This window comes from Dermochelys coriacea, chromosome 1 (assembly GCF_009764565.3).
Source record: "Dermochelys coriacea isolate rDerCor1 chromosome 1, rDerCor1.pri.v4, whole genome shotgun sequence".
In the NCBI taxonomy this organism is placed as follows: Eukaryota; Metazoa; Chordata; order Testudines; family Dermochelyidae; genus Dermochelys; species Dermochelys coriacea.
In genome coordinates, this window is record NC_050068.2 from 162494477 (window position 1) to 162622564 (window position 128088).

At 41.1% G+C, this 128088-nt stretch overlaps 1 protein-coding gene and 2 long non-coding RNA genes across 7 annotated transcripts; 2 read left to right on the plus strand and 1 right to left on the minus strand.

Annotated features, from left to right (window-relative positions):
* The first annotated feature begins 25684 nt into the window (after positions 1-25684).
* Positions 25685-33456, plus strand: LOC122458640. The gene is made up of 2 exons (XR_006278742.1): positions 25685-26094; positions 26125-33456. It is a non-coding gene; the product is annotated as an uncharacterized LOC122458640 (long non-coding RNA).
* Positions 30360-118716, minus strand: DOP1B (DOP1 leucine zipper like protein B). Of its 5 annotated transcripts, none has more exons than XM_038403955.2 (37): positions 118489-118716; positions 113154-113328; positions 94977-95158; positions 94717-94887; positions 91143-91332; positions 88031-88129; positions 87076-87199; positions 84521-84621; positions 83943-84051; positions 79915-80035; positions 79196-79315; positions 77938-78043; positions 76494-76685; positions 74551-75244; positions 72630-72901; positions 70655-70807; positions 69460-69560; positions 68513-68703; positions 66182-67799; positions 65799-65910; positions 64519-64707; positions 61602-61727; positions 59872-60006; positions 55368-55423; positions 54421-54525; positions 54262-54328; positions 51752-51896; positions 47534-47616; positions 45233-45342; positions 44119-44265; positions 43622-43683; positions 42014-42142; positions 41494-41630; positions 41064-41119; positions 40471-40629; positions 38366-38495; positions 30360-35371 (listed from the first exon to the last, which is right to left on the minus strand). In XM_038403955.2, the coding sequence occupies exons 2-37, from the start codon at positions 113289-113291 to the stop codon at positions 35114-35116; spliced, it is 6888 nt and encodes a 2295-aa protein (XP_038259883.1). In that variant the 5' UTR covers positions 113292-113328; positions 118489-118716; the 3' UTR covers positions 30360-35113. The 5 variants fall into 5 exon arrangements, 4 of the variants coding, with proteins under 4 accessions (XP_038259883.1, XP_043363583.1, XP_043363588.1 ...); XM_043507648.1 differs by having other exon boundaries at positions 66182-67796; positions 118489-118661; XM_043507653.1 differs by lacking the exons at positions 113154-113328; positions 118489-118716 and having other exon boundaries at positions 94717-94796; positions 94977-95146.
* On the plus strand, positions 47263-50376 carry LOC122458639. Its single transcript, XR_006278741.1, has 2 exons — positions 47263-48878; positions 49692-50376. It is a non-coding gene; the product is annotated as an uncharacterized LOC122458639 (long non-coding RNA).
* Positions 118717-128088: the final 9372 nt, after the last annotated feature.

Here is a 128088-nt window from a genome sequence, read left to right on the forward strand (position 1 = left end):
CCCAGCCTGTCTGACTCACAAAAGACCATCCCTCTTTCCCCACACCCCCACCCCAGCCTCTGCTTGAACCAAATCTGCATCAGAAGAAAGACTTACAAAAAGCAATAAAATGCAGTGGGGGAGACACCTAAACCCCTAGGATAAGGATGACAATATTAAGGAAACTTCCCTAGCCTCATTTGCATTGAAGATGGAACAAGGAGGCATCTCTATTAGCATACACATCGGAGAACAGAGATTCCAAGGCAAGAACTGCATGGAACTCTGGGACCAGAAAATCAGGGAAGCACTGCATGATGGGGAATCTCTGCTCCAGATGTTAATGAACCCACACCTGCACACACCCAGCTTAGTAGTTATCAGACCAATTCTAGTAATAAATCCTTTATTGGTATTCAAAATAGCGAAGCTCCCTAATTGCATTATGAGCTCCAGGAACAAGGCCCAAAGCCAGGAACGATCAACTCCCATTGTCTAGCCTGAACAAAACAACTTTGGTATACTCCCTTCTTTACACATAAACAATTCTAATCCCTTGAACTATTGTTGTTTCTCTACAAAAACCCCTACCATGCTGAAGTAAGTGTTCTGATGCCTGGATCCAAAAACTGAATCAGTTCCACTGGGACTTCATCTTCTCCTGACTGATCATGCTGGGGGCTCTGCCTGACTCTAGCACTCCGGAACCTCAGCTACCACCACCACCTTGGACCCCCAATTGATTCAAGCTTCACAGAGTGGTGAGAACCCAGCTCTCTCTCTCTCTCTCTCTCTCTAAGTATGGCCTTCTTACCCTGACTTGTGTGATCAGTTATCGTTTTCTAAACCTGACTTTTATTATCAAGTTTAAGTTAGATTTAATGTAATAACTGCTTTGTTTGTTTGGCTCCCCTATGGTTATTACCTGGGAATAAATAACTTTCATGATTAAGCTGGTTGCTTCTCTCTCTCTTTCTCCCCCTCCTGGGTGTTTTTTGCTTTCGCTCTGCAGCAACGCTCCTCGTACCTAAGCTAAAAGATCCCTGCAGCGCCCAAAAATCCTATAGGGTTTGCTCATCAAGTGGATTAGTACCAGAACAATTGTAACATGAAGGTGGGGATAGGGACATGCTGAACCTGGAACATATGAGGGTGGCAGCTTGGAAGTGCTGCTCGACCCACTCTGCTAAATTCAGGGGCATATAAGGGTGTCAGATTGAAAGTGCTGCTTGACCCAGCCTGCTCAGACATGCTCTATTCCGGTGCGATACCCATGGCATATGAGGGTGACAGCTTGGAGGTGCTGTTCGACCCAGCTGCTGAGTCCAAGGGCCTATGAGGGTGACAGCTTGGAAGTGCTGCTCGACCCAGCCTACTGAGTCCAGGGACATATAAGGGGTCAGCTTGGGAGTGCTGATTAACCTGGTCCTCTCAGATGCACTCTGTTAATATGTGTGTTCATCTGATTCTGGGGCTGGAAGAGCCCAGCCCTCAGGAACCTAGGTCCTGCAGGATAGCTACATTGGGAGGGAACTTGCAGCAGGGAGAAGTAGAGCTCCATATAAGAACATAAGTGACACAAGCAGTACATTGATAGAAATACAGATCCCCCTCCCCCTAGAAGAGTAACCCTAATAAATGAGCATACCCAAAGTAATGGGCAAAGCTGGCAACACCAAGACTATATCTTCACTACTAATAGAAAGGTGTGTTCTCACTGCGGGATAATGAATGTATGTTAGGTATACCAAATTCTAGTGGTGACAAGGCACTATAATTTGACCACAAAGTAAACTAGGCAAGGTTAACAATGGGTACGGAGGTATAGTGTTGACTTCACTCAGCTACCCTATAAAAACCTCCAGGGAGCTTATCTCCACCAGGATTTAACTAATGCATGACAGTTCTCATTTTAAAAAAATACACCTTTTTTAGCAGCAAAGAGAGAGCCTAAGCCTCACCACACACAGCATTAGAGACGATGAGTGGGGGAGGTCACGTGCCCCTCCCCCTCCTCCCCCCCCGATTTACTGCTTGGCTTGTACTGAACCTGCTCACACAGATTCAACATGTTACGTCACATCTCCTGAAGCCACTGCCCTCACTCTCCACCCCACCCCCAGTCCCACTATCACCAGGTATGGGTCGTCTCTGCGCAGCATGAACTGGAAAAGTGCGTTAAGGCAGCATTGTCATACAAAGGAACCTCAAAGCTTTAACTGCTAGCCAAAAGTGTGCTTTGGCTCACGTGATAACTGTAATGAATCTGGGTGCAGTTACTGCATGGTATCAAGCTTTTTCTGTGGAAATGTGAATCCTGGGTCCTTCCACATCATTGACACCTAATATGAAAGCCATGTAATTTTAACTATCAATGAAATTGAGTAGCTTGAAGGGAGGAGAGCCCATATTACGTGACCAGCAAGTTCTCCACAGACCTCCAGCTGTCCTGGCCAGGCTCTCCACAGAGATATAGTCCATACCATGACAAAGTTAGAGACCTGCATAAAGGAGTCTCCTAGAAACATCATTACCTGGCTTGCCATGTCATCTAACAACACTGTTAGCAGCTACTCTGCCTATTACAGTGAACCTCATATTAGAGCATTTTAAAAGTGTTCATTAATGGAAAAGGGATGGTGCAACATTACAGGCGAAAAAAGATAGGACACTTAGGAAGAAGTATATGGAACTGGGATTTAGGTGATGGAGAAAATGGCTTATAGAAAGGGAGTTGGGAGACCTTTTGTAAAAAGTAAAACACATTGCTTAAAATACCTAGAAGCTTCCACAGAAGCGAGCTACTTAGCCTACAGGCAGTTAGCATGGGAATAGTGCTCCTGGAACTTCTGCATGGTTGGGCGGCTCTGAATGGCAGCCATTGTAATACTGGTAAACCAAGTGCCAGCTCTGGCCAAGGCCATAGGTGTTAGCTAAGAACTGACAAATTCATAGCTGGAAGCCAAACCAGCTCACCTGTATGTTAGTTTTGTTCAAAATAGGTAGTATCTTAGAAGAACTTAGCTAGTGTTTATGTCTGGGTATGTCTACACAGCAAAGAAAAATCTGTGACTGGCTCGGGCTTGTGGGGCTTGGACTGTGGGGCTATTTCATTGCTGTGTAGACTTCTGGGCTCAGGGTCATAGAGTAGGATCCTAGAGTCCAGGCTCCAGCCTGAGCCCAGATGTCTACACCGCAGTGAAACATCCCTGCAGTCCGAGCCCCACAAGCCCGAGTCAGCTGGCACAGGCCAGCCGTGGGTGTCTAGTTTCTGTGTAGACATACCCTATGAAATGCTTGTAAATTGCTGCATGCATTAATCTCACTTGTAATGCCTGTATGCCATGCTGTAAAGAAATATGTAAGTTTTGCTTTATAACTTTGAAAACATTTGCTCTGAACTTGTGAACCTGGGTACAGGAATCATCCCCCCAACTCACTAAGGAGGCCTATCAAGATTAAACAGGACATTAAGAAACATCACAGTATGAAGGACTGGTGAATGGCCCTATCACACCTTGGAAATGCTACGGACAAAGGAGCTCCTCTCATGGATTGGAAGGCTAAATGTAAAAGATGAAACTGGGTCACAAGAAAATTTGTCATCTCTTTGCTGTTTAAATTCTCATCATAGGGCCAGAGACACTAAACTAACTATGTCACTCAGGGGAATGAAAAATTCACACCCCTGAATGACATAGTTACGCTGACCTATCCCCTGGTGTAGACAGCACTATGTTGGCGGGAGAGCTTCTTACGTTGACATAGCTACCACCTCTCTCATCAGCATAGAACAGTGGTGGGCAACCTGCGAGCTGCATGCGGCCTGTCAGAGTAATCTGCTGGCAGGCCGCAAGACAGTGTTTATATTGACCACCCGCGGGCACAGCTGCAGCTCCCAGTGGCCGTGGTTCGCTGTTTCTGGCCAATGGGAACTGCAGGAAGCAGTGCCCGGCCTGCACTACTTCCCGCAGCTCTCATTGTCTGGGAAAGGCTAACCGCGGCCACTGGGAGCTGCAGGCGGCCGTGCCTGCGGATGGTCAATGTAAATACTCTTGCGGCCCGCCAGCGGATTACCCTGATGGGCCACATGTGGCCCGCGGGTTGCCCACCACTGGAATAGAAGCTGTGATGCTGTGCTGGTAGCTGGCTAGCTTAGGTCATGACCCCATGAAAGTGTTAATTGTACCCATTCATTTGTGTGTGGATATCAAAGAGCAGTTAAGTGGGTTGGTAGTCATAAGCCCATTCATTGTTGTTGCTAAGAAATCAAGGAAAATGTTATTGGTTTTGCTTTCGTCTGTCTGTATCCTTTACTTAATTAACCTTAAGATCAAAGATGTGTATGCATTGCATTAAACTAATTAATACTAACTGTATTGTCTTCACTTATCTATCCCTGTTATAAGGAATAGCCAGCAATGACCTTATGTAAATCAGTGTCGTTGGATTCCTTGTGTATGCCTGGGAAGTAGGTTAACTTCAAAAAGTGGGTCATTATGTGTCCCAGGATGGAAAGTCTAGGGACACATACTGTGCTGGGAATACCTGCCAAACTGTTTCCAGCTTGTCCTGTAAGCAAGATCATACTGGATCCTGGGAGCGATTCTTCATCTCTGGACTGCTTGGGTTCTGACAGGGGAACCTTCTGCGATGGGACAGAGAACCCCAAAACTATTTTGGGAAACCCTGAGGAACTTATGGAAAGCAAACAGACATTACCTCTCTGCATCATTTGGACTACAACTCTAATTCACCTGTAATATAGTTTATCTGCTTGAACCTCTCAATAACTCTCTTTTTTCTTAACTACTCAATTTATAGTTTAGTTACTAAAGGATTGTCTACAGTGTTGTCTTTGGTGAAATCTGAAGTATACATTGATCGGGGGATAAGTGATTAAATCTCTGGGGCTGGAAGTAACCTAATGTATGGTGAATTTGCTTTTAATAACCTTCCATCATAAAGTAAGTTTGTCTGGGTGGTAAAAAGGAGTTGGAATGCCTAAGGGGACTGTCTGTGACTCTGTGGTAAAATGGGTTTCAGAGTAGCAGCCGTGTTAGTCTGTATTCGCAAAAAAGAAAAGGAGTACTTGTGGCACCTTAGAGACTAACAAATTTATTTGAGCATAAGCTTTCGTGAGCTACAGCTATACAGGAGTACCATTTTGGTGAATGCTAATGATAGAATATACCACCAGTTTGGGGTGTCTGTCCTATTTTCTGACAGTCTGTCCTGTATTTGGCATTCTTAGCTGAGAGTCACTTCAGGCAGCATGACAGAAGCATCTTCACTTAGACGGTAGAGCGGCGCAGCTTCATTGGTGCAGGGTTATAAGTGTAGGCATGCCCTAACATAGAGATCTCCAGGGGTTACCCCAGGGTCTGCCCTGAAAGACATTTTGAATGGGCAGATTACCACATCTCTTTCACCTTTGGGAACCATAGATGGTCATTCACATGTGTGCATGTAGCTAGGCGATGTGGTTCCCTGCTGCCCTGGAGAGGGACAAGCCCCTCCCAATACCAGAGTGGGCAGAGCCAGCAAGTCCTGTGCCTGCCCCCCAGAGGTCAAGGTGCAGGACAGGAAGTATAAAAGCCTGACCCCAGAGCTCACTCAAGGAGTAGCCACTGGAGAGGCTAGATGCCTCAGGCCTAGCTCCTGGTTGGAAGACCCCAGCGACCTACAGCGGACCCGAGGACTGGCCTGGCCTGACCTGACCTGACCTGACTTGACCTGACCTGCTGATGCCCAATGCCAACCAGAGCCTGGAGGAGCTGCCCAGCCTTCACCAGTTACCCAGAGGACCCCATGGTGCTTGGCCCCCCCGGAAGACACTGTCCGGACCCAGGTACTTCCAGAGCGGGAGTTCGGAAGTAGCCCAGGGGCAGCCAATCCTAGTCTGGCGGCAGCACTGCCAGAGCCCATGTCAGTGTGTTGCGGTCAGGATCCCCACTGGTTCAGCAGCAGGACTTGTGCTGCTGCTAGGGCCCCAAGCTGGGACGCAGTGTAGTGGGAGGGCCTGCGTCCCCCCCCTGCCACCCAGCTTGTGGGTGGCAGTCTCCCCCTCTCCCAGGCCTTCCTTAGCCAAGAGCCTGGGCTTGTTGTTTACCTGCCTTTGCTCAGTCCCTGCCTGAGGGCCTGACCCATTGACTCTCTGTTGCCCCACCCTGACCCAGGGCCTGGGCCTGCTAGTTAAATACTGTTTGCTCAGTTCCAGCCTGAGGACCTGAGCCTTCAGCTCACTATTGCCCCACCCTGACTCAGGGCCTGGGCTTGCTAATTGTATAAACTGTTGCTCAGTTCCTGCCTGAGGACCTGAGCCCTTGACTCACTATTGTCTGCTGACCATGGGTCGGGCACGAATAATTGTGTGTTTGCCTCTATTGCTGCTGTGGCGAGAGACTCCCGCAGCCAGGCTAATTCCCTGTCAGCAATTGAAAGGAAGTAGTGAGGTGGTGAGGTTCCCCGCTGAGGCGAGAGCCCTGGCCAGACCCCTCTGCAGTGCACATGGTGCTTGCTTTAACTTGTAAATAACTTTTTTCCTAGTTAATAAATCTTTAGTTAGTTTATTACAGGATTAGCTACAGTCACTGTCTTTGTTGCGAGATCTAAGATACAGATTGATCTAGGGTAAGCGACTGGTCTTTGGGGACTGGAAGCGACCTGAACATTTTGTGATGTTTGGTGTAAGAAACCATTTATCACTAAGTCCAGCTTGCCTGAGTGGCAGGATAGACTGTACAGTCTAAGGCAACTGTCTGTGATTCCCTGGTAAGAGTGTTACAGGGATGCGGGAGTTCACATTTGTTACTGACTTGGTGAAATCTAATTATAGAACATACCACCAGTTAGTGTGTCTGCCCTGAGGTAGGCACTCAACTGTAGTGAGCCACTCCAGATAGTGCAACACCCAGGCTGGCCAAACAGCATGTGCTGCTGTAGGGGCAAGGTTGCGGAAGATTGGCGAGGAGCTAAGTGGTGGACTGAGTATGTGACTGGAGGTAAACAGAGGATGCAGGCAGTTTCAATGAACTTTGTCCGACAGGCCCTGCCAAAAGATATTGTAGCATAGCTCAGCATATTTTTGCCTGTAAACGTTTATGTAATAATCATAAATTATACATGTAAGAATGTAACCAGCTGTTGATCCCATGTAACCCCCGAGATGAGCGTGGAGAATATAGCGCCGCAGAGGACTTTCCCCCCTCTCCCTCCCGGCGGAGTCCTGCCTGGTCAGCTGTCCTGAATAGCCAGAGTCTCCTGCAGCCCTTCCGTGCATCCTAGGGGCTCCCTGCGCAGAGTGGAGTGTAAGTTCTTCCTTCCTTCAGTAAAGCATAGTTTACTATTCTTAGGCCTGAGTGTCCTCCTTTCACTGGTATCTCCCCCCTAGCCCTTGCAGGCACAGCTGCTTTGCTAATTACATAATAGTTCCTCAGTTCTGATAGGGCCTTTTAAAGGAGGGAGGGTAATCAAGATTTGTAGGAACAATCTCCCACTGAGGGAGCTGCGTGAACAACGTTCCCAATAACGCCGAAAAACAGAGTACTTTTTTTTTTTTTTTTTGAGTGTTAGTGTAGCTGTGTTTGGGCCAAGTCTCTTAGCGAGACAAGATTGATGAGGCAATATCATTTATTGGAACACCTTCATTTATTGGTGCACGACAAGTTTTCAAACTTACACAGACCTGAAGAACTCGTGTCAGCTGAAAAGCCTGTCTCTTTCCCCAACTGAAGTTGGTCCATGTGGAGAGGTTAGCTGGGGCGCATCTCTCTCTCCTGAGCGGCAGGGAACCACACCACCTCACTAGGTTCGGGAGGAGGCCTAGCAGGGAACTAGTTCAGCTGCAGGAGTCTTCCTCCGCAACCTTTGTGAGGACTGAAATAAACACAGGGGACTTAGTCGTAAGCCCAGGCCCTAGGTCAGGGCGGGGCAATGGTGAGTCAGGGGCTCAGACCCTCAGGCAGTGGCTGAGCAATAACAGTATATAAACAGTGAGCCTAGACCCAAAGGCCTGGGAGAGGGGGAGACTGCCACCCACGACTTGGGTGGTAGCAGGGGACGCAGGCCCTCCCACTCCACTGCATCCCAGCCCTGACTAAGGACCTGGATGCACTGTTTATATACTGTTGTTGCTCAGTCCCTGGAACACCAGCAGCAATGCATGCAGCAGCTGGTAATGGTACTGCCGCGCCCTGCAGAGCTCCAGCCAGGAGACGCGGCCGGGTCACCCCACACCACCGTGCCGGTGCGGCTAAACAAGATGGGACATGACGATGACACAAAGCCTTTTTGATAACTTTTGAAAGGGTGGTGCTGGTTGCGGGATGGGCCCCTGACCAATGGGCCACCCTCCTGGCCCTGTACTTCACCGGGACAGCCCAAATGGCATACAAAGGGCTGGTCTTACAGAGGATGAAAAGAGCTATAGCCAGATAAAGACAGCGATCCTGGATGCCTTGGATGTCAGCCTGGAAAACTTTCAGCAGCAGTTCCAGAGCCAGACCTACCCCACAGGTACCCTGGTTAGTGGCCCAAGAGCTGAGGGAAGCATACAAGCAATGGCTACAGCCGGAGAGGTGGATCACAGACGAGGTCACGGAGTAAATTATTTTATAACTGTTCGTTCACATCCTCCTGCGCAGGGAAGGGCCTGGGTGCTTCGCCATCGGCCAGCAATGCTAACCGCTGCCATCGCACTAATGGAAGACTTCTTTGTGGCCGAAGTGCCAGTGGGACCAGCTACCTGAGCCCACCCTCACAGGGCCAGAGCACTTTAACCCCGAAAAGAAAAAAAGGGTGCCCAGACTGAAGTGTGGAGCCTCCCACGTGGGCAAGGGGATCACTCAGGGCTTCGGGCCAGATGCCCCGAACTCCCATGTCGACAAGGATCCGTGCCCCTCATGCAGAGCATCCTGAGGACCAATCAGAGTCCCCCCAGGGGCCAGATGGAAAGCCCCACCTAGGGTGGTCCCCTGGAACTTGAGCCCTGTTTTTTATGCTGGAAATATGGACACTTGCAGTGTGATTGCACAGAGATGCAACTTCAGCCACGTCTATGTGGGAGAGACCCAGGCCTGGCTGCCACAGGTCCCCAAGATCACAGTTCCAGTAGTTGTCGGGGACCATCAAACCCAGGCACTGATCAATTCGGGCTGCGCCATACGCTAATCCGTCAGACTCTGGGGCCCCAGGCCAACCCCCACTTGGGGACGATCCGGCTGCACTGCATCCACAGCGACGTGTGACCATACCCTAGTGCCCAGGTCCCGCTCACCGTGGCTGGGGTCACACAACGGATGGTCGTCTGCCTGGCTACTCGACTAGCCTACACAGGGATTCTGGGGCGTGAGTGGCCGGCGTTCGAGGAGGTTCTCTGCTTGACCCCTGCACTGGAAGGGGATTTCCCTGAGGACCAGCCAAAGGAGGAGGAGGCCCCAGACCCCGAGTGATGGACCGAGGAACCAGAGGACCCCCTTCCTGGACCAGCTGTCGAAACACCAACTTTCGACACAATCAAAGAGTGCAAGGCCCCACCCTTAATCGGGCCTAAGGACAACTAGCTGCCGTCAATGGGGCTGTGAGTGACTCGTGTCATGCGAATCAGTGGCCCCGTTTTGAGCTATACCATAACTGTCTTTACAGGGTGGAACAGGATCCCCGCACGAAGGAACCACAGACCCAGCTGCTGATGCCTTGGTGCCACGGATGAGCAGTGATGAAGCTCTCATAAGACATCTCTGCCACAGGGAACTTGGGCCATGAAAAGACCCTCACCCGGATCTTGACATGGTTCTTCTGGCATTCACCAAGAGGTGAGGAACTAATGTAGCTCCTGCCCAGAGTGCCAATTCACAGCTCTCCCACGGGTGCCCAAGGCCCCTTTGATTCCCATGCCCATAGTGGAGATGTCATTTGAGCAGGTGGCTATGGACCTGGTGGGCCCGCTCCTGAGAAGTGCTGTGGGATTCCAGTATGTGTTGATCATCATTGATTATGCCATACATTTTCCCGAGGCCGTGCCATTGTGGAGCTTCACCGCCCGAACCATCGCTGGTGAACTAGTGAAGGTTTTCGCTTGAGTGGGGCTGGCCCGGGAGATCCTAATGGACCAGAGCACCAGTTTTACCTCCTGGCTGTTGTGACAGGTATACGAGCTTCTGGGAGTTAAACAGTTGTGCACCTCCATCTACCACCCAAGGACTGATGGGTTGGTGGAATGTTCAACTGGACCCTGAAGGAGATGCTGCTCAAGTTCCATGCAGAGGAGCTTCACCGGTGAGACCAGTTACTCCCGCCTTTACTGCTGGCCATCTGTGAGGTACCCGAGTCATCAACAAAATTTTCCTTGTTTGAGCTACTATATGGCCGCCACCCACAGGGCCTATTAGACTTAATGCGAGAGACATGGGAGCAGTCTCCGTCTCCAACCCAGGGCCTCCTGAAGTACGTTCACCAGCTCCAGGAGCACCTTGCTCAGGCCGGAGCTCTAGCACGTGAAAATTTAAAAGCCGCACAGGAAGCCCAGGTGTGAACCTATAACCAGGAAGCGTGGTTTGAGCCAGGTGATCAGGGCCTGCTTCTCCTGCCGTCAAGGAAATCAAAGCTGCTAGCCTGGTGGAAGGGACCCCATGAGATGGCCCGGAAGGTCGGGCCTGTCACCTATGAGGTCCACCAGCCCAACCAGCGTAAGAAGATCCAGCGATATCACATGAATCTCTTGAAACCATGGCGGGAGCTGGAGGGCCTGTTAATTAACCCTTACCCACCAGAACCATAGCTGGGTCCCCGCATGCCCCAACAGAGGACCCTGCAGGATCCCAGCTCAGGGACACGCTCACAGAGGAGCAGTGAAAGCAGGCCCAGTGTCTCCTGCAGGCTTTCAGGGGAACCTTTACAGTCCTATCTGGTTACACAACCCTGGTCCATCATGCCATCCAGACCGAGCCAGGAAGGGTTAATTCAGGAGACAACCAGGCCCCTGCCTCACTAAATGCGGCAGGAGGTCGAGGAGGAAATGCAGGCCAGGCTAGCCCTAGGAGTGATTGAACCGTCAAAGAGTGAGTGGTACAGTCCGGTGGTATTGGTACCCAAGCTCAACGGAACATGGTGCTTCTGTATAGAATTCTGGTGGGTCAACGCCATCTCGAGGTTCAATGCATATCCTATGCCCCGCATGGATGAACTGCTCGGTTGCCTAGGGGAGGCCTGTTTCATTACAACCCATTACCTCAGTAAGGGGTACTGGCAGATCCCACACCCACCCCATCTCTAAGGAGAAGACAGTGTTCACCACCCCAACGGGACTTTACCAACTTACCCAGATGCCCTTCAGCCTCCATGGGGCCCTGGAGACATTCCAATGACTGATGGACCGCCTTCTATGGCCCCATCGAGACTATGCAGCAGCGTACTTGGATCACATTGTAATCTACAGCCGCCAGTGAGAGGACCACCTGGAGCGGGTAGCTGTGGTCCTGAGATCCCTGCAAAAGGCGGGACTAACGGCCAATCAAAAAAAAAAAGTTGCATTGGATGGCAAGAGACAACGTAGCTCGGATATACTATAGAGGGGAGGACGGGTGAAGCCCCTCATTGGGAAGGTTCAAGCTCTGGCGGCATGCCCGCCACCCACCATGAAACGTCAAGTGCAACAACTCTTGGGGCTCACCGGCTACTATTGGTGATTCATTCCCCAGTTCACTTCCATTTCCACCCCCTTGATGGGACTTTTGACTAAGGACAGCCTCCGGCATGTACCATGGACTCAAGAATGCAAAGATGCCTTCTGGACACTCAAAGAGCGCCTCTGCTGAGAACAAATCCTGTATAGCCCAGACTTCGATTGTGAATTCATCCTCCACATGGACACCTCGGAGGTGGGGGTCGGGGCCGTCCTGTCCCAGGAAATCGATGGAGAAGACCACCTGGTTTTATATTTCAGCCGGAAATTATTTCTCTGCAAGAAGAACTACACGGTAGTAGAGAAAGAAGCACTCATGGTGAAATGGGCTTGTGATGCCCTGCGGTACTACCTCTTTGGGGCCCCATTTATGCTAGTCGCAGACCATGCCCCACTCCAGTGGTTAACCAAAATGAAAAACAATAACGCTAGGCTAATGCACTGGCACCTGGCATTACAGCCCTATGCTTTCACCATCTGGCATAGGGCTGGCAAAGACCACGCCAATGTGGACTTCCTGTCCCACCTAGGAGGTATGGAAGAGCCTGGCCCTGACTAGCAGGAGGGGTGTGTGGGTGTAGTGGTGTGGTTCCCCACCGTTCCAGAGAGAGATGAGCCCCTCTGGACACCAGAGTGGGCAGAGCCAGGGAGCTCTGAGCACGCCCCCAAGAGCTCACTGGCAGAGCAGCCGCCAGGGAGACCAGATGCCTCCAGCCTATCTCCCAGTTGGGAGACCCCAGTGACCTGTGGCGGACCCAAGGGCTGGCTGGACCTGCCCCAGGACAGCTACCCAGAGGAGTTCCTGAGCCTGCCCCAGGCCAGCTACCTGGAGGAGTGGCTGAGAGCCTGCCCTGTGCCAGCTATCCCGAGGAACCCAAGATGCTGGATAGAGGGGGAATCCGGAAGTAGCCCAGGGGCAGCCAACCCTAGTCTGGCTGCGACACGGCCAGAATCCATGCCAGTGTGTTGCATCCAGGATCCCCACTAATCATCACAGCTGGATCACAGAATATAAACTTGATGTGCTGAGACTACCTCTGAGCTCATTTTTCCTGGCAGCTTGGGACTTCAGTACCCTGTCTTGTTGAGCCAGACATACTAGCCTGCTGCAAACAGACTCGGGTCTGAACCATGTCCCCCAAAAGCTGCAGGCTTAACTGAAAACAGCTTAAGAAGTGCTCCTGTTTCTAGCACCCAAAAACTTATTTCCCCATACCGATTTCCCCCTACTGTTCTTGTCAACTGTTTGAAATGGGCTACCCTGATTACATTAGCCACATTACTACTACAAAAGTGATTTTTTTTTCCTTTGATATTCTACTGTTGAGAACAGCCCACTTCCACTTTAATTGAATTGCCTCATTAGCACTGACCGCCCACTTGATAAGACAACTCCCATCTTTTCATGTACTGTGTATATACCTGCCTTGTGTATTTTCCACTCCATGCATCTGATGAAGTGGGTTTTAGCCCACAAAAGCTTATGACCAAATAAACTTCTTGGTGCCAGAAGGACTCCTTGTTGTTTTTGTTAGATCTATCTAGCAAGGACTTCAGCATGAAACTAAGTTGACAGGGATCAGTGGGACCACCACTTTTCCAGCTCTCCCTGATAAGACATGTAGATCTTCTGAAGGGCCCGAGTGCTGCTGCTCTGCACATATGGCAGCATTGCAAAAGGTGTGTGTGGGTGGATGGGGATAATGAATTTTTTGGGAGTTTCAGGGGTTCTAAGGATTCATATGTGCTTTCAGGTACTTCTCACTGCAGTACCCCAGAAAACAATCTCTATTTGGAAATGTTTGTATTAAAAGGCCAGAATTTAGTATTTAATCTGTCTAACCTGGTTAAAAACATGTGTCTCCATCCAGGGGCCCCTATGCAGATCTAGTTGCAGGACTTGGGCCTTACGACCTGAATTTCTGATTTGCTAAGCATCTGCAACTGCCAGTGACTTCAAATGGACTTTTGGATGCTCAGCACTTCAGGAGAAAAAAATGTCAGGCATTAATTGTTGGGATGGTGCCAAATTAGTGTGGCCATACTGAATGAATGGTGTGAGCATAACTTAACATAAACATGGCTGAATGACTTCAGAGGATCCTGGGAGCAGGTTCCCTTTAAGCAGAAGCAAATTTGATAAAGGACTGGCAAAGTCTGCATGTGTGATCTATATTGAACCTATTGGTCAGCAAATATGGGGCCATGCAAAAGTAAATATTGCATGTATAAATTCCAACATGGAGTACAGGTTGAGCTGGTTATAGTGACCTTACAGCAAGGACACCATACAGAGAGCCAGAGTGAATGATTGATGAGTGAGTAAACATGGGGTGATCTGCGTTCAGGACCACCACCATCCAGCCCCTTCTAAAATACTAATCTGGTAAAAATTAGTAACCACATGCCCACTGGGCATGCTTTTAAGACATGTGACTCCTTTGAGGAAAGAGTACAAGAATCAAGCAAAGTAAATTACTGTGGTTGGGATTCCTTAATGGACGCTTGAAGAAGCAACACTGCAAGACAAAGTAGCCAAAACTCTGCTCCATGGGCTTGAGTAGGACTGTGAACCAGAGGGGTCTCAAGGCAACCAAGGCCTTGCCTCAAGGGAATCCAAGACAGACCAGAGGGCTGAGAAGAACAGACCAGGAGGGAAGAAGCCATCTATAAAATTGGTAATTACTTTCTCTGTTTGCCAAGCAGGAACTGCGAGAGGCTAGTGCAGGGCCTGTTTGTATATGTTTGAGAATGAGAGACTCGCTAAGAGGAATGTATAGCTCTTAATGTCTAACATTGGAGTTATGTGCTTAATATAACCCTTTACTGCTTGTATCATTCCTTCTCAATAAAATGCTGTGTATTGAAGATAATTACTGTGGACCTTTTTCACTGGCATGACCGTAATCTGCTCTACTAGGAGCCAGTAAAGATCCATTTCAAGGGTAGTAGCGCTCCCTGTGGCCAACATTTGGTAGCAGAAGAGGGTTTACTGTCGTGTCTAAGTGAAAAGGTCTTTAAACTGAATCGAACTGTCTGAACTGGTTTGCCTGTTAAGAGCTTGGTATCTTGAATCATTGGTATTAACTGATTAATTTGAATATTGTTCTGAATCAGTTCTGACATATTAATTATAGCTTGGGGGCCAGATTTAGTTACAGTACGAAGAAAGGGAAATATACTGGTGAACGGGGTTATATTGGTCATTCCTGTAGTCCATGTTTTAGAAATGTAGACAGGGAAGGGTCATCGTACTGGGGAACAAGGGGAAAGCCCTGAAGACCCCAGATATGGTTGAGAGGTGATATGCTTATAAGAAGCACACAGGATCTTTTTCATGGGTAAGCCGCATTTATTGAAGATACAACAATTAGCATATGCATTCAATCATACCACACACACACACTGTCCCGCCAGTCGATGTTAGTTACCAGTCCAGATCAACCTAGTGGCCAGCTAGGTTGAGCACTGGTAGGGAGGAGCCAGGTTCCATCAGCCGCAACATGATGTTCCGGGGAAGTCTTGGCAGGACGAACCCAAAGTTTCATGGTAAGGCTCCCTGTTTATATAGTGATTTTCCTTCATTGGGACCAATGAGTTTTGCACCGTCATGCTGTAATCAATTGTTTGAGTGCTTGTTTTGTTAAATTGTCCTTCTCATTCTTTACATCAAGTTCCTCAGGGGGTTATCCCATGCTGGTCACTGCTATCTTGTCCCCATTGTTAGGTGTGTGACACACTCTGTATGATTTTATAAAAATATGCTAATGTGTGAATATAATGTAACTGGAATATGCTTCATGCAAAAGGACTCTTGTAAGGTATCATTACAAAGTAACAGCCATGTTAGTCTGTATTCACAAAAAGAAAAGGAGTACTTGTGGCCCCTTAGAGACTAACCTTTATTTGAGCATAAGCTTTCGTGAGCTACAGCTCACTTAATCAGATGCATTCAGTGGAAAATGCATCCACTGAAGTGAGCTGTAGCTCACGAAAGCTTATGCTTAAATTTGTTAGTCTCTAAGGGGCCACAAGTACTCCTTTTCTTATTACAAAGCTTATAATCTTTTGTATAAATGTATCACTCGTGTATCTGACACTAGAAATATGAAATATAACTCTGAGGGCCTATTGTAACTTATGAAAAGTGGGGGCCTTTAATGGTGGTTGGGAATCTTGATGGCTCCCATCAGCCAGGACAATTGACTGTGGATGGCTCTGTTTGCAGGCAGGCCTTCCTGTGAGTCAGGCTGGGAGGAATGAAGGCTTGGAGTCTCACAGGACATGTGATCATGTCACCTGAACTGGAATCCATCTTTAACCTGGTCTTTCTCCATTGAGAAGGAGGGGTGGGAACCCAGAGGGACAAAGGATTCCCGCCTTATGCAAAAGATATATAAGTGGGTGGAAGAGACCAAAGAGGCAGCCATCATGAGGAATCCCCTAGCTACCACCAGAGTTGGAACAACGGCTGTACCAGGGAAAGGATTGTGCCCAGACTAGGAAGGTGTCCAGTCTGTCAAAAACTTATTGAAACGTCTAAGGGTGAGATTAAATCTGTATTCAGTTTTTATTACTGTACTAGACTTGAGTGTTTTATTTTGCTTGGTAATTCACTTTTCTGTCTGTTACTACTTGGAACCACTTAAATCCTACTTTCTGTATTTAATAAAGTCACTTTTTACTTATTTATTAACCCAGAGTATGTATTAATAGTGGCGGAGGGGGGAAGAGCTGTGCATATCTCTATCAGTATTATAGAGGGCAAACAATTTGAGTTTACCCTGTATAAGCTTTATACAGGGTAAAACAGATTTATTTAGGGTTTGGACCTGTCAGGGTTCCCTCCCCACTCTGAAGTCTAGGGTACAGATGTGGGAACCTGCCCTGAGCTTATTCCTACCAGCTTAGGTTAAAACTTCCCCAAGGCACAAAATCTTTGCCCTTAGAGGGTACGCTGCCGCCACCACCAAGTGATTTAACAAAGAATCAGGGAAAGGACCACTTGGAGTTCCTATTCCCCCAACCCCTTACACCCCCTTTCCTGGGGAGGCTTGAGAATAATATCCTAACCAATTGATTACAAAGTGATCACAGACCCTAACACCTGGGTCTTAGGACAATAGAGAAATCAATCAGGTTCTTAAAAGGATTTTATTTAAAAAAAAAAAAAGGTAAAAATCACCTCTGTAAAATCAGGATGGAAAATAACTTTACAGGGTAACAAAAGATTCAAAAACACAGAACTTCCTCTAGGCTTAATTTCAAAGTTACAAAAAAACAGGAATAAACCTCCCTCTAGCAAAGGAAAAATTCACAAGCAGAACAAAAGATAATCTAACTTGCCTTGCATGGCTTTTACTTACAATTTTTGTAATATGAGAGACTTTTAGGATGGTTTATAGGAGAAGGAGTTTTCTGACCTGATGCTTCTCAAAAGAAAACACACACACCTTCCCCTCAAGATTTGAAAGTATCTTCTTTCCCCATTGGTCCTTTTGGTCAGGTGCCAACCAGGTTATTTGAGCTTCTTAACCTCTTACAGGTAAGGAGGAATTGATCTTTAAATATTCAGGGTAAATAGGCCAAATCCCCTGAGATGGGATATTAGATGGATGGGATCTGAGTTACTATAGAAAATTCTTTCCTGGGTATCTGGCTGGTGAATCTTGCCCATATGCTCAGGGTTTAGCTGATTGCCATATTTGGGGTCGGGAAGGAATTTTCCTCCAGGGCAGATTGGAGAGGCCCTAGAGGTTTTTCGCCTTCCTCTGTAGCATGGGGCATGGTTGACTTGAGGGAGGCTTCTCTGCTCCTTGAAGTCTTTGAACCATGATTTAAGGACTTCAATAGCTCAGACATGGGTGAGGTTTTTCATAGGAGTGGGTGGGTGAGATTCTGTGGCCTGCGCTGTGCAGGAGGTCGGACTAGATGATCAGAATGGTCCCTTCTGACCTTAGTATCTATGAATCTATGAATTCTAGGCTATCCTTAGCTGTATGGTTATGACAGGACCCCATTGGGAGTTGGGCATCTGAGTATCAAAGACAGGAACACTTCTGTAAGCTGCTTTCAATTAAAGTCTACAGCTGTTAGGGGACGTGATTCAGACCTGGGTCTGGACTTGCAGCAGGCTAGTGGGTCTGGCTCAAACCAGACAGGGCACTGAAGTTCGAAGCTGACAGGGCAGGAAAGCAGGAGCAGTAGTAGTCTTGGCACATCAGGTGGCAGCCTCCCAGGGGGTTTCTGTGATCCAACACATCACAAGGTGCCTGTCTCATCTTTAGAGTTGTCCTCTAATGCTTCAATAGGGGAGTGTTGCAGCCTCTTGGCGCCTTTGAATCTGTCTCTGGTTCCTCCCTCGTACATCTGGTTCAGCAATGGCCTTCACACTTATCTCTTAACACATACATTCCTCATTCACACACAAAACAGAATTAAATTTACACAGAACACTTTGAACAGGAACATCAAATTGCAATGCAAAAGAAAACAATCATGGCACTCTTTTACTTATTTTAAAATGCTAAACCTACAACAAATTGGTGACCCTCAAAGGTCTGTTACTGCTTTGAAATCAGTCTGGACACAGATTCTGGCTGATGTATCTCTACCCATTGGCTCATTACACCATTCCTTTCTGTTATTCAAAAAAGGTGGTTGGCAGGATATGATCAGATCATACACCAATACATTTAATACATGCTACATTATTATTCTTTATCCTTCATTTTAAAATTATATAAAATACAAACCTAAAATCTTAGTACTACGGAGGTGATTACTGATAAAGCCATATGAAGATCTTGGCTCTGATCTATGGTTGCCAAATGCTGTTCTTGTCCTGTACAAGGAAGGGTGTTTGAATGACATGCTGTTAAAATATCAGACGTGGCACTCCTATTCCTAGAAAAGTAACAAATGACAAACAATGCTCTTTGGATTATGTATCAGGCTGTGAATAAATTTTCAGAGGAGCATGAGATTTGGAAACAGGAGAAGGAAAGTTTGCAAGAGGAGCTGGAGAAACAGATTACAAAATGAGGGGATAAAAAGATTTGCAAACTACTCTGATGCAAAATGTAACTAATGTCCAGTAGATTGCTGCTTTAACTCAAACTTGTCAGGAATTGGAATGTGATATGAATGCACAAATGCAGGAAAAACAAAAGTATAAATTGGAGGCAAAATGATATAAAGGGGCTGTGTCAGTTTTAACTGAACAGGCTACAAAGCCACCTGGAAAAGAGAATTATATGAAATGCATTGAAGTGAGTGATAAGCTGGAGTCTGCTTTGGTGGCTAGGACATCTATTTGTAGCATGGCTTTTGATCATAAACTCTGGAATGACGAGGATTGGGAAAATGTTGTGAAGGAGTGGCAGAGGGGGAAAAGCACAAGAGAAGGAAGAAGAATATGTAATGCCAAGCGCCCCTCCATCTCCATATGAATGTATGAAAGAGGAAAAGAATGGCAAAAAGGGGTGTGTGTCATTATGGTCTGGCAAAAAGTATGGGAGTGAAGCAGCAAGTCAGCCAATGTACCATAACATTGATATACCCATAAGGCATCCACAAGTGATTAGAAAACAGAGATATAAAGCTAAATACAATAGTGAAGGATCAAGAAGGGAGCTTGGTATTTGAACTTCCGGATGAGGAAGATGAGCCTGTTGAATCAGGGGAAGAAATGGAAAAAGACAGCCAGCGGTGGTGGTTCAAATACCTAAATTCCCCGGCTATGTATTGGAACAAACAACTTGCCCGTTAACTCAAATTGAAAAGCAGGCATTAGCTAAGCAATTAGGTCCCTTGACTCAAAAAACATGTCTGACTTGATTAATGGGATACACTGTTAGAAAACATCTGGATTTGGGAGACTTAAGGGAGCTGGTAATAACTTGTGTTGGCCCTACAAAAGGGATGGTGGTGTTAGCAGAGCTTGAAATGGAGTCAAATTGAGAGGACAGAGGCTGCAGTACGGAGGATAGCTCAATATTTCTTAACCTCGTCTGAGTTAAGAAAAAAGAACAGGAATACTTGTGGCACCTTAGAGACTAACAAATTTATTAGAGCATAAGCTTTCATGGGCTACAGCCCCCTTCATCGGATGCATAAAATGAAACATATAGTAAGAAGATAGATACACACACACACACACACACACACACACACACAAAGTTGGAAGTTTGCCATAAAAACTGTAAGAGGCTAATTAGTTAAGATGAGCTATTATCAGCAGGAGGAAAAAAAAACTTTTGTAGTTGTAATCAAGATGGCCCATTTAGACAGTTGACAAGAGGTGTGAGGATACTTAACTTAGGGAAATAGATTCAATATGTGTAATGACCCAGCCACTCCCAGTCTCTTTTCAAACCCAGTTAATGGTATCTAGTTTGCATATTAATTCAATCTCAGCAGTTTCTCGTTGGAGTCTGTTTTTGAAGCTTTTCTGTTGCAAAATTGCCACTCTTAAATCTTTTACTGAGTGGCCAGAGAGGTTGAAGTGTTCTCCTACCGGTTTTTGAATGTTATGATTCCTGATGTCAGATTTGTGTCCGTTTATTCTTTTGTGTAGAGACTGTCCGTTTTGGCCAATGTACAAATGAACATGTTCCTTCTTACTATATGTTCCATTCTATGCATCTGATGAAGTGGGCTGTAGCCCACGAAAGCTTATGCTCTAATAAATTTGTTAGTCTCGAAGGTGCCACAAGTACTCCTGTTCTTTTTGCGGATACAGACCAACACTCGGCTGCTACTCTGAAACCCAAAGTTAAGAAAGGCAGTTTTGCTGGTGCATCAGGAGGAGAGAGGGTCAGTTATTGTTGTAGGCAAGTTCTCTAGCGGATATGGAGGAATAGCCGGTAACAGATGTTATATCATGGTTTAAGGGAACCTGTTAAGGTGTTTATAGGATCTCGAGAGAATTGGATCAGGCTAGATTGATTAAAGGTGGTAGGCAGAATAAGAGGCAGAAAAGGTGGTAAGCAGAATAAGTGGCTCCTCCTGGAAAGTGGTCAGCAAGGTTTCTTACAGTAACCGAGAAGGCTACAATGGTCCTAATCATGCTGGCATGGGACGACACAACAAAGTACATGGAGGGTTTGGTGGAGAATCGGTGCGAGCACAAATATGGGCTTTACTCCAGGAGAAAGGAGAGGATATGGTTTGTTTAGATGGACAACCTTTAGAGGTTTTGTTAAATGCTGTGAATGATTTGGCATGGAAGAAGTCACAGTCTGCGCCACAACCTGGGGCTAGGGCTGTTGAGATTGTGGGAACAGGTACCAGAGATCTGGTAGGCCCTTACAGCTTGTTGTCCCAGGAATTGGCTCAGATGCACGTGGCAGTTTCCTATCAGGGTAGCTCCATATCTCAGTAGGGTTGCCTGGCCCTTATCAACCTCTGCCCCCAAGATTGGACATTAGTGGCTAAATTACAGCCCCACATAACTGGTAGACCTTATGTGGAAGCGGGGCAGGTGGGGGCAGGAGGAAACATACAATGGTTGCTAGCATTAATTGATACAGGGCAGAGGCAACTCTGATTAAATCGGTGCAGGAGGGTGTGCAGAAAGGACAACTATTCTTTTATTTGGCTTTCAAGGCAAAGGAGTGAAAGGGATTTTATTGAAAAACCTGCCATGGGTAATAGGACACAGTAAGTTTTGGACAGTTACAGTGGTCTGTAACAGCATGACTGAAAATGTCATCTTAGGTGCAGATGTGGTACGGAAGGAGAAATGGATAATTGATCTGGCAGGAGGTTTGCTGGGGAAAAGGGAGACAGGGATCGTGAGTGAGCAGGTGATTTCAGGAGGATTAATGAAAGGAGCTTGCAAAGCCATAGCAGCTGTGGTGCTACCAGATAATGACTGGACATGGGAGTTCCCTATGGTGTGGGCCAAGAAAAAAATCCAAATATGGGGGCATACAAGCAGCAATGGAAATAGTAGGAAAATTTGTAAAACCAGTTCTTCAATATTTCTACCTTGCAGAAGCTGTTCCACATATAGATGAATTTAAAAGAACAAGAAGTGGTGGTGGAGTACCAAAGTCCGTACAGTTCTCTGATCTGGCCTGTGCAGAAATCGGATGGATGGTGGTGCCTCATGATTGATTATAGAAAAATCAGTGTGGCTACAGTCCTGCTGGCACCAGCTATACTGGCTGGAATAGCTGCAGCTGCTAAATGGTTCTCTGTCTTGGACATTGCTATCTGCTTAATTGCCATTCCATTAACCCCTGAGCGTCAGTCTCAATTTGCTTTTACATTCCAGAATAAAAAGTTAACATTTCAATGTGTCCCCATGGGTTACTATGATGCTCCAGATATAGCACATGCACATGTGACAAGGATGTGGGATCAACTCCCGGATTTGGATAAGCCATGGGTTACTTCTTATGTGGATGACATACTGATAACAGCCGTTTCCCAGGAGGAGCGTAAACATCGAATTAAACTGATCCTGGGAATAGTGGAGAAAACAGGCTTTAAATTATCATGGGACATGGCACAGCTGGTACAGCAAGAAGTTGAATACCTAGGTACTATCAGTGAACAAAGAGTGGAAATCTTAAGCACCCTCCCTAGGCCAGGGGATGTGCATTCAGTTAGGGTATTGTTAGGAGCTGTAGGATTTGTTCAGGATTTTATACCAAATTTTGTTGAAATCTGTAGACCCCTGTGGTCCCTAACAAAAAGAAACCAACAACAGGGACTGGGGCCCAGAACATGACGACGCATTCAGGAAGTTAAAAGAAGCAGTTATGACTGCACCAGCATTAGCATATCCAGATCTAACTGAAGCTTTTTACTTAATGGTATCACACAGCTTGGGAGCTATAGGTGCAATACTACTGAAGGAAACATGTTGAAAGCAACGCCCTGTTGCTTAGGGAAGGCGCAAATTAACACCCCATGAGTCCATATTTTATCCATGTGAACTGGAATGCTTGGCTATTATATGGGCCTTACAGAAATGGGAATACATAACAGGACAAGCTCCTATTATTGTAACCACTGCTCACACCTCTGAAGCTGATTCTGCAAGGAAAGACTTCTGATATGAGAGTAAGTGATCATTTGGCTAAGTGGGCCCTGATTCCACAGAACTGCAGGCTTGTGGTGAATAGAGTAAAAGGAACCCCCACTACTTCCATATGATCTAATAATAGAAGGGGAACAACATGAATGTCCTATGCCCATTGTGACAGGGCAAGGCCAGATGGCTATAGAATAGTCTTATTGGGATCCGGGAAGTGGGCGGGTGAAGCCCGTCCACTGCTAAAGGATCCCCCCCAGCCTAAAAGGGGGATCCACAGGACCTAGATACCCAAAAAATTCCAGGGGACAACTAATGAAATAAAAGGAACAGGAGTGCGGTCAAAGGGTCAAACGAAGGGAACCAGATGGGGACACCGAGCAGAGAACCCCGCTGCTCCTCAAAGGCGTCAAGGGAGTCAGAGGACGCCACCCAGAGGAACTCTGCCCGGATATGTGAACGGACCGAGGATCAGAAATAGGCCACACAGTCACAGGAGACTCCATCGGCCAACCTCCTCATTCTGGTTTTATAGATGGCCATTTTTGCTAGGGCCAGGAGGAGGTTGACCAGGAGATCCCGTGACTTTGTGGGGCCACAGATATAGAAAAGTAGTGGAAGATAGATATATTAGCCCCAGGCTAAACAAATTCCTGTTACTAGGATAAGTTAATGGCAGCTGCTCCAGGTCAATCAAGACATCTGGAGCCAATTAAGATATTTCCAGAAGGCAGGGAGAAGGCTAGGTTGATTGGGACACCTGAAGCCAATCAGGGGCTGTCTGAAACTAGTTAAAAGCCTCCCAGTTAGTCAGGTGGGTGTGCATGTCAGGAGCTGTGGGAGGAAGTTGCGCTGTTGGAGAGACTGAGCAGTACATGCCATATCAGGCAGAAGGAAGGATGCCCCGAGGTAAGGGTAAAGTGGAGGTTGAGGAAGTGGGGGCTGCTGTGGGGAAGTAGTCCAGGGAATTGTACATGTCATGTTTCTAAAAGGTCAGCTACCATAGCTGATACTATTAGGATCCCTGGGCTGGAGCCCGGAGTAGAGGGCAGGCCCAGGCTCCCCCCTTAGCCCCCCTGATTAATCACTGAGACTGGAAGACAACAGAGACTGTGCAAGGGAGGATAGCTTCTCCTCACCTCCCTCACTGACTTATGATGAAAATGGCTCAATAGGCTGTGACCCTTGTTTCTAGAGAGAGAAGGGCTATGTGGAGGATCACAGTGAGCCTCTGAGGCTAGCGAAATCTGCCAGGAAATGCGGGACGCACTGAGACAAGGACAGAGTTTTGTCATACCATACAGACACAGTACAAGTGGCCTGTGCAAGAAGCTGGGGATCTACTACAGGCAATATTGGATCACAAGTGGGTATGGTTCACCGATGGATCTAGTTCTTACAAAGAGTCAACTTGTTTGTGTAGTAGCAACTGTTTGTTTGTTTCCAGAACACGAACTGGAAATCCCATGTGAAAGGCTGTCAGTCCAGGGATGTGAAGTAGCAGCAGTCACGCTAGCATTTGAAGCAACTCCCTTGGACTGTGATGTGGTCATATGCTCTGATTCTCAATGGACTGTGCAAGAAGTAAGCATATGGGTACCCATATGGGAACAGCAGGAAGGCAAAGAAGTTGCATACTGGGATTACTGGAAAACTATTATTGATATTATTTGGAAAAGGATTGGTTCCACAGAAATCAAGCATGTTAAGGTTCATGCTAAACAACATACTCTGGAAGCATACTACAGTGCTAAAGTGGATAAAATGGCTAAAGCAGAAACTGCAACATCTGTGGTACACAGTAACATCAAAGTGGTAATTCAATCTCAAATGAAAAACAAAGCAAATCCAGGAAAACTGCAAACAAACACTGATACAGCTGATCAAAAACTTCTGGAACACCACAAAGCATTCATACAGTATGAAGAACAGGAATGGAAACTAGTGGGACAAAGGATAACCAGGAGTAGAAGGAGAATGGGAAACAACAAAAGAACAGGTGATCATAGCAAAACAAGGAGATCAAGAAAGATGGGTACCTCCAGAAAAACATAGAAGAAATAATCTGATTTGTACATGAATGAGGACATAAACAAGGGCTAAAAGAACATTAGCACAAGTAAAAAAAAAAAAAAAAGGTAATGTGATGGCCAGGAATGGACATGCATATGACCAGATTTTGTCAACAATGCTTTGTGTGTGCCCAAGTTAACCCTAAAAGCAGGAAGGCAAAAATACTGAGACACCCGCCTGACACTAGGGGCTCATGGCAAAGATTACAAATGGATTACATTGGACCTTTGCGAAGAACTCCTACAAGGAAAACCTTTTGCTTGGTGGTCATACATGATTTTTCAGAATGAGTGGAAGTAATCCCCACAACAGATAACACAACTCAAACTACAGCTCAGGCTTTATGGACCCAAATACTAAGCAGATGGGGTATACCCTTGGTCATGAATAGTGACCAAGAACCTTACTTCGTGGGAGCAGTGGTAAAAGCATTATGATTGATGATGGGAATCAAACAAAAATGGCATATAGTCTACCACCCACAGAGTGCAGGAAAAATGGAAAGGAATAGAGAAATAAAAGCCGCCTTGACCAAGCAAATTCAAACACACGGTTGAGATTGGAAAACTGCTTTAACCTGCACTCCTGATGACCATGAGAGCTTTGGGACAAGCTGGAAGTAAGTACTCACCTTTTGCGTTAATGACAGGTCAAACTATGAGGACTCCTGAATTCCTACTCCCACCTAGAAAACAGATAACTGAACCGGTACAGAAGGAAGTTTGGATAGCAGATTTGGTACAAACAATTGAAGAAATTTGGGCACAAGAAAATCAGCGAAGACAAAGGGAAGAACAAAGGACCATCTGGGTATCAACGGAAGATAGGAGACAAAGTGATACCAATTCTTTGAGAAAGTAAAGGTAATCTAAAACCCACATGGAAGGGACCTTTCCTTGTGAAATATGTGACCAGGAACGCAAGGAATATCCTGGGGAACCTGTTTTGCTTTGTCATCTGTGGGCTCATCTGTCATGTGGTTACTGGATCACCAGCCATCTGTCCCACAGGAGAGGTGACCAAAGATTGAGATCAAACAATTCCAATAGCAATGAGGGCTTATACCAAGGATATGCACTGATTTCCTCTTTTGAATTGGGGGTACTAATTTTGAATGGGGAAAAGGAATGAGAAATAGAGGTGATTTAAAGCAAAAGAAAGATGTATGGCTTGGGACTGGAATGTCACAAAACTATGGAGTAGAGGTCCTGTATGGTGGACCTACCTCCGACCAGGATAAAGTTCTTGTGAAGATGGTCTCCAACTTATTTGGAGATGCATGGAAAAATTTGAAGCAGTATTTGTAGAACCAGTGGAGTATCTGTATAGGAGGATAGAATAGGGATTTTGATATTAGCGTCCATTCACCTTATTTCCACTTTTTATAGGATGGAGACCTATAATAGCATCTCCGCCAATTGAAAAAGCAGGAGGGGAAATTTGGAAATGGTCCCTAACTGCTGAGGATAATATAGATTTAGGCACAGTTCCAACTGGCATGAACCTTACGATGAATAACGATTCAGAGCCATCCTCTGTAGTACAGTCCAAAAATTGTTTCAACAACGCTTATCTCCCCAGAATTAAAGGAAAAGGAGCTGGGAAAAATGAGAACAGAACTTTTTATCCAAGCAGCTGATTCCTGGGTTCAGAGATTGGAAAGAGTGGTCAGACCTGGTAAAGATTAGGATGAGGAAGACCAGGATGTGGGAGATGGACAAGTTTGGCACTGTGTGGTAACAGAATCTGTTAATCCTTTTGGGACCAAAAAAAGACACCCAAGGAATATGGACCTTTCATGTAAGAAATAGAGCATGTCTTTGTTGGATACAGGGGTTAAACTCTAAAATATTGACAAAAGGCTGGCAAGGAACCTTTGAAAAAAAAAAAAAACAAACAAACCACACTTTGGTAGTTGAATGAGCATATGATCCAGATATTAAAGGATGTGTATGGACCTAGAGTGTAACTAATTGTATACATAAATCAGGAATTCACTAATCCCAAATTATTGATACTAGAACTGGGGAACTATGGAAACCAGATGTACCCCAAGAAAAGGTCCTTCTAACCAAAGCACCCCAAGAATGTATAACCCAAGGAGCTTGGTTTGAAAATGGGACTGAGGTTCCCGCCATAGATATAGGAACAACTGTGAAACTGTATAACATCACTGAAAATATGGACATGTGTCAATGAGAATGTAATTGGTGTACCCAGATCATGTGTTCATTAGGGCATTGTGCCGAATCTGTGTTTGAATGGGAATTAGGAAATGAATGGATAATGGTAAAGGGACATTGCCATAACACCCAAGTTGAGGGATTGGTAGTATCTAGATGTAAACGTCCTGAAGATCATCAATATGCTTTAAGATGCCATACCTCATATACAGGGAATATACAACATACGGAAGGTAAAACATGGGTTAATATCACCAAAGTGACCCAGGAACATCCTAATGTAACCAATTGTTCCCCTGAACACATGGAATGGTTAAATCCAGACCGTGACCACAGGCACAGATACATATATAATGGGTCCAGATTTAAAGTTTTTATAAACTTATTTCCTGAAGATTGGATGATTGACACTAATTATCCTAACTGTTCTAAATGGATTGCACAATATAAAACATATTGGATCTGGGATGTGGAAAGAAAGAGGAATGGTTGAGAGATACCATATGGGAAACACTAAACACCAGAGTGGGATTGGGAAACACATGGAGCTTCTCTAACCTAATGGAAAGAATGAGAGAGACTTTTAAGCAACTGATGCAGTCAGTACACACCGGAAACAAGGGGAAACAAAAGATGGGATATTCTGTGATGGAATTGAGTGAATTACTGGGGGAAAGTATTCTGGATATTGTTAAACAAGTAAGGGATATCCACTCAGGATTATCCTGGGGAGAAGTTTGTATAGAAGTCCAGGGAACCTTGGGAGAACAATGGAAAGATATCTTGGAACAGAGCCAAAAAGGAACTTGGTCCCAGACTCTTAACTGGGAATTGAGTTACTACTCTTATATTAATCAATCATTCCAAGATACCTGGTAGGTGCAAGTGCATACATGTACCATACGCCAGTGCACTCTTGTCCTTTCCGGTATAGCCAATGGAAAGGCACAGGAAGTGTATCCGGTAATATTTCCCAGCATCTGGGAAAATGAAACAGGGAACTATGAAATAGTACCAGAAGGAAATGGATTATGGTGGATATCTGGATTAGGAGGGAAGCAAATATTAGGAGCCCAATGGGAATAGGGTACCTTGGTTAAAGAAGGAAACTGGAATTTGGAATGGAAAGGAGGTAATCTCACCAGGAATTTACAGTGGAAAAATGTTTGGTGGGAATTATATGAAATAAACACAGATATATGTTGGCATCAAAATAAAAAAGGGTAATGTAACAACCACCAACAAAACCTGGTTCATGAACCAAGGGATGTAATGTTTTTGTGGAAATATAATTTATTTCCAGTATGAACAGTATCAATGGCACTGTCAGATGACTAAAACCTTTATGACTCACCTTAGATTAATATTGCCAAATTTGAGGGAAATAGAGTGAAATGATACAGATTGGAATATGGAGATACAAACTAAAAGGCATACTAGACAAAATAGAATGATCAATTAGACTGGTAATATCTGTAAAAGGTATGCTTGCTCAAAAGTATAAAATTGTTGAAAAAGCTGTAGGAAAAAATAAGATCTCAAATGTGTGCTTGGTACACTGTTGTATGTCAAGTAACAACATTGAATGGAGTTGAATGGGCAATGTTATTTTGGATTTCTGGAACTGTCATATTATTCCTTGTACGTTTCTCTTGTGGAGATCAGATGCGTAAGCACTAAAAGAAAAAACAAGCTTTGCGGAAAATTTACAAGATTGAGTTGTTGGATTATGCTACTAATTATCTTAAAATAATCCTTTAAATTTTATAGAAACCAGAAAAGGAGACACATGATCTAACAGTTAGCGTTCAAATTGTGGGTATGATTGATGCAATATTACAATTATGTTTGGTAATTGAATATTAAATGGGGGACTGTTGAGATAGTGCCAAATTGGTGTGGCCATACTGAATGAATGGTGTGAGCATAACTTGACATGACTTAAACATGGCTGAATGGCTGCAGTGGATCCTGGGAGCAGGTTCCCTTTAAGCAGAAGCAAATTTGATAAAGGACTGGCAAAGTCTGCACGTGTGATCTATATTGAACCTATTGGTTGGCAAATATAGGCCAATGCACAAGTAAATATTGCATGTATTAAATTCCAACATGGAGCACAGGTCGACCTGGTTATAGTGACCTTACAGCAAGGACACCACGCAGAGAGCCAGAGTGAATGATTGATGAGTGAGTAAACATGGGGTGATCTGCGTTTGGGACCACCACCACCCAGCCCCTTTAAAATACTAATCTGGTAAAAATTAGTAACCACATGCCCACTGGGCATGCTTTTAAGAAATGTGACTCCTTCGAGGAAAGAGTACAAGAATCAAGCAAAGTAAATTACTGTGGTTGGGATTCCTTAATGGACGCTTGAAGAAGCAACACTGTAAGACAACATAGCCAAAACTCTGCTCCATGGGCTTGAGTAGGACTGTGAACCAGAGGGGTCTCATGGCCACCAAGGCCTTGCCTCAAGGGAATCCAAGACAGACCAGAGGGCTGAGAAGAACAGACCAGGAGGGAAGAAGCTGTCTATAAAATTGGTAACCACGTTCTCCGTTTGCCAAGCAGGAACTGCGTGAGGCTAGCGCAGGGCCTGTTTGTATATGTTTGAGAATGAGAGACTCGCTAAGAGGAATGTATAGCTCTTAATGTCTAACATTGGAGTTATGTGCTTAATATAACCCTTTACTGCTTGTATCATTCCTTCTCAATAAAATGCTGTGTATTGAAGATAATTACTGTGGACCTTTTTCACTGATATGACAGTAATCTGCTCTACCAGGAGCCAGTAAAGATCCATTTCAGGGGCAGTAGCACCGCCTGTTGTCAACACTAATGTATGCTGATATTATCCACTTAAAAACAACATTCTTCATTAGCGTAAATCAGTTTCCTCTCAAACATCTTACCCAATTGGAAATGATGACTTGCATGGTGACTTTAGTATGCAGTAATATTTCTTAAAATGTATACAGCATCTATTATTCAGTAGAATTTTCCAAATATTATGCAGCACAGCTGAACTCTAGCAACTTCTAGAGAGGACAATTGAAATTAATTGTTTCATAGTACTGCAAAGGTGTGCTAGGAAGGCAGAGAAAGAAAGGATAGAAATTTTAATACAGTGACTTTCAGTTCTGAGCAGTAGCAGAATCATCTGAACTTAGTTTTAAAATCCAAAGATACAACAGACAATGTGGGGCAGAGAGCTTTCGGTGCTTACACCATATGGAGCAGTTGCTTAAGATAGACCCTGTCATATATAGAGCTGTGCATTAGAGCTTGCTAAATTGAAATGAAATTCTGAAGAGAGTTTTGAGTCAAAAAAAATAAAATGATCCGTGAGGACAGCCTGTCAGAAATGAGTAGTAAGACAATTAAAGTTCCATTTGAAGAGGTATTTCAAAATAACATTTAATATTGTTAAAAGAATTACATTCAAAAAGATAACATTGAATACACTTAAGGCCTTTATTTCATGTACCATGTTTCAACTTCTGCTGTTCTTTGGCAGTAATCTGTCAGAAATACTATCACCTTTTTCTTCTGGAAAATTAAGCTTTAAGCCTATGTGACTTTGAAGTTGCAGTTTCTATAAAAACAACTGAACTAGTGTTTCTGCTTTACCTCACTAATTTTGCAAAGAAAGTATCATTACTGGACACATACTAAGCAAAAGTATTCTTTTTACTGTTCCTAACGTCAGGCTTTATGCTAAAGTTTCTTAGGGCTTGTTTATACCCAAGTTATATACTGCATTATCCATACCAATATGGCTAACGTGGTATAATCTCCCTAGTATGGCTGCATTCATCAGTCTAATCTACACAGCATCAGATCAACACAGCATGGCAATGCGCACTAGAGGATGTGATTTCTAAAGCGTACCAACATTTTGTGCACTAACTGACTCATACAGACCCTGATGGCACACACTAAAAGTTCTCTAAGTGCACGTTAACATAGTGAAACAGCACATTAGGAAACTTTTAGTGTGCACCAGCTGGGTCTACACAGTCCAGTTAGCATGCAACACATTAGTGCGCTCAAGAAGTCACACACCTAGTGCATATTGCTGTACCATGTAGGCAAGCCCTTAGAGTGCTTTAAATGGATACAACTATTCCCATACAAAAAAAGAGGAATAAGTTATACTGGAATAAAAGTATTTATCTGCATCCACACTAACGTAACTATTTCAGTAAAAAACCCAACACCGCCCATAACCACACTAGCACACAGACGACCAGTGAGACGGTCTGTATCCCTATGTTCACCCCCTTTTACAAAACTATAATGGATTTTGTACAAAGTATGCCTTGTGAGGTATCATTTGAAAACTCACAATGTGCTGATCATTATTGTCCTGGTACAATGTGTGTGGCAGCATTGTATGTAAAGTTAAGATTCCTCTGTATAACGGTACTGAGACATATTTCATGTTTAGAAAAGCAGGCACCAACAGGTTCCTTGGAGACAAAAAGCAAACTGTCTCTGCCTCAGCCAGGTGTCAGTGAAGTCAAATGGACTATCACCTGGTTAAGCAGCCATTCTTTGGCAGGAAAAAGGGTGCGAGTAAAAAATTTACATCTTGGCAACAACAGCTGGAGGTTCCCATCTCCCCAGACTTGTCTCCTAAACCCTAACTAGAGATGATTTTCAAAGAAATAGAGCTGCAAGAATGGGAAACAGAGGCACCCAAATCTCTCTCCCTTCATGTCTACTCACACATCATCATCAACAGCACCTGAAGGACAAGGAAATTAACATTGAATTGAGGGAAAGATCCTGGCTGAAAGGATTTCAGCCATATGACTGCTAAAGCATGTGATGAGAGAAACCTTTGCTTGTATTTACTTAGCTAGTTAAGTTAGGTATTAGTTTGCATTTTGCCTTTATTTCTTTGTAACCAATTCTGACTTTTATGCCTCATTACTTGTAATCTCTTAAAGTAGCTTTCTGTAGTTAATAAACTTGTTTTTTTTTTTTTATCTAAACCAGTGTGTTTGGATTGAAGTGTTTGGGAAACTCCATTTGTTATAACAAGATTTGCACATATCTTCTATTAATGAAATGATGGACTTTATATGAGCCTGCATCATCCAGGAGAGAGCTGGGCATTACAAGATGCACATTTCTGAGGGAAAGTCTGGGACTGGGAGTTTGCTGGTGTTGTCCGCAGCATAATTCATGGGTGGCTGACTATAGCACTCATACAGTATAGCTTGGAGTGATTTACTTGCTGGAGGCTGTGTGGGCAGACCAGGAGTGGCGACTCTCACAGCAAAGCAGTGTAAAAGGTACCCCGGGTTGAAGGGGACATAGCTGTTCATCAGTCCAGATTGTCTGGGTAAATGTCACAACCAGGCCTCAGACACTTAAAAATATAAACATGTTTTCTTCTTAAAGGTCAGCTGACGCTGTAGTGCAATTAAATCATTCTACGACTATGGGTCGGTGCCCCCAGACACTTCTCTAGAGGTCCTTAAGGACCATGAAAGCAAGCAGAATGCCATACGGAAGTTGTGGAGATTTAGAGCTAAGTGATATGCAAGGGGACCTTGTCTTTACAAAGTGGCCTGCAAAAATCAAGTATGAGAGAGAACCTGTGGTGGAGTGGTTAATGCTATTTGGCTGCTATGTGGGGAAACATGTTTGAAAGTGACAGAACTCTAATACTTGTGACAGCTGAAGCTTGGGAAGTCAAAGGTGATAGTCCCTGTCTCACAGGACACAGAAAGGAGAGCAACAGAAAGATGAAAAACCCAGGGAGACCAGTCCAGCACATAAGTAATGCTGGTACTGTAAGTGCAAAAGGAATCTGTTCAGGCAGCTGTTTAGATCTATAACTGAACTGTGGACCTAGAATGAAAGATCTGGTGGTGAACCATCCCGGACAGCCCTCTTGACATAAGCACTTCATCTAAGTTAGGCAGGAGAAGAATCCCTCATTGAAAACAAAGGGTGCCTCTCGACACAAAAATTAGTTTACAAATAAAAGCATCAAAATATCCTGAGTGTAGCCTTATTTTCTGATTACATTGAATGAAAAAATTTTAGAAGTAACATATGTACTTAACTTTAATAAATGTTCTGCTCCAGCTTGAGAGCGATTTATGATTGAGAAGAGATACTACATCTTTGTACCCGTGATTAGGCCAACAGCTTTCACAGATCTAATTTGTCAATAAGTTACATTTGGAAAGAAGTCTGATAATTCACATTCATAATGAGTAAACAATACTCCACTTAATTTTATTTTTACTAGTTGACTTAATTGTACCAACGTTTACAAATTATTAAAGTTCAACATTGGACAATAAGTAAATAACTATTCATTAGTCAATGGTATAGCACAATTACAGTAAAGCATGTTTTGCACATTTCACCATTTTATTTTGTATCAAAACAGATGAAAAACCTAAGTTTATCTGGAGGCCAACAAGAATTGCAGAGTAGCCTCCCGTGTTTCTCTATAAATCTTGGAAAAAAAAAATCTGTCTGCACTGTCTAATGCTTTACTGTTTACGGAGACTTTTTTAAAATAGAAAAGTGTGATAGTATGTTTGAAATCAAAAGTCTTGGCATGTCTAGCTTGGCATTGAGGTTTTCAATTACCACTAGTAACAGTGGCCAACTGCTCAACAATATTGCACAAAAACAAGTCTTTAGAGATAAAGGTACTAAAACAGAACAAGTAAAGCTCTTCTCCCTGAAAACATGAAAAATGTAAAATGCCCCTAAATAATTCAACCTACGTAATTTGTTACCTTATCTGTTGATCTTAATGATTTTATACTTCATTGGATTAATAGGCAGTCTGAAAATTCAGCAACATTTGCTTTCTCAATTAAAAAAAAAATCTTGTAATCCTTCTCCTGCACGTAACTGCCAGGATGCTCACCATGAGGCCATGATCAAACACATGGCATCTTAGGCAGTTCAGACATAGAACCTTACTGTGTGGAGGGAGAATAAGCCAGTCAATCCCTTTCCTCTAAATCCATCAGAACTGCTTTGCCACCAGAATTCAGAGGTTGCTCCTGAACCTTTCAGTCACAGCCCCATGAACTGTCTCCTCCTATCTTCTGTGCCACCTAAAGCAGCAAAGACATTTACCTGTACAAAGAGTCTTTAAAAACTGTAAAAGGTTTTGCTTTTGATCACCTATGAAAGAAGTCTCTATGAAGGACATAATGCACATACATTTCAAGATCTGTAAGTTTCTTATATACAATAGTTTACATTTTTACAGGACTACCTTATTTAAATTGCCATTCAAAAGCTGTAAAGTGATTTAGACTCTGAAAGAACAATTTCTGAACAAAGTTTTCATTTTAGGAAAGTGACCATTTTTGAATTATGGGAATAATTTAATTCAGCGATATAAACTGCAATAAATGTTAGAATAGGTCTGTCAATTAAATAATCACTGATTTTACAGAATATATTACTATAATACAGATTTGAGATTACAAATGCAGTACATCTGCACATTACTATCATCATCTTAAAGCTGATAAAATACACCTGTTGGTAATTTAATTTACTTCTGTAGAAGTTTAGTAGATAAATATGTTTGGGCAATTGTTAAAGAAAGAGCACCATAAGCAAAATTTAAACAGCTTCTGGAAAGTATTTATATATGCAAGCCGACTGTACACGGACGTGCAATTTTTGGAAAGTTACATTACTTTCTTTTTACTTTTAGAAGAGAGGTTCTTAGAGTCAGATTAAAATATTAGCTTCCTAATTTGTTAGATAAATAGTAAATTTGTTGCTTTCCTTAATTAGTCAAAATATTTCTACTTTAATTTCAAAAAGTTTTCTTCAATCCTATTCATGTTTCTATTGTGAAGACGACTAATAATGATAGCTTATCACTGGTACTAATGTTATGTTACTTTTCTTTTCCACAGAAGCTGAGCAGAAATCCCCACAGTTCAACACAAAGCAAGAAACAAGATACAGGGAGATGTACTTTATACCAGTACAAAAAAAAACTGAACTGCAGTTTCAAAACTGGGAGTGTGTGGCAGAAAAAAATAAAATAAAAAAATCTGTAACAAATCTCTTTGACAATGAGGTTGTAGCTCGGTTGCACTATTTATACCAACATAAATCAATTCTCCTGTAATTGCCTTAACTTTCCAGATTTTCCAAAAAGTCACATTCAACACTTTCTTCTAGTTGTTTCAAGATCCTTGTGCTGTTGCCAATAGGATATTCCACTGACAGAGATGCTGAACTCTGTGCATTTTGGGACCTGTTACCTTGTGATTTGAAAGCACAGCTCAGGGTCCTGAAGAAGGGCATTAACTGTGTGATGCTGGATATAGAACGAAGGTTCAAAAGAGGATATTCACATGTCTCTGAAGTTCTCTCATTAGTGTTTGTTTCCTGCAAACAAGCATACAAACCAGAAGATTCACTGAGTATTATGCAGAAAGCTAGTCTATTCTTCTATGACATAACTTGGTTGAAATTTGCACTAGATACTATTTGTCAACCAGTGTGAGATCTGCAGCCTGCTATACCAGGCATTTCTTGCATCACAAGATGATTTGTACACCTGTTGCCTTAAAATGGAGTTTTACTTTAAAAAGTGAGTTTCTAACTATGGTATGTGGTTCTATATTCTCTCTCCCCCCCAAGTAATCCCTGTTGTTCACCTGCTTAGACACCATCAGTGAGTGCTGTTCTGTAGACATATTAGCAATAGATCTTGAAAAAGGACCTAAAGGACTGGGTAGCTTTACATCTTTACTTCTGGGAAGGTGTTGCATACATACTGGAAGGCAGGCATGGAGTAGTATGGGAGAAGGTGACAAGTGGGTAATGGAGGTTAGAATAATTAACTGTGTGTGAGATGCCCTGCCACAATAAAGTTCTGTGTATGTAATGACAGGTTTCATAGTAGCAGCCGTGTTAGTCTGTATTCGCAAAAAGAAAAGGAGTACAGAGACTAACAAATTTATTAGAGCATAAGCTTTCGTGAGCTACAGCTCACGAAAGCTTATGCTCTAATAAATTTGTTAGTCTCTAAGGTGCCACAAGTACTCCTTTTCTTTTTGTGTATGTAATAAGATTCTGAAGTCCAATTCTACCTTATTTATTCCTCACAACTCTGACTTCAAGGGGGTTGCACAGGTGTAAATTATGGCTGAATCTGATTTAGCAATTCAAACTTTAATACTGACTCTTTTGATGCACACGCAGAAAGAAAATCTAGCTTGTTCACTGAGCTGCACTGCTTGTGCTGTAATAGCAAAATTAGTAAAAACATTGACAGGTTTTGGAGTAGCAGCTGTATTAGTCTGTATCCGCAAAAAGAAAAGGAGTACTTGGGGCACCTTAGAAATTAACAAATTTATTTGAGCATAAGCTTTCGTGAGCTACAGCTCACTTCATCGGATGCTCACAAAAGCTTATGCTCAAATAAATTAGTTAGTCTCTAAGGTGCCACAAGTACTCCTTTTCTTAGTAAAAACATTGTGACACTAAGGCAAGCACATATTCCTCTGAATAAACACAGGAAGCAGATCTGAAGTTAGAAGATGCATTTCTAAAAAGTCAGTTTTCTGAGTAGAGCCACACATTCAAATTTTCTCTTGTGAACAACACAGAGTTCTTTGAGTGCGCACATACAATTTTAAATCATACTTCCTAGCCACAATCTGCTTTGTCTTCCTTTATAACCCTCCCCATTTTGCGAGGCTATGTCGCAGTATGTAAAGTGATAAATTAGTTTAAAATACACATATGATGACTGTGTATTTGAGGCTACATCCTAATCTCATTTGAGATGGTCATTATATATTTGAAAGATTTCCTGTATTAAAAGAATTCCAATTTTTCTTAAGTTATCAATTCACAGTGCAAGATGTACATAGAGATCCCATCCTTCAATATCCAACCAGAAGACCTAAATAGCTGCAGTATCTATTATGCCCAGGAGTGAAATGAGCAGGGTTGCAGTAGTTTAGCAAGTTGGTACTTTCCCCTGGAATTAATTCCATACTCCAGAATTTCTGCTTTCATGAAAATATTAGCCCTTATGCTTTCAAAGCTAGATCAGCTTGCAAATGAGAACTGGATGGAAAGTGATGGCAGTGTACGTGTGATTCTACAGACAACCAGAAACAATAGCCCTGAGAATCATGAACACCCCCATTCATCTTAATGGGATTTTTTATGCTGAAGCCTAAAAATGCAAAATACCAATATTCTTATCCACTACTTCATTTTTGATCAAAGCATGTAAGATCATAATATTGCTAGTAAATATTAATCTTTTATTATTCTTTGGAATATTAAAATCATGATTCTTTGGCTAAATATCCCAGAAACATTTCTGTATTAGCCAAAGAGCAGTCTAAAGTCGAATGCTAAAGAGTGCTTTGTTTTAGACTGATGAATGTCTGTAAATCGATAGTAGTACTGTATTTAATTATCCGCTCTGCTTTTTACTCTGATCTTGCTAACCTAGTACAGATGCCCAGGAAGGACTTCTATTAATTAAAGGATGCCTATAAATGCGCACTGTAATTGAGAAGATATTAGTAATAGACAAGCTGCACAAGGAACATTTGTTATAACAGATGTGTTCTACAATCAATGTAACAGCAAGCCACTTAGTAATGCATTGATTAATGTCTAAATGATTAAGAGCTAATTATGGTTACAAATGGTCTCAGTAGTAATAAATTAGATATAGATGTAATTTACGTTTTGATTAGGTAAGTTCAGAATATTCAAAACAACACATGAGAAAGGATATTTTAGCAGGGCTAGCCCTAAGAAAGAAAAATTTTGAAGGAATTTCTTTGATCTAAACCAGAATACAAGGGATGAATTTGGGGGGACTGAGTTAGAAGTGAAATGAGATGTCAAACTTCTCCAGTCACAGACTGATATGTATGTTTTCATTTCTGTATAGTGTTGTATTAAGACAGACAATCAATCAGTACTTAAATAAAACTTCAACTGAGTTATTTGACATCAAATCTTATTAAATTTGAACACGTAACACTATGAAGACATGCCCAATCTCCTGTGATTAGTTTCTCATTTTGGGGTCATGAGTGGATGGAGTTTGGGATAGTACAGTGATTTTTTCCAGTCTGACCCTAGTCAGAAGATATTACCTGAATAATTGATAGATGTATCTATAGTGAATCGCCTGAAATAAATGGCTATCTGGAATCCTCCAGGTAAATGTAATATAATAGGAATATTGTCAAGATAGATCAATTTTAAAGCCAAAGAGCCTTTTAATATGGAAACTGAAATCTACTGCCCAGCTGACTTTTCTAAATGAATAAAAATGGTTCTTTAAAGTTATCAGATTTAATGTTAATAGAAAATATGTATCTAATGAAGCGTTCTCTTTACCCCATATTTCATCTTTAACGAGTCCATGATTCTAATGATATGTGGTTTACATTCCTGGTGATTTTCCATTAGATGAGAGGTCATGGAACAAGCCTCTGTGTCCACTTCTGGAACAAAGGCCCATCTGTACCTGAAACAAATGTATTGTACAAGTCAGAAATCATTCATGAGTGTCCCTTCCCTAGAAATAAATAAAAAATGCTGAAAATTACAACACTAAGCTTTCTTATCCCACTGTTTTAATAGCTGTGCTGACCATCCTCCCGCATGCTCTGTTATGAGAGCTATATTTTGTGGTTCAGTCTGTTTAAGTATTGAAAGGATAGATAAGAATGAAAATGAAACAGACCCTTGCTCTCTCCCAACAATTCTCTTGTGTTGGAAACAGCAAAATCTTCTCCAAGTCTGATATCTAAATATTTGTCAGATATCCAGCAGGTTATGCCCATATGGGACGTTGTCCGATTAAAATATAATTATGCAAACCACTGTCATATAATTGCAACAAATCATGTACAAAGTGTAACATATGGCCAGAAAGGGTTAAGCAGCTTGCAGGCTAACTAAACCAGAGCCAGCCTGTAGAGACATGTTAGAAATGGAAATTAAGGCCATTCAATGCTAGATAGGTTTGCATTTCAAAGTTCTAGCCTATGTTGTTAAAAGTTTAAAGTGATTTAATAATTTTATTAAGATGATGTTGAAGTAAAAAGAAAACGGTACAGAGTTTAAGCATAGAAGTTTCTGGTTATCAGGGAATAAGGTACAGATCATCAAGGGTGCGAAATTCGGTTTAGGAACAGATGCGTAAGGAATACATAATCTGCAATCTCTCCGACTGGAGGTAAAAGTTTAACGGGTCAAAGTACAAACATTGAGATATGGGGGTATGTTGTTCATATAATGGCTATGTTCAGGTGTGAAGTATAATGAGTGGATACGATGATGAGGATGGATTTACCCTCATTTGGTGGGATTTAATGTTCAGTGAGACTAATTATGTGTTTACTTATAGATGCTAGCCATATAAACAAACAGTTCCTGTCTTTCACTATAGCTATTGATTCAGAGATCAAAAGGGAATATTAACATTTAGATGAATCTTGGGTGAAATAATGTCACTGTCTATATGTCTCTTTGAAGTTTGTGATAGACTGCTTAATAGATAAATTATTTTATGTTAATCCATGTAGATAATTACCGGCAATGCTTAGGGAATAGACCTACTTCAAAGTCACCCTGATTGCCCATTGTTTACCCAGGACTGTATGGTCAAGTGGATGCTAGAACACTGTATAAAAGACCTTTGGGTCGTGATCCTGTCATCTCAGATCTGCTTGAGGTTTCATGCAGGGGAAGTCTATGCCATAAGGATTGAGATCCCAGTCCTAAAATGTAACACTCTGAATATAATATTGGATGTTGGACTTTAACCTCTGAACTAAATTCTAAAAGAACTCTTTGCAACTACAAAGCTCACCATCTCTGCTATGAATCTGAACCTAAAGAATTGAACTCATGTCTGTATGCATATTGATCTTTTAACCATACTCTCTCTCTCCTTTTTTAATAAATTTTAGTTTAGTTAATAAGAATTGGCTGTAAGCCTGTGCTTGGGTCTGATCTGGAATATTCATTAACCTGGGAGGTAACGTGTTCAATCCTTTGGAATTGGAAGAACTTTTTTATATGATGAATAAGATTTTCATTAATCCTCATCATATCTGACTTGGGTACCTGGATGGAGACCTGAGGCTGGGTTACTTTAAGGGAACTGTGGTGTTGGCAGTCTCTCGTTGGAATCTGTTTTTGAAGTTTTTTTGTTGAAGAATTGCCACTCTTAGGTCTGTAATCGAGTGACCAGAGAGATTGAAGTGTTCTCCGACTGGTTTTTGAATGTTATAATTCTTGATGTCTGATTTGTGTCCATTTATTCTTTTACGTAGAGACTGTCTAGTTTGACCAATGTACATGGCAGAGGGGCACTGTTGGCACATGATGGCATATATTTGTCATTTATTTTTAAATGGTGCACAAATAGTATGTTACCTACAGTACTATATGCCATATAGCTATAAATTAAAAAAAGTAACTTGAGGACTTACATTTGAAATAACTGCATCTTGTCAGGTGGAAAAGAAAGTGCTATGTCCAGGAACTTACAAGCTGATAAATACAAGGACAGCTCATTCTGTTGTATGTCTGAAAGTAAGGGGCCACTGCCATCAGCTGAAGTTTTCTGTCTGTTTACTTTGGTGTTGCTCCTGTGTGATTTACCAGGAAGGAAAGCACTATTAAAAAAAAACCCCACTAAATATTTTCCATCTGCTGAAGGATTACAGTCACCTATAAGGATTCATTTGTACTATATATTTTATCTTCAGACATTTATTTAAAAAACAACTACATGGTAAAATAGTCAAAAACTGATTAATCTCTTCACCCATTTTTTCCTGTAAGTAGCCCATTTCTAAAACACAATTGCCACATCAGCTGCCTAATGACAACATTTACTGTATGTCAGTGCCAGACTTCAATATGCAACATTGCTTGCAAGCTGCAAATGCTATTGTGATTTTCAGAAATTCCAGCCAGAAAGTAACCACAACTCCACGTACAAGATTCTGAGACAGGTTTAAGTTTCTTGGACATGTTTTGTTAATTTGTTTCTGTTTTTTGGGAGATAAACAATTCTTACTTTGATGGTTCATCCTCCTCAGCTAAGTCTTCTTCCAGCTGTATAAACGTCTGAATCTTAACCAAAAAAAAGGCATATTTTTGTTTTGGAAAGTTGTAAACTGTTAAAGTGTATACACAACTCTATCATGGAAAAGACTGCTTCATATGAGGTTAGGAAATGCAGAATAAGTTTTATTTTAACTTTGTCATTTATAAACACCGTCAACCTATCACAAGAATTAGTTCTTGGAACAACAAAATTTATAAATGAAAAGTAAAATACATTTTCAAACCACAACAGTCCCCCCAAATTATCTAATTGAAAACTAAGATGTAAAATCATAAACCAGTTGCAAAGATGGAGTGTGTTTGGAAGGAAGGGAAAGATGGATATGGAAAGCAAATGTAATATTTTCTACATTGGTAAACGTAAAGGCATTATTGCTTACCAATTCAGTCACCATGATTGGCCACAGTGAGGTTAGATGCTGAGGAGAAATTCTTAGTAACAGAACTCTGAAAAAGAGAAACATCTGGGCAGCAACTATAGAAGTCTGTCCAACACGGAGGTTCTCTGTCAGTCGTTCTGAAACACATTTTCAAAAAAGTTATAATTTTTCATGTACATAAAACTTGTTTTGGTAAATCAGAAATGCAGGGAAAAATGTCGTTTGCTTTGATTATGTCATCCAGTTTTGATTGGTCGTTCTTTTCACTCCATCAAAGAAATTGTCAGTTTTTCCAAAAATTCTCTCAAAACATGACAATAATTTGGAGCTAGATTAATTTTGTTTGAGTTTTTTCTTGTCAAAAACTAACTATGTTAGAGGTCAGAGATTTTAAAGGTCCCCCCCCCCCCCCAGCAAAAATTCAGAGGTGGTAGGGAAATAGGTAATACAACAAAAATATATAAACGATAAGACGACTGTATCTATGGAAACAAGGCACATTTTAAACATATACTCTTACCTTGTATTAATGGAAGGTAAAGGTGATACTGATCAATTTCTCCACTAAAGACAGCAAAAGCCTGACGCTTTAACAACATTGCTTTTTGCTCAAAACTTGGAAACATTTTTAAAGAACTGCTTTGCATACCTACAAAAAAGACCATGTGTACATAGTTTAAGAGATACATTTTTACTTCCAAACACAAAAGTTATTTCTAGGGCTATCACGCAATTAAAAAAAATGAATCATGATTAATTGCAAGACTTAAAAAATTAATTGTGATTAATCACAGTTTTAATCGCACAGTTAAACAATATTAGAATACCATTTATTGAAATATTTTTAGGGCATTTCTATATTTTCAAATATAGGGTCAAGGCTAGGGGCTCTGGGCTTCAGCCCCCCTCAGGGTACGGGGCAGGGCTGCAGAGCTTCAGCCACTCTTGGGGTTCCAAACCCCCCCCCCCTCACCTGGGAAGCTGCGGATTGAGGCTGCTTCAGCCCCCTCCCCTCCTGGCCACTGATGCATTAATCGCATACCTATGGGCAGGCAGGAAGCATTAAAAATGCATTGATTTTGCTGTAAATTAATTGCAGGCGTTAACTGCAATTAATTGACAGCCCTAGTTATTTCTTAGACCATTAAAACCCATTGAAAGGGGGGACAATTGGCACAATGTAGGTCTGCATGTATGGGTGGGGAATTCTGGTTGCAAGAAAAGCACTTCAGCTGCTAGGAGGTTGTCCAGCAATTCCAACTCCCACCTCCACCCCTGTGTGCCCATCTCTCCTCTCCTCTGTGTTCCTATATGTATGATTTTGGATCTCAGAATGAGCTCTGTGACACTGAAATACCTGTCACAGATTTAAAAACGATGGATCCAAAATACATTAAGGGTTGTGCTTTTTTTTTTGTTTTTTGTTTTTTTTAAAAAAAGAGCTTTGTATCTTAAAAGTATCCTCCCCTCAATTCTCAGGTGTGTTTTAGGGGTCTTCTCTTGCCCTCCATCAAGCCTTGAGAGTTGGAGACTTCCCCTGGAGGGGAGTCTCCATCTTCCCATAATTTGGGTCGAGCCTGCTGAATGAGGTTTTAGAGTGTGAGGGGTCAAAAGAATGCTGAAGCCTTCTACTCTTACGATGGTGCTCCCCCCTGCATGGAGCTCTTTTCTATCCTACAGACAGAATCATCGCAAAAATATGATAGCAGGAATCCCTTATCTGAGCTATATGCAGGAGATGCTACAGTAGGGGTTTAAACTCCCCAGCAAGATAAGCATCGGTAAGTGACATGTACAAGTGGCAATAATTCTGATGAAGTTCGTTTGCAGGAATCCAAGTTTATTATACATTTATCATCATTTCTGAAAAGAGAACTTTTAGAATATCTTCCTGAACACGGCTACTACTCTCTACCCTTTTGAGCATGTTAACAGAGGAGGATTTCTATGAGTAAATTATTTAACTATAGCTAATCAAGGTTGATAACATTATGAGCTGTGAAAATGCACTGAAGATAACATATTACCTCCTTAATTTAATGTAAGACAAAATATACGTTTGAGAGCTCACCAGAATTTAAATTCCAAAAATTGTTGTAGCAATAAATTACCAGCAAAGAATACTTACTCATGAAATCTTTAAACATAGTTTTCTCATGTGTTAGAAGATGATCTATAATGGACCTCCAACTAAATAAAATATACAAAGAATTAAAGATAAACACAACTTTTCAGTGTAGACACCCCATCATACAAAAGAAACCCCGGGATAACATTTCATACAAAAGAAGCACATTTTACCATTTCATTTTTGATTTGTGTTTGAAATGCCAGACATGGTTATTTTATGCTCTTGAACCTGATTATGTGAGGATCCCAAAGTTAATGTGGAGAATATGCATTTACATGATATGAAGAGAAGTTATCCTGCCACTACACACTGATGAAAACCTAATCCTTTTATAAAACAATTTGCTAGGACTAGTAATTTGGCACTTATTTCAATGTTAATATATTCTGTAGGGAAGTTCAAGATAAGAATTCTTTTCAATAATAGTAGGCTTCCCCTTAATATCTTTGGAAATTTCCAACAGAATTACAGATTACCACAATTTCATTTCTTACTGAATGCATGAAGTGTCCATTTGGAAGAAAGCTGGGTCCACAAATAACTCCAGAACTTCTTTTTTCCAGGCTCGTTTAGTGTAGGCATATCCACTTAGGGAGCTGAGCAACCGAGCACCAGCATGGAAGCTAGGGGCATTATAGGCACTGCAAATAAACTTCAAATATTAATATTCAGGACAGACATGCCCACCAAATGACTGCCTTTCTCCCCAGAACTTCAAGCCTAGTCCTGACAGTAATAATTTACTCCAAATTCTGTTTGCTAGATATAGAAGAGGTTTATTTTCCCTAGCACTGAGGAAATGAATGTCTCTTCAATTATACAGATGAATCGGAATTAACCATTACATGGCAAAATGCTATCTCAGCTCTTTTCAGATGGCCTGCCATATTCTGCAAAATTTAAGATTACTGAAGTTTCTAGTCCTTACTCTAAATTGAAGGACAGAGTTTACAGACTTGAACAATAGCATTAGTATCCCACTACTGCCCTGGTTACAATAGAGTCACTGTGACAGTTTCGCAGGGCACTTAGTCCATGCCTACAGATTCCACTCAGAGAAGGAGTTTGCTATATTTAGCAGTTAGAAAAGATCTAATCATTAGGAAAGTGCACGCCTAAACAAAACAGAAGGTGTGCGCCATCCTGCTATTGGCTGATGACCAACAACTAAACTACAGGAGGGATTCCTGCATGGGCAAGGGCATAGATCCACTAAGACTACCAACTGAGTAGCCTTGCAAAAATTGTTATGAAAGTTTACCTGATCGCCTGTGTTTTGTGATAATCATGATTAAATTGTGTTATACTTTATGTTAAAAAAGTTACCTTTATTTATTCAGAGTCCTAAAAATGCTAAAAAGGGCACACACCTTATTCATATACTGCAAGTACCCTTCACATATGTTAAAGATAAATCCTTAATTTAAGGCAACCCACAACAAATATGCTTTCACCCCAAACAAGTCCCCACCCATTATAGTTTCCCTTATGCCCCCATCTTGTAAATGCATGGGAAATAAAGTTAAGCCTTAGAACATGCCTTGAAGATCAGATTAACATTTAGCATGATTTAAAGAAAATATAAATATGTACAGCAAGGGCTATTACCTGTGATTGCGTAGATACGGAAATACGTAATACAGCAGGCGTGAAATTAATGGCACAGCTTTCTCTTTTTCATCACTACGGTAAACCATGTCCAGGAGAGAAGCAAGAACCTTCAGAAAACCCAAATCCCACATGTGACCAATGCACCCCTGTATTCACATCCTACACACCATTACAATAATTTTGTACAAAATATGCCTTGTGAGGTATTATTTAAAAACTAATAATTAGATGGTCAGTAACATCATGGTGAAATGAATGTACTAACATAACATATAAAATTATGAATGTAAGATGAAATCATGACTGAAGTGTGTTTACCAGACAAGTCTGGGGAGTGAGTATACCTGTTTCGCAAAGACACAGGACAAGCTGACACCTCTAGACAGGTGTAACCAAAGCTCCTGGGCAATCACCTATCAAGTGGGCAATCATGGGCAAGGAAGGGGGCAGGAACAAACAGATTTGTGTGTCTTAGCAAACAGTACGTCTCTTTCACCACCAGACTCCTGGTCTTTGTCCACACAGCCTGAAGGAACGTTATCTGGGTATAACTCTCAGGAAAATGCATTTCAAAGGGTGACTGGACTACAAAAGTGAGGAGGCAAAAACACCCCAAGTTCTCTCGCTATCCACCTCTCTTTCTTTCACCTAAGATAACAAAAGAAACAGTCTTTGGACTTTGGGGCAGGATCTTCAACTGAGAATTTGGTCAGCAATGTTACTGGGAGCACATGGTAAGAATTTGATCTTGAACCAAGTCTAGTCTGCTAAGTTTTAACACTAGGAAGTGTTTTATCTTTATTTCTGTTTAACTATTTCTGACTTTAATGCTTTATACTTGTACTCACTTAAAACCTCTCTCTTTGTAGGTAAATAAACTTGTTTTATTCTTTAATTAAAACTAATCCAGGGTTGTTGATTGTGCAGGTATCTCCATTTACGGCAGCAGACTGTTGCATATTAATTCCTTTCAAGGGGCAATGGACCTAATATATATGCACTACCAGCAGTGGGCTCTGCAGAACACAATTTTTTGCAGAAAATCCAGGACTGGGAGTGTGGTGGGGTCATCCTGCAAGTGGTAACCAAGGCTTGTGGAAGCCACAGTGTGACTGATGTGTGGCTGACAGGCCGCGGCGAGACACAGATACTCCGGGTGTTGTCTGCATGTTGCAAGGCTGTTTGCGAGTAGCCAGGTGGGAACTATAGCAGCAAAAGCATTGTGATGCACCCAAGTTTGTGGGGAAGGGGTGACAGTCCCTCTCTGGTCTGGATTGCATCCTGGAATGTCCTATCATATTAAGCTGCAATAGACACTTTTGGAGAGGGAGAATGTTAAACTTCAGAAAAAGTCAAAAAGGAAAACGGTCTCACCTTCACTATCATACCCCAGAATAAACCCCACACCTTAGTTTAGCTGTATCAATTGTTAACCACTATATAGAGAAGAATGGCAAGCATCTGTCTTGCTAGCTCATATGCTTGACTCCCATAAAGCTTTACGAAGTAATGCTATGGGACGGTTGTCATATAGGCCTAGGGCTCCCAGCTCTGTTCAGGGAACTAAAAGGTAAAGCTAACTTTGAGCGTATTAAACGTACATAAGATGTGCTCTAAAAGCAATGGAAATGTATCTATTTTTACAGCTTCAGAAGGCACTTTTAACTGCATATGTACTAGCAAATGCAGCAAATATGCTTGGTTTCAGTGCTTGAATAATAGGTTATGAAATTGTAATCAAGACCACAAGAAAAGGATAAACGGGTAAACAAACATAACTGGAGGAAATGAATCAGTACTAAGCATGAAGCTTTGCATACGTTATAGTGAAAAATAATGGAAAATTACTCATAAGTGAGCTCTGTATTGAGTATAGAACAGAACATATAGGGGACATGAATCATCTTGCTTGTGCAGGAAATGTTACCTTACTGTCAAATTTGTGGTTATGATTAGATAATGTATGTATGTAACCAACTGCAAAAGGCAAAGTGAAGTAATTGATTAGAAAGTGTTACATAGGAAACCATAAACTGTATAAGTACACAAACAGCCAGGATATAAAAACCGCACTGAATTGCAACAAACTGGGACCAAATCTGCAAAACTGTACCCAGGAAGGGTAAAGTATCAATCTTTGCTTGTGTTCTGTAAAATCCTGATTAATCTTAGATGTATAGTCTTTGATTAATAAATTGATTGAGCTTAATTTGATGTCTTGTTGATCAGTGATACAAATCTAATCCCTCTTACAATTTTGTCCTACTTCAGGAAATGTGTAGGAACTTTATATCTTACTTCTGCAAGAAGAGAGAGAGCTTGAACACTGTATATTGAGGGAGCAGAGGCGGACACCATTGAAGATGGTATGAGTGAAGCATCTGAAAAAAGACAAAATGTTTGATTTGCATTTTGAAGCAGAACTTATTGTGGCAAACCTGTAAGTTTCAGGATTTGTTTGGTTTCCATGTGGGTTATACCTTGCATAGTGAGTTGCAGTGAAGTACTGCTGGGAACCCTGCCAGCTCCTCATACACATGCCCACCCTTGATCTTACAGGGATTATACATTGTATCATTTTAAACTTCCTTAAAGCCTTAAACATAGGCCAGTTTCCAATAAACGGGTGTTAACAGAGCTAGCATGTCTGCGGATACAAGCTTCTATCCTCAGATCTTTAAGTTATAGGATTTGAAAAAGAAGAGTAAATGATCAATTATTGGGGACAGACAATGCACTGTCGGTCACGTTACACATGCCCATTATACAAGTATCGATGATTTGAAAATTCTGCAGCCTCTATCTGAATGCTTTACATTTAGCAAAGACCTTAGGAAAAACGAAAAATTTACTAGAAAACGCTTATTCAGCAATGTTCCTTAGTCAAAAAGAGGCATATTTTTCCCAGATTATTTGAATGGATTTATACCCTCTGAACAAAGGGTATAAAAGGCAACTTGTACTGACCTGTAACTCTCCATTTCCTACTCTACTGCGAATCAAGTGAAGGTCCAAACAGAAGGAAAGGAGGGCAGCTTGTGGACTACCCACAGGGACCACACATCTCAAAGAACTTCAGTGATTATAAGGTAAGTAATGCTCCTTTCTTCAAGTGCTGGTCCCTATGGGTATTCACAGTGGGTGATTCCAAAGCAATGCTCATCAAGGCGGAGGATGCAAGAAGTGTTCCGCACCACAGATTGAGAGATCACTGAACCAAAAGAAGTTTCCTTGAAAGAAGCCTGAACCAGGGCATAATGCCTAGTAAAAGGGAAAAAAGAAGAAGAAGTGAATGCCTAATCTGCTGCTCTACAGACCACCGAGAGGGGAATTCCAGAAAGGAAGCCACCGAGGCAGCCTGAGCTCCAGGTGAGTGAGCCGTGACAGTCTGAAGAAGGGATGCAGCCTGAAATCCATTGAGAGCGCCTTTGGGAAGACTGCTTCTTCCTTCATACTTCTTGGCAATGGAGATTCACTCCGATAATTATATAGCATGTGTGGGGGTTAAAACGGACTTTTCTGGATTTTACTTGAAGTCCCAAGGAGTGAAAGTAGTGACTGCAGCCTGCACTTCCTGATACGACCATCCCATGAGCAGCCAATGCTCTAGGTAGGAACCTCCTGGGGTATCTTGTTGATGCAGGTATGCTGCCACCATGACAGTACCTTTGCGAAAACTCTCGGTGTGGCAGAGTAGCACTTTGTATTGGAAATGCTCTAGAGGCCCACCACAAAGTGCAGGGTGAACGTTTATATGAAAACGGGCATCCTTCAAAACAGAGGGTCGCAAACCAGTTGCCTTTGTTCAGGGAAGGGATTATGGAGATCAAGGTGAACAGAATCTTGAACATCATATGACGACATTTAACTGTCTGAGGTCCAGGGTGGGTGGGGTTGGGAATGGGATGAGAAAGTATCTGAAGTAAAAGCCCTTCCCCCTATGTAAAGAGGGTATGGGATCTATTACTCTTACCTGGATTAGGGAGTTCACCCCCTGTATGAGAATCCTCTCATGAGAGAAGTCCCTGAAGAGAGACAGGGAAAGGGGTTTTGGAAAAGGGGCAGAAAGGAATTCTATCATGTAGCCAGTTGAGCTTATGGCCAAGACCCATATGTCCAATGTGATATGCTCACGCATCAGGAGGAAATGGGCCAGGCAGCCACTGAAATAGGTGGGATGAACTGGCTATGCGGACTGGCTGGTGGTGCTCGAGCCTCCCATCAAAATACCTTCTTGGTATGCAGGTTAGTCTGAAGAGGGGGCGGCAGGAGTGTGGCATGTCTGCTTTGCTGTATCCTCTGGCACTTCCAAGGGGGCTCATAGGCCCTTTGATGACAGAAAGGCTGGGGGGGGGTAGTACCCTGTGAAGAGGGGGCTTAGAATATTTCCTGTGGGCTGCCAGGAGCGAAGGGTTGCGTGAGAGCAAAGTGACTTGTCTGTTTTCTTGCTAAGCAGGTTGTTACTGGAATCACCATGGGGAAACCCAAGGATTGCAAGCAAGAAGCCTGGCTCATAACTATCAAGGTTGCCATGGAACAGGAAGCCACGTCCTCTGCATTGAGTGATGCTTGAATGGACAATCTGGCAACCAGTTTCCCTTTGTCCAGAATGGCCTGGAATTGGGGCCCATGTTCCTGTAGTATCTTATTAGCAAATTACGACAGTATATTGTAATTAATAAAGTCATATTTGGACATTAATTCCTGGTAATTTGCTATTTGCAGTTTCAGTTCAAATGCTCTGTGTAAATCAAATGCTCTGTATAAATCAATCCTGTTTTGTGTGTGAATGAGGAATGTGTGTGTTAGAAGATAAGTGTGAAGGCCATCACTGGACCAGATGGTCTAGGGAGGAACCGAGAACAGACGTAAGGGCGCCAGGAGATTGCAACATGTCCCTATTGAAATGTCAGAGGAGGACAGATTGACCACTCTAAAAATGAGACAGGCATCTATCAAAGGGGACAAGATAGCTGTAATCAAAACCAGCATGGGATAACTCCCTGAGAGACTTAATGAAAGAACAAGATAAAGAATGAGAAGGACAATTTAAGAAAACAAGCACTCATCAAACAACGATTGAGTACAGCATGATGGTGCAAAATTCATTGGTCCCAATGAAGGAAAATCACTATATAAACGGAGGGCCTTATCACGAAACGTTGGGTTCGTCCTGCCAAGACTTCCCCAGAGCATCATATTGCGACCGATGGAACCGGCTCCTCCCTACCCATGATCAACCTAGCTCGCCACTAGATTGATCCAGACTCTGGACTAGTAACTATAACATCAACCGGTGGGACTGTGTGTGTGTGAGTGTATGAGTGAGAGAGAGATTAAATGCATATGCTAATTGTTGTATTTCCACTAAATGCGGCATATTGCCTTCTCCTCTGAAAAAGATCCCGTGTGCTTCTTATAAGCACAACACCTGCCTGTCCAGTTGGAGCCAGCCAACATGAGTTTGAGCATCCTGGGGACCCTGTTGTAAGTATCTGATCAATACATATAACTACACGTTACTGTATAGATGTGATAATTGCTTAGGCATTCAAGGCCCATTTGGAACAGCTATATAAATACCATTTGACCTCTGGATTTAATAAAGAAATTTATGCTTAAATTGCTGTTGTGGTGGTATACTGTAACAAACAAACTCTACCAGCTTGCTGGAGGATTCTGATCTAGAGGGCACCAGTGCCAGAGAGGCACTACACAGAGGTTCAAGTCAGTGAGATGGGGAGAAGGAGAGCCCAGGACCATATTGAGGCCCCATGACAGCTTCATTACATGCTTATGGAGCCTAAACTTCAGCGACTGTCTAGTAGAAGGGAGAAAGGATTGGCAGATGTCACATTTTGAAGGAACGGGTGATTCCCCAAGGTAAGTACCAGCTCTTGTGGGAGTTGTGAACTGGGAAGATCCAGGAACAGGCAGACAAGACCTGAAGCCTGGAATCTTGGGCATACTGGGTGCCCTGAACAATAGGGAACAAGGGGGGAGTGAACCCCTGAACTAGCTAACTAAATTAACTAACAGCTAACTAGCTAAAGATAAAACTGTTTACACACTATTTACAAAGTTCAAGTGGGAGCGCTAGAAAGGCTACCGACACAGAAAGGTTCTGTTCTAGACCATGAAGAGCAAAAAGGAACTGGAAAGGCGGTGGCTCTGTGACACCCTTTATGCCTTTGGTTCAGAGTATGAGGAGTTGGGTGCAGGCATGGACCAATGAACACTACTATGGAAGAGTTTTACAGTCTCAAGTGGGCATGCAACCACAGTGAGTGCCCATAGGGACCAGCATTTGAAGAAGAATGTAGAATTTCCTGGATTTCTAAAGTTTAGCTTTCATTTAAGAAAAAACTAAAACTGCATAGTTCTTTAAAAAGGAATTTGCCAGAAATATTACAGTTATACCCTATTAACCTCGATACCAAATAGCTATTTGTAAATGGTAGAGAAAAGTGGCAAGAAGGTCAGAAGTGACACTGGATCCTTAAGAAAGAACCTTACCATACAAGTCATCTTCAGCACTGGATTCAACTAAAGAGATCTGAGGCTGGGCTTTCACCTCCAGGTTCCTGCTCAGCCAGCTAGTCTGTTCCAGGGAGGAACCAGCAACATTCCCCACAGCTTCCAAGATTTTTTGGGTCACCTCCTGAAAAGTAATCAATGCAACACTGTATCAGATGAAAGCTATTGGGACCTGGCCAGCCCAAGGAAGCTTTTGTTTTATTTGGAAACTGGCACAGTATTTTGTACCTGGTACCATAGCTATAAGTATATGGAGGTGAGTAACAACAAACAGAGCAGAGAAACATTTATCAGCACTCTGCAGGTAGTAAAGTGTCACTCATTTCATTTGGTAGTAGGCATGAACAATGAAAAAGAACAAAGCTTTGGGTTAGAGTAGATTCACATACAGGTCTTAATCTTACCTTTCCATGTAAAGGTCATTATGTACATGTGTATGCATGCATGCACATATCTGGGCTAAAACATTAATATACAAGAAAATTCATCTATGATAGCAAAAAATACCTCACACTATAATTAATCTACTCTTGATGACTATCCTTATAATCACAATGGGAAGGGGGAATTTTTCCCTTTTGACAAACATGCTCTTCAACTGTGGTATAAAAGTTAAGCACTGGCAAGAGAAGAGCAGAATCAAAGATTAAAAAACGGAGAAACAAGCAACCCATTTCAGTTTTTTACTTCTGTGTAGATTGGCACACACTGAGCACACACCAGACCAAGTCTGTTTAGAATGTCTTCATTCTTTCCACTTCCTCATTTGCTTTCTGGGCATTTTAAATTGTAATGATTTACATCAGCAGTTTAGTAGAATCTCTGTCACAGAAGCTATAGGTCTTGTCGCAGACTCTTGTATTTTCAGTTTGATTGGGAATCCTATTGTTACCATTAGTCCCCCTGACAAGTTTCTTTTTTCTAGCTTGAGCCAGGCTAGATGATGAGTTTATTCTTTATGGATCTTATCTCCCACTGCTTCTCTGGCCATTAGGATAAGAGTGCACAACCAGAGCATCCAATAGGAATACAATAGTATTGTTGTTAATGAGATAATCAGGGTCCATACACCCCAATGGTGAGCAGGATGTTTGAACCCCAAAGAATCCCAAAATGTCTCTCACAACATTTTCCCTCATATACTTTTTTAGGTCACAAATTTGAAACATATTAGGGATTCATTCTTACGATAACTGATAAATTCAAAGGTTTCAACTCACTGCATATTTCCCTAATTGTTCACAGTATGGACTCTTACCTGGTTCTTCAGATTTCCAGTCTTTTACCTGCCAAGTTACTATATTTTAAAGGAAGAGTTTTTGTTCCCTGAGGTTTCTTAACTTTGTCTCCTTGGAGGGCGACAGAATTTATCTGATCAAGATATTTTTCAGTTCTAGTGGAGCAATCATCCAGTGGGTTCAAATGAAGATTGCAAAGTTTTCATTATACTGCATTAATAAGCAGTCATCTCTCAAAGACTTGTGTATTCTGAATTTGTTCTTCAGATTTTCAAAAAAAATTGCACCAGTTCCCTCTATTGTTCTTTAGGCTCTGAACTGTATGGTCTGAAAATCTGTCTGCTTTCTTCTTTTCTCTTCAGCTACAGGGCTTCCATGTGTTATTAAATTAGATGGGGTTTTGGTTACTTTTAACTGAGTGATTTAACAGTGTCGTTTTATTTTTTGGGAATTCATCTGGCCATATTTCAGTCTTCCCCTTGTAGGGTTGGGCCAAACCCTACTTCCAGACTTATGTTTGAACAACAGTTATTCACTGTAGGATGGAGACTCTGGTTCAGAAACTTCAGGTTTCCCTTCCAAGGCTGCCAGAAAAATCAGGTCACTTCTTGGTAATGCTGTAAGAAGCTAGGCATTCACTACACAATTATCTTGCTGGCCAGTTTATGGAGTAGAACTGGAGGAAGTCACTCACATCTCTACCATATCTGCTGGGGAGCAAAAGCACCACAATCACAGCTATTAGAAGGTTCACTTTTCAACACTGCATCTCAAATTCAGAGCCAAAGATGATCGTGACAAGTCTGTGGTGCTTGAGCTAGCTTGGCAAAAGCAGAAACAGTCGGAGAAAAGAATCAACTCCCATTACTTCAATGGGAATAGTGCACCTATTTCTCCTAGTTGGTTTTGAAAATTTCAATGATGCAAATGAAGGGATCTGATGACATCATATTTGTGTTATGAATTTAAATCTAGAGGATGACATAACAAGAGACACCCAATCTGAATACAGCTTTGGCCAGTCAGCATCCTGAGCCATGTTAGAACTTTATCAAAAATATACAATATCATTTGTTAGCTAGAAGATTATGTTTTATGCATTCTCACACATTTACTTACTGGCTTGCACCATACCTAAACTTTCTCAGAGTTTGTGGATGTTCAGACATGGAGTTTGGTTTGGGATAATCTCTGTTTATAATGAAGAGTGCAGTGCCAGATCTGTGAACTAAAAGTGTGCATATACAGTACCTGCAGGTCTTTTTGGTCTTTTTTATTTTCCATGTTAGGAGTTCTGGTCACAAAGTCATTCAGAGTACTGTAGGAGAAATAATTCATCCCAAGTTAGTAATATGGACAGTACTACTCAATCTATCAAATCAAACCAAACCACCTTCTTTTGTGCTATACCTCAGAAGCAGGAAATATCCAGGTGGAGCCAAGTTCAGTTGCACAGATTCCTTCAGCACTCCTAACAATGACTGAAAGTTCTCCTGCAGGGCTGAGACAGGAAGTCTGCCAAAAACAACATGCAAGTCTGATGTCAAACAATACACCAGCCACAGATGCAGATAGTGCTGGCTCTAGGAGCTTCCCACCAACTTTAGCCTTTAGTTCTCCCCATGTCTAATTAACTACTATCCACAGTATTTATCTAAATACCATATCATCCTGTCAATGCACGATGACACTTATATTACATCAACACACTACTGTGATAGGATATCAAAGTCAAAACAGTACGCAGAATTAACTCAGTTGTCCTGCAAACTAAAGCTAGGCTTGGACCATATGGAATATGCCAGTGTTGTGAAAGAAGAGAGTCTCCTGGAATGATATAATGAGAAGGCTTTGCAGACAAATATCCTAAGGTGTTCCATGCATACACAGCAATGTATGATAAGAAGAGTTTTGATCACCCCCATGCTGTCTAATATTATGAATGCAGAGTATAAATTGGAAACACAAGGAGCCCTCCCTAAGAAAGCCTGGAAGGGAGATTAAGGAGAAGTATCCTTCACACACTCTTCCAGCAGCTGGGAACAGTATCAGAGCTGGAGAAAGGTAATACAAACATTTCAGCATAATGTCCTGACAACCATTTGAGAAGGTTACAGCATGCTGTTGTGTCAAACACCAATACATCAATGCAATCACACCACACAGTAATCTTATGTCTGTCATTTGACAATGTAGTGGTTGTCCAGTTCTGCTTCAGTAAGCACTGATGACGTAGAGGTTTCCTATGCCAAGCAGATATAAAGGTCAAAGTAAAGCTAAAGTAATAATGCTAGCTGTTAGTTGCTGGAATAGCATTTGTAGCGAAATGAAATCGCTTTATGTAACAACCTACTTACCTTTGAATGAAAGCATAGCTGAATCTCAGCACTGGGATATCCACTAGAGAAGATTTCTGAAAATAAAAACAAGGAATTATGTTCTTACTTTATAACAAAATGAAATTTAAGCTGTTAGAGGACTCAATGTTTAATGGGAAACTTGTTTTTTTTTTCCCCTGAGAGCAATCTGTCTCCCAGTCTTAGACTGATAGGCTGTGCCTTGTCTGTGTAGATATAAGTAGGTAGTTCAGAGATTTTGCTAGGGAAGTCTGGAATAAAACAAGACACATCCTTTCTGTCCACCAGACTCGTTCTTCCAAAGCTCTAGAAATAATTATAAATGTACCTCTCTGCATGGTAACAAGGCTGGCTTCTTTCAAAGCAAGATTTGTTAAACAGCAGAATCACCACAGAAGCAACGTCACTAACCAGGATCATTGGAAGTCATTGTTATGCCAAACTGCTATCATGAACCTGGGAAGTGAAGTTTTGTAAAAAGCTCTGAAACCTACATTTCCTGGATAACCAGGAAGGTCTCTAAGTTCCACTTACAATTTTACCAGTCTTATTTAATAAAAAGAAAGGCCCTCAAAAAGTTTTACTAATGAAACCACTACTTAATGAGTTTTAAAACACTCACTAGGATTAGATTTTGTTTAAAGCTTGTTTTCTGTTTGATAGGCAGGATGATTGTACCAATGTTTTCATTTCTGTTATGCTGAATTACAGACACACGCACAACTGTACCTTAATACACACATATTTACAGTTTCTAGATGTTTATTTTATACAAGTTACTCAATTTGAAAGGAAACATTGGCTCATCATAAAAACCTGAGGAATTTTGGTGCCTGCTTTGTAAATTCTGTTTCTAATGCTTGCTCCAATGTTTCAATGGCTCAAGAGTACTGGGACATAGTTTAGGCCCCCAAATTAAAGAGGATTCATATAAACCTAATATGAAGAGAAATATTTTCATGTTTGTTAAGATTTCAATGAAAAGATAGATTTTATTTAGATTTAAACATTCTCCAGAAGTGTTTGGAGCCTAAATAGATCAGCATTGTAGTACATGAGAACCAGAAAGTGAAGCTACTAACCAAAATACTTAGTTCTTATATAGCTCTTTCTTTCTCAAAGTGCTTGGCAAATGTTTGATAATCTTGAAGGGAAACTTAATATTTAAATTATCCAAGCAGAGTGAAATGCAAGAAATACAATAGGATAAAATGGAAAAAAATAAGTTAGATACTTTGAGTTATTTCATTTTTCATAATCTGAACTATGAATTTAAAATAGATGGAGCCAGATCCTTGTGACTTGCCCATCTGTATCCCAGGATGGAGTGGGGCCAAGGTGTTTTTTACACTGGAAAGGCCCTAGTGCAGCATCAGGGCTGCTGTAAGTTACAATGATAGGAAACAATCCCCCCACCCCCAGGCTGTTACAGCAGCTAGTGATCAGACAAACAGAATGGATCTCTGCCCGTGCCCCCTTTGCTGAGAGCAAGTGGGCTAGAACCACTATACTCGCCTTATGAAATCTGGAGATTCCTCTGTGCTGGGAGAATGCACAAGAAGTCTGTTACGCTGGCTTTACTTCAGCTTTGTGCTGCCAAAGTAACACAAAAACATCCAACGACTACTCTTATAAAAACGAAAATCAGAAACTGTATAAACATTGACAGGTTTCAGAGTAGCAGCCGTGTTAGTCTGTATTCGCAAAAAGAAAAGGAGTATTTGTGGCATCTTAGAGACTAACAAATTTATTAGAGCATAAGCTTTCGTGAGCTACAGCTCACTTCATCGGATGCATTGGGTGGAAAAAACAGAGGGGAGATTTATATACACACACACACACACACACAGAGAACATGAAACAATGGGTTTATCATACACACTGTAAGGAGAGTGATCACTTAAGATAAGTCATCACCAGCAGCGGTGGGGGAAAGGAGGAAAACCTTTCATGGTGACAAGCAAGGTAGACTAATTCCAGCAGTTAACAAGAATATCAGAGGAACAGTGGGGGGTGGGGTGGGAGGGAGAAATACCATGGGGAAATAGAAAAGGAGTACTTGTGGCATCTTAGAGACTAACAAATTTATTAGAGCATAAGCTTTCGTGAGCTATGAAGTGAGCTGTAGCTCAAGAAAGCTTATGCTCTAATAAATTTGTTACTCTAAGGTGCCACAAGTACTCCTTTTCTTTTTGCGAATACAGACTAACACGGCTGCTACTCTGAAACCTGTCATGGGGAAATAGTTTTACTTTGTGTAATGACTCATCCATTCCCAGTCTCTATTGAAGCCTAAGTTAATTGTATCCAGTTTGCAAATTAATTCCAATTCAGCAGTCTCTCGTTGGAGTCTGTTTTTGAAGCTTTTTTGTTGAAATATAGCCACTCTTAGGTCTGTGATCGAGTGACCAGAGAGATTGAAGTGTTCTCCAACTGGTTTTTGAATGTTATAATTCTTGACGTCTGATTTGTGTCCATTCATTCTTTTAGGTAGAGACTATCCAACACCATCCTAGCCACTATGGATGTAGAAGCCCTCTACACCAACATTCCACACAAAGATGGACTACAAGCCGTCAGGAACAGTATCCCCGATACTGTCACGGCTAACCTGGTGGCTGAACTTTGTGACTTTGTCCTCACCCATAACTATTTCACATTTGGTGACAATGTATACCTTCAAATCAGCGGCACTGCGATGGGTACCCGCATGGCCCCACAGTATGCCAACATTTTTATGGCTGACTTAGAACAACGCTTCCTCAGCTCTCGTCCGCTAATGCCCCTACTCTACTTGCGCTACATTGATGACATCTTCATCATCTGGACCCATGGAAAAGAAGCTCTTGAGGAATTCCACCATAATTTCAACAATTTCCATCCCACCATCAACCTCAGCCTGGACCAGTCTGGACACAAGAGATCCACTTCCTGGACACTACGGTGCTAATAAGCGATGGTCACATAAACACCACCCTATATTGGAAACCTACTGACCGCTATTCCTACCTACATGCCTCTAGCTTTCATCCAGATCATACCACTCGATCCATTGTCTACAGCCAAGCGCTACGATATAACCGCATTTGCTCCAACCCCTCAGACAGAGATAAACACCTACAAGATCTCTATCATGCATTCCTACAACTACAATACCCACCTACTGAAGTGAAGAAACAGAATGACAGAGCCAGAAGAGTACCCAGAAGTCACCTACTACAGGACAGGCCCAACAAAGAAAACAACAGAACGCCACTAGCCATCACCTTCAGCCCCCAACTAAAACCTCTCCAACGCATCATCAAGGATCTACAACCTATCCTGAAGGACGACCCATCACTCTCACAGATCTTGGGAGACAGACCAGTCCTTGCTTACAGACAGCCCCCCAATCTGATGGCAATACTCACCAGCAACCACACAACCACTAACCCAGGAACCTATCCTTGCAACAAAGCCCGTTGCCAACTCTGTCCACATATCTATTCAGGGGATACCATCATAGGGCCTAATCACATCAGCCACACTATCAGAGGCTCGTTCACCTGCGCATCTACCAATGGGATATATGCCATCATGTGCCAGCAATGCCCCTCTGCCATGTACATTGGCCAAACTGGACAGTCTCTACGTAAAAGAATGAATGGACACAAATCAGACGTCAAGAATTATAACATTCAAAAACCAGTTGGAGAACACTTCAATCTCTCTGGTCACTCGATCACAGACCTAAGAGTGGCTATACTTCAACAAAAAAGCTTCAAAAACAGACTCCAACGAGAGACTGCTGAATTGGAATTAATTTGCAAACTGGATACAATTAACTTAGGCTTGAATAGAGACTGGGAATGGATGAGTCATTACACAAAGTAAAACTATTTCCCCATGACAGGTTTCAGAGTAGCAGCCGTGTTAGTCTGTATTCGCAAAAAGAAAAGGAGTACTTGTCTCTAAGGTGCCACAAGTACTCCTTTTATTTCCCCATGGTATTTCTCCCTCCCACCCCACCCCCCACTGTTCCTCTGATATTCTTGTTAACTGCTGGAATTAGCCTACCTTGCTTGTCACCATGAAAGGTTTTCCTCCTTTCCCCCCCTGCTGCTGGTGATGGCTTATCTTAAGTGATCACTCTCCTTACAGTGTGTATGATAAACCCATTGTTTCATGTTCTCTGTGTGTGTATATAAATCTCCCCTCTGTTTTTTCCACCCAATGCATCCGATGAAGTGAGATGTAGCTCACGAAAGCTTATGCTCTAATAAATTTGTTAGTCTCTAAGGTGCCACAAGTACTCCTTTTCTTTTTGTATAAACATTGAGTACACCTTTAATCAGGTGCAGAATATGATGAGGAAGCAAATTCTAATAATAATTACCAACAACAAAAAAAGAATAATGAATGTTGAAAACCTCTTTCCCATCTAATAAGGTTAGTATAGATGTTTTTCAGGGATACCCTGGAAGAATGAAGACCTAGTAAAGCTGAATATTATTTTAGCAGTTACCTCTTCGCCTTTGATTTGGGATGGTTTCTTGACAACTTCTTTTACCAGCTGTAATATAGTGTCAGTCTTCAAAGTTTTAAGTGCACACACTAAGTCCACAAGAATAAGCTGAGATGCATTTGCCACTGGAAGAATCTAAATGACACAAACATAATTAAGTTCAATGTACCAGGGAAGATGGAGGAAAACAGCATTTCACACTATTAACCATGTGCAAATATGCATATGAAACTCAAATGGGTGATTTAGGAACTACGCAACAAGTTATCATAAAAGGACCCCTAAGGGGATCAGAGTTTGGGTCTCATTCACTCTCTCTCTCTGACCTGCCCTGTTAGGCTGGGTGCATAATGAGGCAATAATGCATTCAGACTAAGGCAGGTTAGGAAGAGGGCTTGTACTTAGTAACCATGTTTAGCTTCAGAGGGAGCTACCTCTAACTTTCCTCCTCTGGAAAGGTTTCTAACCTGGAACCTTGGACAGCAATGGAGGAAAACTGGAATTGTCTGGGCTCCAACAACTCAAAAGTGCTGGACTTGATTTGGCACATAGTGCTTACTGATAATTGTTCTTTGCATCTATGCATGAAAGTGGAGATCATCACCTTAGTAACCAAGAGCTTTTCCTTTGCAGTTGTTTCTAAAGCTGGTCAGAACATTTTCATCTAAATGAAATTTAGTCAAAACATGCTGTTTCAAAGCCAAAACATTTCATGGAGATTTATAGTTTCAATTGCAGGTTGTGTGATTCCTGTGTGCTCTTTGTTCAAGTCTGACCAGAGAGAACAAACTGAAAAGTTGAGCTTTTCAATCCGAATACAGCTATTTTGCGAATTCCATTTTGTGGAAATGGTCGCGAGGTCGTGTTTTTGTTGCAGTGTGGAATGAATACAAATTTTTAAACCTTGAAAGTAGTCACAAAAAAGAGAAAGGTCACTCTCTGGACAGCTATTTAAATCTGAAATAAGGTTTTAAAATAAATTTTAATAATGTGCAGAATGAGAGTCCTGTTTTAGTTTGCACATAAATTAAAAAAACACTATAATATTTAACTTATTTTTCTATTTCCATTTCCCACACCAAGTATTTGACCAATGTAAACAAGTTCTACTATTCTATAAAAAATAAAATAGTCTTTTTCCAGAAAAGTGGAAGCCAGTAAGATTATTTTTGTCATTGGAAAGAAATTCTTTATTTAACAATAAAAATGGTTTAAACAATTAAATATTAAATGCCTTAAGATATTGAAAAACCCATATAACTCTGCAGATATAGAGTTAAATGTGTAAAAATTCATTGATGAATCTTGCTCAGCAGCAGGCTGGCTGGCGAGGCAGACACCGTGACTTCTTTTTCCCCCACAATGAAAATGTCCTAAAGAAGGCACAGGTTGTGTTACAGAAGTCATGCCCCAGACAAATGGTCTCTTGATTCTCTAAGTAAAATATTTTCTTCTTTCAGTATTTTTCTTCAATACACAAACACATTAAAATCTTTATTTTTCCTATTTGTTTATATTTGTTCCATTTACTTATAGTGTTCACATTTTAAATTTTGAATTCAAGAATTTAAATTGAATTCAAATTCTTATCTAATGGATTGTCTTTGTCACTTGTACAACAAAAACAAAATAAAACGTGTGGGGCTTTGCAGTGAACCTAGGAACAAAACCCTCTATCTTCTCATCAGAAAAGAAACTATCATATGAATTAATATTTCTTTAAACTTCACCTTTATTTTACTTTGATTCTTATGAGCTTTTTTGCTGTTCCACACTGCTGCTACTGCTGATATTAACTGGACTCCAAGGTGTGGCGTCAGCGGATTCAAGAAATCTAAAATTTTATTTTTTATTGTCTATAAAAAAAAGATGAATATGTTATTGCTAAACATTGTCAAAAATGTTCAAGACTCATCTTCATTGTTTATTTGGAGATTCTTTGGCTTTTTTATGTGGTATTCAGAAGTTATACTATCATTAAAGAACAGTACTGTACACTTTTGATTCAGGTTAATTTAGATTATTTCTCATGGATTCATTCTCCTCCCTTATTAAAAAGGTGTGATGATCTCAAATCCTGGAAAGCTAACAACAAAAACAAAAATCTATTTTTCATCATGCATATTCTCTGTCCAATCATTTTTCGTACACAGTACTTCCTCATTATTATTAATCAATGTCTGTAAAATGGGGGGAGGAGGAGGAGGAAACTAGTAGTATATATAGAATGACAAAAAAAATATTTTAGAAAGAGTAGAGAAATAGATGACAATTTAGTAAAGGAGGATGGGATGAGGAAGTTAGTGAGGAGGGCAATATAAGAATTAATGGAAAAGTGAGTTTTCAAGGAGGGAAGAAAGGATTTGAAAGACATGAGAATAGTGGCAGGGCCAGCTTGGCAGAGAAGTGAAAGGCTATTCCAAGAAGAGAGAGAATATACATTTTAAGTAGTATTTTTTAGGAAACTGTAAGTACTATGTTTAGAGGACAACTGGAACACTAATTTTACATTTTCTCATTTGCTTCAATGGACTCTTTGCTGCCTTCTTCCTGTAAGAACCAAAAGGTTATAGGAGCATAAGAGCTCTTCAGTAAATCAGATGTTTGTCTCAGATTCCCAATTGTTCTGACCTGAGTGGCTTCTTGAAAGAAAAAAATGATTCAATATTCTTTGTATAAATGTTATCAAAATCAACGATAAGCAAAACGAAGTAAAGAAAACAAAGGATTATACTTCAATCTAAACGAATGATCAACTACCACAATTGTCTAAAAATAAAACCCTTACATACTCTATTGGGGTATGTAAGGGTTCAGTAAAGACTTGGGTAACTGCTATCATGGTAATAGGGAATAAGGCACAGGCAAGCACTATTTCTTCGCTTGATAGATAAAGTTGCCATCCTTTTCCCTTCCCTTCTGCTTGTTAAGGATAGATAAGAGTTGCATCTGCATAAGGAATACGGTTGTCTGAAGGATAACACTTTTTCCACACAAAGGGCATCTCCCCCCTTCCTTCTTCTCCCAGGTACATAAACGAGCTCAGGGTCATGGCCCCTTCCTCCCTCCCCTATGAACTACTGATTAAGGGACCTTTTGCTACAATTACTGCAAAGAAATGCATCTTCAAGGTAAAAATGTCTGTATAATATGCTTAAAGCTGTAAACAGGGGCAGGTATAATTATATTCAGTATATAGCTATTAATACTCATTATGTGGGCATTCATATTATTAAATAAAGGTTTTGGCAGCATTGTAGTAAATGTTGGTATTTACATATTAACTTAAATAAAAGAGTGTGATTAATTAATTTGGGGGTTACTCAACAATTGGGTCGAGGGGAACAAGTACCGTAATAAAGAAGCCTGTTTACTCAATCCGCTTCTGGGTCCTCCTGCTACTTCTTTCCATCTCTAACAAACTTATCAGTTAGTTCATTGAATGAATACAGTAAACAAACAACCTGTACAAATCCGAAACCAACATCCAAGGAGGTAGCTGTCTGTTTGGTTATATCCCCCACTAAAAACCAAAATCCCATTGCCCCCACAACTTTCACCCAGGGCAATACACTCAAAAAGGAAGAAACACAAAATTGTTTTCAAGCAAGTTGCCCATGCCCCCCCCCCCAAATAGGGTAGACAACCACATCAATGTCTAACGGAGGGCCTCAATAGGCCCACAAAAAATAAGTAATTGCCCAACAAAAACACAGCTTTTCACCCAATCTTCTCATTCACCCTCCAATATTTCTTAAAATAAAATTTAAAATCACGTCTATTGCAAACTGTCACATCATTCTTTTGCCCACAAAAGAATTGGGAAGCTGGCAGTTACAGGCTGACTAGGTGAAAATTTAGAATGGCTTCACTGGGCAAAGTTCACAGCTTATTCAAGAAAATAAAGATTAATTTCAATGCAATCATCTAAAATTAAGATAAATTTATACAAACTCTATCTCTCATACGTACTACTTATCTTACCAGTATCAGTTATTCAAAAACTGAGTGCAACAGTAGTTAAGGAAAAAATATGCAGTGTGCTGTGTCATGTTAATGATGTCATCAGCTTTAAAACTCAAATGTTGATTGATATGGCAAAATCTTATTACAATTCATAACAAAAGTAGAACGAATTCTTAATACTTAAATAAATGAAAGAGCACGCATAGCTCAAGTTCACTCCAGACAAGCCAGAAACTGTTAACTTGCATTAGGTCCTCTCTCACATTCATTAGGACAGACACCTTGTTTCTGGGTTGCAGTGTTTTTGTTTTGTTTTTGAAAGAGAGAGTGGAGAAAAAAAATACAAGGAAAGGAAGAGGATTTAATAGTGGGACGAAAAGCACATGTATGAGAAAAAGGGGGCAGAAAAAAAAAATCACCAAAAGACAAATTAATTTTATACAAATTGTGCATCAATTTAGGTTTGGAAATCTGACACTTTGCAACCGACTTGCACAAAAGGTGACAACCCTTTCACAGTAGGAATTCTGCACCTTTGACCAGGAACATTCTCTGCAGCCTATAAATTTCAGAAACTGTAAAACTATTTTGCAACTTTGAGAATGGCAAAACTGTATACAAGAACTTTACACAAAAGATAATGGGGATAGGGGAGAAAGAGTGCTTGGAAAGAATTCCTACTTTGGTTCCCTTAAAGTAAACTGAAGAAGAGCCTTTGGTTGCTCCAAGAAAGTCAGTTGGTCTTTTTTGAGAGTCTTCCTTTTTTATAACGCTCCAAAGAAGGGCCATTGTGTTAACAATACGAGGCAATTCTTCCAAAATGGCATTCCTGGCATTTCTCAGGTTTGTGGGGTCAGATATAGGGGACACCTAGGAAAACAAATATCTATATTAAAACAACATGCTCGGTGGACACACACTCAAGTGTATGCAGATTCATTATTCTTAACAATCTTTAGTGCGGACATCTGCTTTCCATCCAAGAAGTCTTTTGTAATAATAATTTTGCAAAACACTAGATCATTCATCTGTTGTGTTTATGAACTTTATTATCACTTACAGAATGGGTAAGTATGTGTAACTAGAGTATAACATACTACTGATTTTGCTTTTGATTGAAGAGTTCATTTCTCTGTTTGAGGCCATATCCTCTTCCAATACATGGTGCAAACTACATATCTCCATTTTCCACATAATTTGCAACAAAACAAAAAAAAGTGTGAAATGCATTCTCATTTAGAATACATGCCACTAAATACACTCCTGATTTATTCATTCTGTGGAAACTTTCGAGTTTAAACAAATGAAGTAAAGTAACTTGGGAATAGAGCCACAAAATGCATGAGTATTTGGGTGGGGAAGATCAAATTAAACTTGTTCTGGTTTTGCAATATAAGGAAAAAAAAGTAAGAAAAAGGATGCATATAGAGTTGCTGCAGTGTGGTTTTTCAGATGTACAAATTTTGTTCACTCACTTTCATTTAACAGCATACTAAATACATTTATAAATGTAAAATTCATATTGTTCTAGAGAAGCTTTTAGAAAAAATGACCTTATAGCTTTTTTTTGACAGCATGACATTCACATTTCTTTCTTCACACGTACAAATTACTACAGAATAATTTGAGAATACTGTACTTTTCCCATAAATGAGTAGTGTCCAATAATCCAAATATATTTATCGTCAGCACACACTGAGTTGGGGTGAGAGAATAGTTACCTTATCATCTGCAAGCAGAGGGTTCTCCTCTACACAAGCATGTTCCTCTTCCGACACGGAAGGGGATTCTGCTATCTCTATGGTAACCACCTCTCATTTTTGGGCCCACAATAATAGACATTAATGGTCATGATTCAGTCAAGAACTTAAGTACTTTGCTGAATTGAGGCCAAACTGTCAAACATATGGATGGCATTTGGAGACAGATATCTACTGAAGTAATAAGAAGCAGTCTACCACCTTTTTGGCTTGATTAGGATGATCCAAAAGGCAAAAATGACCAATGGTTGTTAAGCCTTCCAAAAGTGTCAGAGGATAATCTGGCGTAATGTTCTCCCTTTTAGAAGTTACGCTTTGGAGAAGAACACAAAAGTTATTAATAGTACAATTGTCATATTTTCATTCTTTACATGACTACTATGGTCAAAAGAGTATTTGGTTCTATGTTCTAACTGCCGAGGTATCAGAAAGCAAAGCTTCTAAAATAACTTGTCTTAGACCAAAAAAAAGTAATTTTAGAATACTTTAGACAATAGTATGAGGTTTGAGAAAATAAGCTCATCAGTACTTTGTACTGAATAGTTAAAACATCATCATCAAAACTCTGCATTTAAGAATCTTACCTCACAGACATCTTCAGAGTTTCATTTTCATACTGTTTAACAAGTTCATCCAGGTTTTTACATATCTGTATGATAAATGGTGCCACAGTCCAGCCTAAAGATTTCCCAAAGTATGGCAAAGAATGCGTGACTAAACCTACCCAAGATGGATGCATCCCATAGCCATACTCTGGCTGCAAACCTCTAACTACAGCGGAGACAAATAATCCTTGTGAAGTTATTGGGTGTGGATGCACATACTGCATTGCACTAATAGCCTGCTGGAAATTAAGAGCTCGTTGCCATTCCTTCGATAGGTCTGGCTGGTTCTCCTGTTCCTCATGTGTCTGTCCAAGATGGTGCTCCAAGGCAATCAATATTTGCAAAAGCTTCAGCAGCTCAATCTGAAGGGGGTGTTCACTCCATATCTGATCTTGCCCAAAATTGATAAGGCTTTCTTCAAAGAGGCTCTCTTCGATGACACTATTAATTTTATCAGATGTCATCAGTTCATACCGTTTTTGACTTGTATACATAGAAGCAGACAAAGAAAGAAGAACAAACTCTTGAATTTTGCATCTTCCAAGCAAGTTGTGTATAAATTCGATATTCTTGTTTTCTGCTGACTTTACCATTGTGGCCAGCTGCACCATCATTCTAATCAAGACTTCTACACTTTTGACTTGGACATCTCTGTTGCCAAGCACATCTTTGTGGGTTACCTTCAAGTAACATGGATAGTAAGAGCGCAGAAAACTCAAACAGAGGTAAGACAGCAATTCTATTAATAAAGAATGGGGACACATGGTTGGTGACTGAGTCTGAAGCTTACCATAAAAACTCTGTCCCACAAGAGTTTCCTGGTGCCGAGCTAGAAGATTATAGATGAGATTTAAATGAGCTGTAGAGCTCGTATCCATGCTAGTACTGGCTACAGCATCAATAAATTCTTTAGGGTTTGTTTTGAGTACTGCCTCTAGCACAGAAAAAGCATACAAAACCCTCTTGGAATCATAAGGCTGAAAATACAAGAGAATGTGTTTAAACAGAGCCTCTATCATCTCTTGTTTTTCTTTCTGCTGCTTGAGCAGCCTAGAAGTTGTAATGGCTTGGAGTTCCAAGTCCACCTCCTCATCACTTGATAGTGATTCCGATGCTTGAGTTTTCTCAGAGTCTGCACGCACAAGATTTAATATAGTACTGGGTTTGGAGCCATGAAGAGGGAAAGCATTAGATGAACTAACATTCTTCATGTTTTCTCTGCAGTCGATTGTAGCTCTAGAGTTCTCCTCATTGCTCATTTCCTGTGGATCCAGAGAAGGAGAAAAAGATGATGTATTTTCACTATCAATATGTCCTGTGCTGGTATCTGCCGATTCTGTGTGTTCACTGTTATCATGATCACCACTGGTATCCTGTGGAGGTTCTGTACAGTGAGAGAGTTCGTTTTCAGGGAGTCCATTTTTTAGCTGAGCTGTCACTGGATCTATTTCCACTTCAGCCCAAATAGCTTCCCTGTCCACAGTTGTAAATTGGCTCAGTGGTATGTTTTCTTCAGAACTGCTTTCATGTAGCACAGAGGCTCCAAATGACTCTTTGAAAGAGGCACTTTTCTTGCTAAACCAATGATGTAACTCTTCTGAAAAAATATGAAGATTTCAAAAATCAGTGTTTATTATTACTGTTAATACAGTCAATAGTCTTTACGCTGAAAGACAAACTGTAAGAGAAAATGTAATGGTGATCAAGTAACTGAATTTACATTAAAGTTAAAAAGTTAAAAATCTTATTTATGCCAAGGAAATAATTTCATTGAGCAGTTGTTTTATGATGGAATTGTACAAGTCAGAGATACCATAAATCTTTTCAGACTGTAAACTCTTTGGGACAACGACCATGTCTACTTCTATGATTGCACAGCAGCTGGCACAAGAGACTCCCTTTGGGTGCTACTATAATGTAAATAGTGAGAATGATGATGATTGGCAAGTCAATTAGACAGGAAACAAGGTAGCAAAACTGTTCTGCAAGCAGATAGCTGGATTAAAAAACCAATTCAACTGTTAGGAAGTCTAGAAGCTTCTTTTGCAGAAATGCTGACCCAAAAGAAGATCTGATGGGCCTTATACCTTTAAAAAGGAATGACCTACTCTATAACTGTGTTTAAGCATTATTAGAGGTGTAACTGAGAAGAGTGATATATGTAGCTGGCATCGCTGCTTATAAGGAGATTCCTCAAACTGAAGAGTATGACACCAAAGGTCAAAAGACTGGCTTCAAATGGAATATGGTGACTGAGTTAAATAAATTAACCGTTCAACAGTTACATTTTCAGTCTGAGAGCAGCTTTACCTGCTGAATTCTTCTGTTTGATGCAATGGATGGATGTGCGCTGTGTCTTTGGATGAAGCAGCAGCAATAGTACTGGCTCGAGAATTCGTGCAACATCATTAAGTGAGAGCGCGCGTATCAGCCAGCCCTGTGCTGCGGCACCAATTGCACCATCTGAACAATTTAGACTGTCCAATACCACAAACAGAGATCTGAATGGAGAAATTGCAAAGGAGAAGTAAAATTACAAGCCCTCTTTCACAACACATTTTTAGACTCTACTCCTGCAAATACTTGCCCATGTTTTAGCTTTTCTCCTGATAGTAATTCCAATACCCAGAAGTAGTGTCACTGAGTTCAAAGTCCAGCACGTTTGCAGGAGCAAGGCAAAACATACTACATGCATGTATATTGCATACACGCTATCTGCAATTAGAGAACGTTTTTATAATATCCTCTCCTACTTCATAAGGCTTGAAATTTTTGGCTCATATTGTACAAGACTGAGGAGCACGAGTAACATGCCACCCTTGGATTACTTTAACAATATTTTGAATGTAGTTGCTTTTGCTGGACCCTTTTACCCTTTCCTAGGGAAATGCTCCACCTTTTTGATGTAGGAAGCCACTCCCATTAGAAGATGGGCCTCAGCTGTTCACTCTCTGCTGACAATATGGAAAGCAACTCCCAGCAGAGACTCCAAACGCCTACTCCCCTTGGAGCACCCTCCAAACAAACAAACAAAACAAACAAACCCCACAGCTCAAGTACTTTATTACTTTGGGTGAGAGAGAGTTACCAACACAAATAGGGGGTTTTATTTTTAAGTTAAAAATAAATAAATATTTGACGGCCTTACTTTGGTTCATATGACTGCCCAGGAGATTTTTTTTCTAGCAAAAAAAGTATAATTTCACTAAATATATTTATATAAACATTAAGCCAGGCAAATTAAAGTACAGCAATACCTGTCAAAGGATCGATTGTGGGAAGTGACTCTGCTGCCTTGGATTTCTCTGGTCAAATGCCATATAACAGAGAATCTGAACAGTGCCTCCAGTCTTGTCCCCTTTACAGAAAAAGACAAACTTTTTGATTCTGAGGTAAATGTAGCAAGTTTAGTGAATTTAAAAGGCTCTAGTAAAAAAAATGCTTATTGCATAGATTACTTCTAAAATCTTAAGAATTCTGCACCTGTTTTTCATTTCTAGATAGGATTAACACACAATGCCATTTTCTTGCCATGCACTCACAACCCAAGGCAATCAAAACAAAAAAGCACCTAGTGCACAAAAAAGCTGATGATTTCAAAGACAAGACATATTTGGAATTCCAATTTACAGTATTTTAATCTCGAGTTATTGGGGGTTGGATGACAAAGAAGGGTGATACGAAGGGACTTATTAGTGGGCAGACCTTACTGAGGATTATCACCCCTGAATGTGTATAAGAGTCTAAAATATAGGATTTCAAACTCGACTATTCAGATACCCACAACCCCTATATAGATCCTAATATATAACAAGTTTCAGAATTGTGAAAGCAGATTAGATAGATATAGCTATATATAAAATAAATCATCTATCTATCATAGAATGTTTAAGACCGCGATTATAGATTAGCATCAGGTTGTGACCTTTTACTTAACTTACATGTTAGCTGTCAGAAAAACTAAGAAAGAACTGATCGATCTTGAAAATAGGGAAATTAAATTGCTAAAGGGAATCGGCTCATTTTAAATATATAGTTTGACTATTGCCTGGTCTAGGAGCTGCTCAATGCTGTCTCAGACACAGGGTCAAATGACTTATCAGAACATAAGATTGGGAAGAATAAGTCAGTGTCCAGCCCAAAGTATTTTCAGACTTATCGATGGATCTGGAAAATATTTAGAAATGCTGTGAAGGATTGCTAATTTTGGAGAATCTGAGATTTTAGGGAAAGTGGATAGCATCCAATGACTAAGATGGGTCCTATATTGTTTCATCCAGAAACCCTGAGGGAATTCACCACAGGGACGAGTGATAGAGATTCTTAACTGTGGTCTCCAGAGAAGCAGGGGTTGAGAAGCCCTGAAGCTATACGGCCAGGGAGCTGAAAGTTGGCTGGAACCAGAGGTAAGACACTACAATAATGAGGCAGCCTAGGAAATACAGGACTTACTTTATCGTGATCCAATAGCGTATGACAAATAATATCTTCACAAATATTAGCTGATGGAGCCAAGCAGTGCAGTCTATAAAACAGCTCCACACAGGTGATGTGGTGCTCCCTTGTCTCTTTGTTCAGCTGATTCCAAAGCACTTGAGCGACTCTCTAGGGGAACAGATAAAATAAATTGTACCACTCCCCACTGGTTTAAAAGCTTGGTATAAACACTAAAGTGTTCTGTATTTGTGAAAAGGGTAGTTCATATTTTCCTATCTTACATATTCTCAGTTTAGGGAAGAGCAAGAGGCTGATTCATAAATCCAGAACTAGGGGAACACAATAGCACCGTCCTGGAGTTGCAATCAACTCATGTTTGTGCACTAATGGTTGAGGAAAGCAGAGTTCTGCTTCCATTTCTAACTTTAATCCCAACCCTAAACATTCATAATTCAGATGATATAAACAATACCAAAAATTGCAACACAAAAGTGGCACACAGATAAGAAATGGAACACTGGGATGGTTTTACCACTTTGGCATACAAAAGAGGAACAAGGTTGAAAGAAGTGGTAATGTGATAGAGACATCTTTGCCTCACATGACTAAACAGTAGCTCCCAATTAAAATTTAAAAATTGAATTTAGACTATCCCCCCCACCGCACTTCATTTTAAGTAACTAACCAGCTACTTAGACATGCCCTTCTCAAATCACCTCTCCTTCCAGCTAAGCCTCTCAACTGCCCTTCACATTCGCTATTACAAAGAGTGGAGAATTGACCTTGCACTGAAGCAGAAAGAAATATTAAGATAACTTTACAGTTGTCCTTAGAAATATTTCCTATAAATAACACAGAATAGATCACAACATATTGCAGAATAAAAAAAATGACTATGGTATTTGATAAAAGAGACACCCATTGGATTTAGATACAATATTTTGTCTATGAACAATATGGAGGCTGATTGTCCAAAGCCATAATCCAAATGAAAACATCCTATCTATGATTAAATATCCAGTGACGCACAGGTGTAACATTTCCACCTAATTACCAGAGTATATAATTTTAGATAATGATATCCAATCTCTTTTCCATCCCATCTATGTCTACCATAAGGTTTTGTTGTTGTTTTTTTGTTAAAGAAAGGATTCAGTTGCAAAGAATGGGGAACAGCGATTCCTGCTTCCCCTATCCCAGTTCCTTAGCTTTGCAGGAAAGACAAGAGAAACTGATGAGGTTAAAAAAAAAGGAACCATTTTAAACTTCTTTTCCTGCCCCTTATGTTTTGCCTTTTAAACAGCATTTTGGGGCCCGCCAGCCAGTTGAAATTCTTACTTTCTATCATCAATAGATAAAATGGAAGCTGTTTAAAAACTCTCAATGTAGCTCTTTTACAGTAGTATCTGAAAGTGGCTATTGGACCAAACAGCTGATGATAGGGCACCCTTCAGAATTATTTTTTTCCTTATGTGAAATAAAAATAAGAGTGTACTTTGATTTTTTCCCCATTTTATCCACAACACCAATTTCTCATACTGGGAGCTCAAAAGAGCATAAAATCCTTCCAAATTGTAGTTTTCAAGTTAAAAAAAACAAAAAACAAAAACAAATGAAGACATTTAGAGTTAGGGATCAAAATTTTCAAAAAGTGACTAGTGATGTTTGGTGCCCCACTTGGGACACCTGAGTCTTTATTTTCCAAAAGTGCTGAGCATCCACCCTCAAACTGAGAGACCTTTAAATCTGTGCACAAGAAAGTTAAGGTTTTCTAAAAATCTCTACTGACTTTTGAAAATATCAGCCATGATACATTACAAGAGACTTAAGTTATGTCAGAGTGTGTATAACTACGCCATACATGAGACTCTCCAGTAGACATGAAGGCACTACCATCAATGTTGTGTTAGAATTATCCCAGAAAATCCATCTAATTATGACTAACATATATTTTAGCTAAAGCATATTTGTACAGTAAAGAGTTTGATACCTGATAGAAGTCTGTTTTATCCGATATTAGCTTTAGAACGCCTGGAGCAATGGGAGGAACTGTGACCATCTGCAGTCTCCCAAAGAAGGGGTTGTGTCCAGAGATTTTATACCGCTTCATTCTGTCTTCAATCACAAGTGCCAGTGACTGAGAATGGTTGATAACTTCAAGCAGTGTGGAGATGGACACATTTTGAATGTAGCAGTCATTTACGCAGCAGCATATCGTCATTAGGGATTTAAGCCACAGAGGGAAGCTGGTTACACAACCGCCTCAGAGAAGACAGAGGGAAAATATGCCTTTATAACATTTAAACGTTAGATTACTTTATCAGACATTTGTCAAATCTGAAGATGCCATGGAATTTATCTTCCCTTCTAGGCTGCACAAAATCATGAGCTTTATAACAACTCTTATATTTCAATGTGTAGCAATAGCTTGACCTACTAAAATATGTTATGTACTACACTTTTATTCTTTTAAATTAAAAGCATTTATACATATATTTTAGGCACTTCTAACACCAGTTAAATTTTATTATCCACTATGTTATCATGAAGCAGCACAAAAGAATACGAAAACACAACATTAAAACAGATAAACATAGCAAATCTCAACATTCTACCAAGAGCGTCATTATCTCAGCACCCCCCCCCAATGCATGCATTTTCATTTTATATTCTGTTACATTCATAGTACTTCCATTAACAGCTAGACTAATTTGTTTGAGAGAGAGGTATGTTGGGGTACAATTAGATCTAACTAAATATAAAGGTCCTAAAACACAAGCACCTCAAAAATTGTAACAGGAAAGCTACTTACAAGATTTGGTAATAATTACAAATATAAGGCTTTGGATTTTTAGTAACAAAACCCCCTTGACAAATCCATATTTGTAGAAGAATGATAGTTCCTCATGATCTCCTTTGAGCCCAAACATTCCTCTCACAATCAAGTGAAAAAAGAACAACCACTCTGAAAATTAAGAATGTGCGTGGATGTAATTTTTTTAAAATTAACATTCTTTCTCCTATTCGTGTAGCTTCTGTATGAATGATCTTACAGAAAGTTACTCACCCCTCCCTTCCTTACTACAAATTCTCTGATTTGGGAGTGAGGTTCTTTTTTCTTCCCTGGAAATTCTTTACCTTCTATGGACTATGTAGAGGAAAAATCCTAAAAGTAAGACTGGAACCAAGAATGCCTATATATTGACTCAAACATGATATTCTGGGAACTTAAATGCTGTATGATGCTAAACCCTTTAATTATAACACTTTAAATAACTGAACTGTCTTCCATCTGAGCATCTCAAAGAACTCCAACGTTGAAGACTCAACTGCCCAGGGTGCAGGTAAGTATCCCCATTTTACTGGGATCAGAAATCTGTCGCAAAGCTAGAAGCAGAACCCAGGTCTCCCATTTCCTCACTCCTGTGTCGACCACAAGCCTGTCCTTTCTAAAGGCCCACTCTTACTCCCCTAAAAGAGGATATCTGAACTGTGGGTGGGAACCAGCCCTAACTATGCAGATTGTTCTCATATTACAATGTTAGCCTGTGTTGACTCTTTCCGCAGGGAACCCTGAGGGGGAAGGGCGAATTGTTTTATCCAGGACGGGAACACCAACGTATTTTAAAGGAGAACAAAGTGGATTTAAAAACTGCAACACACGCTCAATTCTAAAACACAAGATGCACTCTAATACTGGCATGTCTTGGCCACAGTAGGCAATTTGCCTTTAGTGTCTTCCCACGTCCCTCCAAATACCCAAAATGCACTATAGCTGCATTCATAATACACACCCTGTCATATTATATTATGTACACATTCTTGGTTGTGCCTAGTACATAGTGCACTGAGTTTGCAGTACAATTTACATTTTGGAACACTGAAGTTATTTGTCTAAAGACAATTCTTACCAGGAACTTGAAACAGAGATAAATACAATTGTTCTGTTTCTTTCTCAGAAAGGTAGACTGGGAAGGTAGAACAATCCAATAGAAGGTGACAAGCAGCAGCAAAGGCCTCTCTGCAGTCTTCTTTCATGTCCCGCAAGTCAAGCATTACTTGGTCAATGTCCCATTCTTCTTCTTTTCCCTTTTTGCTACCAAGGTCATGGTTTGCAGGGGAGAGAGGCTCCAGACTTTTCTGTTTAAATGGTGACCCTCGAACTGTGAACAAGTCTGAAAGCATTTGTTTAAACTGAGGTACGGTAATTTGCTTTCCTTCCCAGGGGTTCTTTTTCTTGCTAGCATTTTCAGCAACTCTGTAATTATTTTCTTTCTTCTCTCCTATGCTCATGTTTGCTATCGAAATTCTGCCATTTCCTGGGTCTTGTAAATGCACCCCAAAAATGTATTTAGTAGCAAACTTATCAACTAACTCTTGGATACAGTGCAAAGTCCTCTGAATACTCCCTCCATTTTTCCAAACATCATCCTTCTCAGGAGTCACTCTTGGCAATCCTAAGTGTTGAGAGAGCTCTGGGGAGGAGGCACTTAGACCTATGCCACTGTCTTCAGACTTGAGGGGAGCGAAAGCGGCAACATCTTCATTCTGTACTGCAGGATTGGTTTCTAAAGTTATATCACCATTTTCTTGTTTCACTGGGCTCTGAAATGGAAGCAGTGAGTATTTCATTACACTGTATTTTTGGAGTTGCTTTAAATAACTGAAATCACACTTGGGGCAGCAGGGGGAAAAAGAGCGTAGGACAGGAATCCCTTCCCTTCTACCCTGATAACTTGTGCAGTGGCTTTGTGAAAGTGGTATCAATAGACTTGTAAGAGTTACGGTCCTGCTGATGATTGCTGTTTAGCTAATATTCTCTTTTTTGGGGGGGGTGGGGTGGAGGGGAGAAGAACATCCTATGGCCTGTATTATACAGAAGGCCAGATTACATGGTAACAATGGTCCCTTCTGGCCTTGGAATCTATGGATCTCCTGTATTTATGAATAAACCTCCTTATCTGGCAATTGTTGGAGCCAAAGAGATATTTACATGAAATAGTTAGATGCAGCTATTGATGAGTAGCTCTGGTGCATTTAAGACAAAATTATACTTGTTTTAAAACTATTCCTCACACCTCCTCCTCTCTGAGGCTCTGGGCCATGTTCAGCACTTTCATGATCTAATGTTGTGCAATAGCAGCCCAACAGGAAATTTAAGAAGTGATAAAGCGTGGAAGGAAAGGGTTTCCTTGTTATGCCATTGATTATTACGTCAACAAAGCAGCTACTGCCAAGTCTGATTGTTTCTAACTGTTATTTCTAAGCTTGTATTATTGCTCATCATTAGCAAACTGTGTAGTTTGTTTTCTACCCGTATCACACATTAATTATTTGCCATGTTCTTGTGAGCTTGTTTAACCATTTGTTGTATTAACGTGCATCTTGTAGCAGGCCAGGTAATATTGATAACAAAAAGGCTGGGCTTGATCTGGCCACTTGCACTCTTTTTTTCAAATGCCCCAGGGCATCTTACCACTACACTGAGTGGCATCCACAGAAGACCAGGCTCTTTTCGGTGGATGGGATGGAGCAGGAAAGGGGTTTGCACCACATCCTAATTTTAGACAACACGGTGTCTAAGCTGTGCAAAGGCATAAAGTCAGTTAAGGTTGGGGTGAGTGCTCAAAATGAGAACAGCTCAGACACATGACACAAAGTGGTTCAGAGTGTATGGAAGGGGCCTAAATAAATATACTGCTGCAATGAGTAACCTAAATTTCAATTAGAGTAGAAAAGTTAGTAGCATTCCATAAAAGAATTTGCATTATTAAAATAAGGTGAGTACAACACTTTTGATTTGTGAATAGTTATTCATAAGCAAATATGTAACAGGCCTTGCAGCAATACCTACCGAGTTTCCACTTCCAGCCTCATTATCCAAGTAGGCAGGAGGCATTTGTACTTTGCTAAGCACTTTGAAGCAGGTCTTTAAAGCATGAGTGAGTTCTGGTAAACTCAGAATCTCCACATTCTCCAGAAGAGACTGCACCATATAACTGAGCATCTGTGGGAGATACTGAGTCTGCACTTCAGAGTAAAGTTCCTAAAATAAGCAGGGATTTAAAATAATTAAATGCTAAATGGCTTAGCAGACAGAAATGATTTTACTATTGTCAAGCTGCCTAATATAAAGTCTAACTTCAGTGAGCACAGATGTGACTAATATTGATGCACATTGAGTTAAGTTGCATATGGTTGCTTTAAATAGTGCTACTACTCCACCCAATGCTGAACGTGGAACCAGATCCTAGTGTTGAATGGAATTTGACTACTGATAATAGCCTTGCAAAACAGCCCAAATAATAGATCCTCTCAAGCAGCAAAGGGGAAAAAAACCCCTGACAACACATGACTTGTACATCCTTTAAAATACGATACAGTTAAAGAACTTTTTTTTGATGGGCAAGTAAAATGAAAAGTAATCACCCACAAGCAAGTGGGCATACAGAACTTTGCAAGACTGATAACTCATGCATGACAGTTCTAATTTCTATTTCAATAAATTACTGTTTTATTATAGGTTTCAGAGTAGCAGCCATGTTAGTCTGTATTCGCAAAAAGAAAAGGAGTACTTGTGGCACCTTAGAGAGACTAACAAATTTATTTGAGCATAAGCTTTTGTGAGCTAAAGCTCACTTCATCGAATGCATCCGATGAAGCGAGCTGTAGCTCATGAAAGCTTATGCTCTGATAAATTTGTTAGTCTCTAAGGTGCCACAAGTACTCCTTTTCTTTTTGTTTTATTATAAGTATCCAGTTATAATTAGAAAATTTCAGTAATTTTCTCTTTTCACAAGTTCATTATTCATATGCAAGTCATCTAATCAATATATTGATTTTCCAAGAAGTGCTGGTATTCTGAAACTGAGTTTATATATTTGTCAGATAACTTACAAAGATATTTGCCTATTAGCTGAGAAGCTCAAAAACATTCTTATTAGGAGGATGTGTTGCATATAATGCTGATAGTAAACCCCCCATTAACACCTCACACCTATACATGCTGAGAAGACTAGGAACAAAGTTCTACTCTTGATTTACGTGGCATGAAGTGGTCTTAAATGGAACTCCTCACATGAGTAGAGTGGGCAGGATTTGGCTCAAAGCATTGTGTATTTATTCATCGGTTTTCTTTTCAAATGAAAATATAGTTCCCCCATTAAAAAAAATAAAAATAAAAATGTATCCACCAAAATAAAAGCAATGCTTTCATGAAACTGAAACTTATCTGATAAAAGGGAAAGAAAATGAGAGTTAGGATCTGAATGATTAACTTTAGGTCAAACTTGCCTTACCAAAGGAATCACATCAAGAAGGAACAACAGTAGTGTGCAGAGCTCTGAAATAGTAGGAGGAGTGCTGACATTCTCAGTAGGGTATCTTGTCTGCATGGATTTATTCCTGGTATTGAAAGAGAAAGTGTGTTCTTTCAAAATACACTATTTACTGCGGGATGTGGGTTTTTTTGTTTTTTAAAAAACCTAAATGTACTTTATATTGGCATCCATGCTAACTACACAAGCCAAGAAGGCTGATTTGTATCCACCATCAGCTTGGCTACTTAAGTCAAGTTCTTATCAACATTTTATTGTGATCACATAAAGTTGTATACAGTTTAGAATCCTATCATATGGTAGTTAAGAGAAGTACAAGAATACATTGTATTATCTTGATCAAGGTAAGCACCAGATTCTTCTCTTCTTTAAGGCTCATATTAGATACTCAGCAACGTTACCTGTTAGTCTAATTCCTCTCTGCACTATTAGTAGCCTAGCATATAAAGGGATATTTTCTGGGAATTTCATCTTCTGAAGACAAATTTATAAAACTCACATAGACAGGAGTAGAGTAAAGGAAGAGTGCTATTATGCCATTCCAATAAATACTGGCTCATTTCAAGCACTAGTTATGGTGCTTAAATACTATGCTGACTGAAATGACACCTCCTTTCAATTACCTAATTAGGTTTAGAATGAAAACACACTCAAACTTAACTGCACACTTTGGAGGAAGCACTTTTCCATTAAAATTTTGATTACAGTAAAATAGGTTCACCTATTATAAAAAAACAAAATATTGGCCACCTTGTGTGCCTCTTAAGCAAAATTAATTTCATTTCTACATAGCATGTGAGAAGACACTAGTCCAGATTTTTCTATATGGGAAGGCTGCTGCATGCTGTATTTTATGTATGTTAACTGAAAAAACAAAGTGGCCAGGAAAGCTCATTCTAGGGGATAAGTATGATCTTATCCCATGTGATCTCCTTTCTACTTATGAACATGCAGTTTTTTCTCCAGAAAACAACCATGTTCCTTTTTGGAAAGAGTGACCAAACCATGGCAGTTTATTTTGTATTTAGACAGATAAACAACTGCCTCAGATTTAACTATTTGCATTAGATGGTTAGTTCAGTATCTAACCATGCATCTCTCTGCCCCTTTGGTTAGGATCATGACACTGGCATTTGAATCTTTCATTAACACTTCTCTGTTGTCCTAGCTATACAATTCTTAATTTAATTTTTGCATTAATGCCAGACAGCATAACTACCTGAAGCAGTCCTCAAAACATCTGGTCATATAATCCCATAGAAAATCTGTACTTAGGGATGTGATCAACAAGTTGACTGTTTTAACAATTTCTGAGGCACTTCTATTCTCTTTGATCGCACTGTAAGAAGAACAAACAATCAGTGAAGACTAAACAACAAGTATACACATTTTTGCATTATTTGATCTGTTCTTAGAAAGTTGGCCTGAAGAGACATGAAGTTCCTTAATTCAAAAATTAAACACAACCATTTTGGAATAGCTAAATTTTGCAAGCGTTTCTGAAGACAAGAAAAATCTTTAACCTTTAATTTGATTTTGTGAACTAAAAAGTTGAGTTCTATCAATACATTTATGTAGTAAATTTGATGTTAGAGAGACACGATGGGTGTATGCATTTATGTATGCAACACTGCACACATAAATCTGATCTTATCAGCCAAGAATTTAAATCAATGATCTCAAATCGTCTTGGCTGGAAGAGAAAAACCCTGTGATGCCAAAGGAAAACTCAAGGTAGGAAATATAAAGGAAAATAAAAAAAATTGAAAAAAAAATCAATGATTTTCAGTCTTTTTACATCAAAAAGACACTGTTAGAACTTATGTTATAAATAAACAGGTAAGATTTACCCAATGTGATTACTGAATAGTTTACTTTAGTAAGCTCTCTTATGAAAGATACAATTTCAACTATTAGGAGAAAATGGTTATGGTATACCTTGTAAGTACATTGCCACTTTGACTGTAGCTAAGTTTAAGATCAGAACCCAGGGCATCCTGGCAATAAGAATAAAAGGCTCGAATCGCTTCAAGGAACAAATCCCCAACAACTTGTGGCCCTGGAATCAAAGGAAAAATAAATCCAGTAATTACTCCAAACTGATTACAGTATTAATCAATTACAAGCTGTTAGTCTAAAACTGAACTTCTGATTATAAAGAAAATGTACTATCCCATGGTTACTTATGGGAAGTAAGGGGATGAGACAATTTTCTATGACATTTTAAACTACTATCCAGATTCCACTTGTGAGATCAAAAGTGTGTGTATTAAATAATTTAGTTCTGTACATCTTAATAGAATGTGAGATTGCCAGAATTTTACAATTTTTTGTGAAGTTGCTTGAAAAGTTGGGCTGTTTATTCCATATTTCACTTCAAAAGATCACAAGGTAGTTACTTAATAAATGCCTGTACTGTTTTTAAATCACTTCAGACATTTATATAAATGTGTGCTAATGACCTATTTAATATACAATGTGCATGTCTCAAATGACAATTGTGCAGTCAAATTCCAGAGTCCAGATTCAGGGGGTTCCCACTGCCAGTTTAATATGCTGGCATGACAATGAAGTCTTCAACTCCATGCATGGAAATTTGAACAGTTGGTAGGATCACACAGGTTAATACATGGAGAAGAGAAAGAAAAAGCCTATCAATGAAAAAAGGATCAGAAATACACTAAGGAGGTCCTGATTTTCAGAACATCTGGCAACTGTACTTCCCATTGACTTTAACTGGAATTGTGGGTGCTCTGTGGTTTTGAAAAGCAAATCCATAGTGCTAACAGCACATCTGAGGCCCAGCCATGAACCTAAAGAGGCTGCATAGGAGTACTACTTCACGCTTATAGAAAGGGTTAAACAACCTTCAAAATAAATAACCCTCAAAAGACATGTGGGGAGATAATATTTGAATTTTTGTGTATTTACATATAAATGAATAGTGTCAACAATGTAAATCAACAGTCCCTGTTAATGCTGTACTCTTAATACAGAGATCAAAAGAACATCCTGGCATTTAAATGAATTGTAAACATGGGATATCTCTGTATTCATCTCTCTTTGAAATGTATAGCAAGTCATCTGTGAATGGTGGAGGAACAAGCAAATTGCCTTATGTTAATTTATATAGCTAAGTACCAGGGAAGGATCTCCTTCAAAGTCCTGCTAATTACCTTTTGTTCCCAGAGGAACTCCAACTTGTCAAAAAGGACATGAAATTGTGTAAAAAGATCCTTGGGTCCTGATCCCGTTCATCACCCTGAATATGATATTTGGACACTGGTCTATAACCTATGGACTATTTTTGAAAGAACTCTTTGCAACTAAAAAAGCTCAGCATCTCTGCTATAAGAAAAGGAGTACTTGTGGCACCTTAGAGACTAACAAATTTATTAGAGCATAAGCTTTCGTGAGCTACAGCTCACTTCATCGGATGCATCCGACGAAGTGAGCTGTAGCTCACGAAAGCTTATGCTCTAATAAATTTGTTAGTCTCTAAGGTGCCACAAGTACTCCTTTTCTTTTTGCGAATACAGACTAACATGGCTGCTACTCTGAAACATCTCTGCTATGAATCTGCACCTCTATGAATTGAACTTATGTCTGTATGTATATTGATCTTTTAACCATACTCTCATTGCTTAATAAATTTTAGTTTAGTTAATAAGAATTAGCTGTAGTGTGTATTTGGGTAAGATCTGGAATATTCAATAACCTGGGAGGTAATGTGTCCGATCCTTTGGGATTGGTAGAACCTTTTCTTTTATATGATCAAATAAGATTTTCAGAAATCAGCGTATTTGACTTAGGTACCTGGATGGAAGCCTGAGGCTGGATCACTTTAAGGGAACTGTGTTGTTTTGGACTTCTGAGAAACCAGTAAGGTAATAAAGCAGCTGTTTTATGCTGGTTAGGTAAATTTAAGTATTGGAATATCCACCAGTTTTTGGGGGATTGTCTGCCCCATTCTTTGCAGTTCACCCTAATTGAGTGACCTCAGCTGGCCCCCCACTGGGACCCTGGTCACAGCTTATATAGTGCTTTTTGTTCATAAATCTCAAGGGACTTCACAAGGGAGTTCAGCATCATTATTTCCACTGTATAGATGGAGAAACTGAGGCACAGATAGATGAAGTGACTTGTCCATAATACCCAACAGGCCCATGAGCCAGGAACAGAACCCAGGTCTCCTGAGTGGCAGTCTAGTGCTCTATCCACTAGCCCACACTGCCTTGAAGAAAAACATTCTCTAAGTTATGCTTTGTTGCATAGTAAGTATCTTTGCAATATATTGATTTTGAAATCAAGTGTCCAATTCACATTGACTTATAAGAAGCTTATCAAGAAGCTTTTTAGTACTTTTTTGTGTACTACAGAAATAGGAATATTTCTAATTTTGTGGTTTAGATGAATGCAGGACAGCTTTTGCTCCTGGATTATAGCTTAATACCTCTTTTCTACACTAGGATATAAACTATTTGATTAATCCAATACTTTTGTGTAACAGTGTTTTCCTGCTCAGAAATTTAAAAAAATAAAATAAAATCCATACACCAAACAGTGCTTATACATAACAAAAGGCTCTAAGTGTAACAACTTATATCATACAAATATTTCTTAAGCAAGAAAGCACCCTTTAAAAAGAAATCTGTGTTACGTGTCTAAAAGAAAGTCATGCCTGGACAAGAAAAGCAAGCATACTGTCACATATAACTAAGCATCTGAAGGAATTGTTACTTTCACTCAAGAAGTTTGCTTCCTCTGTAGACAAATGAACACTGAACTGAGTGCCTTGAACAAAATCTGTACAAGAAATTTTTCACTCTGTAAAGGACAGTACACGTGCATCCTGGTTTTTCACATAAATGCTGTCTGACGTTTTGATGAATTTGTAAAGAACAATGGGGCAAATGCATTGAGAGAGGCAAACAGAAAGCTATTTTCCTCCATCCATGAAATAGGAGAATCCTCCAGACAAATTCTAAAGAATTTAAGCCACTGTCAGTTAAATATTTATAAGCTCAGAACGTGAATTATTCATTCATGGTATATACAGATACTGTGATAAAATCTTCATAAGCAGGGTTACCATGCCCAGTTTCTTGCACAGCATTAAAAAAACGTCGTTTACTACAGGAGATGGTTTACAGGCACGAGATTCCTTCACAGAGAAAACAAATCTCAGAAGCAACAAGTTGCCAAAGAGTACACAAGTTTCAAATAACCACAAGTTACTCATAAGCTTCTTATGTCTGTCACATGTTCAAGTACAGTAAATACTTCTGAGTAGGTTTTACAAAATATTGGTACATACAGAAAATCAAGTATGTAATCTTGGCATCTGAATAGTGTAGGAGGATGTGCTGGCCCTTTATGGGTGAGGCACTGACCGTTTGCATTATAGGACTGTGGATCTTTTGAGCACATGACAGACTGAAGACATGACTGCTGCAGGAAACAGGATATGCAGATCAGTCAGGGGAGACTCTGGAGGAGCAAAATGGGCCTGGGAGTCTCTTTATAGGGGCCTAGGGAGGAGGCTTGCCAGGGACAGCCAAAGGTTGGGAAAGACACTGTACAGAAAGAGGAGAGTTGCCCAAAAAACAAAGATAAATGAGATAAGGCAGGTGACCAGGGAGGGATAAGAACTTGTTGCTTTCCTAACAGCCAGAGGGAGGTATGAAGCCTGGAAAAGGGGCTGCGACCAGAAGCAGGCAAAGACCAAAGAGAAGGTCTGACCAGTGACAGGACGGTAGAAAGTAGCCCCTGGGTGTGGAGTAGAGCAGAATATTGAGGCTGAAATGGATGGTTAGTCTGCCATGTAGGACCCAGGGACTGGAACCTGGGGTAGAGGAGGGACTGCACCATTTGGAGGTGATTAGCAGAAAGCCTTCTATATATCATGTCATCACTATAGTATAGCAGTTCTTAGCAGTTGTGTCAGTAGTAATATTTAATATTACCTATTTCAGGTTTGTCAAGGAGACTAATTAGAATACGGAAAGGTTTCAGATATGCATGATCTTCTAAGGAAGGCTCTGAGAACTTCTGATGCAATATTTCAATCAAAGCCTGTTAAAAGAAAAGAAAACACCAAAATGTGACAACTACTAAAGAGAGATACTATCATTTTATTAATAATTTTAGGTCTTGATTCTTGCACTAGGTGCCAAACGTTGATTATTGAAACAGAATGGGGGCAGAATAAATTCAGATAATCAAGGAAATTTTCAGTTTATTTAATACATACGCAAGAAAATTTGGAATAAACAGGATTTGTTTTTAGTAATTCAGGTAGGCTAGCGAAGATGGAACTGGCAGTTTTCATTAGATTTAATTTACATCGCAGGCCCATAAAATGGAACAAAACAGCACAACATGAGTTCAGACTTCCTGTCAAATGAATACAGAATAACGATCTCCTCCCATCTGTTATGCTTCAGGAAGAGAGGCCATGAAGGACATACAGTGAACAAGTTGAAAGGCAGTTTGTTCTGAGGTTGAACATAGCATATAAAAGTTACGTAGAATAAATACTAACCTCAACTAAAAGATCTTTGGAATATTTTCCAAAAAAATAGAGGGCATGATCTTCAAAAGCTGCAGAATCTGGAGCAAGAGGACCGCCTTTAATATCAGAACCTACAAATTAAATAAAAACAACACGAGTACAGAAAATACTGATGTAACATACATACCATAAAACAAGCAATAATATTCATTTTAACCTGAATTTGTCCAAGATGTAGTTTATGCTCCAGTCTAGGCTGAAGACTGCAAAAAAAAAAAAAAAGTGTGCTTACGTGGAGGACAACCACCAAGTAACCTGTGTGTCATCTGCAGCTTGGGCCTCTTTCTAGGTCCTTTAATACAGGCTATGACTGAATCATGCAGATTTTTCTGCATAACATCTGAAATATTTTCCTATCCATCCACACAGCTAAAACTCTTGTGCAGGCTCTCAAGTCTATTACTGCAACCTTCTTCTCTTTGGCCTGAACAAATGCAATCTTGCCCCACTCGGATTCACTTAGAAAGTTGCTGCAAAGATCATTTTCCCTGCTGGTTGTTTTGATCACATGACCTCTCTTTTTGCATCCCTTCACTGGGCTCCCTCTCCTCTAGCGCATCAAACATAAGCCACTTGTCCTCACTTTCAAGGCCCTTCATGGCCTGTCCCAGACATTCGCTACTGAGATGTAAACTCCTGCCTCCAATTACTCTGTGATGCCAGACTCCATTGCCCATTAGTTAAAATTTTTCAAAACAAGCACCTTTATGCCTTCTCCCACATTCCATGATACTCGGGAGGAAGTCCCCATAAACATCTGCAAAACTGTCTCACTGACATCCTTTAAAAAAAACCCTTAAAAGTCTCCTTTTCTGTGATACCTACACATCGATCTCAGCACTCCAGCATCACAGCCATCATCAAGTTTTTTGTGTATCATGCTAACCAATATTGTCTCATTGTTTCCTGGTTCTCCCACCCTCTCTCTGTCTATATCCATCTGTTGTCTCTTGCTTTAAACTTAGATTGTAAGCTGCTTGGAGCGGGCACCATCTTTTAGTTGTCTTTGTCCAGTGCTTAGCACAATGGGATCCTGGTCAAGGACTAGGATTTCTAGGCATTATGGTAATACATGTATCACCATCATCAACAGCTAATCAAATCTCTCTCAACCCTTGAAATAGTGTCAGCCTGACGCACCCTTCTGGAAGTGAAAGATAGAGATAGGCTCTAAAGGGGGGATCTATCAAAGTTGTCGCCTCCTCTCTCCCCACAGAGAATAAGCAACTGGATGGAATTCTGGCTCCATGATATCAATGGGAGTATTACTACTGACTGCACCAGGGCCAAGATTTCGTCATGCAATTTTCTGTGCCTCTCCCAAAACCCTGACAGCCTTGTGAGTTATGACTGAAACTCTAGATCCAACATCAGTTCTCTGCAGGACAGAGCATTGCACTGGCAATAAGAACCATCTAGCCCAGTATCTGTCTTCCAACAGTGGCCAATGCCAGGTGCCCCAGAGGAGATGACCAGAACAAGTAATCATGAAGTGATCTATCCACTGTTGCCCATTCCCAGCTTCTGGCAAACAGAGGCTAGGGAAACCATTCCTGCACATCCTAACTAATAGCCATTGATGGACTTATCCTCCATGAATTTATCTAGCTCTTTTTTTGAACCCTGCTATAGTCTTGGCCTTCACAACATCCTCTGGCAAGGAGTTCCACAGGTTGACTATGCATTGTGTGAAGAAATACTTCCTCTTGTTTGTTTTAAACCTGCTTCCTATTAAATTAATTTGGTGACCTCTAGTTCTTGTGTTATGAGAAGGAGTAAATAACACTTCCTTATTTACTTTCTCCACACCAGTGATAATTTAGTAGACCTCCAGCATTTCCCCCCTTAGTTGTCTCTTTTCCAAGATGAAAAGTCCCTATTTTATTAATCTCTCCTCAGATGGAGAGGATAGACAACCAAGCCAGCCTGGTATTAAGATGTCTTATAAATGGAAGACTAACTTGGTAATTATTGTTATCAGTTTGTTACTATGTAACATAGTTACATAACTATGTTATGCTCAAACTATGTTTTTGTAATTGTAATTGGGATAAGATTTTGATTCTGATTCTCTACTTTAAAGCAACCTTTGTTCCACTTGACTGCAGCTCACATACTACAGTTTAAGAATTGCATCTGTACAGAATTGTTGTAGATACTCTTAAATGCTATGGAATGTAAATCAAGATTTACAGATTACAAAGAACAATCATTTCTGCTTCAAATTCAGGGATGTTTGCTCTCTGACTAAAGTTATCCCCCAAACTTGTTATAGACATTCCGAGACTGAACTGTGATGAGGGATATCAAGCATTTGTTAGACACTAAGATTTAAGAAGGCAGAATTTATTTAATCATCTGAAATAATATTTCCTTAATAGAATTCTCAATTGCAAAAGAGTTGTCGTTTATGAACAGAATGAAGAAACTTATGTTAATCATCTCTGGAAAAGTATATTCAAATGTAGTGGACAAAATACAAAATTAGATATTTAAACTGAATGTCACCACATATTGCACAGTACCTAGCAACCACGCATATAATCTTCTATTTAGTGACATGTCTCTCCTCAAAAGTGTCTGTGTAGCTGCTGAGAGAATATGGATTACATCAGACCTAAGCAGTGGAATAGTGCTTTCATTGTAGTCCTAGACAAAGAATAAAGACAACTTAGCTGTTGGTGAACTGTAAAATTCATAATTAAATAATTTCTAATGGCTAACAGTATCAGATATAGTACTGACAAAGATATGTTAATAGATTTAGCCTACTAAAGGAGAACAGGGACAAACCATCAACAATCTACAATTTAAAATCTCAGTAGAAATTGATCCACTGAAGTCTTCCTTTAAAATTGTGTGATCATTTAGACAATTAAGACATCAAGCCTTGGTAACGACTACGTGGGACTTTTGGGGAAACAAAGTGGATGCCTGACCCTGCTGAAGTCCATGGCCAAACTATTGACTGCAAATGGTGCAGGATTAGACTCCAAGGCTCTGTCTATATAGGGAGGGGAAGAAAGGGAACAAACAAAATCCCCCCACAAGCCTGCATCAGCAAGTCTCAGAGCCCGGGTCTACAGATTTGTGCTTGTGGACCTCATGCTGTGGCACCAAAAATAGCCACATAGATGTTCCAGCCTGGGCTGGAGCTCAGTATCTGAAACCCGCTCCCCTCCCGAGGCTTCAGAACCCAAAGTCCAGCCCAAGCCAAAATGTCTATGTGGTTATTTTTAGGGTCAAAGCGTAAAGTTCCATGAAGTCAAGTCTGTAGAACTGAGCTCTGAGACTTGCTTCTGAAGGGCTGTTTTGGTTTCTCTTGGCCATGCAGACATATCTTTAGAAAGAGAAAATAACTGGTGTGTATTCACAGGAGTATCTAGATTATATAGGATCCTACAAAAATCTTTCCTCAGTAAGATCTTATTCTTCCTCCAATAAAAAGTAATCATAATGACATTCAAATAATGCTCTTACCAAAGATGTATAAAATGGGAAAAAGAAGAGAAGCACTTCCAAAGTGTTTCGTTGCACAAGAACATTTGAATCCAATACTGACACATGCAAAGATTTTACCTATAATGTGAGAAATAAATATAAATAAATGGTTATAAAGTTATAAATATTGTTGATAGCTATTAAATGCTTTAATTTTATCTTCTTATAGGAATACCAACATCAGTACCTTTACTTGGTGTGATATTATATGATTAAAATGTGAGCATGTATATCATTATTGCTGCCACAGTTATCCAATTGCAACAAATCCTATACAAAGTATATCATGTAAAGCAGGGGTGGCCAACCTGAGTCTGAGAAGGGGCCAGAATTTACCAACATACATTGGCAAAGAGCCACAGTAATACATCAGCAGCCCCCCATCAGCTCTCCCTACCCCCCACACCCAGCGCCTCCCACCCACTGGCAGCCCCACTGATCAATGCCTTCCCCCTCCTTCCCTGCACCTCCCGATCAGCTGTTTTGTGGCATGCAGGAGGCTCTGAGGGCGGGGTGGGGGAGAGGAGCAAGGGCATAGCAGGTTCAGGGGAGGGGGTGGAGTGGAGGCAGGGCCTGGGGCAGAGCCAGGGGTTGAGCAGTGAGCATCACCTGGCACACTGGAAAGTTGGTGCCTGTAGCTCCATCCCCGGAGTTGGTGCCTATACAAGGAGCCGCATATTAACTTCTGAAGAGCCACATGTGGCTCCGCACAGGTTGGCCACCCCTGATGTAAAGTGTCAATGGAAAAGTTATGATTTGCTGAATATGATTATCATGTTTGTATGCATATATCATCTGAAGTTATGAGTATTGACTACATACCTGTATTTCAAATGGGTTTGCTCTTGTGATATCTATCTTACTTAGTTTACACTTAATCTAGCTAGCACAGTGTGAATTGACCATTCAAGTTGATGGCCCATCAACAAACACAATGGGCCATGGAAGAAGCTTATCCCTGCACAATGGACCTTCAATATGGGTAATGATCCTGGTATGACTCATCACAGCATACAACAGCATGGACTTGCTCACGTGACTCTGGACTCCATTTTGTTCCTGTACTTTTCTACAAACTAAGGGTTTGCTAGACTACCAGTTTTGTCGGTAAAACTTTTGTCAGTCAGAGGTGTGAAAAAAGCACTGCCCTGACCGACAGAAGTTTCTGTGGCAAAAGTGCTGGGGTGGACAGCGCTACGTCGGCAGGAGAGGCTCTCCTGCTAACATGGCCAATGCCGCTCGTTGGGGGTGGTGGTTTAATTATGCTGGCAGGAGAGCTCTCTGCTGTTGGCAAAGAGCTACTACACAGGAGACCTTACAGCAGCACAGGTGTACTGCTACACCTGAGCCACAAAGTCCATAGTGTAGACATAGCATAAGACTGAGAGTTTTCCCTCCACATGGGAGAAAGTATAAAAGGCCCTGGAAGCATCTCTATTTTGCCTCTTTCCTGCTCTGATCTCTGACTATGGACTTACGTTAAAAGGAGCATTCTAATCAATGGACTGAGGACCTTACAATCTTTTGGATGTTACCAGAGACATTATAAACCAGCAGTTCATTCCATCACTGCTTCAAACCCGATCCAAGAACTTTGCAATGAGTGTATGTATTTGATTCCTTTGACCATTTGAACTCTCTCCTCTTTCTTTTCTCTTATAAATAAACCTTTAGATATTAGATTCCAAAGGATTGGCAACAGTACGATTATTGGGTAATTTCACAACAGTTTGCCCTGCATCTGGCATCTTCAGCTGTGACCCACTGAGGCACAGTGACACTTGAAAGGCATTGAAATCTATATATTTAAAAAACTTTCCACAAATAGGAGAACATAAAAATGCATTCAGCTTCGTACTGTTTCATATATCATTATTAGCATTTCTACATATCTGGGTAGGCCACAATTTTGAATATCTGCTGCCTGCCAATGATAACTCTGATTTTTTTAATAGCTGCATCTTGAGACAACACATCCTGTCTGATAATTAGTTACGGTTATTCCAGTATTTCTGGTAAAAAGATAGGTGATTTAAAACCTATGAAACATTTTTCAATTTCAAGAAAGGAAATTAAATACAAGACAATAGATACTGGAGTTCTTTTGTTGGTTTACTGCTGTTTCGTTTAGTTGCATGTTATTTTAAATAATGTCAAAAGGTGCAGAGTGTTAAAGTTAAAAAAAACCATGAAAATCTTAAACGCTGTGTCTGATGTACAATGACAGAGTTTGACATTCCATTCCTAAAGGCAAAATGGAGTAAGCAAAGATGGTCATGTCAGCTTTATTTTTCATTTCTTGTCTTTTCTGATTTAGACCATGTCAAATCCTTAATGCTGTATTTAATATTCTTGTAACCAAAGAAATTGCAGCCCAAGGTGAGTTCAGAAATGCTGGTGTTGTAAAGGAGTTTGGTTAAAAATTATCAAGGACATGCCACCCTTAGGTAGTTCACTCCCCCACGCACCGCTTCTCTACTCATTTCCTATTTTTCAAATTTTTGTCCTATTTTCTGGAGCCAAGAATGATGAGAGTCTCCAAATCTTCTTCTCCCAAGCACTTCTGGATGACTGCAATAGGGTAGGCAGCTAATATTAGTGGTTGCAGAAGACAGTCTTTTCACTAAGTGAAAATACACTGGATCTCACTCCACCTCCCCTTTTTAGTTTTTTATAGAGTATAAAATGGATACCGATTTTGAACTGTTTGTATACAATTCCTAACACAATAGGGCCTCAATTCTGATTGAAGTCTTTGAGCACTACTGCAATACAACTAAACAGGGTTAAATTAGTTTTACTGTAACAAGGCAACACCATTCATTCCTTATTGGTATCACTGACCATGTTTTTAAATTACCCATTTGCCATACTACATATCGATCAAAGTTTGCAAGAATTATTTTTCATTATTACCACTTCAGTTGAGATTCTCCACTCATTGAGCAAATTTTGAATTAGACATTTCATTCTCTTACTGATGCTCTTTAAAGCTTGGGACTTTAATTTGTACTGAGAAGGATACTGTTTTCGAGTTTGCGTTAGCATTATGGTCGTTGAGAATATTCCACTAGCCACATAATGAACTTACTGTGAGATTATAATCAGTTCCCAGCATGTACTTCTGCTGTTTTCCAGACAACTCTCTGTTGATATGACTAACAACAAACAGAGAAGCAGGAAGTCTTATAGAAGGGCTGACCAGAACACTCCCCCAGATAGCAGCATAGAACACTTCTTGGCCTGTTAGTACAGACAGCTTCACAAGCAAAGCATCTGTTCTGTGTGTAAAATAAAAAAAAAAGGAAATAATATTATAAGATTTACCTTTCCATGTAAAATATAATGTTAATTCCATTGAATTCTGTCACTGAATTCAAGTGCAATGCTTTCAGTTTGTTAATACCCTGTAGCTTTTTTAATGTCCATTTCCAATTACCTCCCTTTATTTGAATTTCTATTTTCCTCCCTTTCCAAGATGATTTTGCCATAATGGCAAGTGCTGTAACAAATCTTTTACCATCATGCACACTCAATGGAACAACGTTAGTCTGCCCACTTTGGCAACTTCTCCAGCAACTACACGTTTTGCATAAATGTCACACAAACTGTAACTTGACAGTAAATAATGCAGTAGTTTTTGGTAGCTAATTCCTGAACCAGTTAGACTGAAAGGACTTGCACAGAATGATTATTTTTAGCTGTTTGTTAAGTCACTTTGTTTCAGTGAAACATCCATGCATTTCAGTGTTTGCTCAATAGCGCACCTCTGCACTAATGCAATATACATACTTTAACTTTTCATCGGTTGTTATGAAATTTGTACAGTATACACTTTAATACAACATATTAGGTGACCAGGTTCAATACCTATAGTAGCTATATTTAAAATATTATTTTAAACATCTAAAAACTTAGTGATAATTATGCAGAGTTTAGCCCAAAAGATTGCAGGATCATCGGATCCCTTTGCCTGAGGAAGGAAAAGTAGCATGTGAAAGCCTTGTGACAGATAGGACAATATTCTGGACAAACCTTATAGAATAAAGATAAACTTTACTGAATTAAATTAACCCTTTCTGAATTAAGTTTAATGCTTTAGGGGTCCATTGTATTAAAAAGGCAATTGTTTATATGTTATTGTGGAATTGTATGCCACTTCTCTCAGAGACTTGACTAATGAAATCTTTGAATAGTAGTAAGAACTTCAACTTTTGGGACAGTAAGCCTGAAGTAGATTTCCTAGCAAATACTTGAGGTGAGGGGAATGCAAGTGACCCGCCTCCGAGTCCATCCTTTTGAAGCTTTGCCTTGACCAGAAATCCATTGTCTGGCTGACAACCTATTTGTAGTCTCTTCAAAAGGCCCAAATTGGATGAGTGCCTCGTAGTCTCATGAGGGTTCTTGTTCTGGGCAAAAGGATGTTATGGTCTTGAAACCACAGGAACATCCAATGTGGGATTTTGAAGGACTGCAGGGGCATATGTTGGAGTTGGGATGAGGGATCTCTAGTAAGTTTATTAACATTTGTGTAGATTTTTTTTAAATTGTTTTAAATTAGTTCTCTCTGTAATGCTTTTACCTTAAGACTAAAACATTCTTGCTTAGAAAGAGCTGCGTGGAACCTTATATCTGTGACAATTACACAGTGTATCGTCTCTGAAGAGAAGGCAAAAGAAGCCTGCTTAGGGAGTCTTTTGTGGAGGATTTCACAGTAAAGTCAGGGGACTGAAGTGTGGAAATCCCTTACTCAGAAAGAAAGGTATGTATGTGTCTCTACCCAAGAGAGGCAATGGCTGGGGAGCTGAAAGCTAAGGGTATGCCCTGCTGGACCATAGAGGGGAAATACAGATGCAGTTGCCCTGAACTGTGTGAAGCTTCTTCCAGCTTTAATTTCCAATTGTCTGCAACAAAATTGCATGTAGAATATAAAGCTTGGTTCCACCCTAACAAGCAACCATGTAAAAGAGAAGCACCTTTCCTTAAGAAACCTGATTCTAGTGTACATTCAGTTAGCTTACTTAAATGACCACATAATTTTCACTCACAAAAACTGCTAATCTTGCACAACCAATATAGCTATGAGTATGTGAGCTGCTATTCTAGTTTATACACAGCAGAATTATTAACTACATTCTGATTGTAGAAGATGCATTACTGCTGATGTCCAAGCCAAAAAGAACCTAAATTGACTTTCAGATTCTAGCATCAGCTTACTGGGGGTGCAGTTGGAAAATAACCCCACACATCTGTACATGTAAATTGAGCAGACTGAGTTTTAAATCATAAAATGGACACAAATATGGGATCACATGATATCTTTTTGCAAAGTTGCTTTTCACAGTATTGCTGCACTTAATGGTTAAATTTCAGCCACCTTAAGGTAATATGACAGAATGTATAAACCAATCTAACACACACACACACACACACACACACACACACTTACACTTTAAACTCACTTTTTCATGCAGCAGTTGAAGAGGCAGCAACACTTATACTTATCCATCTGCCTAACAGCCGTAATTCAGCAATTGAAAGCTATTTACCAGAAACTAAACAAATGCAGCTTATTCTTGTTCACTCATAACAATAGATGCTAACTGTCAATGTAAATAAAGCTTTTTCTACGCCTTCATGACTTGAGACTTTTACAAAGAAACATTACATGAAGCTAAACAAAACATCTTTTGTCAAAACAGACAATTACAACTAAACTCAATTCCACCATTTCTTGGGAAGGAGAACAGAATGCATCGATCTGGAAAACACATGTACTGTATATTACAAACATATTTAGTCACTGTCTATGTAGAGAGGGTATTCAGTGAAATATAATGAAAGTTATCTAGTGGCGCAATTCCTGCAACAGGTTGTTGCAAAATAGTTTTGTTACAGCTATTACTTGATGGAAGTACAATCATTACATAACTAAAAGCCTAACGACTAAGTGTACTGCAACAGGACCTCTTCAACCAGGTATCTTGCATGCATTGCTACAAAATGAGTTGAACTTTGTTGAACCTGACCACACCAGCTGGTCATCATTTTCAATACTGCATTAAGGGGCTTTGGGTGAAAAAGGCATTTTTGATAGCGAGTTTTAGAAGTGGTACATTTACTAGTGCAGCCAGGACCACAAGGTGATCTTCTAATATAGAATGCTTGCAATCTAGATATATGTACAGAAAACAGGAATTCCTCTTTATCAAAAGATTTAAAGAGTGCAAAAAACACAGGCTTAGTTTAGTTTGTCAAAAGATCTCCTCAATGCCCCATTACAGATTTGAAAGGTAAAGATAAGTATTCAGAAATTTTGAAAGGAGAGCTGTGTTGCTTTCTAAATATAGTGCATGACTCAATTTGATTTAATGCAACTTTCCCCCCAAAGTTTAACTATACAATTTCTTTTTATCCTTGTATTTCTTGTCTCCCTTACTTCCCCTTGCATTTCATGCATCTGTCTTTCCTCCATTCCCTTCCAACTTCTAGTATTTTTCCCTTCCCTACCCATCCCCCAGTAGCCCTGCATTAGACATCCTCCATCTGGATGAGGATTTCTAGATATGGGTTCCTTCAAAAATAAATAAATAAATAAAATTCAATAAATAGGGAAGTGATTGAGTATTGCATTTTATGTTTCTAAAGTAAAATAAGCAATCCACCTGTCATAAATTTCCGACCCCTCCTCCAAACCAGGCAGCAGTCCAATTACAAAGGCTTGAAGACTTGGCAAGAGGGACTTCTGCAGAGGAAGAAAATATTTCTCATACAGACCAAGGAGAATAGGCCTCACTGACATTGCTGCATTTGCTAGCAGTGGAAACAAGCCAGAGCTTTAAAAAAAGAAGAAAGAAAGATTTTGTCATTTTAAAAAATAATCTATTATGAAATTTTAAGTCTGAGTTTTCAAAGAGCAAGTTACCTGTAGAGGAATAAGTCTTTGGCAAGCCATTTTGTCCCAATAATTTTAAAGATGATTTCATAGGTCTCTAGTGCTTTTAAATGCACTCCACTAGGTAAAGCTGGATGTAAACACTGAGATAATCTCTTACTGATAATCAGACGTCTTGGCAAGAGGGAGTACTTCAAGTTACTTTGAAGAGCCTGTACAAACAGTGGGGATGGGGGAGAAGGAAGGAAGGAAGGAACAACAAAAAGTTATTGTACATGCATAACATCCAACATTAATCAATCAACATTTTAACTGAAAAAAGGTTTTGTGATAGAAAATTTACTTTGTAGAATTAAATAAAAGGCATTCAAGAGTTTTCTTCCATAAATGCATAATATTACATTAACAGAGCAGAGATCACTAGACCTGAAGAATTGGTGTGGAAATTCTTTTCTTTGGAGGACAGAAAACAGCAGTCAAAGACTGACAGTAAATGGGACAGGAATTGAGGAACAGAAGGAAGAATTTTTTTTCAGCATTCGGGGCTGGGAAAGGAGGAAAGAGTTCAGTAGTAACAGACTCTTTCCTTGTTGCACACAACCTGTAAGCATTTATTTTTTTCTTTTCACATATAAGGATGGCTGATTTTGTTATCTCATATTAGACAATAAACTGTAAGAAGTGTGGCAATGTTTAAAGAACATGACTACAACAATCATTACTAGCTCTAGGCCTTAGACAAACTACAGTAAAAGTTTCAGAGTAGCAGCCGTGTTAGTCTGTATTTGCAAAAAGAAAAGGAGTACTTGTGGCACCTTAGAGACTAACAAATTTATTAGAGCATAAGCTTTCGTGAGCTACAGCTCACTTCAAGTGAGCTGTAGCTCACGAAAGCTTATGCTCTAATAAATTTGTTAGTCTCTAAGGTGCCACAAGTACTCCTTTTCTTTTTACAGTAAAAGTGAAGATTCTTAGAGTGGCTCCACGTAAGGGACTGGTATGTTACAACATACTGAAAAACTGATTATCACTTAAACAATTTAGCCGGAAAAAATACACACAAATGCAACATTTGCTATGGAGAGGACTCATTACAAATCTAAATCCAAGCGTTATCTCTTCTATTCACGACATAATAAAACTTTACATATAAAATTAAGGTAGAACACATTTATGGAGTTCCCTTCAAATTTTAGAATGTTCATGAAGAATTCCTCTACATAATGTTAGTAATGCCGACAGCAGCAAGGTACAAAGACTGCCTGAATGCTGGACTTTGGTTGGTACACTTTCACAATCTAAACAAATGGCTCACACTCCCTAAATATATACTTAAATTGTTTACTCTAAAAGTTCTAACTCATCCAGAAAAAGAAAATATCTAGGCTATAAATACTTTTTTCCTCTTGCTCTAACTTAATCAAATCAAGACAAATACCATAATATTCTATCAGTAAATTAACAATTAAGTTACTTATTGACTAGTCATAAATGACACTATTCAGTAAAATCATGGAACAACTTGAAGTATTGCAAAAATATATTATATAGTACATGTCCCTTGCACAAATTTACTTTCTAATGACTGCAAGTAATCTCACCTAGCAGAATAGGACACTTAAAGCCCTGGGAATAACAAAAGGAAAAAATACTCTTGACATCAGCAAAAGCTAGGTGGAGGAAGGGTGTGTAACTAATTCTCCTGCACAACAGCAAGTCTGTAATGGTTTTGTGTCTTCTGAAATTTGGACAAACATGAACTAGTCTACATTCTCCTAAATCCACGAGCTATGCTGCCATTCCTCAATCACAGAGCACCTGTGTGAGAATTTTGCTCAGTGAGTGAGCTCTCGTAAGAAGGGCTTTTCCATTTGAATCATAGCTTCACATGCAGGCCGTTTAATTCACAGCGTCTTAATGAGTAATTCTACACTAAAGCACAGAATCATAGAAATGTACGGCTGGAAGGGACTACAAGAGGTCATCAAGTTCAGACTTCTGTGCTGAGAAGGACCAAGTAAACCTAGACCATCCCTGATAGGAGGCTGTCTAACCTGTTCTTAAAAACCTCCAATGATGGGGATTCCACAACCTCCCTTGGAAGCCTATTTCAGGGCTTATACTATTCTTATAGTTCAAAAGTTTTTCCAATATCTAATCTAAAACTCCCCTGATGCACATTAAGCTCATTACTTCTTGTCCTGACTTCTGAGGACATGGAGAACAACAGTCCTGGTCACAACAATCCTTAACATATCTTAAGACTTACCAGGTCCCTCTTTGTCGTCTCTCTCAAGACTAAACATGCCCAGTTTATTTTAAAACTTTTCCTCACAGGCCAAATATTCTACACCTTTTATAATTTTTGTTGCTCTTCTCTGGACTCTCCAATTTGGCCACATCCTTTCTAAAGTGTGGCATCCAGAAGTGGACACAGTACTCCAGCTGACTCTCTCTCTTAAATAAATTTAAAAAATATTATATTTATATTCCAGGCCTTGTTTATGTATTGCCAAAAAAGGGCGAATAGTTTTCAGGTCATCTTCAAAGAAATCGAGGAAAATTTATTTACACTGAAGGCATTTTAATATGTAGAATACACTGTTACAAGCAGCCGTAATTGTTGTTTGAGCACGGGGGGGGACTTTGAAGAAAAACACAACAAAAAATTGCGCTAATTAACATTTTGGGCCTCTCAGCTTAAATTTTATTTTTCCTGCGGTTTTTTTATGGGTTGGAGGTGGAGCAAGAACAAAATTCTTAAGACTATATGACTAGATCATATGTTTTATAGATTTGTAGAATCAGTAGTTTCTCAATGAACTGTAAGAACAAAACTCTGTAGAATTATTATGAATGTTAGGAAACTTGTTGCCGGTAAAATATTTGATTTGAGAAGCTGAACTACAAGGACATGTTTGTGATGTTTAGCACTTTTCTTCTTCCTCCCCCCAGTTCCTTGGAAAGGAGTTGGAAAAAAATGTATCCTAAGTGAGCATAAGCAACTATGTGTCTGAAGAAACTGCAGTCAGATTTTACTGACTCATAAGAATCAGAAATATATTTGGCAAATTATCATAATTCCTAAACCTATGATAGTCTATTGCAAGTGTTTCACTAGGAACCAGGTGGAAGTTGTTCAGGGCAGGTATAGGTATTTGCTAGGTAAGGTGGTATTGCCTTAATTTATGCAGTGAGCCTATAAGGCTCAAGGCCTGTAAGATAAAAACTTGGCCAAACTAATTAAGGCATAAGGCCCAAAAAAACTTAGCATAAGTAGCTAACCAAGACTAACCCTAGATAAAAGATATCAAAACATAGAATGCTATGATGACTAAACTACTGGTAGGTAATCACTGAGGTGGTAGTTTATAACAGCTCGGGCTATTTTTAGTTAGGGACAGCTGACCACAAGGATGCCATGGTAACTAAGTGATGTATATGTTAATAAGCTTAAGGTAAAAGGATTAATAACCTATGGAGGAAGAACATGCCAACATTAACAAGGTGAAGAACTACAAATAAGGAGAAAAGGCTGAAACCCCTACTGAATATGCGTTAGACATGGTGGCATCAGTGTAACACATCATAAAAGTTGTATCCCAGCCTGTGTGCGAGGGAAGAGAGAGATGTAGCTCTTGAGAAAGGCCAGGATGACTACCAGTGGTGACGGTGAGGGGGAAGATGAGGAAGACAACTAACACTTCAGGTTGTTTTGCAAGGGATGGTGTAAATATCGGGATGCTCTGCTCATTCCGTTATTACCTCTACCTGCCTTGCTGGATTGGGGGAGGGTGTGTGTGTGTGAATTTGCTAAGTGTGTTAATAATTAAACTATTATAACTATAGTGTGATGTGCTAAGTGAGAGAGCATTGCAAACGATGCACATTGGGGATCCCAGCTGAACAGTAATTCTGATAATGCTGGGCCTGATCTTGGGACAAGAACCAACCAAATTTCAGTGTGCTAAATGGGGAAACTAAATCAGTAATTTTATCACTATACAATCAGTAGATCGGGCAACGCTCATTTTACAGCATGTAAGGTGGTGTGGGTGCTATCATAATTTTAGTTCATCGTTAATTCAGTTTTAATCCCCTATCTATGGCTTTTGGATTCAACAGTGCTGAGCACCCACAGCTTTTATTGAATTAACAGGGAGTTGTGATTACTAATCTGGCCTTTAACTGCTCTGCTTAGCTTCTCCATCTGCTCAGGCAAACTCAGGGGTGTGAATAAGTCACACTGAGTGCAATTAGTTAAGCCACCTAACCCCTGATGTTGACGTGAGTAAAATCAATGGTATAATTCTTGGGGAGGTGGATTATCTAAAATTGATAGAAAAACCCTGTCGATTTAGGAAGCATCTACCGTGGTGCTGCAGCTGTGCTGCTGTAGCACCCATAGCGCACACATGGTCTCAGAAAACGAGCGCTGAAGACATTTGCTATATGGGCAAACTTTTTGGCCCAAGGGCCACATTGGGGTTGCAAAACAATATGGAGGGCTGGGTAGGAAAGGCTGTGGCTCCCCAAACAGCCTGGCCCCCACCCCTTATCCGCCCCCTCCCATTTCCCACCCCCTGACTGCCACCCTCAGAACCCCTGACCCATCCAACCCCCCTGCTCCTCGTCTCCTAATCGCCCTTTCCTGGGATCCCCTGCCCTTAACCACCCCCTGGGACCCCACCCCCAACCAACCCCCCTGCTCCCAGTCCCCCGACCCCTACCCACACCCCCGCCCCCGAGACCCCATGCCTATCCAACCCAACCTGTTCCCCGTCCCTGACTGCCCCCCCTTCCCCCCTGCAGAACCTCAGCCCCATTCAACTGCCCCCTGCTCCCTGTCCCCAGGACCCACCACCCGTTAGTCAACCCCCAGGCCCCGGCCCCTTTACTATGCAGCTCAGAGCAGCATGTCTGGCAGCCACGCTGCCTGGCCAGAGCTAGACACGCTGCTGCTCTGCTTTGCAGGAGCGCACAGCCCCATTGCCCAGAGCGCTGCCCATGTGGCGGCATAGCTGGACAGACACAGCAGGGGAGGAGCCATGGGCTAGTCTCCCCAGCTGGGAGCTCAATGGCTGGGCAGGACAGTCCTGTGGGCCGGATGTGGCCCGCGCGCCATAGCTTGTCCACCTCTGCCCTAGGAAGACTATAGACAACTGGAGAACTAGTACAATTATGACTGAATCATTGATAAAAGAAAATCCAAACAGCAGAAAGGGAACATTGGTTTGCTTGTGTTTTTGTAAACATGTATTTAAAGCAAATGCTTGCAATGCAGTTAGGGGAAAAGTTTTTGCTAAACGATCGTCATCCCAAACTTTCAATTAAGAGCTTAAAAGATTCCCACTCTTGCTCTCTTCTCCTCCAAGATCTCCAGACAAGAGGATATTCCCAATATTTATAAAGGTAAAGAAACTGCAACAGTACATACATCACACAGCAGCAATGAACAAAACCCCTTTTTAATGACCAGCAAAGCAGAGGGAAAGGACTGAAACATTCCTATTTTTAAGCCTGATGGTATGAAATCTCAAATGATTTCATGGCAGCAAGTCGTTCTCTACCTCAGATTTTATACATCTCAATCAGGTCCTATCAATCACATCTAACTTCATTTTCTTAACCTTCCCAGCACTATAAACCCATGAGAATATTTGAATTGGAGTTTTTGCATATCTCCCTATTCTTCAATAATCCTTCTGTGACGCAACACACACAACTACCACAACTACGTACTTCCCCATCAGTGTTACGAATGTAAAATCAGCCCAGATAAAAATATATACTTTATTAGTGTTCAGGGCTCTCTTTACTTAGAATAGAATAGAATAGAATACCATGGTTGGAAGGGACCTCAGGAGGTCATCTAGTCCAACCCACTGCTCAAAGTAGGACCAATCCCCAATTTTTGCCCCAGATCCCTAAATGGCCCCCTCAAGGATTGAACTCCAACGAGTAAATATAAAATAGTTTTCAGTAATGCATACATTTAGAAACTTATTTAATACATTTAATTTGGACAACAGTTTGCTTCTAAAAACCAATTTACTTAGCTAATATACTGTTCATCATCTTAAATGCAAATCCCCACCATATCAACATCTGCCCTTTATAGCTGATAGGTGAAGGTCATACACATAAAAAGTTCTTATTCCCTAGGACTTCAAAACAGAATGTTTTTTCTGAAGGACAAATAATGTTCATGTACAGTACTGAACTGAACAATGTGATAAAGCGTGCTATTGTTAAACAATAGCACCAGAGGTCAGTCTGACCAATTTTTGCTGAAATTTAAGAACCAAGCAGGAGATCATATTATATATATATTTACACACACACACACACACACACACACACACACTTTTTAAGGGTAGACTGGGCCTTAATAACAGTTGATGAATCATAAATTCTTGAAGTTTTCAATTTATTGCCTCTGTCTCAAACAAGCATGTTGTTAATTCTTAATTAGAGTTAATGCTATAAATTAAAAAGTGTGTGGATCCTGGTTATAATACAGAACACACTTTTTAATTTATAGCATTAACTCTAATTAAGAATTAACAACATGCTTGTTTGAGACAGAGGCAATAAATTGAAAACTTCAAGAACTTATGATTCATCAACTGTTATTAAAGCCCAGTCTACCCTTAAAAAGTTATGTCAACATAGTTATGGTGCTCAGGGGTGTGAATAAGTCACACTGAGTGCAATTAGTTAAGCCACCTAACCCCTGATGTTGACGTGAGTAAAATCAATGGTATAATTCTTGGGGAGGTGGATTATCTAAAATTGATAGAAAAACCCTGTCGATTTAGGAAGCATCTACCGTGGTGCTGCAGCTGTGCTGCTGTAGCACCCATAGCGCACACATGGTCTCAGAAAACGAGCGCTGAAGACATTTGCTATAAAAACAGGGGACAAGAGTTTTTATGGTTTTCACAGATAGTGGGAGGGATAGAATAAACAAGGAACAGGAGTTTAAAAACACTCCCATAAGCTGTTTACTTGCTAGTGCTGTGCAGAACAAACACCTTAAGCTAACATTCCATAGCCCTGCCCGCTGCACTCATGTATTGGGAATAGTGATGTTCTATTTAAATAAACCATGTTTCATGATCTGATTAAAAGGAAAAATCGGACTGTTCCTAGTTTTCTTAAGCCTTTTCTTCACTGGAGGGGATGTGTTCTTACCTAGCATTAAAAATCTGGGGAGCATAAGGCAGAGTTTGTAGTTTTCATGCGAGTTAGGTTGAATTACAGACAATAGAGGACTGGAGCCTCAGTGTTAACGTTTAATAGCTATGACAAGGTCTTGTATTATCCTGGACAAACCTTGCTGAATTAAGGTTTCAGAGTAGCAGCCGTGTTAGTCTGTATTCATAAAAAGAAAAGGAGTACTTGTGGCACCTTAGAGACTAACAAATTTGTTAGTCTCTAAGGTGCCACAAGTACTCCTTTTCTTCTTGCTGAATTAAGTTTATCATCATTGTATCATTTAACTTCATTGTACTAAAAATGCAATTGTCTCTGTATTATTGTGAGATTGTGGCAACTTTTTTAGGGAGGTGGGGTATGCTAATGGAATGCCTCTGGTTATCAGCCCTTTGAAGCTTCATCCTTGGGAGGGAACCCATTATCTGGCTGGATTACCTTTCAAAGCTTCAAACCAGATTACCTAGACTACAGATCAACTGACAAAGAAAGGACACTGGGATAAGTAATTTGAGTTTAAACTGATTCCGGGTTTTTGTTCTGATTCAGCAAGCAGACAGACTGGTCCCCAGAGGGCCCCAATCCTTAGGGAAGGTTTGGAAAGACTTTGTCTGACCAAGGCCCCATAAGACTGGATTCTTGCTCAGAGCTGAAGCTGTGATGAACCTGAAACCACAAGAAAACCCCTGGGTGGGGGGTTCTGAAGGACTTCTCCTGCCAGAGCGCACGCTAGAGTTAGGATGATCTCTAGTAAGCTTATTAGCACGGGTGTAGGTTCTTTTATTATTTTAAATGTTTTCTGTGTATTGTTTTTACCTTAAGAATAAAATATGCTTGCTTCGAAAGAATAGCGATATAACTTATAACTGTGGCAATTACACAGTTAACTGTCTCTGAAGGGACCTGCTTAGGCAGACTGTCTTTTGCAGAGAACAAAACAGCAGAGGCAGGGAACTGTTTACCCTGGAAATACCCATCACGAAGGAGAGCAGCACTGGCCTCCACCCAAGAAAGGCAAGGGCAAGGGGCCTGGACCACTACTGGGAAACAGGTGCTGCTGCCCTGAGCTGTAACAAAGGCAACAGTGGAATGCTTCCTATATAGAATTAATCTTGTCTTCAAGCTACAGTATTTATGTCTTTGTCTATGATTCCCTCATCTCTCAGAGGGAGCCATAATATTGCTATAACCTAAAGAATGTGGGCTTGTTCATCACAGCCTCCTCATGAGGATCTCAGAGGAGCCAGGAGTATAGCCTAAATGGTCTCTACAAGATCCTTTTTACAGAGTTCAGGATGGCACTATTTACTACAATGTTCTCAGAGTATGTATTTACAACCTGTCCCAGTACCTTCATATTTGGGGCTTTCAGAAAACTCTTTCCAGGAAAATTGATTCTTCCCACCTCCAACTTTTTTTAAACTTGCTTCAAAACTGATTAGAAATGCTTGTATTATGGTATTTATATTATTTCTTGAACTATAAAATACATCTGATTGTGTGTTTTGGAATTTCTTCTCATTAGAAATCATTTAAAAAAAACGGTGAAACATGGAATCTTCTATCTAGATGCTTAATGTCTAGCCATCACCATGGACTGAGTGCAATCAGTGTAAGATGATTTTCTGTAAGCTTTAACCTTTGTCAGTTTAGTTGGAGTAGCTCACAAACACTGCCAACCTAACTAGTTCTGATGGCAGAATTTAAATATGTACGTTGTGACCAGGAAGAGGTGAGCCACACGTTCTGGCACTGAAAAACTTATACCTGCTGGGGAGCAAGTGAGAAAGATGACTTTGCCTAGGCTTCCATATCGAAAAGATTATATCCAACTAGGGATGGTGGAAGATTTATGCCTGCAGTCAGCGTTACTCCTGCAAGAAAATAAATGGAGGGTAGCACAGAAGCGTGGGGCATAAGTTCTGCCACTTCCTGTCCCTTTCGTGAGGCATTACTAACTGAAAGGCTTGTTGGAAGGGATCCTGCAAGGCCACAGAAGAGGAGCTTGTTTCTGAAGAGTTTGCCTTCTGTCTCTCAGACGTTCTGCCTCATTTTATGCCAGGCTTTCTGCCCCCCATGGCTCAGGTAAAAATATCAATAGTGGCCACAACAATTTCCCTTCCTTCCAAACTTATTCAGCTTTATGCATGGTAGCACATTCTAAATCCGAGGTCACCCTAGCATCGCACAATTGGTAGAGGTATTAGTCATGGAGCTCACAAACCTTATAGGTTCTGTTATTGTTCCAATATACTTTACCAGTACAGAGAAAGCACCATTGCTATAGGGTGGATGGGGGGAAATGCTAGCCAAATTCTCCACCCTACCTCCCATCAGTAATTGAAGATTCTGCTGCTGTCAGCTCACACGCAGAAACGTGCACATGAACAACAATCACCATCATCCACCTCCCCTGTGAAGATTCTGTTGCTAGCTTACCAACTGCACTCATTGGTAGTCTGGTCAATCTGAGCCAAAATGGTTTTCCCAATGGATCTATCAAAAGTTATTGAATCAAAGAGCAGGGTGGATAAGAAACAGTGAGAACAGTTTGGCAAATTCCACAACCATAAGCTATTCAGCACAAGGATTCTCTCTTTTTATACTTGTACAGAACCCAGCATAATGGGTTGCAACCTGAAATGGAGCCTTTGAGAGTATTTACTACTAAAAACAACTACCACCACCAGCTAGCCCTGCCTCGCCCCGAGGACAACTCGATACAAATTTTAAATATTTTTTTTCTTTGAGTTTTGAGATGACACTCCAAAAGCAGAAAGCCTCTTTTAAAAAACCCCAAAAAAACCCACACCACTTTCGTGTTCCTTGTGTGGCTTATCAGATGAACCTCGGGGTTTGGTCATTGATCCAAACTGGAGGCCATTTGAGCATAAGTTTCCCGAGATATAGCTTTTCTTAAAGCTGACATGGTCTGGCAATGAATTTTGCTGCCCAGATTGAGATCAAACAAGGGCTGAGATCATCACACCAGGATCTCAGACACTTGAGAGTTACTCCAACAGGGTTCATGCCACTCACTAGCCTTTTGGAGAAAATCAGATACAATGCTATTAGCCAAAGACTTTAGCTCTTTAGTTTGGATCATCAGCCTCTGAAGTTCTTGATGTTGCACCAAACAAATGACCATGTGTGGACAGAAGAGTTAACAGGGTTTTTAGCCTTGAAAGTTTTAAGCGGCTTGGATGGCTTAAGAGAATAACCAGTAGTCCTTTGAACTTGACCTACCCAGCCAGTGTGAGCCTGAGTCCCACTTCGTGCAAAAATCTGGAAAAGGTCAGAAGACCTATTGCTAAAAATCCATCTCCATCAGAATTGTGGGGGGTTTGTTTTTTAATTTTTTGGAGAACTAAGTATTTTTGAAAAACAAAATTAAACATGCACATGCTTGCTGACGGGGAGGGCCATTGTAGAGGGTGGAGGAGGAGGAACGGGGTGAGGGGTTGGGGCCTCAGGTGAGAGGGAGGGACACTGGGAAGGAGACATCAAGGTGAGTGACAAGGGGAAGGGGGCAGGGAATAGGAGCAGGAGTGCCTGTGAGTCCTACACTCTCCCCTTTTGAGCACACCAGGATCTGGGGACCCATGTATAGCAGTCTGACCCCCTTCTATGCCCCTCCTTATGTAAGCCAGGTTCTTGGGGGGTGTTAACTTTCTAGGGAGTCCCTCTTCCTATCCCTCCATAGGATTGGGGGTCCCTGCCCCTCTGGGAGTGTTTGAACCTCAGTCCCTGCCCTCTTGTGTGTGCCAGGATCCAAGGGGCCCTGCCTATCTATGGTGGTCTGACCCCCATCATGTGAGCCAGGTTCTGGGGGACCTGTCTTTTTGGGAGTGAGTCTGAACCCCACACCTTACATCTATGTGATCTAGGGGTCTCTGTCCCCATGTGAGCCAGGATCTGGAGAAGTAATGTCCTTTTGGGCGAGGAGGTGAGAACAGACTTGCTTGGAACATGCACCAAGAACACATTGCTAACACTGGGGTGAGGAATTGAGAATGAGCACGCTTGACACATCAGAGTCTCTCCAATCAAGCAGATCACACACCTCAGAGCGGCTATTTCAGGTTGTATTCATTTCCCTGGGGGGTTCTCATTTAGCCGAGACCATCACATGGAGATGACTACTGCTGTCTCCGCCACTGGCCTGCTGGATGACCTTGGTCAAGTCACTTCCTTATTCCCAATTTATATATGGGAAACAGGTGAAGTAAAGTTCTTTGAGATCTATTGGTGAAAAGCACGGTATAAAAGCTATGTCTTTTGAATACTATCCAGCCACAGTAGCATATCAACTGCATACCGAGGTGAGAACTACAACTGTCTAAATGGCCACTAACGTCTATGAATATACTTTTATCTTAAAACAAAACAAAACAATCCTCCCTCCCCCACCCTGGAAATTTAGCTTTTTGCAATTTAGTTAACACAGAGTTAAGGTTGCCTTTGCTGACAGTTTGTGGCCTTTTAAAACAAGGAGTTTATCAAAACTCAAACTTCTGAAAACCAGGAAATATAGACTTAAAAAAAAAACCAAACAAACCACACACGTAACCTTAAGTATGCCCTCTTTGAGAAATACCACAAAATACCGTAACACATATATACATATTCTGCCTTTTTACTGTACTGGACGGCTGCTCTCTACACCTGCCTTAAGTGCAAACACTGTGCCTATTTCCTGAAAGAATATCAAACTTGTTAAATTTAACAATTTACAACCCCCTTCACACATGCACACGATACCACCTAAACCTATGCTTTCCCCTACCTACCATTAAATCCATAGACTCCTCTCATATCTCATCACTACTGACAATACCCATAGCAAGACCACCCCAGTGCCCTTCTCCTGACACAGCCTACACAATTCCATATTGAAATGATTCCAGACTGGAACCTCAAGGTACACATGCACCTCTTTCCTTTGATCACACATGTGAGGGAGGGTCCAGACCCAGATCTCCTCACATCATCTCAATGACAGCTCTGTGATGCTCCCCAAACTAAACCACAGATCTCCTCATATCACAAACACATCTCTACCAACCAGCACAGCTACACCTAATAGGGGGACTGCAACTGGAATGCATGCAGATAGATCCCAGTGGCTCTTGCCAGTCCCAGGGGGCAGAGGTAAGATTGGATGGATATTTTACCTTGTAAAATACCTCGCATTTCCTGGTTTTCAGAAGTCTGAATTTTGCAGAACTTGACATTTTTGAAGGGCACAAACTATCATTGGGCAACCCTAACTCTGCATAACACAATTTTAGATCATTTAATTAAAGATATTTTGGCTATGAGCATGTATGTTAAAAGCACTAACTTTACTGATATGCCTACACATAATGAACCAGCACCAGTTTCCAGACAAAAACTGCTGTTAGCTTCTATCAGCAGTAACTTTACAGAACCTCACCCCATTCTGTTAGCACACAAAGGCAAAATCTGCAATAGCACAATTACATTTTGGCACCAGGACTATTAAAAACAGGATTACCAAATCCTGTACACTGCAATCTGTACTGAACATTCTAAATACTGGCATTCATTTGGTTAGTTAGCAACAAAACAATATTTTCCTAACAGTTAACTCACATGTGTATATAGACAATAAAAATGCTGGTAAAAGCACTATTTGAGAATGGGAATGAGAAAAGAACCTTATTTCTAAAAATACATAGTGGACTAAAAAGGTATAAAAGCCTCATGAACAGTTTGTCAAAATCACTGCTGTGAAATAATCTTTATACAAAATAGATTAAGGGAATAAGGATACAGGATTTATTTTTATAACACTCAAATTTAATTGGACTCTAAGTCTGGTCATACTGTGCATCCACAGTATAGGAAATAAGCTGTTTAAATCCCATGAAATGCACTTACATCAAACAAGGATTATGTTTTCAAGTGATACACAAGGAGAAAGAACACATGAAATTCTGAGCAACAAAGATCCCATTTTCATGCTAAAGAGAAACATGGAGACTTATCTATAATTGAAATGTTTTTCATAGTTTTCCCATGAAACATAAGCAAGTCTTTAAAACACTGATGAATGTGTCAATATTTAATTTTTGGTAATTAACACAGTCCACTTCCATCCTCCACTTCCATGTATTTGGAATAGACCTTTTTATAAACATAGTAAATTATTTTCTACAGTAGTACTTGAAAAATCCACTTGTAAGTGACAAATGGAAAGTCTTCCCTGGCAATCATGGGGTCATAAATCACCAATTTACACAGACTTTAAGCTTTCATTATAAAAAATGAATTGTCACAGTTTCAGGGCAACTGCACCTATACTGCTCCTCCAGGGTCCACTACAGGAGCACCTAGTCAGGTCTCAGACCTCCAGTTGTCACCTGTCTCTGCGCAGGGTCCTCTGTCTTACTCCCTTCTGACAGGAGATTTTAAGGCCACACAGCTGCCTGACATCATACTCTGTGATATCCACAGCAACCAGTCTGCCTTAAGGCCAGCATCTAGGATGAGCTTTCTCTCCAAGGAGTATGAAAGGTGTGATTTACCAGTAATCTGAACAGCTCTTTCTAAACAAGCACACTTATTCTTAGGGCAAAAGCATCACAAGGAAAAAAACAATAAAAGGATTTTAATGCTCACTAAACACACCAGGAATCGCCCATCTTTCACTTGGGGCGTCTGGTAGACCAACATTCCTTCTAACTAGGGTGACCAGATGTCCCCATTTTATAGGGACAGTCCTGATATTTGGGGCTTTTTTTTTTTTTTTTTTTAAATATAGACACCTATTACCCGCCACCCCATCCTGATTTTTTACACTTTCTATCTAGTCACCCTACTTCTAACCCTTCAGCAAGGGTTGAAGTCTTATCTCTTGGACAGAAAGTTTTGTCCATTTGTTGAATCAAAATCATAGTGTCTGTTTAAAGTCGGCTTTTTATTAAAAAAATAAATAAATAAGATCTTGTTTTGTCCCCCAGTCTCCTGAAAACAGGTAACTTCCATAACTCCCCAGGCCCAGCTTCAAAGCACCCCCCCCCACACATATACACACACAAATACATATCATTCACACTGTTACCAAGGGCTATGAATATTCTACAGCTAATAATGTCTAGCCCGTCTCAATATAATGGCTATTTCACATTCACACATTAAAACAAAATACAACATGGTGCCCAAAAATACTGCACGAGGTTGCAGTATTGTCACAGCGATCTCTAATCCTTAAGGTTGCAATAACCATATTAAGAACATTAAATGAGGTAGTGCTGTATTTCTCAGTCTGCAGACTACTCTAGTACCATTGCTGCTGTTTTGTCAAGCAGCAACGGATTAAAATGAACAGAAGTCTAGTCGGGTTTCAGAGTAGTAGCCGTGTTAGTCTGTATTCGCAAAAAGAAAAGGAGTACTTGTGGCACCTTAGAAACTAAATTAATTTGAGCATAAGCTTTCGTGAGCTACAGCTCACTTCATTGGATGCATTCAGTGGAAGTCTAGTCTAGTCAGCTTCGCTGCTGATATTCAGAACGCTGGGGGCAACAATGAAATTGCAAAGAACCACATCAGCTTCATGCTGCTACTGCTTGGTAAGACTAAGCAGCAGCAGAGCAAGACATTGGAGATATTCACAGAGAAGAAGCACACACACACAAAAAAAAAAACACAGCAGAGGGTGGAAAAGAGTTATAGAGTTGCATAGAGCTCTTTCTCCCCTTGCTTCACCACAGCCACAAAGCTGGAGGAGGGGTAGTGGAGAGCTACTACTTCTCCCCTTTATGCCTCATCCCTACAGGCATCAGCTTACCTTCTTAATACAAGAAGAAGTGGAGATTACAATGAAGTTGAATGGCAACAACTTTATTTTCCAAAAAATGCATCCAAATGCACCAAACTTTATTTCCCACTGTATTTTCCACCAAATGCATCCGATGAAGTGAGCTGTAGCTCACGAAAACTTATGCTCAAATAAATTTGTTAGTCTCTAAGGTGCCACAAGTACTCCTTTTCTTTTAACAAGTTTATACACCCACCCCCACAATTCACTGCTGCAAAAATCCATGAAGCCAAGAGCTTAGTAGAATCTAAATCAATTTATAAATCAAAATATAAGAATGCTGATAACTACATGAAATAAGAGAAGATTAAAAAGTTAAGAGATATTAACTCTGATGCTTCTCCCAAACATCTCCTTGCCATCACTCATGCTACCCAATATGCAGGAAGGAAATCCCTGAGCTTGTCAGCAAAGCTCCCCATTCTTTTCACATTCGAGTTCCTCCTGAAGGCCCACCTGTCACGATGCCTATAAGAAACTTGTTGTTAAGCAACACTGTCACGCTCATAGAGTATAACGCAGTATAAATTTTCATGTCCATTTTAAAAATACATCTGTTAACATAGCAATATTTGTTGCTTCCCTCTGCACTACCTGCTATGTGTCTTTAGGTTATAAAATCCCTGCCCAGGGGACTGCACTGCCTGTATAAGGAAAACACCAGACACTCCCTGGGCACTCCTGGAACTAAACAGTAATTAATAATTATCTTCAGGCATAAGACAGCTAGTAACTGCTTAGGCAAGAGGAAACTTTCCTTACAAGCGGATTATTCTGTAATTTTCCATCAATAGGTGTTTTGGACCTTCCTCTGAAGCATCTGATATAGTCTATAGCCTCAGACAAGATACAAGACTAGGGGAACCACTGGTATGATCTGGTATAGCAATTTTTATAACTCTAAAAAGATTAAATCTAAAAAATACCAGGGCAGATGGACTGACATAACAGATAAAAGCTTTTTGTTTAGTTTGCACTATACTGCTGCATGTTTTGTCAGTTACATATCTGAGCAAGAGTTTTCAGCTAGTAGATGTCAGCTGACCCCAGTGAGCAAGACTAGCCAAGGTAAAAGATCAGAGCTCATCTCCCTCCATGTGCAAGTGCCCAGTGACATCTGGAAATGATCAGTGGAACTGTCTGAAGGTCCCAAGTTCTCGTGGCCATTCCATTCAACCTCTCTCTCTAGCAGGGACTAGCCTATCAGTCCAAAAAAATGATGAAGGTTTTCTGAGGATGCGAGGGTATAACTGATAACTCATGCAGCCCAGGTAGCACCATCCAACTTTTCTCTTCTGAAGACAGCACACACTGAAGGCAGTTAGTAAACCTACTAACTCCACTTTTTGCTTAGCTGTAGAGATCTGTTAAGTAAGGTTTACACAATGTAGCCAAAGCAGGTTATACTGATAAATGTGCAGTTTTGCTAGTATAACTGCATCTACATTGGGGGCTTTTGCGGACACATCTGAACTTGGAGATCTGCAGTTTCCACACCTGCTTCAACTGTATCCCTTGCAATGAGATACACAGATTTCTCATTTTCTCCTCCTATATATACAGATAGATAATCTTCTTCCTCCTGTGTATATAAAATTAAAATAGTTTACTCCTGATGGAATTCTGCACCAAAAAATTAAATATTGAGCACAATATTTAAAAAATCTGCAAATTTTATTTGTCAATAAATAAATGCAGAGGCTCCAGCATGGCAGTGGGGAGCACAGGCCACTGGCTGCATGGAGGTGGGAGATCACCCTGCAGCCCCCCTCCCAAGACACAGACTTGGTGGGGAGGCTGCACTTGACCCTGACACAGCACAAGGGCCGGGCCTGCCCCAGAAACACCCTGAGGCCCTGCCCCTCCATATCAGGAAAACCAGATGTGGGCAGGCAGGTGCAGCCTGGCAAGATCCAAATGTGGAGGGGCTTGGTGTGGGGTGACAGGGTTTTGTGTGGGGCAATCTGGGTGCAGGCGGCTCGGTCAGGAGTCCGGGTGAAATCTGGATGCATAGGGCTTGTTGCGGGGTTCTGGGCGCAGGGGCCATGGGATTCTGCATGGGGGTCCAAGTGAAGGTGGTTAAGGCTCAGCAAGGTGAGTGTGGGTGTAGGGGGGGATAGGGCTTGGTGGGGGAAGTCAGTGACAGGTCCAGATGCTGGGGGAGTGGGGCTTGGTGAGGTGGGGGTCCAGGTGCACCTGGTTGGGGTCAGTGGGATGGGGGTCCAGGCAGCTGGGGCTGGAGCTCATCAAGATGGGGTTTGAGTGTGGGGAACTTGGCAGGCGGTGGTCTGGGTACAGGGGTGGAGGTCTAGATGCAGGGGGAGTGGGACTTGGCAGGGAGGGCTGGGTGCAGAGAAGGTGGGGCTAGATGGGGTGGAGATTTGGGTGCAAGGGGTCCAGATGCACAAGGGTTGGGCAGACAAGGGAGCAGCTCCCCATACAATTTCCTCTCAAGTCCCATGGCTTGGGATTGGGGCAGGAAGCAAGTGGGGAGGGTTGCGGAGCCAGGAGAGGTTTCTAGGGGTAGGTCTACCCGGTCCTGGCCATTCCATGCAGGGAAAGTGAACTCTTCACCCACCCTGAGCCAGAACTATCAGCTGAGCTCAGTGCAAGATAGAAGCCCCAGGTGAGGCTGGGAAGGGCCAGGAGCATGGGGCTCCGGGTGAGGCTTGGCGGGTGTGTGTCTGGTATAGAGGATCTGGATGCACAGGGATTGGTCGGATTGGTTTAACTGGCCCCAGTCAGGGCGTACCCAGCCACACAATTTACCTCTCCGCTGGCTGCTCCAGGCACCCAAAATGACACGCCCTGCTCCTGGGGAGGGGCACGTGACCACTCTTGAAGCTTCCCTGTCAGAAAGTCATTTCTGCAATGGACATGAGTTCTGCACACATGCAATGATGCAGAATTCTCCCAGGAGTAATAGCTGCATTAACTGAAAAAGCCCTTGGGATTTTTTGTTTGTTTTTGTGTTTTTAAAAACAAACTTCCCACTATTTCGTCAGTCTATAATTGTTCCCCAAGTTGTTTTCTGGGCTTCGACACATTATTAAAGAGATCTTTAGCTGTCCTAGTCTCAAAGCCAGTAACAAAGGGTAACCCTAATAAAAACAAAACAAAACAAAAACACTTCCAAGATAGAATACCTTATTGAGTTTGCCAAGTGAAGATATGAGATCTGCCCATTCGCTTGAAGATTCAAAGTTCCTCAAAGCTTTTTCAATCACTGAAGAATAATTTCTGTATCTGTAGTCCCTGAACAGCTCCTGCTCTTCTGGATCCATCTTAGGTTCTCATAGCAAGCCAAAACTACCTGGCAAACTAAAATGAATACACAGTGTTATGAAAAATTAACCAAGAATTAAATATTGACAAAGCCTACACCTGCAAAGATTGCAAGGGTGTAGTAAGTATGCAGACATGTTTGAAAGGGAACTGTAAACCATTCATTTAATTTAAAAAACTGACTTAAAAGTAATTTAAGGCATGACACCAATTTCCCATTGTCAACTTTCCTGGTTTTTCAGTCAGTTTCCTATTTTTAGAAATGCTCTCTCCTATGTCTGAGTGAATCGTTTATACGGTACCAGTAGGGGAGAGTGACTACACAAAAGAACTCATTATACACAAAGTAAATAAACTGGGGAGGAATAAGGGAGGGAGAGGAAGATATTTTTCCTACTTTTTCAGCTACAGTAATCGATGGCATTACCTGCAGCAACAGAAAGTTAAAAATTCACACTTAAGCATGATTTTCTACTTTGTGCCAATTTGCATGATTTTATTTCAAGTCTCACAATAGAGAGTTTCTCTTAAAATCCCAGCTCCTGGAGTTGTGCAAAGTAAGAATATCAGTTCTCACTTTTTTAAAAAAAAGTGTTGAATCTTCATGGTTGTAGAATAAAGCCTTAAAACATTACCTAAGTGCATACCAAAGGCTCAAAAACCAGAAGTAAGTTGAAAGAACATAAAACATTTTTTTTTTAGAATCTCATGATTTTTAGACCCATCTCATAGTTCTGGGGCTCCTGACCCATGTTTCAAACAGCTGGGATTGGCAATACTGACAAACTCACTAAAAATGTTCAGTGAGAGGCTCCTATTTTAGTCATTAAAATAAGTCAATATCTGAAAACAATTCTAATCAACTTATTCTTTAAAATGTTGGTAGTTAAGGGACAAGTTCTATTCTTCCCTCCATCAAAGATAAAGCCTTTCCCCTCCACCAGCAGAGTTTTAAGTACAAGTGCATTCAACATTCTGGAAAGGTAATGGCACCGCCAGTCAATATTAGCTCTGCATTAATGAAGTTTCTAGGCAATGAATACATTAGGCCTCATCTTCACTACAAAAAAGGTCTTTCCTTAATTGGTGATAGAGAAGACCAGGCAATCTGTAATTTTCACGTTAGCTGGTGGAGCTGTAACCCAACCTGTTAACACATATAAAAACTACAAACTACCTGGTTTTCTCTACGATTTTATGTTGAATTAACTAGCTTGAATTAAGAATACACCCTTTCTTCCCCTCTCCAGTGAACATATGACCTTAGAAAGTGACAAATTATGAACAAACTTGAATCTATAAAACAACTTACTTATATTTCATCCTTCAAACCCATTTTTTAATCCTCAAATAGCAATGCATGAAAACAGGAAGAAAGATGTGGTTACTAACTCACTATCAGTTATGAAGTTAAAAAGCAAAATTATCTGACATCCATCCAGGCTATGTCAAGACATACACTTACTGCGCAGTAAGCTGGGATATAAATCTACAACACTTCAGCGTGCTGTGTACTAGCTCTCCATGTGGACCCTGCTCTTGCACCTTAAAAGTTTCCTCGTGATCTCTGACATACGCTGTTCCAAATCTATCTATTCAGGAGTGGTACTTTACGACTGGAAAAATTTGTGAGTGGGCTTGTACAATAGGGTTGCTTGTGATAATGGGGGGGGGGAGAGGGGCGAGACAGGGCTCAGCAGTTCTGAGTATCTCTTCTGAATTAAGTCAGATGTTCCTAAAAATCTCATGCTTCAGGGCTTCAACCAATCACCTGCAGAGGTCAGGAAGGAATGTCCCTCTACTCAACCTCACCATATTCTGTTTTTTGGTCTCCTTCCTCTGAAGCATCAGAGATAGCCAGCTGGAGACAGGACACTGGATAGGGGAGGCTGGTACTCTGAGGAGGTACTGAGTATTCACTCTCTCAGGTGCTTGGCTGGCTGGTTCTTGCTCACATGCTCAGAGTCCAACTAATCACCCACCATATGTGGGGGTCAGGAAGGAATTCTCCCCCAGATCAGATTGGCAGTGCCATAAGGGTTTTTCCACCATCCTCTAGAGCATATGTATGTGGGTTGCTTGCTAGATTCATCTGGATATATTTCATTTAATCAAGTCCCTGCCACTGCAGGGGCCATGGGCACTGGTACAACTTGGTCCCTTCCATCTTTTGCCTATGGCACATAACAGTTTATGTCTGAGAGTTGTAATACCGTGGTTTAATTTCAGTTGCTGGGTTATGTTTGTAGCCTGTGATATACAAGAGGTCTGACTAGATGATCTGGTAGTCCCTTCTGGCCTTAAATTCTATGACTATGACACTTCGGCCTGGTCTACACTAGAAAATTAGGTCCGCAAAATGACGTTGCTCAGGAGTGTGAAAAATCCAAACCTCTGAACAGCATATTTAAGCCAATCTAAATCCCCATGTAGACAGCAGGGAGGTGGATTACCTACACTGACAGGAGAATTCCTCCCATAAGTGTAGCTAGTGTTTACACTGAAATGCTACAGTGAGGCAGCTGTAACATTTTAAGTGTAGATAACCCCACAGATGTATAGTATGCAAGCAACTTTATTTATTATTACTTAAAATAAAGAATGCCAATTTTTTTTTTTATTATTATTAAAAAGAGAGTTTACGTTTTTCAGGCCCAATTCTTTCTCTCATTGTATTACATGCTTTATAAGTTAGAATTGTTTAGAGTGATGCTAAACATAGCAATGCCAGCTTTAATATTAGAATCAGGGTGCTTGCACTGCTATACTAATTGTGACTAGTCCTGCATCCTAGTGTCACTGTATTCTGAGATAATATAGAAAATACAAACTACAAATAATAGCTATACCTACAAAAAAAACCACCTTGCATGGACACAGCTATACCAGCAGAACTGCACAATTTTCCTGGAATAAAACTGCATCTGAGTATATTTGGATTGGAATTTATTCAGACGAACACTTTATGATCAAATTATAAACACATTTAAGAGTGACTGATTTTCATGGAATCACAAATCATTTTCAAATTATAAAGATGTACCTATTTCTCTCAATGGACCATTTGCCATCAATAATCCATTTTTGTACTTAAATGTTTAGTAGTTACACTCTCATCCTATATAAAGTACCTCCATAATGCATGCCAATTTCAGAAATAATAAGGGTATTTATCCAAAAGCACAGTAATGCGTCTTGTGGAGAAAATAAATAGGGAAATGTTATTTACTCCTATTATTGACTTCTGAAGTCAATTTGAGTTGTGTAGCTAGATGTCAACAAATTTACATTCAATTTTAATAACTGCAAAATAATATTTGAATGAAGGCAAGATAGAATATTTTCTTGTATAATACAGACAACAACAAGTAATTAAATAATACTTGTTATCAGTGACCCTGAAGCCCACATTCCATTGCTAGAAAGCCCCATTTTAATTTGTAAACTAATACATTAAAATTTACTCTATAAATCCTACCTTAAAATATTAAAGATTAATGTGACAAATCTTAGGACTATACTTCAACCTGTAGGCACAATAGAATGTGTAGTTTATTACCATACTGATGTGCTCACTACTGGAGTAACACCTTAACTGACATTTTTTGTGCTTTTGTTTTGTATCAAACATATCCAACTGTTTCATTATAAGACTATTGTTGAAAAAAAGTATTAAATGATCCATGTTTTGCATCATTTACTACTTTCAGAATTAGCTGACCTTAGAATCTAATATACTGGAGTAAAGGCTTTAGTTTTATTTCCTTATGAATTCTCTATTCTTTTACTTTAATCTCTTGCCACCTCACTGTATTGCTCTTTACTTTAATCTACCGTGTCAACACAGTAGATTCACTAAAAAAAAGTTTTAAAAATCATATTATGAATCAAAATCTATATGATTTCTTTAAATGACAAAAGCTTGCTTTTAAAACACCCCAGCATTGATGAATAGAAGTGAAATTTGACCAGGCTGTTTTCATTGTTAAAGATAAGATCAATGAAAAAGTACATAGACTAAATAAATTATGTAAAGTAATTTAGACATTTCCTCCCATTTTTATCTATCTTAGATGAAAGAGAGACAAGAAAATATGTTCGGTTTTAAAATATTACTTTTAACCTGAGATGTAGCTTTAATATTTGCGGCTGATGCCTATAGATAAACATTTGCTTGATAAACAAGAAGGTTTTTGTCCAAACACACCATAACTTGATTTAAGTTTCTCTGTACTCTTTCCATTTCCCCTATTAGTAATGACTACGCAGTGTATATGCCAAGTTCCAACCATGCATCACTGGGCAGACGGCAGGGCACTTTTGCTCAGCAGGAATCAGGGGCTCCCTTTTCCCAGGTGCAGATTAGACACCGTGCTTTGGGCAGAAGTTCACCCTGAGCCAGTGGTAACCGTTAGAGGAGGAAACCCTGCAGCATCTATGCAGCAAACAGGGCCCTCCCAGCCCTCCCCGCAGCATGTAATAGCCAGGCACTATGGCAAAGACCACAGCTGTTACAACAGCCTGCTGATGCTGCAGGGAGGGGAGGGTGTGAGCTGCAGCATCTCAGACAGTCTGCACTTCTGCACTAAAATAGGCGTGTACATACATACATCCTCCCTCACAGACACACAGATCCCCTGCTTCTCATACATAGGTATATACACACACACACACACACACACACACACAAGAATGGCCATACTGGGTCCGACCACTAGTCCATCTAGCCCAATAGCCTGTCTTCTCACCGTGCCCAGTGCCAGGTGCTTCAGAGGGAATGAAGGGAACAAGGCACTTAATGCGTGATCCAGCCCCTGTTCTAGCAACTGGAGGCACAGCGAGACCCAGAGCATGGGGCTGCGCACTGTGTATATCAATCTCCCCACTGTATTTTCCACCCAATGCATCCGAGGCAGTGAGCCGGAGCTCACGAAAGCTTCTGCTCAAATAAATGTTAGTCTCTCAGGTGCCACAAGTCCTCCTGTTCTTTTTACACACACCTGAGATGCCCTAGACACACCCACTCCCCTGTACACACGAGCCCCCTTTGCGCGCGCACACGTGACTACACACACACACACACACACACACACACACAACTCTTACACTCCCCCCCCGACACCCCCGCATTGGCTGGAGCCCCTCGCCCCCCGGGGATGGGGTGGGGGACGCGGCGCAGGGAGCCCGGGGACCCACCTGGCGGGGCGGCGGTTCCGGGCGGGCGCTGCTGCTGCTGCTGCTGCTGCTTCCCAGCGACGCGACCGCGTCCGGGTCCCTGCCCCTGTTCGGGGCGGGGCCAGCGCGAGGGGGGGGGGAAGTCCCTCCGTTTCTATGGTAACCGGGCGGGGTCCCGCTCCTGAGCTCGGGGACCCGCCTGCCCGGGCGGCTCCGCTGCGGCCAACTCGGGCAATACCATCCTGCACTGGGGAGAGGGGAGCCTCAGCCGCCGGAAATGAGGAAGTCCGGTCCACCTTCCCCGCTGTCAGGGATGTGGAGAGGCCCGGATTCATGATGATTACATTGGGACGTACACCTCCCCCCCCCCGTAGGGCCAGGGTAAGTGGTACATTCCTATAGCCTGGCTGTGTATCTGGCGCCACCTGCCGGCGAAGGTGCGGAAGCGCAGCGGACCCGAGCGCCCCCGCTAGTGCCCTTGCACGCAAAGCCGGGGCCACCCCTCGGGACGCTGCTGGGGCGCTGCGCTAGTTCAAGCCGGTCCCAGCGCCGATCTCACACGCCCGCTCGCTCTGCGGTGGGTCGTGCATCTTGCAGAGCAGGTGCCAAGGCCACCTGTGCGGAGGGGCGTTGTTTCTGTAACACAAGCAACAGCAACGCCGCCTGCTGAAATGATCAGCAGTGACACAATCGGCACACTGAAACAGCGATCACTGGGGAGTCAGGTTTCCGAAGGGCAGCTGTGTTACTCTGTATCAGCGAAAACTAGAGGAATCCTTGTGGCACCTTAGAGACTAACAAATGTATTTGGGCATACGATTTCGTGGGCTAAACCCCACTTCATCAGATGCATGGAATGAAAAATATGGTAGGCAGGTATATATATTACATCAGGTGAAAAGGTGGGAGTTGCTTTACCAAGCGTGTGTGGGGCGGGGGGGGGGGTCAGTGCACTGCTGATGAGGCCAATTCAATCCAGGTGGATGTGGCCTATTCCCAACAGTTGACAAGAAAGGGTGAATATCAACAGAGGGATACTCACGCCTTCTTGTCAATTGTTGGGATTGGGCCACATCCACCCGGATTGAATTGGCCTTGTTAGCACTACAAAAAGTAATAGTCCAATAGTCATTTCTATTGGTTTGCTGAAGGGAACATTTCTGAGAACCCAACAGTGACGTGTGAGGAGGAGAGCAAGTCTAGAAGAGGCTCTGCCTCTCTTGTGAGATGGGGTATCTGACAGAAAAGTGTAGAACCATTACTCTAAAATAAAGCTGGATGCCTACTGGCTTGCCAACAGTGCCTAAGAAGGCCAAGTACAGGCAGCACCTTGCAAGTGGTGAAGCCTAGGCAGGAGCAGTGGGTAGAGTGGCCTTTCTGTCACCTTTGCACCTTCAGAATTCAGGATTCAGTCAGGGACATACCTATCCCATAACAGGTCAGACCGGCCTCCAAGGCTACTCTAACTTAAGCTGTTTGCGTTGCAACAGCTCTTTATGGATCCACATCACCTCCTGTTCCAGCATGTCCCCAACCTTTCAACTGCCTACAAGGTCTCTACATGAGAGAGTGCCAGCACAACAATGGCCAGGGAAACCCCTAATGCAGGGAGTATTCCTTGGGCATCAGTTCAGCGGAAGTGCTATAAAGTGTGTGCAGCAGAATCCAGGAGGAGAGGGGACAATGTTTAACAAGCTGTAGCCAAACCAGGTTATATTACAGATTGGTAACTAGTATAAACGGAACTAAAAAGAGTGTTAGAACGCCCATAGCTGGGAGCCTAGGGCTGCAATACTGTTCTACTATAACTAGATCCCATTCACAAGCGCTGGTCATGCCTTGTTAGAATCTCTTTGGACTACAAACATGTCTAATCTGATTATAAGCAGGGCTTGAAAGTCAGTGTTTGTGGAGCCCAAATTGATCTCTGCTGGGCAACTTGACAAACAACTCAGAGCCCTGGGGTGAGTTAGGTTATGGGTATACCTGTCGCATTGTTCTCCTTTCAGTCTTCTCTGAAATTAAAAATGAAAAAGGATGGCTTAGGTCTGATAAATATGCTAAGTGACTAGCTGAGTTAGTTCAGTAGCCTTTGAACACTAGAGGCTTAAATATAATAATCTTTGCTTAATTCTCAAGCAAAAATAAATGACTCCATTTGTCAACACAACAAAAACACAATGCAACTAGGTAAATCCATTTGACTCAAGAGAAAGACAGAAGTGGACAAGAAATGTTACATGAAAGAATTTTTCATTGCATACATCCCATGAATTAAAGGAGACAAACTATGCCTATTTCACTGTAATTATTATATTGAAAGATCTTAGTATGACACTTTAATAAGCTCCAAGTTCACTCAGGTTTTGGGAGGAAAAATAGCTGGTGCAAAAGGACACACTTTAGAGACTTGAATTGTAGTAGATATTATTTCAGATACAGCTAACATTGTATAATAGATGCACTGAACTCCCAAGTAACTCAGTATATCAGCTTTGCCACTTAATTTTGTTTCATTCATATGCACATTTTGTATTTCCCTTCTGTACATTTTTGTAGAAGTTAATCCGAACAATTTGAGATATATCTTACATAAAACATTGTAAGTCTCAAGCAGCATTTATGATTTAAAAATAAACAAATAATCACATGTAAAATTTATATACACATTGGTATCAAGCCAATTCATGGACACCTGGTTACACTGATAATATCTGATCACTTATATCTTGTAATATTAATCTATTAATGTCTAGTCGCATTCTCCAATAATATTTACCTTTCATATAGCAACATTCATGTCCAAAACTTAATTCTTTACAAACATTAACCCACACTGTGGCTTTAAGCCAGGGCCTGTGTTGGGGTGAAGGGGGTGAGAAAAAAACATGCAGCAACTGCATTCCCAGAGAAAATGTGGGCCAGCAGTCCAAGCACACTTTGAAAAGGTGCTCTCCCACAACAGTTCAGCTCCACCAGCTGGTGCAAAGGGAAATGTCTCTGGTCCACAATGCCTTTGGAGATTCTAATGCTGGGGTTGGAAATAGATTAGCATAGTACTTGCAATCCCCAATGTCAATATGGCTGGCCCCTGAGCAATTTGAAGGGAAAGGATGTAAAGAAGCTCCTTGTTCTCTCCCTTCCATACCCAACCTAGGGCACAATCCAGTTCATAATCTAACTTCTATATGCATATGACACACAAAAAGTCACCACATGTGAACTGTTTTTTCACTAATCAACTGCCCATGGAGCCTGTCAATATCAGAGGGTAAAACAGCTATATATACAGCATTCTGAGCTCCCTCATCTGGAATTTTAGGAGCATTCAGACCTACCAAGTCAGTCTTCAGTCATCTGGGACACTCAGCACTAAGAATTCTGTCAAATTTCTTTTTCTCATTCATCATCCTGGTTTGAGTCTTGGACAATACTACAATTCCAATTTCAGACATACTGTAGGCAGTATGTGGTCAGCTGTCCTTCTCATGTACTCCATTCTTGGTATCTTCCACAAATGTTTTCCATAAGCTTCACTAGCTGCTTCTTAGTGATTGTATCACTGAAATTTCTGCTGCTGATCTTGGCTGCAACTTGCAAATGCCCAAACACCCATGACATTTGATATGTTTACATCTGTGGTTATAACAGGGAAAATACCATATTTCAATTATTGATAAAATACTGTATAATTTTAGAATAAGGGAGACAGAAAAATGATTGATCTCAAATAACACATCTGTCATTAAAATGAAAGAGTGAAATAGTATTGCAAAAAGCTAAATAGAAGTGTTTCTGGACAATGGTCCTAATTATAAAAAATAAAAACAAATAAGATTCTAAAGAATAAATTTGCAGATGACACCAAACTGAGAGGGTTTGCAATCACTTTGGAGGACAAGATTAGAATTCAAAAAGACCTTGATAAATTGAAGAATTGATCTGAAATCAACAAAATTAAATTTACTAAAGTACAAAAGTACACTTTAAAGGAAAAATCAAATGCGCAACTACAGAATGGGGAATAACTGGCTAGGCAATACTGCCAAAAAAGTTCTGGTGGTTATAGTGGATCACAAATTGAATGAGTCAACAAAGTGATGCAGTTGTGAAAAAGGCTAATATAATTCTGGAGAGTATTAATAGGAGTGTCATATCTAAGACACAGTAGGTAAATATTCTGCTCTGTTGAGACTGGCGAGGCCTCAGCTGGAGTACTGTGTCCAGTTTAGGGCACCACACTTTTAAAAAGAGATGGACAAATTGGAGAGGGTCCAGAGGCAAGCAATAAAAATAATAAAAGCTTTAGAAATCCTGACCTATGAAGAAAGGTTAAAACACCAGGCATTTTTAGTCTTGAGAAAGGAAGACTGAAAGGGAATCTGATATATGCAAGGGAGTTGTAGCTGTGTTGGTCCCAGGATATTAGAGACAAGGTGGGTGAGGTAATATCTTTTATTGGAGCAATTTATGTTGGTGAGAGAGACAAGCTTTCAAGCCACGCAGAGCTCTTTCTCAGGTCATGATGGACCTGAAGAAGATCTCTGTGGCTCAAACACTCTTACTACCAGAAGTTGGGGGAACCTGATAATAATCTTCAAATATGTTGAAGGCTGTTACAGAGAATGGTGATCAATTGTTCTCTATGTCCACAGAAGGTAGAACAAGAAGTAATCAGCTTAATCTGCAGCAAGGGGGGCTTAGGTTAGATATTAGGAAAAACTTTCTAATTATAATGATAGTTAAGTACTGGAACAGGCTTCCAACGAAGGTTGTGAAATCCCCATCATTGGAGGTTTTTAAGAACAGGTTGGACAACCACCTGTCAGAGATGGGCTAGGTATACTAGGTGCTGCCTTATCATGGGGTGACAGGCTAGATGATCTCTCAAGTTCCCTTCTGGCTTTACATTTCTAAGAGTCGATGAAAACTATGGCCCAGAGCTTCAGCTACAGCCAAGGAGTGCACATTTCAAGAGGGAGGTACAAAACTGAATTTTGATCTCTTCCGAACATGAGCCTGACCTGATAATGGTTCAGCCCTCTGGTGAAACTTGGGGCAGCCTACAGGATTCCTGTAAGTTACACCCCCAGTGATCAGCAGGAAGTAGGGACGTTGCTGGCTGAAAAAGAGGAGTTTGGTGTGAGAGCTGCAATACTGGCGTTAAACCACTAGAAGACTCCCCCAGCACTGAAGTGACTTTCTTGAGGCCATCTACACTAGCTTTAGGACCAAAATCTGTTGTCAGCAAATTGTAAAACCAGCCACACCAAGGATCTGGGCCTGTATTTCTAAGAGTTTGTTAGTTTCAGTAGCTTAATTTCTTACAGTGGAAAAAACATTTATGCAACACAATAAAATTAATTATTCAGAGCTTCAGGGTATATTTTGTCACTGCAGGAATTTAACTCCCATTAACCTGAATTGGAGATATACATGTGCACTGAAAAGAAAACATATTTCTTAACTCACTAATCTGTGTTACTCAGACCAACGTTGTAATAAACATAACATTTTATATTGTTGGCAATCCACTCATGATGTCTAATAGTTTAATTGCAAAATAGCCAATACCATGTGTCCTTATTAAGTATTTTTACATCAAGCCTTTTTCAGATCAAAAGTTCAGATTCCCCAGTCCCCCATCTACATATTTTCACTTATCCTCTCTGTAAGGCTCTGTCTATAGTACACTTTTTTCTTAGTTTCCTACAGTTGTTGCTATCAGTGCATCTTCACTGGTGTTTCCACCAGGGTAGCTTATGCCTGCTGCAAACAGGTCTAGACAACATGGTGCTTAAAATGCTGGTGTGTGCCCACACCTTGATTATGCTAGTGCTTCTACTAGTGGAACTGAACCAGTGATAGAAAATGTGAGTAATTTTAGGAAAGTAAGTCTACTGGTGATGAAGCTGTGTATGAGCTTATATTTACAGTAATAAAATCTCCTCTGTTTACAAAATGAGATCGTGAAATACACTGCAGTGATCTAGTACCTCACCTCAGTGTGGAAGAGATTGTCACAATATTATGAGTTGAGTTTACTATGTGGTTTTGTGAGTGGTAATAATTCATTGCAGACCATCTCTCTGCCTGCAAAAAAGTTAGTTTTCGGTGTTACCTCTGCTTGAACATGAAATGGTGTGGGATCAGCAACTTTTTATATGGCAAGAAAAATAAAAACCACAGTAATGAATCAAGCTACCATACTGTACAAATACAGAATTCCAACATGCACATTATATAACGCATCATATCCCAATTCCAGTTTAGAAAAGGAGAATTTATTGATCCTGTTTTTCTCCCCCCTTTCCCGCAGGGCTGGAGCTATAGGACAGACTTCATCCCCAGAGGGGCAGCAAGAGCACCTACTCTTGCACACAGCAGCATCCTGAGCACACAGGTGGGGAGAAATACCTGGGTGCAGCTCCCACTCCAGCTGTGCTCTTTAGGCAGGTCCTTGCCCTGGGCAAACAGTGGCTATGGGGGAGGAGCCTGGAATCTTCCCCATCTCTGTGGTGTAATTATTGGGGTTACTCTCTACCTCAACCCTCTAGGGTGCCTATAGCATATCTGATGTACTGCATCTTGAATGCAAGCTCTGCTGGTGCATCCGCAGCTAGGTCTTGTAGGTGCTAGCCTTGGTGGGTCCCAATAACTGCTCAAACACATGGCTAAGGAAAAGGTTTTTACTAGGGCTGGCAGGAAGGGGAAAGATTGCAAATACCCTAGGTCAGTGGTTCTCAACCTATTTACTGTTGTTGGCTGCATGTGCAGCTCTCTATGTGTTATGTGGGCTGCATCCACACAATATATATACTGCCTGTATGGCCCTGAGGATGTCACACAGGCTGCAGCAGTGTGCTGATTGGGCCTCAAGTGCTCACACAGCAACAGCTTAAAATGCGCAATAGCAGTTCTTGTTTGGGTCCCTGGGGCAGTCCAATTGAGAGTCGGCGTTCTTGAGGCCGAGTGCCCGGGTGCCCTCTCCAGTCCAGTCTCTGTTCAAACAAATAAGCATTTGTGGGTTTCCCAGCCAGGCTCAGTTAGCGAAGAAGGCACCACCACAGGGAATGAGGGAGCCAGGTGCCTCCACTCAGACACATCCTATATACCTTCCCTGCTTATGGGGGACAGATTCTTTATTCTTATAGCCAAGGGAGAACTTACCCTCCCTCGCTCCTGCAGCTTGGGTGAGATGGTACATTCCAGCATCAGGTGAGTGGCAGGCGGGAGCACTGCAGAGCACTCTGGGTGGCTTCCTAAAGCTGGCCAGGGGAAAGGCCTGGGTACCACAGACTTGTGCCTAGCACTCTGTTCCTGCAGTTACACTCTTAGGTCCCAGCAATGTCCCAAGAGCCATAGTCTAGCCCAGCTACCCTGTTTCCCACTCCCAGGATTGTATTATGAGCCTCAGGCTATTTAGTGATTTTCCAGAAGCCTCAGCTCCTGGAGTCCTGTGATTGAGGGAAAAATTTAGGTTCTTAAAGTAAGTTTCTTGCTCCCCCTCCCCAGCCCTGCATGAGCAGAAAAGCTTGAAAATGGGATTTGCATGTATCTTGCAAGCTCAGAAACCAGAAGGCAGATTAAAAGGAACCAAAATTTATGATTAAAAATAAATCTCATGATTTTTTAACTGCTGGGGTTAGTAATAGCATAGCTAGGAGTATAGGGTTACATAACGGGGTAGGTTACCTCCCAAATGTCCCCACATAGTCAGGTTTGCCAGTAACCTGCCTCAATTTCCCTCTTCAACAGGGCTCCTTAATAAATTCCACACACCCAGGTCATCTTCTTCTTATCAGATGCGGAGCTTGCCAGGTCAATCTGCAGCAGCCTCATCAGTGAAGTGCAAAGCCCTCAGCGAAGCAAGCTCAAGTCCCCCTTTCCTTCCCCCAGGCGTGCTCAACCCCTGTCCCCAGCAGCTAAGCCTGGGCAGGGAATGTACCACTGCTGCCTCCCAGCCAGACTCTCTCAGACAGAAGCAGCTCTGTCCCACTCCCCACTAGGCTGCCAGGGAGAGCAGCTGAATGTGTAGGGGTGGAGATGCAGGGAGAGAAGGACAGAGCCCCCTCCCTACCAGGCAGGCCAATCTGGGGAGGGGCACTTGACCCTGCATACCCTCGCTATGCATTGCCTTTGAACTGACCATCTTAGTTCTACCCCCTCAGGCTGGGAATCAGCTGATTAATTATGGCACAGGTAGGGCTGGCCCTAGGGTTGCCAACTGTCTAATCACACAAACCCAAACACCCTTGCCCTGCCCCCTGCCCCGCCCCTGCCCTGCCCCTTCTCTGAGGCCTGCTCTGCTCACTACATCCCCCCTCCCTCCATCACTTGCTCTCCCCCACCCTCACTCACTTTCACCAGATTGGGACAGGGGATTCGGGTCCAGGAGGGGGTGTGGGGTGCAAGCTCTGGGAGGGAGTTTGGGTGATGGAGAGGGCTCAGGGCTGAGGCAGGAGATTGGGGTACGGGGGGTGAGGGGTGCAGGCTATGGGAGAGAGTTTGGGTGCAGAAGGGAGCTCTGGGCTGGCGCAAGGGGCTCTGGTGCAGGAGGGGGTGCAGGTTCTGGGAGGGAGTTTGGGTGCAGGAGGGGGTTCAGAGATGGGGCAGGGGGTTGAAGTTCAAGAGGGGGTTTCGGGTGCTGGCTCCTGGAGGGGGCTCAGGGCTGGGGAAAGGGTTTGGAGTGTGGGAGGGAGAGAGGCATGTGGGCTCTGGCCAGGCGACGCTTACCTCAGGTGGCTCCCTGCCAGCCCTAGCTCCGTGCTGCTCCCAGAAGCAGCCGGCACATCCCTGCAGCCCCTGGGGGGAAGGGGACTCCACATGCTGCCCCTGCTTTCAGGCACCGCCCCCACAGCTCCGATTGGCCGCAGTTCCTGGCCAATAGGAGCTGTGGAGTCAGCACTTGGGTTGGGGCAGCACGCGCAGACCCCCTGTCCTCCCCAGGGGCCGCAGGGACATGCCGGCTGCTTCCGGGAAAGGCATGGAGCTAGGGAAGGCAGGGAGCCTGCTTTAGCCCTGCTTTGTCACCGGACTTTTTTTGGTGTGAAATCTCCCAGTTTGGCTTCAGTAGCCTCCAGGAGATAGACCCTGATTCCAGGAGACTCCCGGTGCAACCGGGAGGTTTGGCAAGCGTAGCTGGCCCCCATATCTCCTTAAAAGGGCCAGTCACCCTGTAACAAGCTAGAACACTAATTTTGAACACTCTTCTACTAGCTTGATCAAATCTTCAATAGCCAGTCACCATTTTACAACTCTGTTTTGCTCTAACCACCTTTAAACTGTCCTCAGTTTGAAAACCCATGTCAATATAACCCAAATTTATCTTGGCTTGCCCAACAACCAACTCAGAACGCCAGGCTAAGTTAGTTTGTGGGTACATACATATGTGTTGCCTCTCAGTTTGTTCAAACTGAATATGATAAAGGATGGTTTGGAAGATAGTCTATAACTCTGTTCAGGCAGGGAGTTCAATGGATGGACCCTTATATGGGCATGGAGCCCCAATGTCTTCAACAGAGCTCCATGCAAGTCCAGGATCTGCCCTCAGGATGCTCCTGGCAGGATCAGGATCTAGGTATCAGTCTGAGTTACCACTGTACTAGCCTTGAACTCTAG

Bases quoted from the DNA above. Each gene is read 5' to 3' on its own strand.
- DOP1B (XM_038403955.2), bottom strand. From the start codon at position 113,291: ATGGATCCAGAAGAGCAGGAGCTGTTCAGGGACTACAGATACAGAAAT. The intron at 91,333-94,716 runs GTGGATTGCTTA...TTTTACACACAG, and splicing joins GGGTCGGAAATTTATGACAG to AACAGATGCTTTGCTTGTGA. The intron at 41,631-42,013 runs GTAAGAGTATAT...AATGTGTTTCAG, and splicing joins TTACCTTCCATTAATACAAG to AACGACTGACAGAGAACCTC.